The sequence below is a fragment of the Leucopleurus acutus genome, assembly GCF_964270905.1.
Source record: "Leucopleurus acutus genome assembly, chromosome: 9".
Classification (NCBI taxonomy): domain Eukaryota; kingdom Metazoa; phylum Chordata; class Mammalia; order Artiodactyla; family Delphinidae; genus Leucopleurus; species Leucopleurus acutus.
Genome location: NC_139144.1, coordinates 25951492 through 26095670, shown reverse-complemented (window position 1 = coordinate 26095670; position 144179 = coordinate 25951492). Strand labels below are relative to the sequence as shown.

Sequence of the window (144179 nt, the reverse complement as noted above, 5' to 3'; positions counted from 1 at the left end):
AAACATCATTCTCAATGGTGAAAAACTGAAAGCATTTCCTCTATGATCAGGGCTGTGCTGAATTCAGTGATTGGGATTGACATGTATACACTGATGTGTATAAAATTGATGACTAATAAGAACCTGCTGTATAAAAAAAATATTTTTTCAATGAAAAAATTAAAAAAAGAATTAACCTTCTTTTACTGTACAGTATGACTTATAAATCTGACTTAAGATTTTGCAAATAGTCACTCATTTCAACACTATTTTTGACTAATTCATTCTTTTCCCACTTATACAAATTGCTACTTTTATCACAGAATAAATCTTCATATATTCATAAGCCTGGTTTTAGACTCCTATTTCATAATTTTATTCCTCATCTAATATTAAATTGATACAATTACTGTAGTTTATACATTTTGATAAATGGTAGGACAAACCTTCCTCCTCAATGCCCACCTTTACAAATATTTCCAAATTTATTTCATATATATCACAAGCTTTAATTTGCTTTTTATGTTTATTTCCAGGATATTTTATCTTTTTGTTGCTAGTCAGAATTTTTACATTGTATTTTCAAATTTGTGTTTGTTGAGATGAGGAATGTTACAGATTTTATTGTATTGATATTTTATTAATTCCTTTATGGAATTTTTATGAGTTTTTGCATTTCATTTTCTTTAGGGTTCTTTTCAGATAGCAATTTTTCTTTTTTCAACAATTTATATCTAATTTATTTCTTGTTAACCTTATTAGCTAGAACCTACCATACTATCCTCTGAGATTAACAATTGAGTGCAGGAGGATTTGGGAGTAGTCCCCTTAGAGTCAATACCTGTGAGAGGGAAGAGAAGGCAACGAGATTGGGCAGATAATAGAGAAGGTGGGTTGTTATGCAATGACAATAATTCCTTTGCAACCCACATGGAGCTCTAAAGCTTACAAGATCCTTCAGAGTTTTGGCAGGGACCCTGGATGTCCAGTCACTGGTTGCTGGCTGTTCCTGAAGGGGGCAGGGGCTTAGGCCCCGTGACTCACATCAAATGATGCAGCTCCTGAAGGGAGCTGAGCGCTGAGGGCTGTTGACCAGGCAGTGCTCCCGGTACCCTCACCAGCAGCGAGGAAGTAAATGTACCTGTTCTGAAGGGGGATATGAGTAGCATGTTACAGAATTCACTACACAACTTCCATGAAGGACGAGGACATTTTTGCATATATGAATCCCCCAATCTCTACTTTTCCATTTAGGGCATATACTGCAGAATTTTTGTTTTGGTCTTTTATAGAGAGATTTTTAGCTTTGTCGTGCGGCTTTTATTTCAAGAATTGCAAGATTTATGTTCTTGTCTGCAATCATATTCCACATTATTTTAGCATTAACTCTGTGTTTCAATGGATTACATATTCATAACTGGTCTTTTACACAATGACTTCTGATTAATGAGTTTATGTATATATGCATGTATGTACTTAGAAGGACATGAATTTATTCTCGGGCATTTGCTCATTGGAGAATGTCTTTCTGACGTCTTAAATTATTATTATATTTTTGTGAAACAAACTTTTTTCTCACAACTCGGCAGATATCACTTCGTTGATTTCTGGTATAAAATGCTGCTGAGAAGATCTCTGAGGCCAGGGGAGTCAAGAAAATGTGCAAGTAATCAATTTTTCTAAATCCAGTATTTTACTATTTAAATGCTAAATCTTTTATGTTTATAAAACAGAAGGTTCATTATCATTTTTGAGTGTATTTGAGTTTTGAATAAAAAAAAATATGTTCCCTTTTTTCCCTTTCCTTCCTCACTCCTACTTCACCAGTTGAATGTATATCAGATGTTCCCACTTTGCTACTTTACTGTATTTCTCTTCCTGTTCATTTTTTAATTTTATAAGATGTGCTTATAAGCATGCATATTACACTGCAATTTTTTGTTCATTCAATAATCTATCTTAGGCACTCTTTATTTACAATATACTTTTTTTTACATAAAGAGGTTTTAATTTTTTCAAATTAAATTATGTTTAATTTAATCTTGGTTTATTATCTGTATGAGTTCTTCTATTTAAGCATTTCTAAATGTGTAAATGGAACCTAAAATGTATCTAGATATTGCAGCAATGTGGGGTATTTAATCTACTGAGAGCAAAGAATATTACTTTTTCATCTCCCTAAAATAAGGATTCAAGAGGAAATTGAAAAGAACATAGTGTTTAAAGTCTGCTTCTGTGCTAATGTGATTATCTGATTATCTTGAGCCACCCAAAATCTGTGACAGCTTCAACATCCCTGTTTAGTGTCATTTTGTAAAACTGAATCTTTTATACCAAGGATATTCTCTGTTTCAGTGCCTGATTTTACAGTGGCGTCTGTACAAATGCAGACCTGGCAGAATGCATTCAAGTTAACTACAATCTTAATAACTTGCGTCTTTCCCTTCTCTGAACTCTAATTTTTAACACAATGCTTCTTGCTTTAGCTACTGCTTTCCCCTACGGTTATACCTTTAACATTCATTTATTTCTCTGTTCCTAAAGGTTTTTTTTCTTCTTCTTATTTTTAGCATTGCATATAAGTGCATTCAGTTGCCTGGTGAGTGTGAGACTTACCTTTGTATAATTAGAACAGATTTTAGTGTTTTTTTTCTCCCTAGCATTTTCATTTGAAGCATGCCTTATTCTCTGTAAGCCTCTATTTTCCCAACACATATTTGTGGCTCTCCTCATGACCTCTTTGCTTTTGCTTCCAAAGCCTATTCTTTCTATCGATCACTTGCACATATAAGGATAGTTTTCAGATGTCCATGTGGGATTCTACATTCGGGTGCATTGCCAAAACAGCAATGATCTTCTCTGCATTGAGCAGTCTGGTCTCATCTGATCACCTAAATCTTCAAATTTTTTTCTCTTTTAGGTGTCTTACTTTTTTCCTTTTCCTAGGCCCTCAGACCCTACCAACCTTTCAAATTCTGAATATGTTCAGAGATTAACTGACTTCCACGGTTTGGGAAAAACTACTATTAAAATTTACCTGCAGACTTATATACACTACCAAATGTAAAATGGATAGCTGGTGGGAAGCAGCTGCATAGCATGGGGAGATCAGCTCAGTGCTTTGTGACCACCTAGAGGGGTGGGATAGATATGGGGATATATGTATATGTATAGCTGAGTCACTTTGTTATGAAGCAGGAACTAACACACCATTGTAAAGCAATTATGCTCTAGTAAAGTTGTTAAAAAAAAAAAAAACTTACCTGACATTTGCGCTACCTTACGTGTTGGGAGTTACCACGATTTCCCCTCGTCTACTTCCCACCCCTAACCCCTCTCCACGGCAGCCCGGGGCTGTCCCCACCCAGTGTAACAGCTAGGTGCCTGGGAACTACCTGGGCCAGATTCTCTCCCAGGAGCTTCCAATTTAGGTTCCACTAATCAGAAGCACCTGCTTGAGGTTTGAAAAAGCCGCGGACGCCATTGTCTTGTTCTTCGGGCAGCGGGAGGCGGAGGTACGAGTTTCAGCAGAGAAATTGCCGCAGCCTCTGGCCATTTTCCCGTGACTCTTCTGCCTCAGTTTGCACAGCACAGTCTCGCCCCGCGGTCTGCAATGTGTCAACGTCACCCGGGAGCCTGAAACAGTGCAAATTCTTGGACTTACTCCAGACCTACCCGCTCAGAAGCTCTGGAGGTAAGTGTTTTCCTGAGTCTCCTGGCTGATTGTGTAAACCAGAGTTGAGAACCGCTGAAGCCTGTTTTAATACAACAGATCACGGTGTCGTTTTCAAAGTGCGTTGGTTTTCAGAATTACCAGGAATGATTCTGAAAACTACAGATTTCTGGGTCCCATCAGTATCTCCCTATAAATAAGACTCTCCAGGAAAAGGGCCCAATGAATCTGTAGTCTCACAAGTATCCCAGGTGATTCTGCTTTTGTGGGAATTTGGTCAAGTATTGCTATGTGGTTTCCCCAGTTTCTTGTTTAAACAGCATTCCCTTTTTGTTATAGTTGCAAAGGAAGGGAAAAACAGTTATATTTTAATGAAAAGGCTATGGCTTGTTTGGAAAGTGTGCTCACTCACTTGTTTGGAAAGGAAAAACATCCCTTTTTAAAACTTTTCCATCCTAGGTTCTGTATTTCTTAGAATGACTAACTAACCCAAGATACCTTCATCACAATCACTGTTGAAATTGCAGACACCCAGGCTTCATTTAGACTTAATTGAATCTCTGAATGCAGGGCACGTTCAGCAAGCACCAGCACCCTGAAATTTTGCGAGCCACCAAGCAATTTTTCCCCTAGTTTATACTAGACCACACGAGAAAGTAACACCAGATGTGCTATGTATACTACAAGCAAATATGAGAAAAGGATACCTACAAAGAGTCCTGCTATTAGCTCTAGGCTTCAGTTTCTTCATGGGTAGATGAGGGTGTGGAAACAGATTCTCTAATTTCTCTTCCTCTTCTAAAGTGCTGTGATGAAATTGTGTATTTATCAACCTATACACATAGACACTTCCAAGAACCATAGATAATCTTACATGGTTTTCCTTGGGCCTCCTGCTTGACCACATCATTTACTGCATTAGCTAGAGGCAAATGTCTCCACTTCATCACCCCTTTTGGTGCAAAACAAAGGGGAAAGAGGAGTGCTATAAATATTTCATTCATACTTTGATCCATTTCTTACAAATTTGTTACTCCTTTTTTTCTAAAAATATTCGAAATGATGATCACATTCTTGAACAGTCTTACAAGACGACTGATTTAGATTTTACTTCCAAATGAAAACATTAAATTCTTAAAACATCAGGAAGTCAATAATTGGGACTTCCCTGGTGGTCCAGTGGTTAAGACTCCTCGCTTCCACTGCAGGGGGCGCTGCTTCCATCCCTGGTCAGGGAACTAAGATCCCACATGCCTCATGGTGTGGCAAAAACTGAAAAAAAAAAAAAACAAACCCAAAAACATTCAATTTTAACTCAATGTCTACTTTTAATCAAATATTCTTTTTTGTAAAACTACAGTCTATATATATTTTTAAATTTTATTGAAGTATAGTTGTTGTATAATGTTGTGTTAATTTCTGTTGTACAGCAAAGTGATTATTATACATATATATATATATATATATATATATATATATATATATACATTCTTTTTCATATACTTTTCCAGTATGGTTTATCACAGGATACTGAATATAGTTCCCTGCGATGTACAGTAGGAGCTTGCTGTTTATCCATCCTATATATAACAGTTTGCATCTGCTAATCCCAAACTCCCAGTCTTTCCCTCCCCCACCCCACCTTGGCAATCCCAAGTCTGTTCTCTATGTCTCTGAGTCTGTTTCTGTTTCACAGATATGTTCATTTGTGTCATAGTTTAGATTCCACATATAAGTGATATCATATGGTTTTTGTCCTCTTTCTTACTTTGCTTAGTTGCTGCAAATAGCATTATTTCATTCATTTTAATGGCTAAATAATATTCCATTGTATATATGTGCCACATCTTCTTTATGAATTCCTCTGTTGATGGACATTTAGGTTGCTTCCATGTCTTGGCTATTGTAAACACCACTTCAATGAACATTAAGGTGCATGTATCCTTTCAAATCATGATTTTCTCTGGATATATGCCCAGGAGTGGGATTGCTGGATCATATGGTAGCTCTACTCTTAGTTTTTTAAGGAACCTCCATATTGTTCTCCATAGTGGCTATACCAGTTTACCTTCCCACCAACAGTGTAGGAGGGTTCCCTCCTCTCCACACCCTCTCCAGCATTTATTATTTGTAGACTTTTTGATGATGGCTATTCTGACTGGTGTGAGGTGATAGCTCATTGTAGTTTTGATTTGCATTTCTCTAATAATTAGTGATGTTGAGCAGCTTTTCATGTGCCTCTTGGCCATCTGTATGTCTTCTTTGCAGAAATGTTTATTTAGGTCTTTTGCCCATTTTTTTGATTGGGTTGTTTTTTGGGATTTTTTTTTTGGATATTGAGCTGCATGAGCTGTTTGTAAATATTGGAGATTAATCCCTTGTTGGTCACATGGTTTGCAAATATTTTCTCCCATTCTGTGCGTTGTCTTTTTGTTTTGTTTATGGTTTCCTTTGCTGTGCAAAAGCTTTTAAGTTTAATTAAGTCCCATTTGTTTATTTTTGTTTCTATTTCTGTTACTCTGGGAGATGGATCAAAAAAGGTATTGCTGCAATTTATGTCAAAGAGTGTTCTTCCTATGTTTTCCTCTAAGAGTTTCATAGTATCCAGTCTTACATTTAGGTCTCGAATCCATTTTGAGTTTATTTTTCTGTATGGTGTTAAAGACTGTTCTAATTTCATCCTTTTGCATGTAGCTGTCCAGTTTTCCCAGCACCATTTATTGAAGAGACTGTCTTTCCTCCATTGTATAGTCTCACTTTGTTTGTTGTAGCTTAATTGACCACAGGTGCATGGGATTTTTTGTGGGCTTTCTATCCTGTTCCATTAATCTACATTTCTGTTTTTGTGCCAGTGCCATACTGTTTTGATGACTGTAGCTTTGTAGTATGGTCTGAAGTCAGGGAGACTAATTCCTTCAGCTCTGTTGTTCTTTCTCAAGATTGCTTTGGCTATTTGGGGTCTTCTGTGTCTCCATAAAAATTCTGAGATTTTTTTTGTTCGAGTTCTGTGAAAAATGCCATTGGTAATTTGATAGGGATTGCATTGAATCTGTAGATTTCCTTGGGTAGTATAGTCATTTTGACAAGATTGATTCTTTCAATCCAGGATCATGGTATATCTTTCCATCTGTTTGTGTCATCTTCAATTTCTTTCATTAGTGTCTCATAGTTTTCAGAGTAGAGGTCTTTTGTCTCCTTAAGTAGTTTTATTCCTAGGTATTTTATTCATTTTTTTGCAGTGGTAAACGGGATTGTTTCTGATCTTTCATTGTTAGTGTATAGGAATGCAAGAGATTTCTGTGTATTAATTTTTTATCCTACAGCTTTACAGAATTCATTGATGAGCTCTAGTAGTTTTCTGGTAGCAGCTTTAGAATTTTCTGTGTATAGTATCATGTCATCTGCAAACAGTGACACTTTTACTTCTTTTCCAATTTGGATTCCTTTTGGTTTTTTTTCTTCTCTGATTGCTGGGGCTAGGACTCCCAAAACTATGTTGAATAAACGTGGTGAGAGTGGATCCTTGTCTTGTTCCTGATCTTAGAGGAAATGATTTCAGCTTTTCAACATCAAGTATGATGTTAGTTGTAGGTTTGTCATATACGACCTTTATTATGTTGAGGTATATTCCCTCTGTGCCCACTTTCTGGAGAGTTTTTTTTTTTTTATCATAAATTGGTGTTGAATTTTGTCAAAAGCTTTCTCTGCATCTATTGAGATGATCATATGGTATTTATTCTTCACTTTGGTGATGTGGTATATTGCACTGATTGATTTGCAGGTGTTGAAGAATCCTTGCATACCTGGGATAAATCCGACTTGATCATGGTGTATGATCCTTTTAATGTTGAATTTGAGTTGCTAGTATTTTGTTGAGGATTTTTGAGTCTATGTTCATCAGTGATTTTGGCCTTTAATATTCTTTTCCTGTGGTGTCTTTGTCTGCTTTTGGTATCAGGGTGATGGTGGCCTCATAGAATGAGTTTGGGAGTTTTCATTCCTCTGCAATTTTTTGGAGCAGTTTCAGAAGGATGGGTGTTAACTCTTCTCTAAACGTTTGACAGAATTTGCTTGTGAAGCCATCTGGTCCTGGACTTCTGTTTGTTTGGAGTTTTTTAATCACAATTTCGATTTCAGTACTTGTGATTGGTCTGTTCATATTCTCTATTTCTTCACAGTTCAGTCTTGGGAGATTGAATCTTTCTAAGCATTTGTCCATTTCTCCTAGGTTATCCATTTTATTGGCATATAGTTGCTTCTAGTCGTCTCTTATGATCCTTTGTATTTTTGTGGTGTCCATTGTAACTTCTTTTTCATATCCAATTTTATTGATTTGAACCCTCTCCCTTTTTTCCTTGATGAGTCTGGCTAAAGGTTTATCAATTTTGTTTATCTTTTTAAAGTACCAGCTTTTAGTTTCATTGATCTTTTCTATTGTTTCTTTCATCTGTATTTCATTTATTTCTGCTCTGGTCTTTATGATTTCTTCTACTAATTTTGGATTTTGTTTGTTCTTCTTTCTCTAGTTGCTTTAGATGTAAGGTTAGATTGTTTATTTGAGATTTTTGTTTCCTGAGGTAAGATTTTATTGCTATAAACTTCCCTTTTAGAACTGCTTTTGCTCTGTCCCATAGGTTTTGGGTCATCATACTTTCATTTTCATTTGTCTCTAGGTATTTTTTGATTTCTTCAGTGATCCATTGGTTTTTTAATACCATGTTGTTTAGCCTCCACCTGTTTCTGGTTTTTTTACAGTATTTTCTGGTAGTTGATTTTTAATTTCATAGCGTGTAGTCAGAAAAGATGCTTGATATGATTTCAGTTTTCTTAAATTTACCACAGCTTGATTTGTGGCCCACCTTGTGATAAGTCCTGGAGAATGTTCCATGTGCACTTCAAAAGAATGTACATTTTGCTGCTTTTGGATGGAATGCTCTATAAATATCAATTAAGTCTATCTGGGCTAATGTGTCTTTTAAGATCTGTGTTTCTTTTGGTCTTCAGTCTGGATGATCTGTCCATTGATGAAAGTGGGCTGCTAAGTCCCCCACTATTATCGTGTTAATGTAGATTTCTCCTTTTATGGCTGTTAGCATTTGCCTTAATATCGAGGTGCTCCTATGTTGGCTAAATATATATTTACAATTGTTATATCTTCTTCTTGAACTGATGACTTGATCATTATGTAGTGTCCTTCTTTGGCTTTTGTAATAGTCTTTATTTTAAAGTCTATTTTGTCTGATATGAGTATTGCTACTCTAGCTTTCTTTTGATTTCCATTTGCACAGAATAACTTTCTCCATACCCACACTTTCAGTCTGTATGTGTCCCTGAATCTGAAGTGGGTCTCTTGTAGACAACATTTATACAGGTCTTTTTTTTTTTTTCCTTTACAAATCAGAGTTTTTATTTAAATTGTATAAAAAGTATATAAGGTTTACATTATTTTTCTTATTAGTCATCAATTTTATACACACCAGTGTATACATGTCAATCCCAATCACCCAATTCATCACGCCACCACCACCCTGCCACTTACCCCCCTTGGTGTGCATACGTTTGTTCTCTACATCTGTGTCTCAATTTCTGCCCTGCAAACTGGTTCATCTGTACCAGTTTTCTAGGTTCCACATAAATGTGTTAATATACGATATTTGTTTTTCTCTTTCTGACTTACTTCACTCTGTATGACAGTCTCTAGATCCATCCACGTCTCAACAAATGACCCGATTTGTTCCTTTTTATGGCCGAACAATATTCCACTGTATATATGTACCACTTCTTCTTTATCCATTCGTCTGTTGTAGGGCATTTAGGTTGCTTCCATGACCTGGCTATTGTAAATAGTGCTGCAATGAACATTTTGGTACATTACTCTTTTTGAATTATGGTTTTCTCTGGGTATATGCCCAGTATTGGGATGGCTGGATCATATAGTAATTCTATTTTTAGTTTTTTAAGGAACCTCCATACTGTTCTCCATAGTGGCTGTATCAATTTACATTTCCACCACAGTACAAGAGAGTTCCCTTTTCTCCACACCCTTTCCAGCATTTGTTGTTTGTAGATTTTCTGATGATGCCCATTTTAATTGGTGTGAAGTCATACCTCACTGTAGTTTTGATTTATATTTCTCTAATAATTAGTGATGTTGAGCAGCTTTTCATGTGCTTCTTGGCCATCTGTATGTCTTCTTTGGAGAAATGTCTATTTAGGTCTTGTGCCCATTTTTCGATTGGGTTGTTTGTTTTTTAATATTGAGCTGCATGAGCTGCTTGTAAATTTTGGAGATTAATCCTTTGTCGGTTGCTTCATTTGCAAATATTTTCTCCCATTCTGAAGGTTGTCTTTTTGTCTTGTTTTTGGTTTCATTTGCTGTGCAAAAGCTTTGAAGTTTCATTAGGTCCCATTTGTTTACTTTTGTTTTTATTTCCATTACTTTAGGAGATGGATCAAAAAAGATCTTGCTGTGATTTATGTCAAAGAGTGTTCTTCCTATGTTTTCTCTAAGAGTTTTATAGTGTCTGGTCTTACATTTAGGTCTCTAATCCATTTTGAGTTTATTTTTGTTTATGTTTTTAGGGAGTGTTCTAATTTCCTTCTTTTACATGTATCTGTCCAGTTTTCCCAGCACCACTTATTGAAGAGACTGTCTTTTCTCCATTGTATATCCTTGCCTCGTTTGTCATAGGTTAGTTGACCATAGGTGCGTGGATTTACCCCTGGGCTTTCTATCTTGTTCCACTGATCTATGTTTCTGTTCTTGTGCCAGTACCATATTGTCTTGATTACTGTAGCTTTGTAGTATAGTCTGAAGTCAGGGAGTCTGATTCCTCCAGCTCCATTTCATTCCCTCAAGACTGCTTTGGCTATTCGGGGTCTTTTGTGTCTCCATACAAATTTTAAGATTTTTTTGTTCTAGTTCTGTAAAAAATACCATTGGTAATTTGAAATGGATTGCATTGGATCTGTTGATTGCTTTGGGTAGTATAGTCATTTTCACAGTGTTGATTCTTCCAATCCAAGAACATGGTATATCTCTCCATTTGTTGGTATTACCTTTAATTTCTTTCATCAGTGTCTTACAGTATTCTGCATACAGGTCTTTTTTCTCCCTAGGTAGGTTTATTCCTAGGTATTTTATTCTTTTTGTTGCAGTGGTAACTGGGAGTGTTTCCTTTATTTCTCTTTCAGATTTTTCATCATTAGTGTATAGGGATGCAAGAGATTTCTGTGCATTAATATTGTATCCTACAACTTTACCGAATTCATTGATTAGCTCTAGTAGTTTTCAGGTGGCATTTTTAGGATTCTCTATGTATAGTATCATGTCATCTGCAAACAGTGACAGTTTTACTTCTTCTTTTTCAATTTGGATTCCTTTTATTTCTTTTTCTTCTCTGATTGCCATGGCTAGGACTTCCAAAACTATGTTGAATAAACTTGGTGTGAGTGGACATCCTTGTCTTGTTCCTGATCATAGAGGAAATGCTTTCAGGTTTTCACCATTGAGAATGATATTTGCTGTGGGTTTGTCATATATGGCCTTTCTGATGTTGAGGTAGGTTCCCTCTATGCCCACTTTCTGGAGAGTTTTTATCATAAATTGATGTTGAATTTTGTCAAAAGCTTTTTCTGCATCTATTTAGATGATCGTGTGGTTTTTCTTCTTCCATTTGTAATATGCTGTATCACATTGACTGATTTGCGTATATTGAAGAATCCTTGCATCCGTGGGATAAATCCCAGTTGATCATGCTGTATCATCCTTTTAATGTGTTGTTGGATTCTGTTTGCTAGTATTTTGTTAAGGATTTTTACATCTATATTCATCAGTGATATTGGTCTTTAATTTTCTTTTTTTGTAGTATCTTTGTCTGGTTTAGGTATCAGGGTGATGGTGGCCTCATAGAATGAGTTTGGGAGTGTTCCTTCCTCTGCAATTTTTTGGAAGAGTTTGAAAATGATGGGTATTAGCTCTTCTCTAAATTTTTGATAGAATTCACCTGCAAAGCTATCTGGTCCTCAACTTTTTTTTATTGGAAGATTTTTAATCACAGTTTCAATTTCATTACGTGTGATTGGTCTGTTCATATTTTCTATTTCTTCATGGTTCAGTCTTGGAAGCTTATACGTTTGTAAGAATTTCTCCATTTCTTCCAGATTGTCCATTTTATTGGCATAGAGTTGCTTGTAGTAATCTTTTCTGATCCTTTGTATTTCTGCAGTGTCTGTTGTAACTTCTCCTTTTTCATTTCTAATTTTATGGATTTGAGTCCTCTCCCTCTTTTTCGTGATGAGTCTGGCTAATGGTTTATCAATTTTGTTTATCTTCTCAAAAAACCAGCTTTGAGTTTTATTAATCTTTGCTCTTGTTTTCTTTGTTTCTATTTCATTTATTTCTGCTCTGATCTTTATGATTTCTTTCCTTCTGCTAATTTTGGGTTTTGTTTGTTTTTCTTTCTCTAGTGCCTTTAGGTGTAAGGTTAGATTGTTTATTTGAGATTTTTCTTGTTTCTTGAGGTAGGCTTGTATAGCTATAAAGTTCCCTCTTAGAACTGCTTTTGCTGCATCCCATAAGTTTTGGAATGTCGTGGTTTCATTGTCATTTGTCTCTAGGTATTTTTTGATTTCCTCTTTGGTTTCTTCAGTGATCTCTAGGTTATTCAGTAACGTATTGTTTAGCCTCCATGTGTTGGTGGTGTTTTCTACATTTTTTTCCCTGTAATTCATTTCTAATCTCATAGCGTTGTGGTCAAAAAAGATGCTTGATATGATTTCAATTTTCTTAAATTTACTGAAGCTTGATTTGTGACCCAAATGTGATCTGTCCTGGAGAATGTTCCATGTGCACTTGAGAAGAAAGTGTAATCTCCTGTTTTTGGATGGAATGTCCTATAAATATCAGTTAAGTCTATCTGGTCTGTTGTGTCATTTAAAGCTTGTCTTTCCCTATTAATTTTCTCTCTGGATGATCTGTCCATTGGTGTAAGTGAGGTGTTAAAGTTCCTCACTATTATTGTGTTACTGTCAATTTCCTCTTTTATAGCTCTTAGCCGTTGCCTTATGTATTGAGGTGCTCCTATGTTGGCTGCATAAATATTTACTATTGTTATATCTTCTTCTTGGATTGATCCCTTGATTATTATATAGTGTCCTTCTTTGTCTCTTTTAATAGTCTTTTTTTTAAAGTTTATTTTGTCTGACATGAGAATTGCTACTCCAGCTTTCTTTTGATTTCCATTTGCCTGGAATATTTTTTCCATCCTCTACCTTTCAGTCTGTATATATCCCTAGGTCTGAAATGGGTCTCTTGTAGACAACATATATACAGGTCTTGTTTTTGTATCCACTCAGCCAGTCTATGTCTTTTGTTAGGAGCATTTAATCCATTTACATTTAAGATGATTATTGATTTGTATGTTCTTATTGCCATTTTGTTCATTGTTTTGCATTTGTTTTAGTAGGTCTTTTTTCTGCCCTTCATCTTTTGTTCTCTTGTGGTTTGATGTCTACTTTTAGTGTTGTTTGGTTTGCTTTTTCTTTTTTGTGTGTGTATCTATTGTAGATTTTTGGTTTGTGGTTCCCATGACATTTTGATATAGCAGTCTATATACAAGCAAGGTTTTAAGTTGCTGGTGTTTTGATTTCAAATGCATTTCCAGTATCCTGCATTTGTACTCACCTCTTTTAACAATTGCTGGTTTTATCATATTTGTGTGTGGATGATTTCCTACCTTTATTGTATGTTTGCCTTTACCTGTGAGCTTTTCCATTTGTAATTTTCTAGTTGTGGCCTTTTCTTTTCCACCTAGAGAAGTTCTTTTAACATTTGTTGCAGAGCTGGTGTGGTGGTGATGAATTCTCTAACTTTTGCTTATCTATAAGACTTTTGATTTCTCTGTCTAATCTGAATGAGAGCCTTGTCGTGTAGAGTATTCTTGGTTGTAGGTTCTTCCCTTTCATCACTTTAAATGTATTGTTACACTCCCTTCTGCCCTGCAGAGTTTCTGCTATGAAATCATCTGATAATCTCATGGGAGTTCGCTTGTATGTTATTTGTTGCTTTCCCCTTTTTGCTTTTAATATTTTTTCTTTGTCTTTAATTTTTGTCAGTTTGATTGCTATGTGTCTCAACATGTTCCTTCTTGGGTTTATCCTGCCTGGGATTCTCTGTGCTTCCTGGACTTGGGTGGCTGTTTCCTTTCCCGTGTTAGGAAATTTTTTAGCTATTGTCTCTTCAAATATTTTCTCTCTCTCTTCTCCTCCTGGGACCCCTATGATGCAAATGTTGGTGTGTTTAATGTTGTCTCAAAGGTCTATTAGACTGTCCTCATTTCTTTTCATTGTTTTTTCTTTATTCTGTTCCCTGGCAGTGATTTCCACCATTCTGTCTTTCAGCTCACTTACCATTCTTCTGCCTCCATTATTCCGCTATTGATTCCTTTTAGTGTATTTTTCATTTCAGTTATTGTATTGTTCATCTCTGCTTGCTCTTTAGTTCTTTTAGGTCTTCTTAAACATTTCTTGGACCTTCTCGATCTATACCTCCATTCTTTTTCCGAGGTCCTGCATCATCTTCACTATCATTACTCTGAATTCTTTCTCTGGTAGATTGCCTATCTGCACTTCACTTAGTTGTTTTTCTGGGGTTTTATCTTTTTCTTTCATCTGGGACATATTCCTCTGCTGTCTCATTTTTGTCTAACTTTATGTGATTGTGGTTTCCATTCCACAGTCTACAAGGTTGTAGTTCTTCTTGCTTCTGCTATCTGCCCCATGGTGGATGAGGCTGTCTAAGAGGCTTGTGAAGGCTTCCTGGTGGGATGGACTGGTTCCTTCCCACTGGTGGGTGGAGCTGTGTCTTGTCCCTCTGGTGGGCAGGGCCGTGTCAAGGAGTGTGTTTAGTGGGCAGCTGTATGCTCAGGAAGACTTTAAGCAGCCTGTCTGCTGAAGGGTGGGGCTGTGTTCCCACCCTGTTGATTGTTTGGTCTGAGGTGTCCCAGTCCTGGAGCCTACAGGTTGTTAGGTGGGGCCAGGTCTTGGTGCAAAAGTGCCAGCCTCTGGAGGGCTCGCGCCAACTCCCCAGAACTACTGCCACCAGTATCTGTCCCCACAGTGAGCCACAGCCACCCCCTGCCTCCACAGGAGACCCTCCAATATCAACGGGTAGGTTTGGCCCAGGATCTTATGAGGTCACTGCTTTTTACCCTGGGTCCTGGTGTGCCCAAGACCCTTTATGCTCCCTCCAAGACTGGAGTTTCTGTTTCCCCCAGTCCTGTGTAATTTGTGTGATTAGACCCTGCTGGCCTTCAAAGCCAGATTCTCTGGGGGCTGCTTCTCCCACTGCCACACCCCCAGGCTGGGGAGACTGATATGGGGCTCAGAACTTTCACTCCTGTGGGAGAACTTCTGTGATATAATTATTTTCCAGTTTGTGGGTCACCCAACCAGCAGGTATGAGATTTGATTTTATTGTGGTTGCTCTCTTCCTACCATCTTGTTGTGGCTTCTTCTTCATTGTCATTGGATGTAGGATATCTTTTTTAGTGGGTTCCAGCCTTTTTTTGTCAATGGTTGTTCAGCAATTAGTTGTGATTTTAGTGTTTTCATAAAAAGATGTAAGCTCACATCCTTCTACTCCGCCATCTTGTCTCCGACCCAGACCATCCTTCTTTTTATAAGAAAGAGACAAGAAATGGCTGAGGCCTCTGGCAGAAGTTTTCATTAGGATCTTGGGGAGCATGGCACTAGGGATTCAGGAAGAGGTGATTGATGTTTAGGTGAGCCACAGACTTGAAGAGTTGCTAGCACTTCCAGCAAAGTTAGCAGTGACACTTTATGTCCCATTGCACCACTGGGAAGAACAATCACTGGTAGTGGCACATTGGCCATGGTCAGCTGATGGGAGAAAGGGGTTTAGAAATGGAGGTCAACCTCTAGGAGCTTTGAGGTATTCCTCCCTTGGAGTTTGAAGGGTAAGACCAATGACAAATATTTCATAATTCGCTACAAGCAAATGTTGGAAATTTCTAAGAAAAGGATATTAATATTTCTGTAAGTGAGGTGGATGGAGACTTATTTCTATTGTGATTTAAGTTACAGTTTTAAGTGTAACCTCAGACTACTTATACCAAGAAAAAAATGAGGAGAGGTATTTCCAGGAAAAAGGAAATATTGATAGTGTATTCGTAAGGTTGGTTTTTTTGCTTTTTATTTTTTTAACATCTTTATTGCAGTATAATTGCTTTACAGTATTGTTTTAGTTTCTGCTGTATAACAAAGTGAATCAGCTATATGCGTACGTATATCCCCATATTCCCTCCCTCTTGCATCTCCCTCCCACCCTCCTTATCTCACCCCTCGAGGTGGTCACAAAGCACCAACCTGATCTCCCTGTTCCATGCAGCTGCTTCCCACTAGCTATTTTGTATTTGGTAGTGTATATGTAAGTGCTACTCTCTCACTTTGTCCCAGCTTACCTTCCCCCTCCCTTTGTCCTCAAGTGCATTCTCTATGTCTGTGTGTTTATTCCTCTCCTGCCCCTAGTTCATGAGAACCTTTTTTTTTTTTTTAATGATTCCATATATATGTGTTAGCATACGGTATTTGTTTTTCTCTTTCTGACTTCACTCTGTATGATAGACTCTAGGTCCATCCACCTCATTATAAATAACTCAATTTAGTTTCTTTTCATAGCTAAGTAATATTCCGTTGTATATATGTGCCACATCTTCTTTCTCCATTCATCTGTCAATAAACACTTAGGTTGCTTCCAAGTCTTGGATATTGTAAATAGAGCTGCAGTGAACATTGTGGTACATGACTCTTTTTGAATTATGGTATTCTCAGCGTATGTGCCCTGTAGGGGGATTGCTGGGCCATATGGTAGTTCTATTTTTAGTTTTTTAAGGAACCTCCATACTGTTCTCCATAGTGGCTGTGTCAATTTACATTGCCACCAACAGTGCAAGAGGGTTCCCTTTTCTCCACACCCTCTCCAGAATTTATTGTTTGTAGATTCTTTGATGATGGCGGTTCTGACTGGTGTGAGGTGATACCTCATTGTAATTTTGATTTGCATTTCTCTGATGATTAGTGATGTTGAGCATCCCTTCATGTGTTTGTTGGCAATCTATATCTTCTTTACAGAAATGTCTATTTAGGTCTTCTGCCCATTTTTGGATTGGGTTGTTTTTTTGTTATTGAGCTGCATGAGCTGCTTGTATATTTTGGAGATTAATCCTTTGTTAGTTGCTTCAATTGCAAATATTTTCACCCATTCTGACGGTTTTCTTTTCATCTTGTTTATGTTTTCCTTTGCTGAGCAAAAGCTTTTAAATTTTATTAGGTCGCATTTGTTTATTTTTGTTTTTATTTCCATTTCTCTAGGAGGTGGGTCAGAAAGGATCTTGCTGTGATTTATGTCATAGAGTATTCTGCCTATATTTTCCTCTAAGAGTTTCATAGTGTCTGGCTTTACATTTAGGTATTTAATCCATTTTAAGTTTATTTTTGTGTATGGTGTTAGGAAGTGTTCTACTTTCATTTTTTACATGTAGTGTCCAGTTTTCCCAGCACCACTTATTGAAGAGGTTGTCTTTTCTCCATTGTATACTCTTGCCTCCTTTATCAAGGATAAGGTGACCATATGTGCATGGGTTTATGTCTAGGCTTTCTACCCTGTTCCATTGATCTATGTTTCTGTTCTTGTGCCAGTACCATACTGTCTGGATTACTGTAGCATTGTAGTATAGTCTGAGGTCAGGGAGCATGATTCCTCCAGCTCCATTTTTCTTTCTCAAGATTGTTTTAGCTATTCTGGGTCTTTTGTGTTTCCATACAAATTGTGAAAGTTTTGTTCAGTAAAAAATGCCATTGGTCGTTTGATAGGGATTGCGTTGAATCTGTAGATTGCTTTGGGTAGTACAGTCATTTTTATAACACTGATTCTTCCAATCCAAGAATATAGTATATGTCTCCTACTGTTTGTATCATCTTTAATTTCTTTCATCAGTGTCTTATAGTTTTCTGCATACACGTCTTTTGTCTCCTTACGTAGGTTTATTCCTAGGTATTTTAATCTTCTTGTTGCAGTGGTAAATGGGAGTGTTTCCTTAATTGCTTTCAGATTTTTCATCATGAGTGTATAGGAATGCAAGAGATTTCTGTGCATTAGTTTTGTATCCTGCTGCTTTACAAAATTCATTGATTAGCTCTAGTAGTATTCTGGTAGCATCTTTAGGATTCTCTATGTATAGTATCATGTCATCTGCAAACAGTGATACATTTACTTCTTCTTTTCTGATTTGGATTCCTTTTATTTCTTTTCCTTCTCTAATTGCTGTGGCTAGAACTTCCAAAACAATGTTGAATAATAGTGGTGAGAGTGCACAACCTTGTCTTGTTCCTGATCTCAGAGGAAATGGTTTCAGTTTTTCACCATTGAGAATGATGTTGGCTGTGGGTTTGTCATATATGGCTTTTATTATGTTGAGGTAGGTTCCCTCCTGGCTACTTTCTGGAGACTTTTTATCATAAATTTGTGTTGAATTTTTTCACAAGTTTTTTCTGCATCTACTGAGATGATCATATGTTTTTTATTCTGCAGTTTGTTAATATGGTTTAGCACATTGTTTGATTTGAGTATATTGAAGAATCCTTGCATTCCTGGGATAAAACCCACTTGATCATGGTGTATGATCCTTTTAATGTGCTGTTGGATTCTGTTTGATAGTATTTTTTTGAGGAATTTTGCATCTATGTTTATCAGAGATATTGGCCTGTAGTCTTTTCTGTGTGTGTGTGTGTGTGTGTGTGTGTGTGTGTGTGTGTGAGACATCTTTCTTTGGTTTTGCTATCAGGGTGATGGTGGCCTCGTAGAATGAGTTTGGGAGTGTTACTCCTTTGCTATCTTTTGGAAGAGTTTGAGAAGGATAGGTGTTAGCTTTTCTCTAAATGTTTGATAGAATTCGCCTGTGAAGCCTTCTGGTCCTGGGCTTTTGTTTGTTGGAAGATTTTTAATCACAGTCTCAATTTCAGTGCTTGTGATTGGTCTGTTTATATTTTCTATTTATTCCTGGTTCAGTCTCGGATGGTTGTGCTTTTCTAAGAATTTGTCCATTTCTTCCAGGTTGTCCATCTTATTGGTGCTCGTAGTAATCTCTCATGATCTTTTGTATTTCTACAATGTCAGTTGTTACTTTTCGTTTTTCATTTCTAATTCTGTTGATTTGAGTCTTTTCCATTTTTACCTTTATGAGTCTGGCTAATGGTTTATCAATTTTTTTATCTTTTCAAAGAACCAGCTTTTAGTTTTATTGATCTTTGCTCTTGTTCCCTTCATTTATTTTTCATTTATTTCTGTTGTGATCTGTATGATTCTTTCCTTCTGCTAAATTTGGGGGGGGTTTGTTCTTCTTTCTCTAATTGCTTTAGGTGTAAGGTTAGTTGTTTATTTGATATGTTTTTTGTTTCTTGAGGTAGTATTTTATTGCTATAAACTTCCCTCTTAGAAGTGATTTTGCTGCCTCCCATAGGTTTTGGGTGTCATGTTTTCATTGTCATTTGTTTCTAGGTATTTTTTGATTTCTTCACTGATCTCTTGGTTATTTAGTAGCGTATTGTTTAGCCTACGTGTGTTTGTATTTTTTCCAGTTTTTTTCTTGTAACTGATATCTAGTCATAGCGTTGTGGTCAGAAAAGATACTTGATACGATTTCAGATTTCTTAAATTTACCAAGGATTGATTTGTGACCCAAGATATGGTCTATCCTGGAGAATGTTCCATGAGCACTTGAGAAAAAAGTATAATCTGTTGTTTTCAGATGGAATGTCCTAGAAATATCAATTAAGTCCATCTTGTTTAATGTGTCATTTAATGCTTGTGTTTCCTTATTTATTCTCATTTTGGTTGATCTGTCCATTGGTGAAAGTGGGGTATTAAAGTCCCCTACTAACTTGTGTTACTGTTGATTTCCCCTTTTATGGCTGTTAGCATTTGCCTCATGTATTGAGGTGCTCCTATGTTGGGTGCATAAATATTTACTACTGTTATATCTTCTTCTTGGATTGATCCCTTGATCATTATGTAGTGTCCTTCTATGTCTCTTTTAATGGTCTTTATTTTAAAGTCTATTGTCTGATATGAGAATTGCTACTCCAACTTTCTTTTGATTTCCATTTGCATGGAATATCTTTTTCCATCCTCTTACTTTCAGTCTTTATGTGTTCCTAGGTCTGAAGTGGGTCTCTTGTAGACAGCATATATACATGTCCTGTTTTTATATCCATTCAGCCAGTCTATGTCTTTTGTTTGGAGCATTTAATCCATCTACATTTAATGTAATTATCAATATGTATGTTCCTATTACCATTTTCTTAATTGTTTTAGGTTTGTTAGGTCTTTTCCTTCTCTTGTGTTTCCTGCCTAGAAAAGTTCCTTTAGCATTTGTTGTAAGGCTGGTTTTGTGGTGCTGAATTCTCTTAACTTTTGCTTATCTGTTAAGGTTTGAATTTCTCCATCGAATGTGAATGAGATCCTTGCTGGGTAGAGTAATCTTGGTTGTAGGTTTTTCCCTTTCATCACTTTAAATATGTCTTGACACTCCCTTCTGTCTTGCAGAGTTTCTGCTGAAGGATCAGCCATTAACCTTATGGGGATTTCCTTGTATATTATTTGTTGCTTTTCCCTTGCTGCTTTCAATATTTTTCCTTTGTATATAATTTTTGATAGTTTGATTAATATGTGTCTTGATGTGTTTCTCTTTGGATTTATCCTGTATGGGAGTCTGCTTCCTGGACTTGATTGACTGTTTCCTTTCACATGTTAGGGAAATTTTCAACTATAGTCTCTTCAAATATTTTCTCAGACCCTTCCTTTTTCTCTTCTTCTTCTGCTACCTCTATAATTTGAATGTTGGTGCATTTAATATTGTCCCAGAGGTCTCTGAGACTGTCCTCAATTCTCTTCATTCTGTTTTCTTTATTCTGCTCCCTGGCAGTTATGTCCACCCTTTTATCTTCCAGCTCACTTATCTGTTCTTCTGCCTCAGTTATTCTGTTATTCATTTCTTCTAGAGTATTTTTAATTTCATTTATTGTATTGTTCATCACTGTTGTTTTCTCTTTAGTTCTTTTACATCCTTGTTAAATGTTTCTTGTATTTTCTCCATTCTGTTTCCAAGATTTTGGATCATCTTTGCTATCATTACTCTGAATTCTTTTTCAGGTAGACTGCCTATTTCATCTTCATTTTTATGGTCTTGTAGCTTTTTACCTTGCTCCTTCGTCTGTAAGTAATTTTTTTCTCAATTTTTTCTCAATTTTTCTCTCATTTCATTTTTTTTGTTTTGTTTTGTTTGGTGGGTGGTGCTATATTCTTGTCTTACTGGTTGTTTGGCCTGATACGTCCAGCACTGGAGTTTGCAGGCAGTTGGATAGAGCTGGGTCTTGGTGCTCAGATGAGGACCTCCAGTAGGCCTCATTCCTACTGATATTCCCTGGCATCTGAGGTTCTCTGTTAGTCCAGCAGTTTGGACTCAGAGCTCCCACCGCAGGAGCTCGGGCCCAACCTCTAGCCTGGGAACCAAGTTCCCGCAAGCTCCTTGGCATGGAAAAAAAAAAATGAAGAAAGAAAGAAAAAAAAGGAGCAGTACAATATCAAAGAACAGAAAACAAAATAAAATTAGAAAGATAAAAAATATATTAGGGGGCTTCCCTGGTGGCGCAGTGGTTGAGAGTCTGCCTGCTAGTGCAGGGTACATGGGTTCCAGCCTTGGTCTGGGAGGATCCCACATGCCGCGGAGCAACTAGCCCCGTGAGGCACAACTACTGAGCCTGCGCGTCTGGAGCCTGTGCTCTGCAACAAGAGAGGCCACGACAGTGAGAGGCCCACACACTGCGATGAAGAGTGGCCCCCACTTACCACAACTAGAGAAAGCCCTCACACAGAAATGAAGACGCAACACAGCAAAAATACATTAATTAATTAATAAACTGCTACCCCCAACATCTTCTTTAAAAAAAAAATATATATATATATATATATATTAGGAAAAATAAAACTATAATTGAAACAACTGAAACAAGGTAAAATAAAACCACAGCAGAAAAAGGGGGAGGGGGGGAGGCAGGGAACAAGCCAAAAGGAGAGATCACTAACAAAGTATAAAGAATAAAATAAAATTAGAAGAATAAAAGTTTTTTCAGGAAAAATAAAAATATAAAAGAATCAACAACAGTGAATCAACAAGGTAAAACAGAGCCCTAATCTATAAGAGGAAACAAGAAAAAAAAAAAAAAGAAAACCTTGGCTCTGGGGGCCAAGTTTAGGCAGGGGATGGAACTTAGGCAGGGGCAGCTTTTAGGGTAGGGCCGGACCTACGCGGGTTGATGTTTGAGTGTGGGGCGGGGCCTAGGCGGGCGATGTTCAAGTGTGGGGCAGAGCCTCTGCTTAGGACCTGCGCAGAAGGGGAAAGGAGGGCCTCTGGAGTGTGGGGTTCTGGAGTTTGCAGGTAGGCCCCTGAGTGAGGGTGTGTGGGTGGGGTTTAGGCCCAGCTCGTTAGAGGGGGTCTCAGAAGGGGTCTCCGAGTGTAGAGGTAGGGCCCTGGGTGCGGGTGTAGGGGTGGAGCTTGGGCTCTGCCCAGCAGGAGGGTGGCTCCAAGGATAGAGGATTAGGCCTGGGAGCCCAACAGGCTCCCTGGTGCCTAAGTGGACAGGGAAAGCGCTGGCCCCGTTCCCTTCCATTCCTTTGTGCCCCTCTCCCATTGTCTCCTCCAGGGTCTCCCCCATCGCCGCTGGACCCCTAATCATGTGTGTGTCCCACTGGGTGTAGGAACTCCTTCCCTCCCCCAGCCACCCCTCAGCGGTGCTGGTCCCAGAGGTCCGGCCTTTACTTTTGCTCCCCCTTCCCTCCCTTCCACTCCCTCAGGACCCGCCGGCTGGAGGGGGCCTAGGTGGGCAGAGTGTCAGGCCTGGGGTCTCAACAGGTTCCTGGGGTCCAAGTGGACAGGGAAAACCTGGCCATAGCTCCCTTTTGATCCTCTGCCCTCCCAATGGTTCCCCAGTATCCCCCTTCGGGCGTGGGATCCCTTCCCCTCCCCCTGCTGCCCTTCAGGGGCGCCAGTCCCGTCCCACCTCTACTTCTCCTCCCGCTTCACTTCCCCCATGTCCCCCATCCTACCCAGTTGCTGGGGGTTCCTCCCGTCCCCTCAGGTGTCCGTGGTCCCCCACCAGTGCCTGGTAGGTGCCCTAGTTGTGAGGAGAGGCGAATTCCACATTCTCCTAGTAGACCATCTTGACTCCACCCCCTCCCCCTTAATATCTCGTAAGGTTTTGAGAAGACCAAACCGACAAGACAAGGTGAAATTTTGGACAAGGTTGTAAGAAATAAGGCTGGCTAATTACAAGAAGGCTGGGTTAGGGTGCAGCTTGTCAGAGAAGTTTAAATTGGGTTTAGTATGAAATAGGAGGTAAGAGGAGGGGTTTTATATCACTAGTGATATGAATTTGCCATCACCTGTTTGACTTGCTTGCAATCTAAGTAAAATCACACTTCTTATTGTCCAGTTAGTTGTTTGAGTTCTCAAGTTTCCTTATATAGAATAAGGTCCTCTGTTTCTTTTTTTAAGATGTCCCCCTACATTCCTGCCCCACCCCTCACTGAATTTTCTAAGAACCAAGGGGCTTACCCTATACAAGTGAGATTAGTTCTGTTTCCAGACACCAGCCAGGAAAAGAGGATGGTACAGTCAGATTAACCCACATCCACCATTGGTTTGCTCATGGGCGTTTCACAGAGTCAGATGATGTTTCTCCCCTCCTGCAGGGGTGCCCTTGTCACTTCTGATAACTGATCAGCGTAGAGTTGTGACTATCTTTCAGCTTCCAGGATACATATCTTAGATAAATATTTTCTCAGACATTGTTTCCTAAAACAGGACACCATACCACAGTGGCTGGGTCTCAACTCATGCTGACTCACAAGGGAGCAAGACGGCAGAGATGTTCTTAGAGGGTGAGCTCAAAATTCCACAGGCTCTGCCTCCTGGCAGCTGATCATGGAGTAAACTTTGCTGCCCTGCTGCAAATTGGCTTCAAGTTTAACAATACCAAGTGCTCTTGAGGATGTGAGTAATCTGTAAGCTTTAGAGAATGCTGGTAGGAGTACAAATTGCTTACACACCCACCTTGAAAAACAATTTCACATCTAGTAAAGTTCAAGATGTGAATTTGCTTGTACTCACTAATTCCACTTCCTAAATATATGCCCAAGAAGAGCATGTTCATGGCGGTATTGGCAGAAGAAGGGGAAATGGTCGAAATGTCCTGCAATGGAGAATGACTATATAAATTTTGATACAGTCATGCAATGGATTAAAATTCAGCAGTGAAAATAAATGACAAAGAGCTACACATGCCAGCATGGATAAATCTCACAAACAATGTTGAACAACAACAAAGGCAAGTCATAGAAGAACACATGCAGTTTGAGGCCATATACATCATTTCAAAAATGTGAAAAACTGAACAATATATGGCTAAAGGATATGTACATGTGTGGTAAATTAATAAACACAAGGGAATAACAAACACAGACTTCAGGGTCCTAGTTAGCACTTGAGAGGATGGAGAGAACTGTGATCAGAGACAGGCATATGGGAGGCTCCAAAGACATTGTTAACTTTATATAATGTAGAGAACAAAGTGTTTGTTTTATTCTTCTTTAAACCAAACATAGGCATTTTATGTTTTGCCCACACCCATCTACAAACACACATATATATAATTTCATAATTAAAAAATTTTCAAAAAATCATTTAAGTAGGGAGATGAACTATTTGCATAAGGATCTCAGGGGCTTTCTGAGAGAGGAAAGACCAAAATATCACCTCCTCCCTAAATGTTCTCTACAACCACAGATATTTGTAACCATGTCATTAGATGATCGGAGAGCTTCCTCACATGAAAGGCTTCCTGTGGATGACGGGACCCCCACATCTTCCCACAGTTTTATCTTCTGGTATCTCCTCTCCAGGCAACCATGCCTCTTGTTTACCTCTTCCAACTTCTTTTTTCCTTCTCTCTTCCTTTCTTCACCTACTTCCTTGATTTTTTTTAACTTTATTCTCTACTTGCGAAATCTTAAAGCTCAAAGTAATAAAGAAAGATTAGGTAGGAAGAAGAGAAAAAGAGAAAGAAGTACTTCCAAACAAGTTCTAAATATACTCATTGTGTCCCTGTAGGTATTTGAGGGGGGTGGAGCCTCCCTTATTAAGTATAGCAGATATTATAAAAAATGTGTTGTTTTCTTTTTTTTTTTAACATCTTTATTGGAGTATAATTGCTTTACAATGGTGTGTTAGTTTCTGCTTCACAACAAAAATGTGTTGTTTTCTAGCAGGACATATCAGAGTCTTTGAAAATCTAAGAGGAAGATTATAGTATGTTGTTTATTTCCAAATTTGTTTGACAAAAAATTTCCGTTTTTCAAATGCCTATCTTGGATAATACTATGTTCAGTGGGAAAATTATGGGAAATATGGAGTTTGAATTATGACAAAGAATGTTCTCACAGAAAAAGAGGAGTTAAACATACTTTTTCAACATTACATATTGCTCACGAAATACTTTAATTGGATTCTCCTACTTTCTACAATGGATTCTTTGTTGATATGGATAATACAAATTCTTGATGGTAAATATTACAGTTTAGTGAGTACTCTCTCAACATAATCACCTTTTAAAAATTTTTATATCATGCTTTCTCCCCCACTACTGAATGAGTCCCCACTCTATATTAGAATCTTAGTGCTAGGGACATAATAGTAAACTATAGACATAATTACTGATCTCATGGAATTTACACGTAAGAAAAAATTGTTAGAAATAAATCACCCCTCTATTAAATGCACTTAATATAATAGTAAAATAAGGAACAAAATTTTTAAAGGCAACTTGAGTGTAATTTTTAGTCCCAAGTATATTTTTTCCAAATTATTACAACTCTATGCAGGTAAAAGCCTGAATTAGCTACCTGGGTATTCATTACATATTTGAATTCCCCATAGTAAAAAATATTGCATATGGAAGGAAAAGTCATCATATGATGAAAATTTCATTTAGAGGTTTTGATTCACTCTGTGCTCAAACACCCCTCTTCTGTTAATAGCACTACATTGATCACCCATGACAGCAATGTCTTTACCCATCCAAGATTTTAATTTTGTATTTGTGTTTTATGACCTGATGTTCTATGCAAATACCATTCAAGCTATGAAATAAAATTACCAATGTCATTGAGACTCTAAGATTTAATGCAATTGATGAAAATAGTGTTGGAAAAATACTATAAAGAAATCCCATAAAGAAAATCTGTCAGAATAAGAATTGTTAGCAAATAAAGGGAAATATTTATAAGAATAACAAAGTAGATTATTCAGGGTTGAATTATTAAGACAGTTGCTGGAGAAATTTGGTATGCTCTCAAATATGTTTTTAGAAAGGATTCTTTAAGATCATTCCACAAAAACCAAATATAAAGGCAGTTATACGCTTACACATTTTTTTGTAAAATTCTATACCGAAAGAGTCAACTCTTTTGCTTTACTCTTTGTTCAACAAATTAGAGCACAATTGAAATGTAATCTAAATTTTGTTAAACGTGTATTTTTAGAGTTTTCCATTTCATCTGTCAAGAAAACATCCAGTCAACCTTGTTTATCACTATTTATTATGGATTTCCCCCCTATCTTAAAGGTATTCATTTTAAAAGTCACATTGAAGTTTGGAGCCCTGTTTTCTCAGTAAATGAGTTCCTTATTCTGGTGTTGGAAATTGTAGTTAGCTGACTTAGCCATGTGCCTGAGATTGTTAAAATATTGAATCTTTCATCTTTAATAAGATAATATTTGGTTCCAAGTGCTATGCTCTTGACACCAGAGCAATGAAAACAGCAAGTCTCTGTAGGCTGAATATTGGCTCTCCAAAGATGTCTATGTTCTAATCCTTGGAAACTGTGGATATGGTATTTTACATGATAAAAAGAACTTTGCAGATGTAATTACATTAAGGATCTTAAAATGCAGGAGAGGATCCTGTATTATCCAGGTGGGGCCCCATGTAATCACAAAGGTCCTTAGAAGAGGGAAGCAGGAGGGTCAGAACATTTATAGAAAATGTAAGGGTGGAAGCTGAGTTCAGAGAGGAGATTAGGCTTCAGGTCTTGAAGGTGGAGGAAGGGGCCACAGGGCAAGGGATGCAGGCAACCTCTAGAAGCTGGAAAAGGCAAGAAACAGAGCCGGGAGCCTCCTGATGACATGCAGGCCTGTGGACCCATTTTAGACTTCTCACCTCCTGAATTGTAGGAGAGATTAGCTGCATTGCTTTAAGGCACTAATTTGGTGGTCATTTGCTACAGCAGCAAGAGGAAACCCCGATACAGTCTCATCTGAAATTTTCATGCTTTCTGCAAACTTCCCCTTCCCCTGCCCATTTCCCTTTTAGGGGAAGCTTGGCAAGGAACAGAGAAATGGCTTTCCTTTTCTAACCATTCCTTTTATGGGTCAGTTCAAAAGTCTTTTCCTCCTTGAGGCCTTAAATCTATCCCCTGGCCTCTCCTATCAGGTTGCTTTTATTTACAGTGACCATAGGTCAATTCTGAAGGTGCAATGGGTTGAAATTAATAATTATGCTACAACAGGGACAAACTGGAACAGTTCTGGGACATATGGTCACCCTACATATATTTCCACTGCAGTACTCATTTTGTCTTGTATTTAAATTACCAGTAAATTCTTGTCTTTCTTCACATCTCCTTCCTCCTTCTGCCAGAGGTAAGAGAAGCTTTACTCCTCACCTGTTTTCTCCATAACATATCCATCATCATCATTGCCTGCATCATCATCGCCATCATCACCATCACTATCATGGTCGTTATAGTAGTTGAATCTTCCATCATACTTACTATATCTCCAGTACATAGTCACATTACATGTAATAACTCAGTTAATCCTTGCAACAACTATAGGAGGATGGCACTATGTTATCCTCATTTTAGAGAGAAATTATTTGAGGCTTGGAGAGGCTAACGTGCTCAGAGTCACACAATAGGAGGTGGCAGGACCAGGATTCAGTTGCAGACAGTTTGGTTTCTTTATCACTATTGCCCCCAAATAGGACTTCTCATAGAGAAGGTGTAAATAGTCATTTAAAAAGTAAGGGACACCTAGATTCACATGCTTATACCCCTAATTCTGAATTTTAATAGAAAAAAGCATTTAGGAAATAAACAATAATTTCAGTATAATAATTTGTGTTCTATCTACTGCAAATATTAAAAAACAAAACAGGTATGCACACAAAATGTTGCCCCTGGTCTTCTAATAAATTATTAGAATTGATTTGGGGAAGTGAGAGTTATTGGAAGGAACATACACATTTTTGTTTATTTTCCAGTTTTGTTGAGTTATATATAATTGACATACAGTACTGTCTATGTTTAAGGCATATGGCATAATGATTTGACTTACATATATTGTAAAATGATCACTACAATAAGTTTAGTTAACATCCATCATCTCATATTGAAAGAAAAAGAAAAAGGGTTTTTTGCTTGTGATGAGAACTCTTAGGATCTACTCTCTTAGTAACTATCAAATATACCACACAGCAGGGCTTACTATAGTCGTCACGTTGTACATTACATCCTCAGTATTCATTCATCTTATAACTGGTAATTTATACCTTTTGATCACCTCTATCCAATTCCCCCACCCTGCTCCCCCCACTTCTGGTTACCACAAATCTCATCTCTTTTTCTATGAGTTTGGTTAGGGTTTGGTGGCAGGGGGTGGGGGTAGTGTTGGTTTGTTTTTAGACTCTCCAAATAAGTGAGATAATACAGATTTTGTCTTTCTCTGCTTAACTTATTTCATTTACCACAGTTAACATCAAAGGTCTCAAGTGGCAAGATTGCCTTCTTTTTATGGCTGAATAATATTCTATTTTGTGTGTTTACATATCACATTTTCTTTATCCATTTATCCATCAATGGACACTTAGGTTGCTTTCTTCCAATCTATTGTAAATAATGCTTGCTATGAACTTGGAAGTGCAGATATCTCTTCCACATAGTGTTTTCATTTTCTTCAAATATATTCCTAGAAGTAGAATTGCTGGATCATATGGTAGTTAAATTTTTAATTTTTTGAGGAAACTCCATACTGTTTTCCATAGTGGCTGTACCAATTTACAATCCTACCAGCAGTGCACAAGGACTACTTTTTCTCCACATCCCCTCCAGTATTTATCTCTTGTCTTTTGGATGATAGCCATTCTAACAGTCCTTAGGTGTTATCTCATTGTGGTTTTTGATTTTCATTTCCCTGATGGTTAGTGATGTTGAGCACCTTTTCATGTACCTGTTGGTCATTCCTACATCTTCTTTGGAAAAATGTCTATTCAGTTCTTTGTCCATTTTTATATTGCATTGTTTTATTTGCTATTCAGTTATATGAGTTCTTCATATATTTTTGTTGTTAGTCTCTTATCTGTTATATGGTTTACGAATATTTTTCCCATTCTGTACGTTGTCTTTTCATTTTGTTCATTGCTTCTTTTGCTGTGCAGAAGCTTTTTAGTTTGTTACAGTCCTACTTGTTTACTTTTGATTCTGTTGCTGTGCTTAGGTGTCGTATCCAAAAATAGTCATTGCTAAGACTGATGCCGTCTTGCCTATGTTTTCTTCTAGGGGTTTTATGCTTTCCAGTCTTACATTTAAGTCTTTAATTCATTTTGAGTTGATTTTTGTTAGTGGTGTAAGATAGGTGATCATTTCATTCTTTTACATACGAATATCCAATTTTCCCAGCTCTGTTTATTGAAGAGACTGTCTTTTCTCTGTGGAGTTTTCTTGGCTCCCTTGTCAAATATTAGTTGACTGTATATGTATGGGTTTATTCTATTCCATTGATGTGTGTGTCTGTTTTTATGCCAGTACTGTATTTTGATTACTATAGCTTTATAATATAGCTTGAAACCAGGAAGTGTGATGTCCCCCACTCTGTTCTTCTTTCTCAAGATTGCTTTGGCTATTTGGGTTTTCTGGTTCCATATAAATTTTAGGATTGTTTTTTATACTTGTTTAAAAAAATGCTACTGGAGTCTTGATAGGAATTACATTGAATCTATAGATGGCTTTGAGTAGTATGAACATGTTACCAATATTAATTCTTCTCTTCAATGAAAACAGAATAACTTTCTATTTATTTGTGTCTTCAATTTCTTTCATCAGTATCTTGTAGTTTTCAGTGTAGAGATCTTTTACCTCCTTGGTTAAATTTATTCCTAAGTATTGATATTTTATTGATTTATGCTACTGTAAATGTGATCATTTTCTTTATTTCTTTCTCAGATAATTCATTGTTACTGTGTATAAATACTACTAGTTTTTGTATGTTTATTTTGTATTCTGCAACTTCACTGAATTTGTTGATTACATCTAACGGGGTTTTTTGGTGCTGACTTTAGGATTTTCCATATATCAAATCATGTCATCTGCAAACAGAGACAATTTTACTTCCTACTTTGCAATTCTGATGCTTTTTCTTCTTTTCTTCCTTCCTCTTTTTCTTCCTTTCTCCCTCCCTCTCTCTCTCTACCTCTCTTGCTTCCCTTCCCCCCCACTTTTTCTTTCTCTTGCTTAATTGCTCCGGCCAGGTCTTTTACTACTATACTGAATAGGAGTGGTGGAAGCACACACCTTTGTCTTGTTCCTGATCTTAGAAGAAGACTTCTCAGACTTTCACCATTGAGTATGATGTTAGCTGTGGGTGTGTCATATTCCTTCTATACCTAATTTGTCAAGAGTTTTTGTCATGAATGAATATTGATTTTTTTCAAAGCTTTTTCTTTATTAAGATGATCATATATTATTTTTCTTTGATTCTGTTAAGGTGATGTATCACATTTATTGATTTGTGTATGTTGAACTGTCCTTGCATCTCAGGGATAAACCCCACTTGATCATGGTAAATGATCCTTTAAATGTGCTGCTGCATTCAGTTTGCTAGTATTTTATTGAGGATTTTTGCATATGTATTCATCAGTGATACTAGCTTGTAATTTTCTTTACTTGAGAGTCCTTTTCTGGCTTTGGTAACATGGTAATGCTTGCCCCTTAAAATTAGTTTAGGAGTATTTCCTCCTGTCTGATTTTTCGGAAGAGTTTGAGAAGAATTGGCATTAATTCTTCTTTAAATGTTTGGTGAAATTCAGCAATGAAGTCATCTAGTCCTGGGCTTTTCTTCACTGAGGGATGTTTGATTACTGATTCAATCTCCTCAATAGTAATTGGCCTGTTTGTATTTTCTGTGTCTTCCTGATTCAGTCTTGCGTTTTATATTTTGAAAAAGTGTCCATTTCTTCTAGGTTGTCCAGTTTGTTGGCATTTAGTTGTTCATAGTAGTGTCTTATGATCCTTTGTATTTCTATGATATCAGTTGTAATGTCTCCTTTTTCTTTATAATTTTGTTGATTTGGGTCCATTTTTTCTTGGTTAGTATAGCTAAAGGTTTGTTAATTTCATTCATCTTTTCAGAGAACCAACTCTTAGTTACGTTAATCTTTTACATTGTTTTCCTGTTCTTGGTTTCACTTATTTCTGCCCAAATTTATCATTTTCTTCCTTCTGCTAACTTTGGCTCAGTTGTTGTTTTTTCCCCTAGTTCCTTGAGACATAGAGTTAGGTTATTTGAGATCTTTTTTTTTTAATGTAAGTGTTTATTGCTATGAGCTTCCATCTTAGAACTGCTTTTTCTGCATCCCATAAGTTTTGGTATGTGTGTTTTCAATTTCATTTGTCTCAAGATACTTTTCAGTTTCCTCTTTAATTTCTTCTTTGATTCATTGGTTGTTCAGGAGAGTGTTATTTAATTTCCATGTATTTGTGAGTTTTCTAGTTTTCCTCCTGTTAATGACCTCTAGTTTCATACCATGGTAGTTAGAGAAGTTATGTTGTATGATTTCAGTCTTCTTGAGTTTACTAAGACTTGTTTTGTGGCCTAGCATTATGGTCTGTCACATAGAATGTCTCATGTGTGCTTATGAAGAATGCGTGTTCTGCCGTTGTTGAATAGAATGTTCTGTATGTCTGCCAGATCCATTTTGTATATAGTGCTATTCACATCTATTTCCTGGTTGATTTTCTGTCTGGATAATCTATTCATTGATGAGAGTTGGGTATCAAAGTCCCCAACTATTACTGTATTGGTGTTTAGTTCTCCTTTCAACTCTGTTAGTTTTTGCTTTTTATAATTAGGCACTCTGATGTTGGGTACATAAATATTTACAATTGTTAAATCTTCTTGAGGGATTGTCCCCTTTATCATTATGTAATGATCTTCTTTGTTTCTTTTTACCAGTTTCAGTTTAAAGTCTATTTTGTCTGATGTAAGTGTAGCAACGCCTGCTTTAGGGGCGGGGGTTACCATTTGCTTGAAATATCTTTCTTCATCCCTTCACTCTCAGTCTATGTGTGTCTTTAAGGCTAAAGTGACTCTTTTATAGGCAGCATATCATTGGATCTTGTTTTTATCCATTCAAACATTCTAAGTCTTGGGAGAATTTAATCTATTTACATTTAAAGTAATTATTAATAGGTAAGGACTTACTATTGCCATTTTGTTAATTTTTTTCTGACTGTTTTATAGATTCATTTTTCTTTTTTCTTATCCTGCTGTCTTTTTTTGTATTTCGTGTTTTTTAGTATCAGTATGCTTTGACTACTTTATCATGTTCTCTTGTGTAATTACTACAGGTTTTCCCTGTGTTTACCATGGAGCTTACATAAATATTTCAAAATTATAACACCCTATTTTAAACGATAAGAACCTAACTTTGATAGCATTCCTAAACTTTACATTTTTACTTCTCCTCACACTCACATTTTAGGTTATTGATGTTATAGTTTACATATTTTAATATTGTATATCCAATAACAGATTATTGTAGTTATGGTTAATTTGCTACATTTGTTTCTTAACTTTTAGAATTGTAAGTGAATTATCACCACCACTACCATATTACATATTTCTTCTGAGTGGTCAAGTCTGCTTTTGAAGCTCTCTATTCAGTTCTTCAGGTCAGTCATTTTATTTTTCAGCTCTAGGCATTTGTTTAACTTCTTTTGTTCATGTATTATTTTCTCAAATTTGTTTAGTTGTCTGTGTGTTCTTATAGTTCACTAAACTTCGTTAAGAGAATTATTCTGAATTTTTCGTGTGACAGTTCCTAGATCTCCATTTCTTTAGCGTCACTTATTGGAGCTTTATTAGTTTCCTTTGGTGCTGTTATGTTTACCCGATTTTTTGTGATTCTTGATTTCTTTCATTGGTATCAGCACATCTGAGTAAGTGGTCTCTTCTTTCAGACTTTACAGCTTCACTTTGGCAGATAGTTCTTCACCAGTCAGCTCAGTTTGAGCTTCTAAATGTGTCTACTTGTAACATCCTTGGGCAGATGGAGCTTGCTATAAGGGTCTGTTTTCGGGTGAGGCCGCTGCCCAAGCTATGAGGTTGGGGCGGGTGTGTTGTTGGCTGAGAAGAGTTGGTTCCACGACTGTGACTGCTTTCTTGGTTCCCTGCCCAAGCAAGTCTGAAGGATGGGTTCTGCAGTTGCGTGGGTCCTCTAGTCAGGCTTACTAGATGGTTGGGACAGAGTCCTATACTCAGTAGTAGGTGGGTCTATGAATTAGCTTCCCTGCCCTGGTGGGAGAGCGGAAGGGGCCCCAGGGCCTGCATGGCTCATTGTTTAGGGACCTAAATCAAGCAAGACTATGCCCTGAGTTCCCTAGCTAGACGAGAACATCAGTTTTGCTCTGCAAAGGGAGAAAGCCCTGGGCTGGACACTCTGTTCAGGTGCCACTGTAAGCAGGGATGTTGGATGGGCTGTGCAGCTTCCCATGTGCTCTAGTTAAGCCTGATCAGATGAGCTGAAAGCTATCTTCAGCAAGGGGTGGAGCCATGAATTAGTTTCCCTTCCCAGGTAGAGTGGGAAAATTGGCTCCAAGATTGGAAAGGCTTTCTGTTTGTGGTCTTGATTCAAGCTCACCCATGCACCAAGTTTTCTGCCTGAAACAGGCCACTGACTTGGCTTTGCAAGCAATCAGCTCTGCCTGACAGACTCTCTGCTCACGTGTTGCTGGGCTGTGAAAATTTCCAGTTGCTACAACCAGGCTTTGTAGTCAGGCAGGGTTGGGAACTATACTTAGCAGTGCACTGGACTACGACTCAGACCCTCACTTCCCCTCCCCCAGCCTGGGTAGGGGCAGACCAGGCTCCAGAGCCAGCAAGGTCCTTAGCTGAGTACCTGAATCAGGCAGACCTGCATCCCACCAAGTTCCCTGGTCTGACTGCACCACCATCTTGGTTCTGCAGATGAGCAAAGCTGCTGGTTGGGTCAGTCAGTCTGTCAAGATCTGAGTGCTGGTTTGTTGCAAACCCCTCCTCCCTTCTCCATCACAGTCACATTCTAAGTGGTCAAGCCCGGAAGATCCACCATTTAATTTCCAGGGGGCGAGACTGGAGTTGGGGCTCCCAAGAAATAACCCACAGTGCGGGTGGATGTCCACCCTGGGCTCTCTTTTCCCACTGGAGGAACTGTAGGCTCAGGGGTGCTGGGCGGCCTAGGGGAGGGGCAATGCGGTCAGCATGTAGCGGCTCCTCTTCCCCTTCGAATGCAGTCTGTCCTGGTCTCTGTGTTGCAAGGGTGTGCTTCAGTCTCACCCCTGTGTTCTAGGGTTTTCTCAGTGGTGTCTTGTCCATGAATAGTTGTCAGTTGTTTTTCTCATGAGAGGGAGCAAAATCAGGAAGGACATATGTTGCCATCTTGGTGACATCATTCCTGCATTTTTAAGTTGCTTTTTGATTAGCAATTAACCATAGTGTCTCTACGTGGAGCTGGTTTAACAGGTCAAATGCTTTCCAGCTGTCCTTGACAATAACTAAACAGAAAGGACATTTTTGCCAAAGGTTCAAGGAAAAGAGAGGTAACATTTAATTAGAAAATATGGTACTTTTATATGGCTTATTAGATGAACTCTTGCCAAATTTGCGGCAAGTCATGTTGAGAAAGAGCTGTGGCCTGGAACTGCCAGCCAAATGTGTGACGTCTTCTACTGCTTAGTAAACAGAATAACCATTGATTTTGATTATCGACACACTAATGCCAAGAAAAATCACAGGCCTAAAAAATAAAGTTGGATTCTTAAGAAATTAGGTAGAGGAATGATGCTGCTTTTTTCCTATGGAAAATAATGGTTCCAATGTGAACAATGATGTATTTAAGTAAAGGTAAATGCAGTCTACTCATTTAGTGATACGGAGGGTAGAAACAGACTTACCAGAATGAAGATAGGACTTGTGTATGAGCATGATTTGATTTCCTAAAGACGGATTCTTTCAAACATTAGATTGTTTGATATAAAAAATGAATATAAATTTACTTGAATATTAATGCCTTTAATGGATACATAATCATTTAATTAAATGATAATTAAGTGACTATAAAACCTATTCTTTTTCTTCCTATAATTGTTAGAGCAACTTAAATCAGCTTTAATCATTTAGACTATTCCAAACTTTAAAAAACCCCAAACTAAACATATTTCTAAAATATGTCTTGATAATTTCAACTATTTACCAATGAAATTATTCACATATCCCAGTATAGTTTTATTTGGTACATGTTGTACTGAGTAGAAAACATTATATTTCTCATGGAATGATTTATGTATGTATACTCTCATTAGAAGTATGGCTAAAATATGCATATATGTAAAATAATCTTTCTCAGATTGATACTATTCGATTAATGAACTCAAATCCTGAGGGAAGTTTGAGGATCTAGAAAGCTTCAATTATACAGAGAAACAGATGAGATTTTATTGAAACTTAGAAGAGATGTGATTTTATTGCTGTCTTGATGAGAAATACAAAGCATGCATCTAAGACCTTGGAATATTTGGTGTCCTATCTTGATTTAAGCCCTGCAGAATATCAGATTCCTGTCCTCCTCCACACCTCCAGGGAGCTACTCTTTCTGAAAAAAGTTCAGAAGCTTTTTTAATGCATGACTGTACTCGGCCCAGTCCTGTGGGAGGTGTGGAGGAAGAAAGGAATTTGGCCGGGGGAGTTGAAAAATATTAAAAAACAAAACACAACACAGTAACAACATTAAAAAGAACACTAATATTGTGATTTGGCTTAAGAATGCTAAAGAGATGGGTTTGTAAACCAGGATTTAGTAATTTTCCAGTGCCCTGATGCATCTACTCCTATTCCACTTATTGGAACTAAAAATAAAGATACAGCTATTTGAAAAACTCAGTTTTAGTTTTAGAGTATGGATTTAAAATGTGTATTGCTCTCTTTTATTACAGCTGACATATTTGAAGTGAGAATGAGATAGCCAATCCCCTTCCCCTGAAGGTAAAAGCCATATTACACCAAACCAAACCATAGCATTTTATAACTGGAGTAGTCTTCAAGTCTTAGCTTTTTATCCATGGTATCTGCTTCTCTTAAACTTGGGAACTGTTCCATGGAATGCAAATAGAGTTGTTGTGGAAGAAAAAAATCAGTGTTTCACTTCCAAGTAGAAAGATAATGCAAGATGCTTGAGTATTTTATATATTCCATGAGGCACATTAACCAAGTAAGGAGGAACAGGTGGAATTTTAAAGATAGATTTAATTTAACTCGGTATATCCAAAATATTAATTTAACGTGTACATTCTTTGTTCGCATAAATCTTGGAATTCCTGTGTGCCTTTGCCCTCATGCCACACCTCAGTTTGGACCAGCTACATTTCAAGTGCCCTGGAGTCACGTATGGATGGTGACTGCTGTGTTAGCACAGCTCTAGGTTTGTAAAACAGCGGGTTAATACACACAGGGGCTTCTTTACTGAAGGACTTTTCACGGCCATGGACATGCTAATGTACACCAGGCACACTTCACATCTGCTTAGGCAACACTATTTGGGACACACTGCACAACACCCTGCGGCACTCTTAGGGAAAAAAACCTCTTGATGCGACTGGATTCTGAAGCCATGGCTAACAAATGACTTTCAGCCCTGGATTTTACTCCCACTCTGCCATTTGCCAGGGATTCAGCATTACACCAGATACTTAACCTTTCTTAATTTGTCTCCTTATCGGAAAAATGGAACTTTGACCAATGACATTGCAGGACTTCTCTGATGACTAAATGGGAGCATTCGTAAAGCACCGTGAGAAGTCCTGGGACACAGCAGATACCAAGGAAATGTATTACATATGCATTTTCTATGTATAGTTATGATATTAGAAGGGACAGGTTATGTGTAATATATTAGAAACTTACGTATAAGCTTATTGTGTTGAAGGAATCCTTATTATATTAGTAAAACTTTTCAAGGGACTCAATTTAGAACTATGTTGGGGTTTTTTCCTATATAAATATATATATATATATATATGTATTTAAGCTGAAGTACAATTGATTTACAATGTTGTATCAGTTTCAGGTGTACAGCAGAGTTATTCAGTTACACACACACACACACACACACACACGTATATATGTATATCCATCCATCCAACTATCTATATTCTTTTTCAGATTCTTTTCCATTACAGGTTATTACAAGATATTGAATATAGTTCCTTCTCCACTATACATAAAATAGACAAAGAACTTTGTTGTTTCAAATCTGCACTTAGAAGCCTTAGGTGTAAGAGATCAGGGGTGGGTCTCAGAGAGAAGAAAGGGCACTTTATATTGGTTCCATGCTTTCCCCTCTACCTTTGTCCAGAAGAACTCTTTAATCATTAGATGTTAGATGAGTTTCCTTTTGACAAAAAATATACACAGTTAAAACTAATTGGTAATCTAAAATAATAGGGAATTTAAGAATGGAGTAAAATATATTCCCAAGCCTGCAAAAAAGTTCCATTAATTAGAGGTTAACTGCCTTGGGAAGTAGATTGCTATGAGAAATGGTCACTTATATTAACAGGTTACTTATGTTTGTGAAAAGGGGAAACGCGTTATATTCTAGTGGAATGCTGCACGATGAGCACCACAAATTAGATAAAAGAATTTGCTGCTGGGATGGTCCACATTCCACAAGCTACAGAATCAACAATTCAGTACTATCGGGTTGGCCAAAAAGTGCCTTTGGTTTTTAAGTAAAAATAAAAGACAGTTTTCATTTTCATCAAGAACTTTATTGAACAATGTATTCACCCTTTTGTTCCACTACCTTCTGCCATTTTACAGGCAACTTCATAATTCCATCTTCCCAAAACTTTTTATCTTTTTGAGCAAAGAACTGTTCCAGTTGCCTTTTACAGTCTTTTACAGTCTTGCAGGGAATGGAAATTTTTTCCATTAAGAGAATTTTGTAAAGACCGAAATAAATGGAAATCCAAAGGTGCAATGTCTGGTGAATATGGCGGATGAATCAGAACTTAGGGAGGAGCTCATAATAGAGGACTCCCTTCTAATCCCACCATATACACATTACCTTCTTTGGATGGAGACCGGCCTTGGGTGCTGTTGGTGGTGGTTCATTTCACTTGCCCCATGATCTCTTCTGTTCCGCATTATTGTACAGTATCCCCTTTTCATTTCCTGTCACAATTTGTTTTAAAAATGGAATGTTTTCATTACATTTAAGTAGAGAATCGCATATGGAAATATGGTCAAGAAGGTGTTTTTGCTTAGCTTATGTGGAACCCAAATATCAAAGCGATGAACATAACCAAGCTGGTGCAAATGATTTTCAACACTTGATTTGGGTATTTTGAGTATGTCGGCTATCTCCCGTGTGGTATCACGCTGATTGTTCTCAATTAATGTCTCAGTTTGATCACTATCAACTTCAAATGGTCTACCCGACCGTGGAGCATCTCCCAGCAAGAAATCTCCAGCACGTAACTTCACAAACCACTTTTGACATGTTCGATCAGTTACAGCACCTTCTCCATACACTGCACAAATCTTTTTTTGCATTTTGGTTGCATTCTTGAAATAATAAAGCATAATATGCCGAAAGTGTTGCTTTTTTTCTTCCATCTTCAGTATTAAAATGGCTACACAAAAATTCACCAATTTTAATGTGTTTTTTTACATGCATGCTGATATGACAGCTGTCGCATACAGTCTAACAAAACTGTTTCGAATGAAGCTAAAGACAATTAAGTGCTACTAGAGCCATCTTACTGAAAAAAACAAATGAAACTTTTTGGCCAACCCAATATTTTTTTTCCTTGAATGAGTACATTTTTATTCACAGACAAATAGAATTTTAAAGGTGGAAGGACATCAGGCGTTAATTCCTTATTCTACTTATTTTTATTTAGATATAATTGACATTGTTTTCCACAGTGGCTGCACTTATTTACATTTCTACCAACAGTGCACAAGGATTCCCTGTTCTCCACGTCCTTACCAATGCTTGTTATTTCTTGTCTTTTTTATAATACCCATTCAACAGGTATGAGGTGATAGCTCATTCTGGTTTTTGACTTGAATTTCCCTGATGATTAATGACTTTGAGCACCTTTTCATGGATGTGTTGTCCATCTATATGTTTTCTTTTGAAAAATGTCTACTCAGATCCTCTGCCCATTTTTAAATCAGATTGTGTGTATTTTTTGCTGAATTGTAATGAGTTCTTTATATATTTGGTCTTTATATATTTGGATATTATCACCTTATCAGATACATGGCTTACAAAATTTTCTCCCATTCTGTAGGTTGCCTTTCCAGTTTGTTTATGGTTTCCTTTGCCATGCAGAATCTTTTTTAGTTTGATGTAGTCCCACTTGTCTATTTTTGTTTTGTTGCCTTTGCTTTTGGTGTCAATTCTAAAATATCACCACCAAGACAGCTGTCACATAGCTTACTGCATATGTTTTTTTCTAAGAGTTTTATGGTTTTAGTCTTACATTCAAGTCTTTAATCTATTTGTAGTTAATTCTTTTGTATGGTGTAAGATGGTCTAGTTTCATTCTTTTGCATGTGGCTGTTCAGTTTTCCCAACACCATTAATTGAAGAGTCTGTCCTTTTGTCACTATATATTCTGGGATCCTCTGTCATAAATTGATATGTAGATTTATTTCTGGACTCTCTATTGTTCCTCAGATCTATGTGTCTGTTTTTAATGCCAATATCATACTTTTTGATTACTATAGCTTTGTACTATAGTTTGAAATCAGGGAGTGTGCCTCCAGGTTTGTTCTTGCTCAAGATAGCTTTAGCTGTCTGAGGTCTTCTGTGGTTCCATACAAAATTTAGGATTGTTTGTTCTATTTCTGTGAAAGACGCCATTGGAATTTTGATAGGGATTGTATTGAATCTTTAGATTGCTTTGTGTTGTATGGATACTTTAACAATATTAAGTCTTCCAATCCATGAGCATGGAATATCTTTCCATTTATTTGTGTCTTCTTCAATTTGTTTTATCAGTGTCTTATAGTTTTTGGTGTACACCTTTTTGGTTAAATTTATTCCTAGGTATTTTGTTCTTTTTTGTTAATTTCTCTTTCTGATTGTTTGTTATTAGTGATAGAAAGGCAACAGATTTTTGTTGACATTTATATTGACTTTATATCCTGCAACTTTACTAAATTTGCTTATTCTAATAGGCAGCAGCTTTTAAAATATGAAAATATATATAGTCCTGTGGGACCACAAGCATAAATCCTACTGGCCATCAGAGCTAGGTGACCTGAAGCCATCTTCTGGAAAGCAGTTGCAAAAATTGGGGCATGAGATGAGTGTGCAAGCCCCTTTCCAGGAGATACTGGCAACCTGGAGTGAGGCAGAGGGAAGCACACAGATGGTGTCTGCTTGGCCTCCCTCCCCTACACTTCAGTAGACCTGTAGATATATGCGAAGTCAGAAGCCTGCCCCATAGGTTGCAGCTCCAGGACAAGCAAATAGGCCTCTTTCCCATAAAGACTGGGGGTGTGTTTCAATCTGCTGTCTGCGCTGTTCCCTGGTGGTGGTAACCAGCTAAGAACTCTCTCTCCATTTGTTACAGTACCATGAAACCCATGAATGAAAGCCCCATTTGCAACCAGAGACAGGCAGTCAAGGGGCATCCCCTGGTTGACAGACAGAAAAACTGGGCCACCAGACGTGTGTACAAGCTCCCCTCTGGCAGGTACTGTCACTCAGGAGCTCAGCAGAGGGATAGTGAAAAGAGAGTGCCAGCCTTCTGAAGTCTCTGGAGAGGATTAGAGTTGGCCCTTAGATGTGTGTTTAATAAGCAGCCTGCCCCTCAGGCTGCAGCTATGAAGATGAGCTCATGTAGCACTTTCACAGAAAGACAGGGCACAGCAAGCAGTCTCTGGTCTCTGGCTGGGCCCTGGGGATGGTAGCCCGTTAAGAACTCTTTCTCTGTTTGTGACAGTCTCTTGGGAATGGTGAGTGTAAGCCCCACTGGCCACCAGAGCCAGGCATTCTAGAGGTGTCCCCTGGGCAGCAGCTGCAAAAATTGGGGTACCAGATGAGGGTGAAATTTCCTTTCCAGGAGATAACATGTGACCTGGAACAAGGCAGACGGAGCCCACTGTCCTCTGTCCCTGGAGAGTATTTCAATAGGTCCCTAGATGTGTGTTACATTAGATGCCTGTCTCTCAGGTCCATGCTTTAAGATAAGCATAAAAGCTTCTTTCACAGAAAGTTTGGGTGCTTTTCAGTCGGCTGCCCCTGTGGATGGGCCGTAGCATTGGTGCGTCTGTGCTCCATCCCTCTGAGAAGTGTTTCTGTTTGCTATAATCTTGTGGGTCTCATGGACGTGAGCCCACTAGCTTCAAAGCTAGATGTTTTGGGTGCTCATCTCTGAGGTGCAGGCCTTAAAAGTTGGGGTGCCCAATGTGGGGTTCAAACCCTTTGCTCGTCAGGGAGAAGCCTGGGGTTTTGAGTTCTGTTCTGATTGTGTGTTGCCATCCTGTGGCTGGGTTTTATGACAAGATTGTGTCTCAGTTTCCCTTACCTGGTTCGATGTGGGTTTTTTTCTCATTTGCCCAGTGTGTAGGAGTTGCTCAGCTAGTTTTTCAGTTTTTTTCTAGAAGAAATTTTTCCACATGGAGCTGTAAATTCAGTGTGTCCATGTGAGGCGGCAAGTTCAGGATCTTCCTATATTACCCTCTTGAACCAGAACCCAGGATTATTTCATTCAATGAAAATTAAAGACAGAATTGTTTAGAAGTAGCTTTGACTTCACTCAGTTTTGATTTTCAAAAGTAAGGAAAAGGATCAAAGTTGAAACTACTGTGATATTTTCACAGAAAATAAAATTCAAGAGGGCATGACAGAAAATTCCAGGTAATATCCAGTCTTCATAGTGGCTTATTTGTAAGACTAGCTTTACAATGAAATTGTACAAATATGTCAGTGTAGTAAATATTAACTGCAAAATCGTACACCTGTGTTGGAAAAGGAATTTCTTTGGTTTGGATTCTTAGGTTCTCAAGAGTTCTACTCCATGTACTTACTTTCAGGTGAGGCACTATGCAATTCAGAAGGATGTGGTACCTTCTTTTGCTAAAAGTGGCACTACCGCCTGCTGAAATAATAGTTAAAATCTGCTTTGACTGATCGTCTATGCATCGTTTGCTAAATACTAGCATCTCATTTTTAATCAGTTACAGTGCATTCTTAATTTGAACACTATCCCTTGGCAATGTTTCCATTCAGTTTGTTGGTATGGAGACCCAGGAAGATGGCCAGTGAATCAAAGAAGTTGAAAATATTTGACCTTATATATGGTGCTCGATATTTATAACACGGTAGGCCTGTCCCAGTTCAGGCCTCCTCAGCCCTGGCCTGCTAGGTTGCAGCAGATTCCTGCCTGTGCATATTTGGGTGTTTCCGGACTTGATGAAATGTGTTTCATAACTTTTAAAGTAACTAAAAAATCCAAGTAAATAATAGAACACATCACAACAGACACCAAAGCAAGCAGTTATTGGTTAAGGGAAAAATGCCTAGGAAACAGGCCAATGGAGTTGTAAAACATAAAAGTTTTGATATAAATGCCATTTTAATTATTAAGATGGGGGTTTTCAGAAGCAAGAGAAAATTTCCCAAATGAACTTTAAAATAACATAAATCTCGCATATTTTTGGTTACGTTAAATAACATCATAATAAATAACGCAAATAATAAAAAAAAATAAAGATAACAGAAGTGTCCTGAAGTTAAGGAGGTGCATTTTTTTTCTTCTCACATTTTTCCGATATCATTACCAATGTGAGACACTCTGAAGTTTTAACTATAAAGATCAATTATGATAGTTATCTTGTTTGGAGACATTTCATTCAAAGCTCATATCAACAGCTGCTGGTTAAGCACTGAGTATGACTTTAAAGGCACCCCCAAATTAAATAGTTTTTATAGTCAAATAGCAATAATACTTACTGAATGTTTACCACATGCCAGGCTCACTTCCAAGTACTGAACATGCATGTGAACTTAATTTTAATGGTCTGATTATTTAATCCCTATTTTTTCAGATGATAAAAAGGAAGCCAAGAAAAATTAAATAACTTGCCCAGGTTTACCCAATTAATAAGAGATAGAGCCAGGGTTTGAACTCAGACTGAATGCCAGGGCCTAGGCCACCCCCACTACTTTCAACGTCTCTCTAAAATAACACATTAAGCAATGACAATGCTAACATCTGTAATAGAGATTACATTATTAAACTCCTTCACACAAGGCACCATGGGTGGTTCTGTAGACAATAAGTGATGTAAAAATGCCCATCACTGTTTGTCCCCTTAAGTGCCTTCAAATCTAATGGGTATTGATAACATAAATAGCTTTGATACAAGATATAATAAGTATCATATATATTGTTTGAAGTTTTTATGTATTTTTATTGATCATATAACATTGTATTAGTTCATGTGTACAACATAATGATTTGCTATTTGTATATATGGCAGAATGGTCACAGTAAGTCTAGTTAACATCCATTACTATATAGTTACATATTATTTTTCTTGTGATGGATGAGAACTTTTAAAATTTACTCTTAGCAACTCCCAAATATGCTACCCAGTGTTATTAACTATAGTCACCATGCTGACTATAGTTAGTTAACTATAGTTAACTGACTATAGTTATTAACTATAGTCACCCATGACTTATTTCATAGCTGGAATTTTGTAGTTTTGACTTTCTTCACCCATTTTGCCCACCCACACACCGCCTCTGGCAACCACCAATCTGTTCTCTGCATCTATGAGCTGAATTTTTTTTTTGGATTCATATACAGGTGGTATCACACGATATTTTTCTTTCTCTGATTTATTTCACCTAGCATAATGTCCTCTTCAAGGTCCATCCGTGTTGCCGAAAATGGCAAGATTTCATTTTGTTTTATGGCTGATATTCCTCTGTATATGTGTGTATCATGTTTTCTTTATCCATTCATCCATGGATAGACACTTAGGTTGTCTGTCTTGGTTATTGTAAATAATGTGGCCATGAACGTGAGGGTTCATGTCTGCTTAAGTCAGTGTCTTCACTTTCTTTGGATAAATACCCAGAAGTACAATTTCTGAATCCTATGGTAGTTCTATTTTCAATATTTTGGGGAACCTTCATCCTGTTTTCCATAGTGACTGCCCCAATTTACATTCTCACCAATAGGGCACAAGGGTTCCTGTTTCTCCACATCCTTCCCAACACTTGTTACTGGTCTTTTGAGAACAGCCATTCTAACAGGTGTGAGGTGATAGCTCACTGTGGTTTTAGTTTGCAGTTCCCTGATACTTAGCGATGTTGGGCAATTTATTATGAACCTCTTGGCTGTCTTTATGTCTTTTATGGAAAAAATAACTTCATATTCTCAGGCCATTCTGTAATCAGGTTGTTTTTTTGCTATTGAGTTGTATATTTTGGATATTAACTAACCCCACATAAGATACATGAGTTGCAGTTTTTTTCTCCCATTCCCCAGGCTGCTTTTTCAGTTTGTTGATGGATTCCTTTGCTGTGCAGAAGCAGCTTCTCAGTTTGATGAGGTCCCACTTATTTTTGCTTTTATTGCCTTTGGTTTTGGTGTCAAATCTAAAAAATTATCACCAAGACCAATGTCAAGGAGCTTACTGCCTATGTTTTCTTCTAGGAGTTTTATGGTTTCAGGTCTTCCATTCAAGCCCCTAATCCATGTTGGGTTTTATTTTTGTGTGTGGTGTAAGAAAATGATCCAGTTTCATTCTTTTGCATGTGCTGTCCAGTTCTCCCAACACCATTTATTGAAGCGACTGTCCTTTCCCCATTGTGTATTCTTGGCTCCTTTGCCATAAATGAATTGACCACATATGCCTGGGTTTATCTTTGGGCTCTATTCTGTCTCTCAGATCTATGTGTATGTTTTTATGCCAAAAGAACACTGCTTTACTCTAGTTTTCTAATATAGTTTCAAATTATGGAGAGTGATGTGTACAGCTTTGTTCTATCTTAAGTATTTTTATTCTAAAAATATTATGATTCAGATAAACTCAGAAGGCGAGAGTGGGAATGGTTAAAAGACTACTTAGCCATTTTCTGGAAATAAGGTAGCATTATTTGGAGTTCTCTGATAGGCATGAAGTCAGAAGTCATAGGTTTGAAACCTTCATCTTGCTCGTTAATTAACCTCTCTGAGCCTTTTTTGATATATCTCACAGTTACTGTTGGCATTCAGTAAGAACATACGCATTTTATAGTATTTTGTATAGTATAGGATTTTGTATAGTATAGGATTTTGTATAGTATAGTATTTTGTATAGTATAGGATTTTGTATAGTAGATAGATAGATAGATAGATAGTAGATAGATAGATAGATAGATAGTAGATAGATAGATAGATAGTAGATTTTGTATAGTATAGGATTTTGTATAGTATAGGATTTTGTATAGTATAGTATTTTGTATAGTATAGGATTTTGGGGGAGAAAAGATTGAAACTGAATGAATGAGATGAAGCATGAAAGTATTTTTTAGAAGGGTACTGAAATAGATGGAAGGGGATTTTAGAAACCAGAAGAGCTTTAGGAACTTTGGGAATGGGAACTAGGACTGTGTGATTGGTTCAGCTGGGGTGCTCGCCCAGTGATTCCCCAGTCCAGGGAGGTAAGCACTGTGATTGGCAGCCCTATCAGAACCATGCCGTTCCCAGGAGGGTGGGCTGAAGAACAGATGCCAGTTGATCTAAAAAAGAGACCACAGGGCTTCCCTGGTGGCGCAGTGGTTGAGAGTCCGCCTGCTGATGCAGGGGACACGGGTTCATGCCCCAGTCCGGGAAGATCCCACATGCCGCGGAGCGGCTGGGCCCGTGAGCCATGGCCGTTGAGCCTGTGCTCCGCAACGGGAGAGGCCACAACAGTGAGAGGCCCGTGTACCTCAAAAAAAATAAAAATAAAAAAGAGACCACAAACAAAAGTGCTAAGAAATAAAAATAACAACATTAACAGACCTGAATGAACATTTCCCATGTTCCAGGTATTGTTTTGAGCATATTTCAGGTAGTATGTGGTACAATACTTGAAGGAAAGCCCAGGCTATGCACGAAGTATTATTAGAATGTGAGGGAGAGAGAGGGGACGCAGTGAAGTGGGCTCAGATGATGAAGAGCCTGGAATGGAAGGCTAAGTTAGATTTCACTCTATTGACAAGTCAGAGCCAACGCACAGAAAATAACGCAGCCAGAGTTCTAGATTAGGATAAGTAACCTGGATTAAAGAAGGGAGAAACTGGAAGTGGGGAATGTAATAAGCCATTTTAAGTGGAAGTTAAGCAAAGACCTGAATTCAGTAGGTGGTAGTGGGAATGGCAAAGAGAAAACAAACAAAAGACACATGCGAGGCACTGGGAAAGTGGACTTGTGAGCAAATGGTGACTTATGTGGCGGAAAAATTCCCCACTGAGGGATTAAATGAATGATGGTGCAATGACGAAGTCAGAGGGTGAGAACTTGTTGGCAGGGAAAATGATGAATTTGGTTTGCACATACTGAATTGGAGCAGGCAGTCACTTCTCAGAAGGGGGCATCAAGCAGGCAATTCCCAATGGGGCACCACATCTCATGAGGAAACTTGGGGCAGGGAAAACTCAAGCTTCTGGAGTAGATGAAATTGCAGAAGGACAACACAGAGAAAGAAGAAATGAACACACAATAGACTGATACTTAAATGCTAATGCAAAACATGTATTAGCCAACAGGTTTGTAAAATTTTAAAAATTCAAATTTATTAGGTTTTATTAGTAACACAATTACACAGACTAAAGTTCAGGAATTCATCAATTATGGTCACCAGTATGTGCTTCTTGTGGCGTTTTAAACTTATTTCTCATGATTCAAATTGACTTACAGGATAGTTGAACTTCATACATAGCTTCATAATATGAATACAACCGGTCTTCCATCCATAAAATTAATGAAAACATATCTTTCCTCAAAGGCACATAAAGAATCTAAACTAACACATTTGAAGAATTTTGTTAAGAAATTTTTGAATTTCTCTACATTACAGAGAAGAAAAACAAATCCCCAAAATGAAACGGTTATACACACGCGCGCGCGCGCACACACACACACACAACCACAAAGAGACTTCAACAGAATGAGAGCACACAACTAAATTTAGAAACTACTTACCCATGAAGCTCACTGAAAGACTAACTTTTTCAAGATGAGTAAAAAAGAGAAGTAGGGTATGGAATGCTATTCACTTTGCTGAAACAAGGTCATAGAGACACACCATGAATAATTAAAAATGACTATCAAAATTCAGTATCTAGCAGAAATGTAACACTTAACTTGAGGATACACACAATCACTGACTTAATTAAATCCTGCTACTCATTTTCTAAGTGTAATTGCCCATTTCATTCTCAGAAATAATAGCACAGTTTAAAAAGAAATAATACAAACTCAGGCAAGTGGAGGCAATTTGAATAATCTAAGGGAAAAAAGTAATTTTAACATAGCGTGATAATTAAATTTGAAACTAGTTACTTACATATATGAATTTAAAGCTTGCATTTTATCATCAGCAGAATATTCAAAGATCTTTCTTGTTATCTTCTAAACAAGGAGCTATCATGTATAGTAGGTACAAGGGATTTCCCAAAGGAAATACGCAAATGAATGTCTCAAAATTCATTATGCTAACTTATTTTTTACCCACAAAAATGCTCTCACACCCACCTAAACTTAGTTATAAATAAGTGTATAAAAATCTGGCATCACCTTTAAGGCAATGCATGAATACCATCCAAATATTAAAATTCAAAGTGAAAACAAACCAACCCAATAAAAATTAAGAATTTATAATAAGTCTGTAAGTATATCCTCAAAAATCTGAAATTTGTTTTCAAACCAAATCTAATGTAGAATCAGATTAGCATGCATTCTTAAAAGAAAAACTGAAATGCATACAATGTTTAACTGAGCCAAAGGCAAGGTATACTCCTCCACTTCAAGAACGTTTCAATGAAACATTAAATTTAAAGAACAAATCATGTTATTAAAATAGTCTGTGCAGTGTTTGTACAAATAACATTTTTATGATTACAAGTATACATATAATCAAGACAGGGCTGCAATGTGTCCTAATATTAATGACTGTACTTAAAAATTTACAGGATATGAACATAAATAAAGCTGTTTAAAACTGGCAAACATAATAGTCTTTCAGTACAAAGTACTTAATATTTCTGTTATTTCCCAAGCCATCACGCTAAAATCATAAGTTGCCACTCTTAATACCTAAAAGTAATGTGGAAAACTAAAGTCATAAATACATGTATACATACATTTGCATATTTACACTTACACAGAAGTCATCAGTACACTAGAGTCCAGCTTTAACACTGCCCTTAGTTTCACACTGCGGGACCACCTCTCACATTTAAGAAAGGACCTTCCATTACTTCCAGTTAAAAAAAAAAAAAAAAACAAAAAACCAATTTTGGTCAGGTCCCAGATGCATTTCCCATATACTACATTCTGTGTTGCTGCAAGACTCTAGTGTAGAGAGATCCACATATAAGTACTCATTTGGTTTGAAAATGCATTTTACCATTTACTGCAAAACTCAGAAGAGACCACAATCTTTTAGATTATTTTTTATGATGACATCTGTTACAGCATCAAAGACAAACTGCACATTCTTGGTATCTGTGGCACATGTGAAGTGGGTGTATATTTCCTTCGTGTCCTTTCTTTTATTGAGGTCTTCAAACTGACATTGAATATATGCAGCTGCCTCTTCATACGTGTTTGAGCCTGATACGGGAAAAGGAAAGAAACATAAGGCGAAGTTAAAATGAGTATACCACTAAGCAACATGGACCTTAAAATACTGACATCAGTTTCTTATGTGTAAAATATGTGGACTCTATAATCGTCTTTGCCCTTCGAGACTAAGATAAACTATTTCTTCTAAGTGAAGAATACCCAATGTTAATCACCCCGTAATGACTATAGGTTACCCTTAAAAACAAAAAAGCATGGTATTCAATGTTCCCCATGATCTTTGTTCCTGCCTCAATCTCCAACTGTCAGAGCCCTTTTTTTCTAACCCCTTATACTCTACATCCTAACATGGTGGCAGCACACTATTTCACTTCTAAGCCTAGTGGCTGGATCAAGAAATGTTGGCCGATGCTGATCGGTATTTTTTATTCCCCTTCCTATATATACATTAATTAGCATTTCTCAATTTTTGTATTCAAAAACTGTACAAGGGTCTACAATGTGGTTTATGCCTATGAGGTTACAAAAAAGTGAATGACACACTTCTGCTTTCAGGTGACTGAAGACTCCTGAGTACAACACTTTGATACTTGGCAGTATCTAAAGATAATCACACATGCTCTGTGACCCAAGAGTTCAGTTTTCCAGTTGTGTCCTTGACAGAACTATATACATATGTTCACTAGAAGACACATAAAGACTGTTAACAGCAGAACTTCTACTTTAGGAAACAACCCAAAAGTTCATTAACTGTAGACTGGCTACTAAATCCTGGTATATATTCATACAATGAGCTGCCATAGAGAAATGAGAATAAAAGAACTACTGCTACACACAATACTATAGATGAGCTTCATAAACATACTGTTGAACAAATGAAGGCAGACACAAAACAGTATATACTGTAAACAACTAATGTTTAGCAAACAAGTTTGGAAACAATCAAAATTAATCGATGAAGACAGAAGTCATAATAGTGGTTAACTCTTTGTGTGAGTAGGTGGGTGGATGGAAGTGGATCAGTTAAGACTGGGGAGGGGCATGACAGGGTTTCTGGGGACCTGGAAATGTTCTATTTCTTGACCTGAATGGTGCATATTATCAGTGTTTTCACTTCTTAAAATTCAGTAAGTTTCACATTTGTGCTAAGTATGTGAGTATCTATATACTTTATCTCTATAGTTCATATATGTATACATATGATACTTTAATAAAATGTTCCTTTGAAAAAAACTCTTAATTCTGCCTCTTGCAGTAATAACACAAAATTATATGCCTGGACTTCAAGGTCCTCTGTTACCCAGCCTGCTTGGTAAAGCCATTCTAAGACCCTCTGTTCCACATGTGAGGCTCACTCCATGTCAGGAGGAAACCTGTATTCAAAGTACCACCTGTGTTACTGCAGTGCTTTCCCTCCCCTGTACTTCACCAGCTGTTTTCATAGCTTGGCTACTCTAAGTAATGCTGCAATGAACAGAGACGTGCATGTATCTTTTCCAGAGAGTGTTTTCATTTTCTTCAAATAAATACCCAGAAGTGGAATTGCTGAGTCATATGGTAGTTCTATTTTTAATTTATTGAGGAATCTCCATATTGTTTTCCATAATGGCTGCACCAATTTACATTCCCAGCAATAGGGTACAAGGGTTCCTGTTTTTCTACGTCTTTACCAACGTTTGGCATTTCTTTTCTTTATGATAACGGCCATTCTCATGGGTGTGAGGTGATAGCTCACTGTGGTTTTGATTTGCGTTTCCCTGGTTGTTAGTGATGTTGAGCACCTTTTCACGGACATGTCGGCCACTGGTATGTCTTCTTTGGAAAAATGTCTATTCAGATCCTCTGTCCATTTTAATAGTGAAATTGTGTTTTTGTTCCTGACTTGTATGAGTTCTTTATACAGCTGGCCCTCTGTATCTGTGGGTTTATAACCAGCGAACATGGAGGACCAACTGTACTATGCCACTTTATGTAAGGGACTTGAGCATCCGTAGATTTTGGTATCTATGGCAGGTCCTGAGACCAATCTCCCAAGGATACTGAGGGATGACTGTACATTTTGGATATTAACCCCTTATCAGATAAATGTTTTGCAAATATTTTCTCCCATTCCTTAGGCTGCATTTTTATTTTGTTGATGGTTTCCTTTGCTGTGCAGAAGCTTTTTAGTTTGATGATATCACCCAACTTATTTTTGCTTTTGTTGCCTTTGCTTTTGGTGTCAAACTTAAAAAAAAAAATCACGACTGTCAAGCTTACTGCCTGTGTTTTCTTCTAGGAGTTTTATGGTTTCAGGTCTTACATTCAAGGGTTTGAGGTCTCACGTTCGAGTCTTTAATCTGTTTGGGTTTATTTTTGTGTATGGTGGAGAAAGCAGTCCAGTTTCATTCTTTAGCATGTGGCTGGTCCAGTTTTCCTGACACCATTTACTGAAGAGACTTCTTTCCCCGTTGTATATTCTTGGGTCATCTGTCATAAATTACTTGATCATGTATACATGGGTTTACTTCTGGGCTCTCTATTCTGTTCCTCAGATATATGTGTCTGTTTTTTATGCCAATACCACACTGTTTTCATTACTGTAGCTGTGTAATATAGTTGGAAATTAGGGTGCACAGTGCCTCCAGCTTTGTTCTTCTTTCTCAAGATTGCTTTAGCTTTTGGAGTCTTTTGTGATTCAGAATTTTAGGACTATTCTCTTTCTGTGAAAAATGCCATTAGAATTTTGAAAGGGATTGCACTGACACTGTTAGACAACTTTAGGTAGTACGGACCTTTTTAACAATATTAATATTCCTCCAATCCATGGGCGTGGAATATCTTTCCATTTATGTGTATCTTCTTCAATTTCTTTCATCTATGTTTTAGTTTTCAGTGTACAGGCTTTTCCTCTCCTTGGTTAAATTTATTCCTAGAAATTTTGTTCTTTTAATGCAACTGTAAATCTGACTGTTTCAGTTTTTCTTATAGTTCATTACTAGTGTTACAGATTTTTGTATACTGATTTTGTATCATGCAACTTTACTAAATTCACTGATTATGCGTTTTAAGTTTTTTTGTGAATCTGAGACTTTCTATGTATAATACCATGTCTCGTGCAAATAGTGACAGTTCTACTTCTTGCTTTCTGATTTGGATGCCTTTTCTTTTTCTTGCTTAAACTGCAGTGATAGGACTTGTAAATACTATGTTGAATGAAAGTGGTGAGACTGGGAAACCTTGTCTTATTCCCCATCTTAGAGGAAAAGCTTTCAACTTTTTACTGTTGAGTATGATGTCAGCTATAGGCCTTTATTATATTGAGGTACATTCCCTCTGTACCCATTTTGTTGAGTTTTTATGCTAAATGGATGTTGAATTTTGTCAAATGCTTTTTTTTTTTTTTGCATCTGTTGAGATGATCGTGTGATTTTTAGCCTTCATTTTGTTTTGCAGACAGTGAACTATATGCTTGCATCCTCGGAATAAATCTCACATAGTTGTGGTGTAATGATCCTTTTAATGTACTGCTGAATTCAGTTTGCTAATATTTTGTTGAAGATTTTTGCATTTATGTTTATCAGGGATATTGGCCTGTAATTTTCTTTTCTTGTGGCATACTTGCCTGGTTTTGGTAACAGGGTAATGGTGGCCTGGTAAAATGAGTTATGGAAAAGGAGAGAATGCCTCCAATTTTGGAAGAGTTTAAGAAGGACTGCTAACAATTAATTCTTTTGTGTTTAGTAGAATTCACCAGTAAAGCCATCTGGTCATGAACTTTGTTTATTGGGAGGTTTCTGATTACTGATTCAATCTCCTTACTAACACAGGCTGTTCAGATTTTCTATTTCTTCATGATTCAAACTTGGTAGGTTGTAAGTTTCTGTGAATTTTTTCCATTTTCTCTAAGTTGTCAAAATAAGTTTAAATTTTATCTCTTAAGTTGCTAGCAGACAACCATATACTCTACAAATCAAATTTTAACTTATTAAATCATAATAAGGTTGGTACTTTGAAATTCTAAAGCAATAAACAATGTCTTCTTGACTCACAGAAGCTAATACAACCTCTAAATTAAAAACATGTTTTGAGAAAACAGCTTGCCCTGAGTGCATGGCTCAATTTGCTGTAGCTATTGTGGGCAGCTAGTTAGATTACTGAATCCCTGGAACTACAAGATACATTCCTCAACTTGATTTTAAGTTTTGGAAAAGAATGACTAGGGGGAAGCTGACAGATCTTTTCTAACGTGATAGAACTGTCTTGAATAAAGGTTAAGTACAGATGATAATCTGGTTCAATACTGGAGAACTGGGTGCCTGGTGATATAATTCAAAGAGAGCTAAAGGAGATTTGAATAAAAAAAAATAACATGAATTCAGTTGGAGTCTCAGGTGCTAAGACACATGGACAGATTCAACAAGCAGTTGGAAATGCAAGCCTGAGTCTCAACAGAGAAATTAGAGTTGACAACTGAATTTATCATGCTGAGAATAAATATGACTAGGAAAGAATGGAGTGCTAGAAGATTATAAGACTACAGATGGAATCTGGTGAAATGCCAAAATGTAAATAGATAAAAAGAGGAGAAGACAGGAGCAGAGAGAGGTAGGGGATCAGTCAAGTGAGTAGTCTGGAGGCTACAATGGGTTCTCCTATAGCAAACATAGCCACAGGGATTAAGAGTTGAGGGTGCAACAAGAGCTGACAGCATCAATACTTAGCGTGTGCAATGAAGTTTTTAATTATAGTCTTAACACTGGGACTATGAAAGAATTATGTAATACTCTCCTTGCTCACAGAGCCTGAGATCGGTGATTCTTATTAACTTGACAACATACGAGAAACATTTTGAACACAATGCATACCTGGCAAAAAAAAGAGCTAACAACCATCTTCTTGGCTGCTCTAAACATCCCTGTAAGTATGTAATATCTGAGGATTGATTTGGGTCCTCTGATAATATTAGCACAAAAGGGCTACTTCACAATAGAAAATGACAAAGATGAACTGAAAGACAGGCAAAGGCCAAACGGAGCCACCTTGATTCTGGGTAACTTCAATCTTGGAATTAGAACTATAAATAATTTTATTCCTATAAAGGATGAAAAATGTTTCTGAATAAGGTGACTTAGGACACTGACTTTCAAAAAGAAAACAAAACTAAGTTAATTCTGTGCAGTTATTTCAAAGTATAACTTTGCGATACATAGAAAGGGCTGTAGTAATGAGAGGAGGATCATACTGATGGGAGACCCTCCTGCTTTGCCTCCATTGAAAATATATAATTAAATGTATTCTGGTTGTTAATGTCCTGGATGCAGGAGTGCAACAGACTTGGGTCTGGATTTGGACTCTATTGCTTCATTAAATCACAGTGCTCTCACCTACATAAGTGGGATGTGAAAGCACTGATATCATATGGTTGTTTTAACACTGCCTGTGAAAAGGCAGTACAATGTACTGAATACAAAATTGACAAATTTTGTTCATAATGAAACAAATTCCTGCAACTTGGGCAGCAGTGGGGGAAGCCGGATTCCATGACAGCAACAGCAGGGATCGTGGCAAGAATCACGGCTTGAAGGCTGCCCTGGGTGGTCTCATCTTCCTGCAGCTTGTAGACCCTCAGGCTTAGTGGAGCTGTTAACAGGCAGCGGTCACCCGGAGCAGCAAGAGTAGCACCAGCAAGCTCCTTCCCCTGGAACTACACTCAGCATCGCAGCATCAAGATGCCATTTGTCTCCGTGTGGCTGACAGGGACTTGGTGCCTGGGCCTGCAGGCCGGCCTGAGCCGCTGAGGTGGGAGAGCCGAGTTCAGGACATTGGACCACAGAGACCTCCTGGCCCCATGTAATATATCAATCAGCGAGAGGTCTCCCAAAGATCTCCGTCTCAACGCTAAGACCCACATCCACCCAACAGCCAGCAAGCCAGAGATCTCCATCTCAACTCCACCCAAAGGCCAGCAAGTTCCAATGCTGGATGACCCATGCCAATCAACTAGCAAGACAGGAACACAACCCCACCCGTTAGCAGACAGGCTGCCTAAAATCTACTAAGTTCACAGATATCCAAAAACACACCACCGTACGCCGCCCCTCCCACCAGAACACAGGCACCAGTCCCCTCCACCAGGAAGCCTACACAACCCACTGAACCAACCTCACCCAGTGGGGGCAGACACCAAAAACAACAGGAACTACGAACCTGCAGTCTGCAAAAAGGAGACCCCAAACACAGTAAGTTAAACAAAATGAGAAGACAGAGAAACACACAGCAGATGAAGGAGCAAGATAAAAACCCACCAGACTAAACAAATGAAGAGGAAATAGGCAGTCTACCTGAAAAAGAATGCAGAGTAATGATAGGAAAGATGATCCAAAATCTTGGAAATAGAATGGAGAAAATACAAGAAACATTTAACAAGGATCTACAAGAACTAAAGAGCACACAAACAGGGATGAACAACACAATTACTGAAATTAAAAATACTCCAGAAGGAATCAATAGCAGAATGATTGAGGCAGAAGAACAGATAAGTGACCTGGAAGATAACATAGTGGAAATAACTATTGCAGAGCAGAATAAAGAAATAAGAATGAAGAGAATTGAGGACAATCTCAGAGACCTCTGGGACAACATTAAACACACCAACATTCGAATTACAGGGGTCCCAGAAGAAGAGAAAAAGAAAGGGTCTGAGAAAATATTTGAAGAGATGATAGTTGAAAACTTCCCTAACATGGGAAAGGAAATAGTCAGTCAAGTCCAGGAAGCACAGAGAGTCCCATACAGGATAAATCCAAAGAGAAACATGCCAAGACACATATTAATCAAACTGTCAAAAATTAAATACAAAGAAAACATATTAAAAGCAGTAAGGGAAAAGCAACAAATAACACAAAGGAATCCCCATAAGGTTAATAGCTGATCTTTCAGCAGAAACGCTGCAAGCCAGAAGGGAGTGGCAAGACATATTGAAAGGGATGAAAGGGAAAAACCTACAACCAAGATTACTCTAGCCAGCAAGGATCTCATTCAGATTTGACAGAGAAATTAAACCCTTTACAGACAAGCAAAAGCTAAGAGAATTCAGCACAACCAAACCAGCTTTAAAACAAATGCTAAAGGAACTTCTCTAGGCAGGAAACACAAGGAAAACATCTACAATAACAAACCCAAACAAATAAGAAAATGCAAATAGGAACATACATATCGATAATTACCTTAAAGGTAAGCAGATTAAATGCTCCAACCAAAAGGCACAGACTGGCTGAATGGATACAAAAACAAGACCCGTATATATGTTGTCTACAAGAGACCCACTTCAGACCCAGGGATACATACAGACTGAAAGTGAGGGGATGGAAAAAGATATTCCACACAAATGGAAATCAAAAGAAAGCTGGAGTAGCAATTCTCATATCAGACAAAAGAGACTTTAAAATAAAGAATGTTATAAGAGACAAGGAAGGACACTACATAATGATCAAGGGCTCAATCCAAGAAGAAGATACAACAATGGTGAATATTTATGCACCCAACACAGGAGCACCTCAATACATAAGGCAAATGCTAACAGCCATAAAAGGGGAAATCGACAGTAACACATTCATAGTAGGGGACTTCAACACCACACTTTCACCAATGGCCAGATCACCCAAAAAGAAAATAAATAAGGAAACACAAGCTTTAAATGACACATTAAACAAGATAGACTTGATATTTCTAGGACATTCCATCCAGAAACAACAGAATACACTTTCTTCTCACGTGCTCATGGAACATTCTCCAGGATAGATCATATCCTGGGTCACAAATCAAGCCTTGGTAAATTTAAGAAAACTGAAATCGTATCAAGTATCTTTTCCAACCACAATGCTATGAGACTAGATATCAATTACAGGAAAAAGTCGGTAAAAAATACAAACACACGGAGGCTAAACAGTACAATACTAAATTGCCAAGAGATCACTGAAATCAAAAAACACCTAGAGGGCTTCCCTGGTGGCGCAGTGGTTGGGAGTCTGCCTGCCGATGCAGGGGACACGGGTTCGTGCCCTGGTCTGGGAGGATCCCACATGCCGCGCAGCGGCTGGGCCCGTGAGCCATGGCCGCTGAGCCTGCACGTCCGGAGCCTGTGCTCCGCAACGGGAGGGGCCGCAGCAGTAACAGGCCCGCGTACCGCAAAAAAAGAAAAAACCCTAGAAACAAATGGCAATGAAAACACAATGACCCAAAACCTATGGGATGCAGCAAAAGCAGTTCTAAGAGGGAAATTTATAGCAATACAATCCCACCTCAAGAAACAATAAACATCTCAAATAAACAACCTAACCTTATACCTAAAGCAATTAGAGAAACAAAGCAAAAAACCCCCGAAGTTAGCAGAAGCAAAGAAATCATAAAGATCAGACTTAAATGAAAAAGAAATGAAACAGAAAGACCAATCGAACTAAAAGCTGGTTCTTTGAGAAGAAAAACAAAATTGATAAACCATTAGCCAGACTCATCAAGAAAAAAAAAGAAGACTCAAATCAACAGAATTAGAAAAGAAAAAGGAGAAGTAACAACTGACACTGCAGAAATACAAAGGATCATGAGAGATTACAAGCAACTCTATGCCAATAAAAGGGACAACCTGGAAGAAATGGACACATTCTTAGAAGAGCACAACCTTCTGAGACAACCAGAAAGAAATAGAAAATAAAAACAGACCAATCACAAGCACTGAAATTGAAACTGTGATAAAAAATATTCCAACAAACCAAAGCCCAGGATCAGATGGCTTCACAGGCAAATTCTATCAAACATTTAGAGAAGAGCTAACACCTATCCTCTCAAACTCTTCCAAAAGATAGCAAAGGGAGGAACACTCCCAAACTCATTCTATGAGGCCGCCATCACCCTGATACCAAAACCACACAAAGGTGTCATGAAAAAAGAAAACTACAGGCCAATATCAGTGATGAACACAGACGTAAAAATCCTCAACGAAATACTAGCAAACAGAATCCAGCAGCACATTAAAAGGATCATACACCATGATCAAGTGGGATTTATCCCAGAGATGCAAGGGTTCTTCAATATACGCAAGTCAATCAATGTGATAACCATATTAACAAACTGAAGGAGAAAAACCATATGATAATCTCAATAGATGCAGAAAAAGCTTGTGACAAAATTCAACACAAAGTTATGATAAAATCTCTCCAGAAAGTAGCCAGGAGAGAACCTACCTCAACATAATAAAAGCCATATATGACAAACCCACAGCCAACATCGTTCTCAATGGTGAAAAACTGAAACCATTTCCTCTGAGATCAGGAACAAGACAAGGTTGTGCACTCTCACCACTATTATTCAACATAGTTTTGGAAGTTTTAGCCGCAGCAATCAGAAAAGAAAAAGGAATCCAGACCAGAAAAGAAGTTAAACTGTCACTGTTTGCAGATGACATGATACTATACATAGAGAATCCTAAAAATGCTACCAGAAAACTACTAGAGCTAATCAATGAATTTGGTAAAGTAGCAGGATACAAAATTAATGCACAGGAATCTCTGGCATTCCTATACACTCATGATGAAAAATCTGAAAGAGAAATTAAGGAAACACTCCCATTTACCACTGCAACAAAAAGAATAAAATACCTAGGAATAAACCTACCTAAGGAGACAAAAGACCTGTATGCAGAAAATTATAAGACACTGATGAAACAAATTAAAGATGATACGAACAGATGGCGAGATATGAGAGATATACCACGTTCTTGGATTGCAAGAATCAACACTGAAAATGACTAGGCTACCCACAGCAATCAACAGATTCAGTACAATCCCTATCAAACTACCAACGGCATTTTTCACAGAAGTAGAACAAAAACTTTCACAATTTGTATGGAAACACAAAAGATCCAGAGAAACCCCTTACCTAAATGTAAGGCCAGACACTATAAAACTCTTAGAGGAAAGCACAGGCAGAACACTCTATGACATAAATCACAGCAAGATCCTTTCTGACCCACCTCCTAGAGAAATGGAAATAAAAACAAAAATAAACAAATGGGACCTAATGAAACTTCAAAGCTTTTGCACAGCAAAGGAAACCATAAACAAGACGAAAAGACAACCCTCAGAATGGGAGAAAATATTTGCAAACGAAGCAACTGACAAAGGATTAATCTCCAAAACATACAAGCAGCTCATGCAGCTCAATACCAAAAAAAACCAACCCAATCCAAAAATGGGCAGAAGACCTAAACAGACATTTCTCCAAAGAAGATATACAGATGGCCAACAAACACATGAAAGGATGCTCAACACCACTAATCATTAGAGAAACACAAATCGAAACTACAATGAGGTATCACCTCACACCAGTCAGATTGGCCATCATCAAAAAATCTACAAAGAGTAAATGCTGGAGAGGGTGTGGAGAAAAGGGAACCCTCTTGCACTGTTGGTGGGAGTGTAAGTTGGTGCAGCCACTATGGAGAACAGTATGGAGGTTCCTTAAAAAACTAAAAATAGGACTACCATACGACCCAGCAATCCCACTACCTGGCATATACCCTGAGAAAACCATAATTCAAAAAGAGTCATGTACCACAATGTTCACTGTGGCTCTACTTACAATAGCCAAGACATGGAAGCAACCTAAGTGTCCATCGACAGATGAATGGATAAAGAAGATGTGGCACATATATACAATGGAATATTACTCAGCCATACAAAGAAATGAAACTGAGTTGTCTGTAATGAGGTGGATGGACCTAGCGTCTGTCATACAGAGTGAAGCAAGTCAGAAAGTGAAATACAAATATTGTATGCTAACACATATGTATGGAATCTAAAAAACTAAACAAAAAAAAGTGGTTTTGAAGAACCTGGGAACAGGACAGGAATAAAGATGCAGCTGTAGAAAATGGACTTGAGGACACAGGGAGGGGGAGGGGTAAGTTGGGACGAAGTGAGAGAGTGGCATGGACATATATACACCACCAAATGTAAAATAGATAGCTAGTGGGAAGCAGCCGCATAGCACAGGGAGGTCAGCTCAGTGCTTTGTGACCTCCTAAAGGGATGGGATAGGGAGGGTGGGAGGGAGACGCAAGAGGGAGGGGATATGGGGATAGATGTATACGTATAGCTGATTCACTTTGTTATACAGCAGCAACTAACAGCATTGTGAAGCAATTATACTCCAATAAGGATGTCAAAAAAATAATGCAATAAATGTAATATTTCACTTTCACATTTTTCAACCAAAAACATTCTTGAGACCTTTTTTTTTTAACAATGAGGATGGAGTGAGGGTAACTTGTATCAATTAGCTAAATTAACCAAGCTTCATAATGTTTAGATTTAGAGATGAGATAAACTATTGGTAGTCAACCTTTTTTTTTTAGGCATCGAACTTTCTTCATTAAAATAAAATAAAGCCTTATTCAGAAACCCAATATGCAAAACAGATGAAAGCTAAATTACTCTGCCTTAGGGAGGGAGAAGTTGAGTGTGGAGGGGGGCAGGGGGTGGGGGGCATCACTGTTCCTTGCACCCACTTTCAATAGCAGCCAGGGAAGTGTTCCAAGGAACTAAACTTAACCAATGTTTTAGCCCAACTTCTGATTTCACAGATGGGGTAGTGAGACCCCATTAACTGCCTTGTTCAAGATCAAAGAGCTAATTATGGAAAAGCCAGGACTGCATCTCAGGTCTCCTTTTCTCACTGCAGACCATTTTACACAGTAGTAAAATTAAAGTACCACTAACAGTCTCATTACCAAAGCCTGGATTTCTTGTGAAACCTTTCCCGACTCCCCTGAGGAGTTAGCTAACTCACAGACTCCTTTCTAATTTTTTCCCCCTTCCAATTACTATCCATGTTCCTTTGTACTCGTGTGCTGCACTGCTATTGTGTATTTGTTTGTTTAGGAGTACCTCTGTCTTTGACATTAAGTCAGTGACCAGAGACACATTTTATTTATTGTGCATCACACAATACCTGACATAAGATGTGTTAACTGGATGAACCAATCAATACCGTAAGTTTATGACGACTTGGAGTCATCATAGAAAATTATCTAACAGCTTTTCCCTAAAATGAATGTTATTTTCAATCATCTCACCCACAACTCGAGGAACTACTTGTGCTTGAAGGCAGTTTGATAAATAATTTCTCTTAAAGGTTAAGAATTACTAAGCCAAAAGATTCAAATCGACAACTGAAATCTTGCCTTAGGGGAACGTTCACTTAGAAATATACGAGCTGACAAGTTATCTACAGAAAGTAAAATACCTGCATATTCTGGATAGCATATAGTGAGAGGGCTCTTTTTGATTTTTTCTTCGAAGAGATCCTTCTTGTTTAGAAAAAGTATAATAGATGTATCTGTAAACCATTTGTTGTTACATATGCTGTCGAACAACTTCATGCTTTCATGCATTCGGTTCTGTAATAGAATACAGCCAGTTTGTCATAATGGCAAGGATTTTAAGAAATATTACTTTTAAAAAATGAGCGTGGAAAAAAAAGTATGGTAATACAATAGAACTTAGCTGAAAAATAGGTAACATCCCACAAAAACATATTTTTGCCATTTAAGAACAAGCACACACTTTGATTTTAGGCAAGATGAGTGTCTACATCACTCATCACTCAACCAGTACTTGCTGAGTGCCGGCAGCGTGTCACTGTGCTGCAGGACCCTGCGATCTAGAAATGCAAAGTGCAAACGTTTCAAAGGAGACCTCATTATTACAGAGTCAATTGAAGTTTCCATTAAAAGATAAGTAGAGTTTTCTAAAGATTAATAAATCAAACTGAAAAAGCTGAAACACCATTAGCCCAATACCCTAAATATAATGGTATATGAGGGAAGGAAACCTCCAATTCCTGTTTCCTGCCCTTCCAGTATCTGTGGTTCCAAAAAGGGCACTAATATATTTTATAGTGCCAGAATGACAGAAATGAACGTGTGCACTACACCTACTGCATGATAATTGTATATAACTTATTTTAATAAAAGAAACTGACACTTATAGCTTTTTTCTAATTAAAAATATTTTCCCCAGATTAATGGTACACTGAAACACATCTGAAAATTACATGACAGTAGCAAAGTATAACAGAGATCAAGGATTACTGAGCTGGCAGAAGTAATAAGTTAAGAAAAATAAGCCTTGGACTATGATGGAACTAACTTTATTTTCATTTAGTATGTAGATACCAGATCTCATAAATGCCTAGTTATTAAGCAACTAGGGTTGAGGTGAGATTAACTTTTTGTGTTTTCCCTTTTTTCAGGATCCATCTGTTCTTTGTATTCTAAAAGGGAAATATACTAAACAAAAGTTAGAGAAAACAGCCTGAACTTTCAATTAATTTAGGCATTAGTAAGAATTCTTCAAGAATTTTTCACAGAAAAATTCTTGGCAACATCTCCAGCTCTTCATATGCCATGCTCAATCTTTAAAAGTGGTTCTACTTGCCATTTCTTCATCTTCAGCTAGAACCAGGTCATAGTCACTCAGTGCCACACAGAAGATGATGGCGGTCACTCCTTCAAAGCAATGAATCCATTTCTTCCTCTCAGATCTCTGTCCTCCCACATCAAACATTCTGTAAGAGGAAAAATAATGAGTTTGACATCACGCTGAATGTTCAGAGGCTCTGAGGAGTTCTATAAAAATCAACAAAAAAGCTCCAAATCGCATAGGGAATGTGGGATGGAAAGAAAGGAGAAACGGATTTTATGGGAGGAATATAATGTCACAAATTGATTTTCACAAAGGAAAAAAAGTCTGCTCGTTTTTAAACCATTTTGTTTTTATCTCACAGTAAAACAAAACAAAAACCCAAAATACCCTAAAAAAAATAACACATTCATTAACATATGAGAACACTTTAGAACAGAACATGAAAACAAATACAAAAGAAGGGGAAGCACTATAAGAATGCAGAGATAACAGAATATATTCAATTTGCTAAAGTCACAGAACATTAGAGGCAGAGAACATGGTCCCCTCATCCAACTACAAAATGTTTTCTCTCAGAAGCAATACAGCAGATGTAAAGGAGAAACCATCCCAGGTAACAGAAGCTGGGCAAGCAAGTCATATTTAAACAGGGGCAAACAAGCTGCCTAAATTAAAAAGTAAAACCATGGTATAGAAAAAAAAAAATGAGATGAGATAAATGGATGGCCTACTGAACAGTCTGAAAATTAGGACTGAAAAAACTAATTTTTACATGATACACAACAGTAGACCATTGTAGGTTACTGTACAGGGTAGTAACACAAACAGTATAAAAACAATAATCTTCCTCCTTTCCTTGTAAGAGTTTAAGTTAAGCACAAGTTGAAATTCACATAGATTACGTTATGCAACCTAGAAATAACCACTTACATAATGGAAACACTATGCAAACTGGTACATTTTTAAAGGCTCCATTTATCTAGATACTGCACTAATTAAAATAGTCCCTATTTAATTCTCAGGCAAAAAGAATTTTCCCTGTAGGACAGTTTTGGCCTATAAACCAAATCTGAGTACATAAGATCTGTACTCATTACAAAAGTGACTAGTATTGTTACTTTTATCATCATTTAAGTGCCATTCTTTCTATCAGTTTAGCTAGTAAATTGTTCATTAAGTTTAAGTATGCTATATAACAAAATGATTCTACTACACACTAAAATGGGTAAGATATAAAAAGGACAGCTGGTAATTAAGATCAAACAAGAACAAAAGAAATTAAAACGATTGCCCATTTGTTAAATTGCCAAGGAACACAATTTGAAGACAACTTTACCAAAAAGATAATATATTTTAGCTAATTCCTCTGATCAAATGTCACGTATTTCCTGACCACTCCATGTAAACCAACAACAAAACCCACGCTGTCCCATATTATCCCTCTGTTGGTGGCTGGTTTTATGTGTCAATTTGGCTAGGCGATCATACGCAGCTATTTAATCAAACACTCATCTGGGTGCTGCTGTGAAGATATTTTCTGGTTATGGTTAACTTCTATAGTCAGTTGATTTTCAGTAAAGGAGATTATCCTTGATAATGTGGGCAGCCCTCATGCAATGAGTTGAAAGGCCTTCAGAGCAAAAACTGAAGTTTCCCAGAAGAAAAAAAAAGATTCTGCCTCAATACTGTAACATCAGTTTCTATCTGAGCCTGCTGTCCCGCACTACAAACTTCCAATTCGCTGGCACCTACAGTCACGTTAAGCCAGTTCCTTGAAATACACAGAACCTACTGGTTCTGCTGCTTGCAAGAACCCTGACTGACACAAATTTTAGTAGCCAGAGTGGGGTAATACTGTAAAACTAATTCCCAAAACTGTGGAAGTGGCTTTGGAAATGGGTAATAGGGAAAGGCTGGAAGAATTTTGAGTTACTTGACAGAAAAAGCCCAGAATGTCTTGAAAGATAGTTGGTTAGAAATACAGATATTAAAGGTGATTTTGATGAGACTTAGATGGAAGTAAAGAGGATGGTAGAAAAGCTTCTATCTTAGAGAATGGATATATATCATCATGAACACAATGTTGAAAGATATATGAATGTTAAAGATGTTTTTGTTGAGGTCTCAGAAGGAAATGAGAAGTATATTATTGGACACTGCAGAAAAGGTAATCCTTGTTTTAAAGTGGCAAAAACTTGGCTTAACTAGTCTAGTGCTGGGTGTAAGGTAGGACTTGTAAGAGATGAACCTGGATATTTAGATTTAGCTGAGAAAATTTTCAAGCAAAGAATGCAAGGTACAACCTTGGTTCTCCTTGCTGCTAAAGTAAAATGCAAGATGAAGGAGAGAAACTGAGGGGTGAACTAATAAGCAAAGAGGAACCAGACCCACACAGGGAAGAAGGCCAAGGACTGGAGTGATATGACCATAAGGCAGGGAACACCAAGGACTGCTGAAAACCACCAGAAGCTAAGAAGAGGCAGGGGAGGATTCTTTTTTCGAGCCTTCAGAAGGGGCACAGTCCTGCTGACAAACTGATTTTAAACTTCTAGCTTCAACTATCAAAGAATAAATTTCCATTGTTATATGCCACTAGTTTGTGGTAATTTGTTACAGCAGCTTTAGGAAACTAGTATATCCCCGCCATCTTGCTTTATTTCTCTTCGTAGCAATTATCACCCCCCGAATCCTCAATAGTTATTTCATCTCCTCTCCTCCCCCATCCCTAAAACAACATAAAGGCAAAGACTTTGTTGTGGCCATGTTATATCCCCTCCACTGGACAAACACACGCACTTCATAAACATTTGTTGAATGAAAGAATGAACAGTGTCTACAGAATATTTTAAAACACTTTCAATCAGTAACTTTCAAAACACTTTCGATCAACTATTTTTTACCAATGGCATTTTTCACAGAACTAGACCAAAAAACTTTAAAATTTATCTGGAAACATGAAAGACCCCGAATTGCCAAAGCAATCTTGAGAAAGAAAAACAGAGCTGGAGGCAGCAGACGCCCTGACTTCAGACTATACTACAAAGCTACAGTAATCAATACAGTATGGTACTGGCACAAAAACAGAACTATAGATCAATGGACTAGGATAGAAAGCCCAGAGATAATCCCACACACCTTTGGTCAATTCATCTATGACAAGGGAGGTAAGAATATACAATGGAGAAAAGACAGTCTCTTCAATAAGTGAGGCTGGGAAAACTGGACAGCTACATGTAAAAGAATGAAATTACAACATTGTCTAACACCATACACAAAAATAAATGGATCACTAATAGGTTAGTTTTACCATGTTGAAGATCTAGACCTTCCAGTTATGCTGTGGGAATGTTAAATATAAAAGCACTTTAACTTGATAATCAAGTAATATGAATACAGAAGAAATCTTCAATTTATTTAATGTAGAAATGAATGAGGGTCATTCATATACTGGTCATAAAGAACCTTTAAACTAAGCCACTGCTTCTCAAACTTTAGTGTGCATTAGAATCACCAGGTGGGTAAGTTGATGCTGCTGATCTGGGGTCCACACTTTGAGAATCACTGGCCTAATTCATAAGTCAAGGAGCAAAAATGACTAACAACTAATATGACAAAGGATCAGACTGTGCACAGAGCATTTTCATTATTTCACAAATACAGGAGAATTATCTTCAAATTCTGAACTTCTATTTCTTTAACCCAAAACAAAGCAAGATTATAGTATGTTCTCCTTCATATGAAAAGATGAGACTTTTGACTAGTATCAAATAGGGAGTGAAATTGCGTTTTCTTAGGTTTCTCTTTTTAGAGGGAGCAAGGGGAGGGAGGGAAGATGGAAGGGGATATATTGGCTGTCCTGACCTATGCTGTCTTACCCTCAGACTGTCATCTAATTCCACTGTGACCAAGATTGAGACAATTCTAGATGACCATATATAAATACCAACCCCATAAATGACATTGCACCCCAAAACCAACTGCACATTACATTACTAAAGAAAAGGAATAGAAACCTGTTATGATGATTTTCTAATAGAAGGGATGCTTTAATTCTATATTCAGCAAAAATATAACAAGATAAAACTGTTAATCCTTTAAAGCAAAATAATCCTCATAGACACTTTCCATAAATGCCTAGTCACAGAGGTGATAATATATATTGTTAAGTTATAATGCCTTATTGCCTCAATTTGAATTTGTTAATTCCCATACCAAAAAATAAGTGAAACTGAAATTTTATATCAGCAGTTAAAAATCAGACAATGAATTTATACCACAAAACACACAAAATGATAAGCACACTCGAGTTTCCAGTAGAATTTATTCTAAGTATATTTTTGCCTTCATTCTTCTGAGGCTCACTTAATATATAAAAAGCAAAGTTGGAACCATATGTTAGCAATGATAGTAATTTAACAATTCAAATCCAAAATAAGACAAAGTTTATTTGAAGTTCCTGACAGACCTATGTTTATCTGTAAGTCAGCAAGTGAAAACAGTAACTAAAAACATCCTGTGAAATTTTACCTCACCCAAGGAGACTAAATAGAGCAAGGTAAGTGGACTTCCTGGAAGGATCATGATGACAGACAACTCCTGATGTTGAAATCGCAACTTTGAGAAACCTAGGCTGGAAGTGAAGTGTATGGTCTGGAAGCGAATGTTTAGGGCGCATCTACTGAAGAACGAAACTGAATTTTACACAGTTAGATTGCCCAAAGCACCAAATAATTGATGTGACATTTACCTCTGCCGCTTCCCATCATTTACAGAGCTCACACCTCTATGTTTCCTTTTATAGACAGTAACCATTTGATGTATAAACCTCTGACAATGAGCAAGATTGGAACAGTCTGTTAAGAATCTTAAACAAGTTTGCCCTTACCTAACTAGGGGCCTACGTCCAGAATCCTTACTTGCTAACCCTAACCCCATGCATTTCCTCCTGAAACTTCATGGTTAGAATAAAGTCATCATCTGAACCTAACAATTTAAATTTGCTATAGAATATGGTCTTAAAGCAAGGTAAATAGAAACCAAAAAAAAACCAGAATTTAAGGAGTACTAGGATTAAAAAAAGACCCAATAAAGCTTAAAATCTAATAGTGAATTTCCTTATAATTAAAATCACTTTATAATTTTTAAATACACCTGGCAACAGTTATCAAATAAGACAAATCAGATTATTTAAAATAATACTATTTTAATATTCCTCAGTTTGGTTATTTAATATTCTCCAAATAGTAAGCAAACTATAAGATTTTAATAAGAAATCATACCAGCAGGGAAAGGAAAAAAAAAAAAAGCCCACTGACAGCAAAAAAAAAAAAAAAAAAAAAAAAAGAAAACAAAAAAATTAAAAGCAAATGCAAAACAGTACCATGTTACAGTACCAAAAGTTACACGGTCAGATAAACTAATTATGATCTATATCTCTGTTTAAGAAAGCAGGGCAATGTTTGTTTTTTTGGAGGGAAGCTGCCAGGGAAAACTGAAATCAAATTTTAGTTTTCTGGAAAACTTAATTACATTAATCACTGAATGTGGGATAATGTAGTGATAAATGATAGTAACAAATGTATTATGTTTAAAATACTTATGGAGAGAATCAGAGTGTATATAGTTGCATATATTTAGCTGTGCTCCCCACAACTTGTAATATTGAGCTTCTTTACGAGGTGAGCTGATGAATATCTGTTTTTAATCTTTCACTAGGAGCCTTTCTTTAAGATGGTTTCAGAAATTCTGCTTTACTATCATACTGTTTCAGAGCACTGGAGTTAACTGAAGCAAAATTCAGCAGTTTTTCTCATACTTTGAAAACTGTTACTTATTGGAAAAAGAAAAACATAGTTCTGTAAATCTGAATGCAATGTTTAAATGAACTTCCCTCAGTCCAGTTCATTACACAATGAGCGGACTAGACAAAATGAACTCCAGATTCCCTTTCGTTCTAAAGGCTACCACTTAGTGCTTCTCTGTTCAGACTTCAGTTAAGTTATAGTACACTGTAAATTAAATGGACATTTTTCATCATGAAATAGTACAAACATGAGTTTGCATAAATAAAAATCTTTGTGAAAAATTTTAAAAAGGTAACTTTTAAAAATATTTCCATAAATAAGCATATATTCTATCAGTAAAACCTAAAACTGGATGGCAACACTTTCCCAAAATATAAAATATTAGAGCAGTACTTTCTTTTAAAAATAAAAGCCAAAAACTATTTTTATTTAAGTCACTGTGAAAAATATAGGCAAAAGGAATTTGCATGGCTATTTTTTCTTAAATAAAAATATAAATATTCCTCCTGAATGTTTCTTGACCTCTTTCAGCCCAAAATTCTTCTGTCCAATCAGGTGTGAAGCATTTTTTGTAATTTCAAACTCTAAACATTTTAAAACTTTTATTAGTATATCTTTTTTTCCTTACACAATCTGTTCTGTATCTAAATTCATAAATCATATGTTTTGAAGATACTCACTTAAAATGAAGATCTTTGAAAGTAAAATGGGTTTCAACAATTCCTGTAGTTTTCACTCGGGTTCTGAGAACATCTTGTTGAGTTGGGATATAATTTGGTTGTGCAATTCTGTCCAAGTCATTCAAATAGCTGAAAAAATAAACAACAATATGCTAATAGCTAACACTGTCAATAAAGATCATCTAAACCGAAGAGTAAAACATTCTGCTGCATGCAATACTCCAGATTACTGAAGTTTTTATATTTCTGTGGAATGATGTAATTTTAAGTCTATATCTTACACAACTCTCACAGAAATGAAAATTTTTATACTTCTCCAGCCACAAAGTTCCTTAAATATTTCAGTAATTCTCCTTGTTGGAAAAGAAAACAAAGTAATAACTTTATGAATATCCAAACTCACGGCACACCATGAATTTGTCCCTTAAAACTCTTTATTACACTTCTTTGATGTAGCACTGTGTTTCTGTTCCAGACATTATTCGTTTGTTGAGAAATTAGAAAGCCTTCCTAAGTAGTGAGGAAACCTCTGGCCAAAGGCTGAATTCAATATTGTTCCTTTTCAACCAACCTTAAGTAACATACAGGAAAACATGACACATGCTCCTTCCTATACTCTACATTTTACTGCCTCTATGAATCAGTATTCATATTTTACTTCTCATTGATTTCAGTCACTCATTCAACACTTTCTGCCAATGATGCAAAATATGTTGTGCTATAAAAATGCAGTGGTGTCGTACCATGCAATTCTTTCATTTTGTGTCCACTCATGTAGTAGAATCCATAATGTTACAGTCCAGGTATGGAGAGATTAAGGTGAACCTGAGTGGTTCAAGAGGGCTTCATGGATAGTGAAGGGCATAAACAGAAATCTGACAGGTGCAACGGATAAAAGGGAATGTCATTCACATCAGGAAAAGCAGTAGAACAGTGTGGAGGTAGGAAGAGTCACGTCTTGTATCTCAGAAAGTAAGTCCACTAGTAGGCTACACATGGAATTAATCCTAAGGTCAGTTGAATGTGGGGAGCATCACTGAAGTGTTTTCTAATACTAGAGTGGAAGAGTCCAAGATAATTTAGACGATACTCTAGGTTTATTATAGAGAGGCACCAACTTTTGCAACTTTAATTGATGTTATCCTCTGAAACTGTTCCTTAGCCATTTAGAATGGGGTCTTACAAACAAAAGGAGCTCAATAAATATTTTATTTCTGGAGATGGGGTTGGAAAGCTATCCTGTGAATTAGTAATCAAAATGTTTTAGACAGTTAAGTCTATGTATGTGATGCTGATACCAGAAGCTGATACCAGAATACATGGATATGATAGCTTGAGTTATCTGTACTATATTTACTGAATTTAAAATAATCAATGTATTACTGCATTGGTGATAATCCCCTAGTACTTCATCTGTGTTTTTAGTTCCATATATAGAATATTCACCTTACTGTAAGAAAACCTGACTTAAAAAACAAACAAACAGGCCACGGCTAGATTTTACTAATTGTCCCTTTGAAATAGTGAGCTATTCTTATTTAAAATTTACTGATTACTTCTATGTACATTTCTTTGCTTAAAACTGCTATAGTTCTGTTAGCCTCTAAAAATAATGCACATTTATATTTCAACAGGACAAAAAAGAAAAACAGGCATTGTGCAAAACTCCAATTGTTTTAAAAGATCACAAATTTAAAATGTAAATTGGTGGTTAGATGGTCATAATGGGCAGCTTGGCAGCATCCCCTATCTCCGGTCAAGAATTCAGAAATCAAGATAGCTTGTAACTACCACAGGGAAAAAAGATTTTTATGATTCCCTTCATTCTTGAAAAATGGCTCCATTATTGCCATCTTAAGATCAGAACGACCAGTAATGAAATAACGGGGAGCCAAAGTGACACATTTCTTTCAGAGCGTGTCCAAGTACTGTGCACAGGAAAAAGGGTCTTGGTAAATATACTGAGGGGGGTCCAGAAAGATAGGGGGAAAGGAACTTCAATCTGTTGTCCCTAAGAAGCACCCCTTAATTATTCAAATAGTTCCCCTTGCTGGGCTCAGCTCAGAGAAACCTTCTCAGCGTGAGTGGCTTCCACTTAGATCTTTCTGCAGGTTCTGGTGGTGCCAAAGCAAGTATGGAGCACTAAGAGCTGTGTCCTTGCCCTAAGAATTTTTTTCTAATTTTCTATTCTAGCTTCTGTAAAGTTTGGTTTACTAATTTAAGGGCATATTGCGTGATGACCATGTATCACGCAATGGAGATATAACACTGGGAAAAAACAGACCTTACTGAATTTACAGTGCAGTGGCAAAGATAAAAAAGGAATCAAACAGTCTCAATATAAGTCAAATCACCTCAAAATAAATGTAAATCTGTGAGTAGTATGGAAAAAAATACATCACATCACGAATACCTAACAGGGAGTCAAAGGCCTACGCATTGAGTCGAAGAGTATTTCCTTGTAGAAGTGAGGACACCAGTTGGAGAGATGGGCTACACAGCAATAAGAAGATGTTACATACACATATATAAACTATGTATGTAATAATTTATATGTTTATACACTTGTAAAACACTAAAAATACATATTGAGAAATATAGCATTATAAAAACTGTGATGGGTTACACAGTAATTTGTATTACTTATTCATTCACACTAAATCATTTACCTAACACTGAGTACTCTGACGTGCAATACATGACATGCTACACGATAATAAGGTCCTCAGGAGCCATAGCCCGTTGGTTTTCCACTGTGGCAAACTACGGGTATTTACCTGGACCTTCTAATACCTGTCATCTTCTATTTAATCCTCACTTGTGTTCCTAAGAGCCAACAGCTCTGTCAAGAAAACTGAGTAATTTTGGAAAGTAAAATGAGTGCAAGGCACATGTCTCTAGTCATATCATCTTTGACATTTCTGAGTGTGTGCGCCAAGTAACGGAAACAAATCCTTGATTTTTTTTTTTTTTTTAATTCTACGTGGATCACCAAACAGAAAGCTCCCTGATTAGGTTTTATCAAAACTTCCTTTATAGACTTTTCTGGAGCCACCACCTGGAAAATCAGGGCAGATTTTTCTTCTAAAAAACTAGACTTAGATATCTGTAAACAATGTCCAATGCAACAGGGCACATACAGTTGACAACTTTCAACTAAATCATTTACCTGAGTACTCTGTGTCACTGAGTACTCTGTGTCTGTCACTGGACAAGTAACTTCTCAGGCACTTAGTAAACAAAAAGCACACAAATCAGTTACCCTCCCCTTTGGCTAGCCCCAGGTAAACTAGAGATACACCCAAATTCAGAGTGAATTTTGGCAAGTTCCAATTACTTTTTTGGAAATATACTGGAAACAGCTCCATTCTGCATGTTTCAATTAGTTACATGAGTCCCTTGAGACAACTTTTGAACACAAGGGAAATATGAGCCTTGCTACCTACAAACACACACAAAAAAGACAGAAGTTTTGAAATACTGTCATCCTAAATATCCTGAGTTGTGTAAGAATGTGTCAGCCAACTCTGCATTAAAAGTGACCTGGAGGTATACCTGACTTCCAAGTAATTATTCATGATAGTGTAGTTCTGAAGTTATGATTACTTACTATGCTGCAGAATCATTAAGCTGGTACTCTCGGGACCTGTTGAAGCAGGCTTGTACACCACTGTCTTTCCACAATCTCTTTATAACTCCAGCAAGTTCTGCAGTCATAAAACCTTCCTCAGCAGCGCCAGCAAGCACAAAGAGTTGGCGGGCATCATCCTGAAGATTCAAAGTCCATTTTTACTTAAAAAGTAAAAAGGCAGACACTACAGATAAAGTATATTATAGATTACGAAAAGTGCAATAGTGAATTTCCTTTATGCCTTTTATTGGTGTCATAACTTGGATTTCTCTGAAAGAACCACTTAAAAATTGGCTTAATCAAAAAAGCATAATCTTAAATCATGAGTCCATGTTTTGTGATATTAGTAACAGCTATCAAGGCACTAAGGAGCTGAAAGAATGACGACACTTGCAGCTCATGAGAGAATATATTAACCAACTACCCACTGACAGTCTGTTGCACCCTTCTGAGAAAATAGAAGAATGTATGCTTTGCCTCTCCCTTACCAAAATGTTTCTAATCTAAAAAACAAATTAACACCATTAGAGGTTATTTTTAGAATCTAATTAAATGTTAGCTTTGTGATATACTTCACAGATGCAAAGTAAGTTCAGAGAAGGGAGAAATCAATGTGGAATAAAGCAAGAACAGTTCCACAGAATGGTGTGAGATTTTTCAGAAGACCTTAAAGTATGTATACCTTCAAATCAGTGGGCCAGGGGATGGGGATAGCTGTTTGCTAATCCAGGCAAAGAAACAAAATAAACACAGCTTTGGAGTAGAAATACTCATGACACATATAGAAGGGAGCATGCAAAGTTTTTAAATGAAGGAATACTACACATAAATTTAATTAAATTTTGCTTAAGTTTTGAGGCTACAATATTTAGTTATTCTGATCCATAGTTAATGAAGCCCACAAAAGAGATATGAGCCACTGACGCAATTCTAAATTTTCCAAATTTAGACAAATTTAGACAAAATTTGGATAATTTTTAGAATTGTCCAAAAGAGATATGAGCCACTGACGCAACTCTAAATTTTCTAATAGCACATTTTAAAAAGCGTAAAAAAAAAGTAAAATTAACTGTAACAATATATTTTACTTAACCTGTATATAAAATATCATTTCAACATGTAATCAATATAAACTTACTGAGATATTTCATATTACTATAGATATTTAGTCTTTGAAATGTGGTGTTTCTTTTATACGGACAATGCATCTCAATTCGACACATTTCAAATACTCAGTAGCCACATATAGGTAGTAGCTACAGTGCTCTATAACACAACTCTAGTCTTCAGGTAATAACACAGTTAATACAAAAGTAAGGGATATGTGAAGTTACCATCTTCACAAAGATTCTTTCTGGCCTGAGATATGCGGCTTTATGTTAACTGGATACAGTCCATAATTTTTCTCTAGGGGCATTTTTTCCAATGTGGTGTAGTAGCTCTTCACAAAGTGATGGCACACATTATGATAAGGCATACAGAAGGGAAGCATTTGGTGACATAGGCTAGCAGAGGGTACTAGCTGACAGTATAAATTCATTCTACTGCCAGTTCGTGAAACATTTTCTTTTCAGATGGAACCCATCGTGAGAAATAATTAAGTCACTCAGCATGGGAACGTTATTATTCAAGCATATGTTTCCCTTTTTAGTAAATCACAAGAGAAATGCATGCAAGCAAGTAACACTTGTACCATGTCCTTAATAAACCCCAACAAAACACAATTTCAAGTCGTTTTTAGCACGATTTACCGAATTCCAGTAAACAGTTATTCAATTTTCCAAATAATGACTTATATGAGAAATTTCTAAATTTGGTTATTTTTATTTTTAAGTGACATCAAACGTACTTTTCTCCAACCATTTTAGAAAAGTGCTTTTCACTTAAGTGAGCTTTAAAATGAGCTTTCATTATGATATATTTATTCAATTTCCATAAAATGTGTTGACAGAAAAGACTAATGCCCTCTGATATGGGTCATAAGATCACGTTCTCTTCAAACTTTCCAGGAAAGAAGCCTGAAGAAGAGACCTGGGAAACTGTAGCAGCTCTATTTATAAACTGCGGCATTCAAAAATGTCTCCTCTTCACAAAATGTAAAGAAGTCTCTTTTCCTTAAAAAACGAACTGGAATACTCATCTCCATGTCGTTAGCAGGACATTCAGATGTCTGCAGATGAGCTTGAAGTAATAAATTTAAGCAGGAAGGTACTTTAGAAATTATTCTACCTAATTTTTTGTTTTGTTTAAAAAGAACCTGAGACATAGAGAGATTGTGCAATTTATTTAACGTTCCACAGGTAGTCACCCAATCCCACATATTAGTCAACAATTACTAAGCAGCCACTTCCTAAGACAAGATAAATTTGACAACTGCAGAATGATGACAATAATCCTATCTTGTCATGGACTGAAGTCTTTTCAAGATTCATTTAAAATGTTACTTAAGAACGTTTAAGAAAGAAAGACAAACTTGAGTGTACTGAAACAGTATGACATAGTGTCGAAAAAGGGTAGGGGTTACTAGAGGGCTACAGGTAAGTAAAGCAGTTTACAGGAACTCTTTTTGTAGTGTTAAAAAGAAATGTATTTGCCAGGCAATTATTTGCAAGTAGCAAGGAAAAAAATCCTCGGATGTAGCCGAGTTAGTATGTTTTCAAATGACTAAGAACTAAATGAAAATAAGATGGTTTAAAGAATGTAAATTCTAGTTCATATAACTGCATGTTTGGGGAACTCAGAAAGGAGATAGAAAATGCTATCCTGTCAAGAGACACATAATAGCCTCTTCTCACACAGTGATGGTCAGGGAGCACCTGTTAGTGACAACACATTTTATTTGAAGCCGTCACCTATTTTGTGAGAATTATGGGGAAGAGAGGACTTTGAGGGACCATGATGGCTGTCTTCTGATATATCAGGAATCATCAAATAAGAAAGAACTGACTTTGTGCTTAAGCACAGAGCAGAAAAAGAATTCTGAGGGCAAAAGACATCAGATTTCAATTCAATAAGAACACTTTTTCACAACCAAAGCTATCCAAAAACACACAAAAAGGAGGGAGAGTGAGAGACTGAAATTGTTAAGCAAAGGCTAGATGAGTGTTTCAATAGAAAACATCAGAAAGCCCTTCTACAATAGAGTCTAAGTAATATGATAAAGGAGTGTCAAGAAAAATAGTGCACCTTTGAATTTCTGACCACAGGGATAATGTACTGATGTCATGATTGATACAGGTATAGAAATCCTTTGTTTCAATGCTTTAGGATAATTATTTCATTAATAACATTAGGCAACAATACCGAACACCACATACAATGAGAATTACTGACATATTTAATCTGCCACATTTCTAGAGCATACAATCACTCCTATAAATTTAAGCCAGTTATACTGCTTTCACCAAAGTTAGTGTACTGGTAAGGAAATCTTGAGAACTTTAGTGAAGTCACCTCTCCATGGCGGCTGGTGCCAATCCCAGATGTTAAAGAATTGCTTTAAGAAATAAACAAATGTAAAACTTTTTTTCTCTAAAAACACAACTGTAACCAAAGTAAAAATGACTGAGGCAAGGAAAGAGGAAGTTGTTTTTCTTTTTTTCCCCCGTAACACTGCTTAAGGGGGAAGGGGTGGGGGAAAAAAGTAAAATCATCTAAATTAATTTTTGACTAAATTGCAGAGAGCATGAGCTTCATGATGTCAAGAAGAGAAATTATAGTAAGTATGTTACACAAATATAACTTTTATGTATATATATATGAATCTTATAACTATATAGCTTTAATTTTCAAATTAATAAACATTAAACTGTTCTTTGTATGCACAATAGAACCTATTGTGAAAAGATAGACAAACATGTAATCAATAATACATGAACTGAGCAAAGTAGAAAAATACTGTGCTGGAGGCATACAATACATTTCAAATGAAGGTTAGTATCACTTTGTCACATGTATAAATCAGTATTTCTCAGAATCAAAAACAACATAATATTATAACTTCTTCATCTTAGTTCTCAACGATAAACCAGACTACTACTATAAATAATTCAAACATTCATCTGGAAAAATGACAAGCAGAAATAACTAGAAACATTTTGAAAAAGAATACTGGGGACAGAGGGCTGAAATGATCAGATATTAAAAGTCTACATACAATATGTAGAACATCTAGTATTACTGCAGATCAACAGGGGGAGAAAATCCCAAATGTGAACTTACATGACAAAGGTGGCAAGATAAATCAGTAGGAAAGAATACAATTATTAAAAAAACACTTGTGAATAATTAGATAGCCATATGAAGAGGAAAATAAATAATGCAGATCCTTATTCCATGCATACAACAGAGTTTCAGAGGGATTAAAAAACGAACATAGAAACGATGTTGAAATTCATTCCCTAAAAAACTTTTAAAATAGCACAAATATTCAGTAAATCTTTGGTTGAGAGAAGGCTTTCTAAATTTAAACACAATGGAAGAAATAACAGGGGAAAATTTTTTAAATGACAACCTAAGATTAAAGGCAATAAGCCAAATGTGAGAGAAAGGGACAAAGGGACATGTGGACAAAGGGTTAATATACAAGTACATACAAACAAGCCAAATACATGATCAAAACACCAAGACTCCAATCCGTAGATGAATAAAGGATAAAATAAGCCACTAACATAGAGAAATAAAAACAGTCAATAAAGAAATGGAAAACTGCATAGTTATATTAAAAAATTGAAAATGCAAGTTAAATTAAAATAAGACTTACTAATAAATTATCCAATATTTTAAACATGTCAGACTCCAAATGTTGGCTACCCAGAGTGCTAAGAAAAGGCACTGCTGCTAGGAAAGTAAATTGACACAGCCTTTCTCAAAAGCAATCTGGCAAATCTGGCAGAGACATAATCTAACTAAATAATGAAATTAATTTTAAAATTAGAGGAAGAGAAAAGTGGCCATTATGCAGGAGCACGCTGAGGTTTGGGGGTGAAAGGGAGCTTAAGTCAATTCTAGGCAAGGTTTTCTGTTCCTTACAGCCCAGCTTATTCCAAGGAAGTGCTTCTCAAGCTTTCTGGGGTGAAAGATCTGTCTTGTGTTTTATTTGTTTCATTTTCTTTTATTTCCAATCTTTCAAAACTAATACTATTGGAAAAATAACATTTAAACGACGTAAAATATAAATACATTTTTGTAAACTATCAGAGTTAATATATAAATTACTGTCAATTGCTGTAAAAGTTGGTCTAATCGCTTCCTTTACTTCTGTACTCACCTGTGCACATGCCTGTGTGCAGGCACTGTCCACGGACCACACTCTGAGCAGCACAACTCTAAGTGATGCAGTGACATGTTGACAGGCCCCTGTTCAACACTTCCCTAACTGTACATTATTAAAAACAAAATAATCTAATTTATCAATAAACTGTCATCCACAGATTGACTACACGCATTGTAAGAGTTTTGAAAGGATATTAGGCACAAATTTTGATTGCTCTATGCCAGCCTTGAAAACAGTTTTGTTTCCTCTTATTTTAAATAACTAATGTGTAATCTGCTTTGCATATCTGGTAGCTGCCAAATACGAAGCAAACCACAGAAAATTGTCACTGTCTCTTAAAATTTTACATCTTTTAGTCAGTTCTCACCCAGTTAACCTACATATTAAAATGTAATTCCAATCAAGATACTGACAGGCTTTGTTTGTTTGTTTCAAAAGGGATGTGAGGAATTAAGTTGATTCCCAAGTTTATCTGGAAGAGAAATGCATTATAGCCTTTATATTTTGGTTAAAAAAGAACAATGGGATGGGTGCACTTACCCTACCAGATACCAATATCCTATGAAGCAAGAGAAACTAAAATAATGTGACTCTGACAAAAATAATAGTAGTATAATCATTATAAATAACAACAGCAATAACAAACATTTACTGAGCATCGATTATGACCAAGGCATGTAGTAAAAAGGCTTGTCATTATTTCTCAGAACGCTGTAAGGTGGATGTTATTATTATTTCCATCTTATTATGAAAATAAGTGACTGAGCTAGGGAAGAAAAGAATATATCAATTAAAAAAAATGGAGTTCAGAAAAACACTCAATTTAATGCTAAGGGTAGCATTTTCAAGTCACTCAGGAATGGAGTATTTAATACATGGTTGTAGGTAAGAGATGATCAGATTATAAAATATACTTAGATTCCACCTAGAAAAAGGAAGATAATTTTTAAAAAATAATTGTAAGCTGAAGAATGTCTGACAAGGCACAAAACACAGAAGTCACAACTGATTGAAGAAAATTAAAAGTTCTGTAACAAGAAAAATACTGTTTCAAAAAAGTAAAAGAAATATGCTGAATAAAAACATTTGTAAAACATAAAGAAGTAATATCCCTAATATTCAAAGAGATTCAATGTGAAAAGGACAAGGAATTTAACAGAACTGAGTAAAGAATACTAAGAGGAGTCCACAGAAGAGATACAAAAAGACAAGATTCTCAACCTCACTACAAATCAGGAAAATAAAAACTAAAAAAGAAAGATATTTTTTCACTAAGATAATAAAAAATTAAAATGTTAATGTATCTAAGTTAATGACACTCTGGGAAAGTTGACACTGATGCACGGTTGCTAGAAAAGATTATTCACTTCGTGTTTTTTTCTGAAAACAGAAAAAACTATGGTACCTATCAAACTTAAATATCTGGTTATCCTTCAACTTAAAAGGCTAATACTTCCAGGAATTGATACTGTAGAAAAAGAAATATATTCAGCCTTTCTCTATACTGTTTCTTCTTTCTAGAATGCTTTTTCCTTGTTTTTGTCTAGAAAACTCTTAAGACATGTTCCAATACCAAGCTCAAAGTCCCCTCCTCCTGTCTAAGCCATGTTTAATTCACCTTTGTATTCCTTAGCACAATTTCAATAGCCTCATAGTACTTTAAAATTTGCAGACTTCCCTGGTGGCACAGGGGTTAAGAACCCGCCTGCTGATGCAGAGGACACAGGTTCAATCCCTGGTCTGGGAAGATCCCACATGCCGAGGAGCAACTAAGTCCGTGCGCCACAACTACTGAGCCTGCTGCGCTCTAGAGCTCGCGTGCCACAACTACTGAGCCCATGTGCCACAACTACTGAAGCCTGCACACCTAGAGCCCGTGCTCCACAAGAGAAGCCACCACAATGAGAAGCCTGCTCACCACAACGAAGAGTAGCCCCCACTTGCCCCAACTAGAGAAAGCCCGCAAGCAGCAACAAAGACCCAACGCAGCCACCAATAAATAAATAAATAAATTTATTAAAAAATAAATAGAAAAACAAGATTTGCGTAGAGGCAAGGCAACAAAGACACGGAGTAGACCAATCAGAACCAATGAGAGAGACTGAAGATGTTTATGTGAAAGAGTTAACAACGGCTAACGGTAACAGAAGTAACAGTCGGAAGGTAGGAAGAAAACAAGGGACCCGGGGACAGATAGAGAGAGCCTAAAAAGAGTGGGTGAAACTAGAACCAGTGAAACAAAAATGACCAGCTCAGGCCCCCATGTAGATTCCAAAGCATCAGAAAACCAGTTTTAAAAAAAAAGCTTGTGGTTAGAGAGCAGTTATTTCCAGTCAGTCCCGAAACAGCCCAAATCTGCCCCAGAAAGGACAGAAAATGACAATATTCCTTGAGAGAAAAATATGAAAATAAAAAGACCTCATAAAAAGCAGCTTGCATCGACCCATCATTACCTCAGACAATGGAGGCTACAAAAACCTCTCTCTCTAATTATCACATGTAAGATCTGAACACAGAATACTGTACACATGAATTGGAATTAGAGTACAATTTATTCAATTCTTTATCATAGGGTAGCTCTCTTTTGTGTAAGACTAAGAGCTCAAAAAAAATTTGCTGAATGAATAAAAGATAAATGAATAAGTTACAGCCTGAATGCATAGTACTGACAAGGCAAAAATTGTCTGGATGTGATCAAATCTTATTTCAGATAATTTAGAAGAATGCTATGAATTAGTATCAAAAATGATCTTGAAATCTATTTGAAAATTTTAATTCATCACACTAAGCTTTTTAATCTGTTTAAAAGGAAAAGCTTAGTAAATTAATATGGCCTAGCAACTTATAAAGAAATGTTAGATTAACTTATAAAAAATAAACCAGATTTGCTTTACAGATTTCTCCAATGTATGTTCTCTACTGTTGCTTTCATTCATTTTTTTTTCCTGTTAAGCACAAATTGAGCCTCTATGTAAAAATAAAAACCTAGCAGAGATTAAGAGGACAACAAGTTACGGTCTCTATGCAAAAAATCTTCACAGTATTATCAGGGAGACAGCACACACATATTGAACACATAAAAATAAAAGGGAACTATAAAAAGGGGTAACAGTAGTAGCAGTAATAATAAATCAACTTTGTACAAAAATATTAAAAATTAATCTAGAGATTCAGTTAAAGGTTTCTGGGAAGGTCAAGTTTTTACATCAGTTATTAAAAAAAGAATCAGTGAAGAATTAAACCATAATAAAATAATAATAAAACTTGAAATAAACAGATTAAGCAAGCAAACTGGGACTGGGGGAAAAGGAGAAAAAGAAAATACCCTATGGACTGGCTGGGGCTACTTCCAATCAAACTGAAAATAAGTTACGCATTGGGCCAAACAAGGAAGCACAGGCACACTGCCTTGGTTACCACCGTGTGGTAATCTTTCCTTCATGTAACGTCTTGGGTTCCAGTTTCTTTACTGATAAAATAAAGAGGTGAAACTAGCTTGTCTCCTAAGGTCCTAGCTGTGAAATTCTGAAAGATGTTTTCTAATAGCCAGTATTCTCTGATTCCAAAGATTAGCAAACTTGTATACTGTTTTCATTATCTGAGACTAGACTGCTTTTTAGTCTGGGCATGAATGCAAATAATTAGATCATCTCAGCACTCCAAATCATAAAAACAAATTCTGAAGAATGCCAGTGTAGGCAGTATACTAAACTCAGTAGTAACTACTAAAAACTGCTATGGAGGTACAGAGGTGCCCAATATGCCATGTTATATAGAAAACACTGCAATGGATATTGAGTGGTCCCAATCATCTTATGGATACGGAAAGTATTCTAGCTCTAAAGGGAAGATGATGCAAACCTGTGTATTCTTAGTTCACTCACTTCTAAAGCTTCTGACCTACTTCACTCACTCCCATCCTTCTGGTCCTGAGACAGTTGATAAATCTATGTTATACAGTATGGTGTCAATCATGCAAGTTGTTTTTTTACTCATCAGGTCTGCTCCAAGGACTTTAGGAACTTACAGCCCGGGCCGAGTCACCGAAGTCTATCTTCAACCTCCCCATGGCCCTAATGATAGCAATGATTGACTGGATGGTGTTACTGTAGACCACTGCTTTGTACTGTTTACATTCCTCTTCTGAATAACCAGCTTCGTGGATAATTCTAACAAGACAAAAAGAGAAAAGTTAACACTTACTTCCTTTGATGGAACAGTACACTTAAACATAAAAAAATTTAATGTTTTAAATCTACTTACTTCATTTGCTTCACAATTGTACTTTTCCCAGATTCACCAGCACCTAAAAAAAGGGAAATAAATGAGGGATTTCTAATTTTATCACTTATGTATATCCAACTCCCAACACACACACACTCTCTCTCTGTCTCTTACAGGTAATTTAAAAAAAAATTTTATTGGAGTATAGTTGACTTACACGGTTGTGTTAGTTTCTGCTGTACAGCAAAGTGAATCAGTTATACATATACATACATCCACTCGTTTTTAGATTCTTTTCCCATATAGGTCATTACAGAGTATTGAGTAGAGTTCCCTGTGCTATACAGTAGGCCCTTATTTATTTTATATATAGTAGTGTGTATATATCAATCCCAATCTCCCAATCTACCCCCCAACTTCCCCCAAGTTTGTTTTTTACATCTGTGATTGAATTTTTTATATCAAAATGATCTTTATTGGTTTCCAAACATACAGAAAATTTCTTAAAAATAAGTCCCATCTGTTTATTACATCATAATCCTTAAACTCAGCTAAAAAAAAAATGCTTTCATCGATGCTTTTATGTATTCCCTGAAGTATTAAAAAAATTCTTTCTTCTATAGCTTACACTGAAGCAGTATAAATAAATTTTACTCAAGATTTTGCTCCCCACTGGAAGATGTTTAACTTTCTGGCCAATTATCATCATTTCAACCTCTGCCTCATGTGAAGTGGACAGACCAGTGGTGCCAAGAAACCACGAAAATTATTTTTAAATATTACGTTATAATAAAATAGCTATCTCACGCATTATATAGTCAACCACCATTACTGAACAAGTGACACACAGCCGGCATGCTTCGCTAACACTGGGGATGCAGTGGTGTGGCAGAAATGTCTCCCCCAATGTTTTTCTTTATTCCCTGTCCTAAACCCATTCTCAAAACTCTCCTTCACTCTCTACATATTGATGACCTCCTCACAATTTGAGTCTCTAGAATTATGCCATCATAGCACGAAAATATCACTAACAAAATGGCCCTTTATAAAATTAGAGCCCTCTAGATACTGTGAACATCTGAGCACAGGACACAAAACAAGGAAGGTATGACAAGTCTACCGTCTGGCTTCATACTGTCTTTGACCAGGGCTACAGATCATGGAGCTGTTATTTCTGTCTGAGAGACAGGGCTCAGGATTTTCATTATCTAGGCCTCATATTCCCATTTTTCCAGAGCCACTGCTACATGCTCTATGCTCCAGTGTCACTGAACTTACAGTACTGACAACACCTACTGCTGATGACGCCACCAATCTTCAAACATACTGTTCCTCCTGCCAAAGTGTAATTTGCTCTGCTTCCTAGAGCTCCACTGGTGATGCTGTATCAACCACCAAACCTACCCCCTTCCTCAGTCTTTCCTGACCCACTCCCGCTATGATCCGCTGCCTCTCCCTTTGAACATTTTCTACTTGAATGCTCAGCAGCTAACTTGGGCTAGACACACCATCAACCAGAAATGTACCTGAATGTATTCAAGCTATCTGTGACGGATCAGTTAGACGGCAAACTTCTGGGCCTCATTCCCTTCTCCCCTTCCCCCTCCAGCTACACACATCCAAATCATCAGAGGCATCTGAGAATAAGTCATAGTTAAATGGCCTGTTTGAAAACCCGGGGGGGAAACTGCTTAAATTTTACTTGTGATTTGATATTCAAGAAATTTTCCCAAGATAGCTGCATATTAAGTAGAAAAGCAGGCACTGAATAAACAGTGAGGGCATTATTCATCTACAGACAGCCTTTGAATCTTGGCAGGGCAACTGCCAATACAAACAACTCCAAGATAAACAACCCATTATATCTTAATCAACAAGCCATATACTTGGCTCTATGAAAAGCACAATCGTAGCCATTATGGCTCACACATTTCTCTAATTCAAGAGAAGCCCACCCAAGGAACACACCCTCGGCAGTCTCCAGCAGGGCTAGCTTCAAGGGGGCCCTCTGTGCTTCTAGGGTACGGCAAGTTGACTCAGCAGCAGCCGTGTTTCGCTGATAGGACATTTTAGATCCCAACATCCATTCACGGGGTGGTGATTCCACATGCACAGTGAGCGTCGATGAACAGCCACCCATGGCCCATTCTGTTAGTGAAACAACTCAGAGGTTCAGAGAAAGGCTCACATGATACAAGCTCGTGAGGTCTGAGAGCCATACAAGGGGAAAATCAGAAATAGTAAAGAATAAGATGGTTCCCAGCTGAACTCTATGGATGCAGATGAGAACTTTTAAATCTTAATGAGAAAAAAGCAAGTTTTCCTAATGTTAGACATTATCTTTAAATTCTAACTCACTTCCTGTCTCATAGAATAGTTGGTGACATGGGACATTGAGCTTACTCCACAGTGAGCATCTAGTCAATGGCTTGAGGTTCCAAAAAATCCTGAAATATGTTTAATATTAAAGAGTGGAGATGGCAGTGTTACTGGCTGGATTTCTACCTAATTTCTTTGCTAGTTAGACAAGATACTCTCTGTGGACCAGATTTCCTAAGGACAGAAATACTGGGGAAAAAAACTTTCATAATTTAGCAGTTTATATAATTAGAATTTTCAATTCTTACTTCCATGCAGAGACTCCTAATAGGAAAATTAGAAATGTTGCACGGTTATGGTTCCAGCATTCTAAACACTGGTATTCTTTCCACATAGCGTACAGGAAGAGTTAAAGGTTGTCCTCCAGAAATCTCAGTCAGCACAGTCCTGTTTGAGAGACTGACAGGAAGCAATATTGTAAAAAAAAAACAAAACAAACAAACAAACAAAAAACCCCTCAGGGGTAGTGGAGGCAGGAGAAAGGAGAAAAGGGTAAATTTTCCTAGCAGTATTCAGCAAGGCCGCTATTGCTTTTCAGTTCAATCCGTAGGCAAGATTAAAAGAGTGAGAGTACCCTGCTTTCAGGAAGAAACAAGGAATATGTAACACGTATCAGTCAGGAAAGATCAAAGCGTGGGACCGTTGCGGTCACAAAGCTGAGACGGTCAAGGTGACTAGGTGGCCTGTAGAGTAACCGTTGACAAGCTGGTCGCTGTGAAATGAACGAGACTTTAGGGTAGTGGGAAGGGAGGATGTAGCTCCCCAGGGCAAGAATGTGTGCAGTGTCGCCACAGTGGGCCAGGAACCATAAAGCCACGGAGGGGGATCCCCCAGACCTCTCTTTAAGGAGGAAGTGGCGGATGGAAAACTGCATATCTGAGAGTAAATACTGAGCCCAGCAGGTGTGTGAAGTGGAGCTGGGCACCTGATAATGCACCACACAGATAATGGGAGGGCAAAGGAGCATCACCACAGTAACACGGACAGGGACCCACCTGCGGCTCCGGGCTACACACGCAGGGCCGCTTATTAACAGGGCTCGGGAAAGCAAAATATATCAAGTGAGGACAAGTAGAAGGATGAGGGAGGGGGAAAGACTAAAAACAAATCACGGTCTAAGTAAAGTAACCCCATGGCCAGATTATAAGTCCTTGAACAGAATTATATAAGTTACCATTATAAAAATGATAATCAAATCGTGCTCACCCCTGATTTCTGTTGAGGGGCAGTCTAGAGAAATTTGGAAGTTTAACTGTGGCGAGGTTTAAAAGAAAAAAGAAAACACCTCTGACCCCAGAAAACACATACTCCACCCCCTGGAAGAATATTCTTTATCCAACTTTGCTTGGGTTCACATTTATATCATTTATTTCCTGGTTTCAGCTGCCTAACATCAAGGCTGTTCGGCATTAAAACGGTGATTTTGTCAAAGTCACCTTATGCTGAATTCCTGACGCCACTACTCCACTTTTAAAAACGCCCAACTTTTACGTACAATTGAACCATTTTTACGTTCAATAAGACTAAATTACAGTTCAGTTTAAACTGGAATAAAACCAAATTTACAAGTGCATTTAAAGTCGCTTCTGTTTATCATAATGCTACTGTAAGATAAGTAAGATCAAGGTCCTTATTTTTAAGATAGAAGCAAATAAAGAGGATGCAAAGGCAAATACGAATTAAAGATAAGAGGCTTAATTATCCCCCTGGAAAGTAAAGGAAAATTTCCCTCCCTTTTTCTTAGGACATTTACTTTAGAAAAATTTTAAATGTAAGTGCTTTCTCCTCTCTTTGAAATGTATATACAGTTGACCCTCACCAACCTCGGTTTGAACTGCATGGGTCCACATATACGTGGATTTTTTTTTTTTCCAATAAATTCATATAGCACTACGCAGTCTGAGGTTAGCTGAATCTGTGGCAGGTCCTGGAACCAATCCCCTGCAGATACCAAGGGACAACTGTATACCCTTTTGAAAACTAAACAGGCCTTTTTTGTCAGCTTCATGATCAAGAATGTCTTTCTCAAGAACCTGAGAACCATCTCTTTGAAAGGTAAACATCACAGGAGATAGCACCCCTATCTTCCAGTTTCTGCAGGTAGGTAGGAGTCTACCTTGGGTGGGGGTCTTGCTCCAAGTTGCAAAACTACCTCTTGTCATAAGATAAGTTTGTTTCTCTTCTGGATAAGGTCAATTAGCTAAAAGATGGTTACCTCAATTACCAGGGAAAGTTAGGATGAACTGTGTGTGACATAAGGTGTTGTAAAGCCTCTCATTTAGGGACTAGTTGTCATTTATCTCGAAAACATGTACGTAACCGGTTGAATCAGCTTGGCTATGTTAAGTGGATGACATACCTTTCTGTCTTGCAGTCTCTTAATGGACTGCCTGTGATGCAATCCATTCAATAAAAAAATGTTTTCTTTCTCCACTACCTTTGTGAAGATGATTTCTGGGTGGAGAGAAGACTTTGTTTTTAATTATTATTCCCCAACATGGGAACAGTCTAGAAATCTTTATTATTCAGCCGTGAGAAGCTCTGGACTTACATTTATATAAATATATATGTATTTATAGGCTATATCTGACATTCTGGGATATAAAAATAATGACTGTAAACAGCAGAATCTAGATTCCCCCAAATGATCCCCTTTCTCCAAATATTAACTCCCCATAAAATTACTCCCCGAGCCATTCATGTCTGAGATGGGGATCACACTATTACACTGCACAAGGATGATTACACACACACGACTACTCTAGCATCCAGGTAGGACAAAAGAAAGGAGAATTGTGGGCAACACAGGAAGCTTTTTCCTGGCAGCCTAGTCAAAGAGACCACAGAAGGAACTAATTGAACTGAGAGATCAATGTTTCTACAAGAGTCTCAAGACTCACACGGTGAGGGTAAGGAAGGATAGAGGACTGGGGGCCACAAGTATACGCTTCGGGGTCTACAAGTTTGCTGCAAGAAATTTTAATTCAGTGTTTTTATTTGTATAACAAGAATAATTTAAGAAAAGCTGAGTCATCTGAATGCCTCTATCTAACTGAATTTCAGTTTGTGTTTATAGGTCCTGAGATACTCAAGCAAGTGCCAAACACTGTACCTTGCTTGAGAATCTATCCATCCATCACTCTATCTGGTTTGGCTGTCAATCACTAGACCCCCTATCCAAAGAAAGGGCCGTGTGTTTCCAGCAGGCCAATCCGAGCTGTGTTTGAGAGTAAGATTCCCTATGCTTACACATCTTATACAAACCATCAAACAGCACATTTTACAAATTAATATATGTAAACATATTTATGTATAATATACATAAAGTATACTAAAAACTTAACAAAATAATCACTTTGGATACACTGATTTTTTTTTTTTTTTCCTCCAAGAAAAGAATGAGATCTAGGTGCCAGAGATTTTCCCTGGCCATTTATGTGAAGATTATCAAGAAAAAAAAAATCACAGCACTGCAAAGCATAATGTGAAATCTGGCCCACAGAAGTCATTTTCCATGATCACATCATGGAAAACAACACTAAAGGATGGGGCCAAAACAGAGGGAAGCAACATTGAGAGAAAACTAGGATAAGAGAAGCCAGACAGCAACCCTTGAGCCTTTAGATATAGTCATATTTAGGGAGTCATATTACAATTGACCATCCAGAGTGGAAACACTGTTGAGAGTTAAAGGGGGCACAAGCATAAACTAGGACTGACCTGGGAAAAGGAGAAAATATATCACTCTAGTCAGAACTGAAGACAATTTCAACTTGATTTCCAAGCTATGAGTCAGTTATGAGTTTGCTTTCTGTCACATGGACCCGAAAAGAGTTTTGGACTAACCCTGTGCCAAACAGTATTACTTTAATTATCTTTAGCTAATGAAGGAAAAACAAAGGAGGTTAATGATGCATTTGCAGCAAGTAAAGGTCAAATGATAATTACTGCCTGCTTTACAAAAGAAAGTTACAGAAGTTCAGACAGAGAAAAGATGTGGGAAAATCAGTCATTATATAGCCCACTGTAGAAGAGGGATGCCTTAATCCAAGAGTCATACTTGTAAGTACAATTTATTGTGACTTATATTGGGTTGGCCAAAAAGTTCGTTCGGGTTTTCCTGTAATGGTACAAAAACCCGAACGAACTTTTTGGCCAACCCAACCATCATTATTTGTCTTAACTAAATTCATATTAACTTTACTTTTTAAATGTTCATATACATTATGTTATAAAATTGTTTGTTTTTATAGTTCATAGAAGACCTATAAAGCATAAGGAACTTTGTTCCCAATGACAGTTACACACATTTGTGAAAATAATTTAGAATTACACAGGGGGGAAAGGTTCTCCTTTATCAGGGGGCCATACACTGCACTGTCTAAAACTCAAGTCTAACTGTGCTCCTGTTTTTGCTCAGCTGTTTACTATTAAGGACCAGTAAATAATTAACATATACAAACTCTCAACTTTTCCTATGTTGCCCTACAATTCTCCATGGGTCTCTGTCACATTTCCGAACATATGTGAGCAGAGGCACCGACTGCCTTTATTCTCAACCATCTTTTCAAGGATGTTTATATAGAGAATAGTCTTAGAAGACAAGAGATAATGCTTCCCTCTGGAACAGAGAGCAGGTCTGTTTGTTGTCTACCATCATAAAGATAACATGCTCTGGGACAAAGATCAGGTGGGCTTACTGCACATTATGAAAAAAATACTGGGGATCCCCAACTTAAGGGCTCCTCTACTGCAACATAACCCATTGCTTGTGCAGCCACAGCTCTCTTCGTGTTGCCCTTAGGGAACTGGGGCTGGGTAAATCGCCATAAAGGCTGATACTCTGGCAACTGCAATTGCTATAATAAAGTCATTTTTGTCTCTGAACCAGGCCTCTCATGTCTTCTGTCAGCAACCATGAAACTGGGGTGGGAATTCTCCAGCAGTCCAGTGGTTAGGACCCCATGCTCTCGCTGCCATGGGCCCGGGTTCGATCCCTGGTTGGGGAACTAAGATCCTGCGAGCCACGTGGTGTACGCCCCTTCCCCCCCCCCCAAAAAAAAAGAAAAATGAAACTGGGGTAGGTAAGCTAACTTGTTAGTTTCTAAGTAGGGTAAAGTCTCAGGTACTGAATAATTCTTGACATGCTCTTCTGCTTAATTTTTAATTAATTCCCAAATTTCTGACAACTAAGGACGCTTCCAGCCATGATCTCTACACCTGTACTACTTATCTTTCCTCAAATGGCAGCTTAATCAGGTTTGTCCAATAAACCCAAAGAAACAGGTAGAACAGTGGTTCTCAAAGCATGATCTAAGGACCAGTAGTATCAGCAACACTTAAGAAATGTACATTCTCAGGTCCCACCCAGAACTTACTGACTCAAACTCGGGGAGTGGGGCCCAGCAGTCTGTGTTACAACAATCCCTCCAAGGGATTCTGAGAACAAGGGAGGTAGAAGAAAGGTCTCCTCCTTTTTTCTTGATTGTGATCAGAATTATTATAGTGATTAAGTTGCTGACGAGCTATAACAAACTATTATTTTTATGAAATATTTATATTTCCCTCCTCCCCCTGAAAGTGAGACAAGTAATATTGTTTAACATTTCTGCAAATAGCTTATTAAAAGACAGCTTAACTCTCCTATTTAATTTGATACAATGTATTACTTTGGTTGAATGAAGAAAATCCATTTCCACATATTAATGTAGTTAGAAAATGAAAGAGCATTTTAACAGCATTTGCAGATAATTGTGGATAGTCTTCTTTGATTCTATACCAAACTTTGAAAAGGGTAGCTTAAAGTTTGGTTATAATGCATTTCTGTGAACTTTGGTAGCTTAAAATCCATTGGTCTATCTTGTACTTGGAATGGATCTCTGACCCATGTCTTATTTGGAAATTAGTTCACTGACTTATGGAGAACTGAATGTTGACATATTTTCAATATAAAAAAAAAGAGCATTTATTTTTAAATTGCCTTTTTAATATTATACATAATTTCACCAGAAAAAGCTTTAGGTCATAAGATGATATCAAGCTCCCAGTGGTAGGGACATGGTTTTTAAATTTTTTTCTTTTTTTTGGCTTGAAAGCTCAAATTTTATTATTGGCAACAAATACTGTTGGCTGTTTTCCTTGAAGTGACAACTGACTAACTGCCAAATCCCCAAGTCGGATTAACCATATTTTTCTATCAGTCTTTCTTTCAAGTGAAAATGGAATGGTATTCCAGGAAAAGAGCAACCAGTTCAATTCACAACTCAATCAATCACACAGCTGCTCTTCCTCAGGACAGCCAACGTGCTCTGGCATATGCAAAAGTAGTTTGGGAGTACTTCCCATTTGGTCACACAGAATATTAAAGACATACGTACTTAATGGTCAAGATTTGATAAAAATCATCATGCTTATGACTTCAGCATTTTTTAAATCACAAGTGCTTAGTAGTGAAGAATACAATGACTACTGGTACAATCTCATGCTACTGACATGATTCAGCAGTTTGACCATTACTACTTTTGCACCATTACAGCAAACAACGCAATAGAAAAGGCAAACAACATCTTAGTATTACTATGAAAATGGTCTCAGGGCTCCCAGCGTCCACAGATCCCTCCTAAAACCAGATTTAATGTCTTTCTCACCCACTGGACTATGAGCTATGAGGGAAGAGAGCCCCTGGTTTCTGTCACCATGATATCCCCAAAGCTAACTCCTATGGCAGGAGCACAAGACACTTATTCACCAGCTGGATGACAGGAAGAGAGGGAGGAGAGCGGGAGGGGAATATACAACATGAAGAAAGCATAAGAAAATGTAACTGAATATTTACATGAATTGTGGAAAGGGAGGATTCTGTCAGAAGACCAGAAGAAACAAAGAAGTGGGTGGAAGCTTGTGACTGCCCCTTAAAAACAGGTTCTCACACACACACACACAAAACAAATGAACTCAACAACAACAACAACAAAAGGTTCTCTCCTTCTTCTATTGTGATAAGAGTAGTGGCTTGGAACATGGCAGCTAGAGACTACATTGCTTATCTTTCCTTGCTGCTAGGTGTAGCCACTTCACCCCAATTCTCACCAAATCACGATGTGTGTAAAAGGAAAATGCAGCCTCGGACGCTCTCTCTCCTGTTCCTACGTACGAGCTAGAAAATGGGTGTCCCTGTAGTCTTGTTCCAACCATGTGAATTAAGACAATGTCCAGGGACAGTAGGGCAATGAGAGGGCAGGAACTCAGGTCCCTGAATGGTCATGTGAGGCAGAGCACCCCAGCTCTAGTTAACCTTGGATCCGTTACACAAGAAAAATTCTTCTTTAGGCCACGGTCAGGTTAGGTTTCTCTGATACAGAGCTAGGCCTTCATGCTGACAATTCTTTAAAAAGTGGTCTAGATTGAAATATACAAGCAAATGTAAAACAAACTAAAAAGTCCCCAAACCTACAAATGTTTTAAAAAATTACCATAAGTAAAGTAGAAAGGCAAACTACAGAATAGGGAAAACTATCAGTAATTAATGAGTATCAAAATGTAGATTTCTTTTTTTTTTCCAGTGCACAGCAAAGTGATTCACTTATGTGTGTGTGAATGCTTTCTCAGATTCTTTCCATTATAGGTTATTACAAGATATTAAATATAGTTCCCTGTGCTATACAACAGGCCCTTGTTTATTTTATATATAGTAGTGTGCATATCTTAACCCCGAACTCCTAATTTATCTTCTCCCCTCCTCCACTATCCCCTTTGGTAACCATAAGTGTGTTTTCTATGTCTGTGGGTCTATTTCTGTTTTGTAAATAAGTTCATTTATATTGCTTTTTAGATTACGTATGTGATAACATATGATACCTGTCTTTCTCTATCTGACTTACTTCACTTAATATGATAATCTCTAAATCCATCCATGTTGCTATATATATATATATATATATATATATATATATATATATATATACACACACACACACATACACACACACACCACATTTTCTTTCTCCATTCATCCGTCAATGGACACTTAGGTTGCTTCCATGTCTTGGCCATTGTAAACAGTGCTGCTGTGAACACTGGAGTGCATGCATCTTTTAGAATTAGAGTTTTCTCCAGATATATGCCCAGGAGCGGGATTGCTGGATCATATAGAAGCTCTATTCTTAGTTTTTTAAGGAGCCTTCATACTGTTTCCATAGTGGCAGCACCAATTTACATTCCCACCAACAGTGCAGAAGGGTTCCTTTTTCTCCAACCCTCTCCAGCATTTACTGTTTGTAGACTTTTTAATGATGCCTATTCTGACTGGTGTGTAGCTGTCCGGTTTTCCCAGCACAACTTATTCAAGAGACTGCCTTTTCTCCATTGTATACTTGCCTCCTTTATCATAGATTAATTGACCATAAGTGCATGGGTTTATTTCTGGGCTTTCTATCCTGTTCCACTGATCTATATGTCTGTTTTTATGCCAGAACCATACTGTTTTGATTACTGTAGCTTTATAGTATAGTCTGATACAAAAACAGAACCCATATATATGCTTCCTACAAGAGAACCATTTCAGTTCTAGAGACACATACAGACTGAAAGGGAGGGGATGGAAAAAGGTATTTCACACAAATGGAAAGCAAAGAAAGCTGGAGTAGCAATATTTATATCATACAAAATAAACTTTAAAATAAAGCCTGTCACAAGAGACAAAAAAGTACACTCCATAATGATCAAGGGATCAATTCAAGAAGATGATATAACAATTGTAAATATATATGCACCCAACATAGGTGCACCTCAATATATAAGGCAAATGCTAACAGCCATAAAAGGAGAAATCGACAGTAACACAATAGTGGGAGACTTTTACACCCCACTTACATCAATTGATAGATCATCCAGACAGAAAATCGATAAGGAAACACAGACCTTAAATGACACCTTAGACCAGATGGACTTAATTGATATTTATACAGCATTCCATCCAAAAGCAACAGAATATACATTCTTCTCAAGTGCCCATGGAGCATTCTCCAAGACAGATCACATGCTGGGCCACAAAGTGAGCACCACAAAGTGAACATCAGTAAATTTACGAAAACTGAAATCATATCAAGCATCTTTTCCAACCACAGTGCTATGATATTAGAAATCAACTACAAGAAAAAAACTGTAAAAAACACAAACACATGGAAGCTAAACAATATGCTACTTAACAACCAATGGATCACTGAAGAAATCAAAGAGGAAATTTAAAAATACCTAGAAACAAATTAAAACAAAAACATGAAAATCCAAAACCTAGGAGATGCAGCAAAAGCCATTCTAAAAGGGGTGTTTACAGAGATACAAGCGTACCTCAGAAAACAAGAAGAATGTCAAATAAACGACCTAACCTTACACATAAAGCAACCAGAAAAAGAAGAACAAACTGTGAAATTAACAGAAATCATAAAGATCAGAGCAGAAATAAATGAATAGAGATGAAGAAAAAAATAGAAAAGATCAATGAACCTAAAAGCTTGTTCTTTGAAAAGATAAACAAAATTGATAAACCTGTAGCCAGACTCACAAAAAACAGAGAGAGGGCCGAAATCAATAAAGTTAGAAATGAAAAAGGAGAAGTTACAACGGACATCGCAGAAATACAAAGCATCATAAGAGACTACTAGAGCAATAAAATGGACAACCTGGAAGAAATAGACAAATTCTTATAAAGGTACAATCTCCTAAGACTGAACCAGGAAGAAATAGAAAATATGAACAGACCAATCACAAGTACTGAAATTGAAACTGTGATTTAAAAACTCCACACAGGGGCTTCCCTGGTGGCGCAGTGGTTGGGAGTCCGCCTGCCGATGCAGGGGACACGGGTTCGTACCCCGGTCCGGGAGGATCCCATGTGCCGCGGAGCGGCTGGGCCCGTGAACCATGGCCGCTGAGCCTGCGCGTCCGGAGCCTGTGCTCCGCAACGGGAGAGGCCACAACAGTGAGAGGCCCGCGTACCGCAAAAAAAAAAAAACAAAAAAACCACCACAAGACTCCACACAGGGCTTCCCTGGTGGCACAGTGGTTGAGAGTCCGCCTGCCGATGCAGGGGACACGGGTTCGTGCCCTGGTCCGGGAAGATCCCACATGCCACGGAGCGGCTGGGCCCGTGAGCCATGGCCGCTGAGCCTGCGCGTCCGGAGCCTGTGCTCCGCAACGGGAGAGGCCACAACAGTGAGAGGCCCACATACCGCAAAAAAAAAAAAACTCCACACAAACAAAACTCCAGGACCAGATGGCTTCACAGGCGAATTCTATCAAACATTTAAAGAAGAGTTAACACCCATCTTTCTGAAACTGTTCCAAAAAATTTCAGAGTTAAGAAAACTCCCAAACTCATTCTATGAGGCCACCATCATCCTGATACCAAAACCACACAAAGATACCACAAAAAAAGAAAACGTATATTTTTAAAACTCATAATGAATTAACATTAACTGACAAGAAAAACACCAATACTCTAAATAACAAAAGACATAAACATAATTCATAGAGGGAAAACAGATACAGTATTTTAAACTGTATATAGATATATATATCTTCATACTATAAAAAGTACCTTGAAAGAAATACACTGAAAAGTATATCTGACTAATGCAATTTTTTGCCTCAAACATTTGTGTAATTCCAAATTTTTAAACTGTCAGACCGAATCAAAATTATGCAATTTATTTATAAAAATTTGGTCATCTCTCTCCAATGATTAAAGTTGAATAAGATCATCTTCTTTAATCTCATTTGCTTCAACCCACGTTCCCATCTCATCACTCATGCACATAAATCTCACATTCTGATCACAGCAAATTACTTTTACTTCCAAAGTTTCACAACCATCCCCGCCTCCATTCCTCCCCCATACTTTCTCCCAAGTGGAGCCTTTATCAACATCGGCACTACAAAGGACCACACCATGTTCAGGCAGGGAGCATCTGGGATTGAATTTTCCCAACCAAGGCACATCCAATTCTCAGGGACAGTAAAAACTGAGCAGACAGACACACCAGGCCTGCTACATGGCCCAGTATGGCAGGCGGGAAAACCACCCAGCCCGCAGCCATACAGAGACTCAGGTGAGAGATTCCGAGGCCTGCACTTTGAGGCAGCTCAAACAGGCAGGCTCTAAGCAGGCCATGAGTTACAACACCAGAGACTTCAACTGTGATACCAGGAGCACCTAGGTGAGAGCCATTACCTCCATGATCAGAGGAGGAAGAGGGCATTACATCTAAGGGACTAGACCCTGTTCCCGCTGCAATGAGCTCAAGAAAGTCACTCTTCCCTCCCTGCCCACTCACAGTGCCCCACACCAATTAGGGAGAACAGCAGGAAGGAAGGATGACAAGGGATGAAACATTTTTATCTGAACGCTACATAAGTAGACTGTTTAAATAATCAGATTGAACCAAGGCTTAAGCAACATTGAACATTTTGTAATTTTCCCTGCTAATCAGCAGGAAGTAAATTGATTTTAGGCTAAATTAAAATTAAAATAGTGTGAATCAACTCTTGTAACCCTCACTATTAATATACAGGCAATGATCTTTAAGCATATTTTTAAAAAGACAAGGATATTATACTTTCCCCTGTCAAACATCCCAAATTTTACACACTATCTCCATAGCCTGTGCAGAGGAATTATTAAACCAGACTTGGATGACCACATGTCTCGTATCTGATGTGAGCTGACATCATCCTTTCACAAATTCGAACACTTCCCTTCAGTACGTAATCCGGTGAAGATTCCCTTTTCTACTTTAACCAACTCAGAATAAATCAATTCCGTGTGGTGCCAAGCTTTTGCCAAGTTTCCATGTACCTTAAAGTTTTAATCAGGATCCTGGTTCAGGCAGTGGAAGTGGTTTAAACACGAGAGAAAAGAATTCCATCGCTCTTTCACAAAGCAGTCCAGGGCTTGCGGTCAGCTTGTACTGTGAGAGACCCAAGCACCTTCTATCTTATTGCTCTGCCACCTTCATGACATGGCTTCCGACTCAGGTTAGGTATATCTGTTCAGGATCCCACTGGCACATGAACTTGCAGTCAGTGGGAGGGACAACAAGTAGAGGAAGTGAGGGAATGTGCTTTCTCTTTAAGGGCACAACCCAAAAGTTGTAACTCATTTCTCCTCATATCCCCGTGACCAGAACCTAGCTTCCTAGCTTCACTTGGCCACCAGTATAGCTGGGAAATACAGTCACTAGCTGTGTAACTCTGTGTCTAGAAAATAGATATGGAGGGACCGTGCATACTGGGGAATAACCAGAAATCTCTGCTTAGCTAGCCCATAAGCGTATTCTTTTCTTTCTTGTGCCACCTTTAAGTTCCACCTTTAAGTTAAAAAAAAAGCAAAAACTTTTAAAATGAAACATTATGCCAGTCAATATATACAAAATGAAAGAGTTGGGTTTGTTTTTTATTTGTTTTGGTTTCCTCCTGAAAACTAAGTTGGATGCCTTGGAAAAATGTAATAAAGCAAGCTATTTTAAAAGGCCACTGAAAAAAAAAAAAAAAAGGCCACTGAATTAGGTAAGTGTGAGAAATTGTCCAACGGAGACAAGCAAAAAAATTAAATCTAAAAGGATTCTTCATTCATATTTCTTTGCAAGTATCTTTAATTGAATAAAAACTGGACACAAGGGGTGCATTTTAGATATGCAAAAAAGACAGCTGTGAACTACAGTCAGTGATTCATACTCCCCCCAAAAAGGCCATGATCGTACATCAAAAGATTGCTGAATAGCATTATACCTGTGATTTCAACTAAAACAAAATATTCAAGTTATATTTGCAGAAGTTTTTTTTAGGGTTTCCCCTCAAGACAGGTAAATTCTGATCCCATCAGCACAGAGAATTTCTACGAAGGAGACTTCCCCCTGCATATCAACATATTCAGAATTTAATTACCTTTATCTCCCAATTTCTAAACTCCTCCCACAACTATTTTTCTAAAATGTTTAAATTTGTATCAACTGTTTAACCAAAAACTTCTGAGCATGGCATTGCAAGGATGCTAGGATTTGGACCCACATGCCTTTTAGCCTCATGTCTTCTATACTATACACCTCCAATCATTCTCTAGCCATGTAAGTCTTCAAAATAATCTAACCTATACAGCCAGAATTCTAGCATCTATGCGTCAAGGATTATGTTAGGCAATCAAGTCAAAGTTGAATAAATCATGGGTCCTGACTCTAGAGAGTTGTATCCAGAATCAAAAGAGATAGTCAAGAAAATGAACAATTTCAATATACTTTCTTTCATTCAAAACATATGAAGTACCCACGTGATGGCAAGCACAACTCAGGGCATCGAGGGCAGAGAGAGCGGGAGTAAGAGCTGTGGCCCCCATCTCATGGCGGGAGGAAAAGGTGGCAGGAAACACTTCAGGTCTTGGGGTGAGGAAAGGCTAGTTAGAGGGGGTGACTGACACATGCAGATCATTTACTTAAAATATCAATACCTGCTACTAATATATCTCAACAAATTGATGTATCCAGTAAGTCAGTGGAAGAGCTCAATTAATGAAAGGAAGAAAATGACAGTAAAAGTTTACAGAAAAGTTAGTACAAACAAAACGTGTACAACTATGTAATTCCAAAGTATAATAACTACAGCCCTAATATACTTTTCACTGGCCCAATAATGTCTAAATTACCCTCTTTAACCACTCTCCTAGGAAGGACACCAATAGGATTATGTCCAGAGAGGAGGTGTAGAGGACTATAAAATCCTTCATTTGAGCAAAGGCTGATGGAGGGAGGAATGTTTAGAAAAAGACCAGGAGACAACAGGATGTCTGATAAACAGCTGAAGAACCCTCTCATGGGAAGAGAAGTTGTACTGTGTGACACGCAAGAAGGCTGAATTAAGATCAATAACAAATTACACAGAAGCAAACCTGTCTCAGTAAAAGGAATAACCTATTAATAAAATGATGCCAGAATCTATAAAAACACATCATCTGTCAATAGGATTATTATTCCCCCCAGTTCTTTATAGCAGGAGGCATATATATATATATATATATATATATATTATATAAAATTTTGTTAGATGTCATTTTACATCATTAAGATATAAGTTAAAAAGAAATGGTGCAACTCCCCATTTCCCACAGTTAAAAATATTGTACACTTAACTGTTTGTTAAGAGGGTAGATCTCATTTAAGGTATTCTTAGCACAATAAAAGCAGGTGTGTGTGTGGAAGGAATGGGGCAATACAGAACTCTGGATTACACTACTGGAAATCTTTAAAATTACTTGTACCACCTTGATTTATGCAGTTGTGTTTAAACGGTAGGTTTCATACAAACAACAATAATAAAAGATTATGTTGAATTCATACATTCTGGCCATAGCCAGTTTCTGTATGAGGTCAAAGTCCCATGGAGATGAATAAAAGAAAAGTCTTCACTACTTTTTCTCATTAGCTCTCTCCACCAAACAAGAGTGAGTCTAAAATCTATCAAATGATGGGGCAGCTTTAACTAAATACCCTACTCTATGCAAATTGACACACAGACACCTAAAATTTATAAGTAATAGAAAAAAAGTCTTCAGTAAATATCCAATAAATTAATTTTTGCAAGGAAATAAAGAAATATTTTTAAGTAAAAATGAGAATAAACAATGCATCAAATCCCTCATGACTGGCTAGGACATAAAATAGGTTGGCAAGTATTGGCACACTAATCAGAAAAGATTTATTTAAGCAAAGAGGCTTCACATCACTTAAAAATTTAGTCTGGTTATCTGTAAGAGAAGGAATTACTTGATGCTAATTTGAGAACCCTTTAGTTTCTAGTTGAACCGGTTGCTCTAGGACTATGGAACCAGAAACAGTAAAGTTCTTAAATGCCGACTGGGTTTTCTTTTCAAATTGTCTTTATTATAGCCATATTACACTTACTATAAGGTGTGCTAATTTCTGTATGTTAAATGTGAAACACGTGTATAATTAATGAAATACATGTCTTGATTCATCCTCTCTAATGGATCAAAATGCCAGATTAGGGCTTCCATTAGGGATTTAGTATACTTAAATTTTAAGAGTTAAGTAAGAGTTAATAAACATGAAAAGATACTACTGATACATCAGTTATCATCAGGGAAAAGCAAATCAAAACCACAACAGGAGGGGCTTCCCTGGTGGCGCAGTGGTTGTGAGTCCGCCTGCCAATTCAGGGGACAAGGGTTCGTGCCCCGGTCCGGGAAGATCCCACATGCCGCAGAGAGGCTGGGCCCGTGCGGCATGGCCGCTGAGCCTGCGCGTCCGGAGCCTGTGCTCCGCAACGGGAGAGGCCACAACAGTGAGAGGCCCGCGTACCGCAAAAAAACACAACAGGATACTACTTCACACCAGGATGCCTGCCATATAGCACAGCGGTCCCCAACCCCTAGGACGGGTTTCGTGGAAGACAATTTTTCCACGGACGGGGGGAGGGGGCTCAGGAGGTAATGTGATCGATGGGCAGCGGCAGATGAAGCTCTGCTCGCCCACCGCTCACCTCCTGCTGTGCCGCCCAGTTTCTAACAGGCTGCGGACCGGTACCAGCCCATGACTTGGGGGTTGGGGACCCCTGACATAGTGGGTACCAGGATGGCTAGAATCTAAAGGTCAGATAATAACAAGTGTTGGTGAGTATGTGAAGAAATCAGAACCCCCATACACTGGTGGTGGGAATATAAAATGGTGCACTGACTTTTAAAAACACGCTGACAGTTCAAAAAGTTAAACAGAGTTACCATTTGATTTAATATTTCCACTCCTAAGTACGTACCCAAGAGAAATGAAACATAAGTCGATGCAAAAAGCTGTAAATCAATGGTCAAAGCAGCATTATTCGTAACAGCCAAAAGATGGAAACAACCCAAATATCCATCAATTGATTAATGGATAAACAAAATGCGGCATATCCATACAATGGAATATTATTGGGCATATAAGGAATGAAGTACTGATAGAGCCTACAAACATTATTATGCTAAGTGATAGAGGTCAAACAAAAGGACCACAGAGTGTATGACTCTATTTATATGAAATGCCCAGAAATGTCAAACAGAAACCGGAGTAGTGGCTGCTTAAGCCTGGGGATGGGGGGGGGGGGGGGAGGAAATTGGAGGTGACTGCCCAAGGATACAGGCTTCTTTTGGAGGTTATGAAAATGTTCTAAAATTGACTACAGTAATGGCTGCACTACAATGTGAATATACTAAACAACACTGAATTCTACACTTAAAAAGGGCAAATTGTATGGTTGGGGAATTATATCTCAATAAAGATATTTTAAAAGTTAGTAAAAATTTGATAGTCAATAATTATAATTAAAAATGTAATTTTAAGAATACTTTAGTAGAAAACAAACTTATGACTACCGGGGGGAAAGCTGGGGGGCGGGAGGGGGGGATTAACTGGGAGATTGTGACTGACATATACACACAACTATATATAAAATAGATAACTAATGAGAACCTACTGTATAGCAGAGGGAAGTCTTCTCCATACTCTGTAATGACCTATAAGGGAAAAGAATCTAAAAAAGAGTGGATATATGCATAACTGATTCACTTTGCTGTACAGCAAAAACCAACACAACATTGTAAATCAACTATACTCCAATAAAATTTTTTTAAAAAAGAATATTTTAAATACCAGATTACAGACATTCCATTTACCTCCTTCCTATGAAACTGTCTTGAAAATTGACTAACACTTGGTTCCCTGCTCATAGAAGACCAAATCTTTTCTAAATGGAAACTTTGTTGTACCTTTCCTTCTATAGTGTAGCATTTCTGACCGCAGTTTGCTAAAAGACTAGTGATTTTATCTAAAGCAGAAATCCAAAGATTTTTATACCTAGCAGAAAGTGGTGTCTGTTATGAGAGAATGGTGTATTTCTACTACTTTAGTCTTAATCTAGTACTAGCAAAATACTCCCTGAGGAGGAAATTTTAGTCTGTAAAGTCTCTAGACTTGCAAAAGTTAAATGCTTTTAGACCATTAAACAGTCATTTTAGAGCTTCATTAAGGAGAGCCAGAGGGCTCCTACAGGGGCAGGTGGATGGAAAAAGCCACCCCAAGTGCCAGATGTAGGACAGGACATGGGATCTTCCTAAAACTGTCATCTTTAAGTCATGATTCTTGCTCCCTCTTTTAAATCCAGGAATATTTAAAAAGATAGAAATAATTATTTTTTCAATTCTGATAGACAAAATAATTAAAACTACAAGAATCGGGAAAAGAACTACAGAAAGAGGGTAATGAGAAAACTATTATTTAAAATACTTAAACTAGGTAAGGTGAAACCAACAAACTAATATAGAGTAAGCAACAATAAACAAAAAATAAAGCACGAGAATGGCAACAGAGGAAATATAGAAGCCCTGTAAACTTAAAAAGATAATCAATCTCACTAATCACCAAAAAGAAAAGTAATAAAATATTTTTAGCCAAATCAGTATGGTAAATTGTAAGAAATGGTGTGGGAGTATAAGTACACTCACATACTATTCCTGAGAGCAGAACTGTTAACAACCTTTTGGAGGGCAACAGACTATATATTTCAAAAGCCTCAATAAATACCCTAATCCAAACACTATGATCCTTTTTAGAGATCTGTCCTAAACATATTTATACATTTTAACAATATGAAACGAATAAACTCAACTTAAACGTCCAGTAAGAGGGAGCTGATTAAACAAATCATGCTATAGCCATATAAATTTATTTTTATAAAAGCATTAAAAACGTGATGGCTCTATATGAGTCAACATAGAAAAATGTTCAGGATACATTATGTGAAAAAAAAAGCAGGATGTAAGAGTGTATGGATAAATTAAATATGTGTGTATGAATACACACATACACAATCAGTATCTAGAAGGATATACACAAAATTGTTATTATCCCTTAAGACTAGGATTATGAATGCTTTTCATTTTCTAATTTACATATCTTTTTTGGTAAGTCTTCTTATAATAATCACATATCACTTTATAATAAAAATAATATTCAAAAAATAGCATTCAAACCAAGTAAATAATATATCAAGTAGGTGAGTGCAAAAAGAGATAAAACATATCATGGTTAAAAATAAGAAAGACTGAAAAAGAAGACAAAGCTAAAATAATTTCAAAATTTAAGAAGAATGTGCTTATATTTAAGAATAAAAATGACTGCATAACACAAATTAGAAAATAAGTAAAATATTTTAAAAATTAAGTAGAAAAATGTATGTGAAAGGAGACTGATATTATAACGGTGAGATAGCTAACAATTCTGAAAGTGAAAAGTTTAAAATCTGGTAAATTAAGGAGTTCCCTGGTGGCCTAGTGGTTAGGATTCCAGGCTTTTACTGCTGTGGCCTGGGTTCAATCCCTGGTAGAGGAACTGAGATCCTGCAGCCTTGCGGTGTGGCCAAAACAAAACAAAGCATACACATACACAAAAACCAAAAAACATGTAAAAGAACGAAGTTGGGGGAGTTCCCTGGCAGTCCAGTGGTTACAACTCTGCACTCTCACTGCCAAAGGCCAGGGTTTGATCCCTGGTCAGGGAACTAAGATCCCACAAGCTGCAGGGCACAGCTAAAAAAAAAAAAAAAAGAATGAAGTTGGATCCTTACCTTGTACCATATAAAAAAGTTAACTCAAAATGCATAAAAGGTCTAAACATAAGGGATAAAACCATAAAACTCTTAGAAGAAAACACAGGGGAAAGCTTCATGGCATTGGCTTTGATAATGATTTCTTGGATAAGACACCAAAAGTACAAGTAACAAAAGAAAAAATAGCTAAATGGGACTTCATCATACTTTAAAACTTGTGCATTAATAGACAGTAAAAAGAAAAGACAGCCCACAGAATGGGAGAAAATATTTTCAGGTTAAGTATCTGATAAAGGATTAATATATCCAGAATATATAGAGAGAACTACAACTCAACAACAAAAAGACAAATAACCCAATTAAAAAATGGACAAAGGACTTGAATAGACTTTTCTCCAAAGAAGATATACAAATAGCCAATACGCACATGAAGAGATGCTCCACATTACTAATCGTTTGGGAAATGCATATCAAAACAGCCATGGGATACCATCTCACACCCATTAGGCCAGGTACTTATCAAAAACCCATAATTAACAAGTGTTGGGAAGGATGTCATGGGAATATGAAATGGTGCAGCCACTATGGAAAATGTTATGGCAGTTTAAACTTAAAAAATATAATTTTTTGATTCTAAAAAATGAAAATAAAAAATAGAATTACCATATGATCCAGCAATTCCACTTCTGGGTATATACCCAAAAAGAATTAAAAGTAGCGTCTCAAAGAGATATTTATACACCCATGTTCACAGCAGCATTATGCACAATAGACAAAAGACTCAACAGCTGAAATGTGTATCAACAGATGAATAAACTGTAGTATATACAAACAATGGAATCTTATTCAGCCTTAAATAAGGAGATTCTGATACGTACAACAAAATGGAAAGACCTTGAAGACATTTTGCTAAGTGAAATAAGCCAGACAGAAAAGACAATTATTGCATGATTCCAATTATATAAGGTATACAGAACAGTCAAATTCATAGAGACAGAAAGTAGGATAATGGTTGCCAAGGGCTGGAATGTGGAGTTATTGTTTAATAAGTACAGAGTTTCACTTTGGGATATGTAAAGGTTCCAAAGATGGACAGTGGTGATGGCTGAACAATATGACTACACTTAATGCTACCGAATTGCACACTTAAACATGGTTAAATAATGAATTTTATGCTCTGTGTATTTTACCATAATTAAAAAAAGAAATTTAAAAAGTAGTATCTGGTGTTCTAGGTGTGTTTTCTTATGCATGGGGGCTTGTTTCTAATATATTTCTAAGTAATTTAAAAATAAAAATCTAGTACATTAGTGAAAAGGGGTTAAATAAAGACTAAAGATTTCTACAGCACATTTTACATGCACAGGTTCATGTAAATTTTTTGACCTAAGGAAGTTCCCAGGGCTTCAAGGTGCTGGTAAAGTTACACTGGAATCAGCACAGGGCAGAGATTCTCAAAAGGATGGTGTGGCCTCATGGGCATTGTAAAGTAAATTTATGAGAGCATTTTTGGTTATTGGAGCAGCTGGGTGTATTACTGCAATATACAAAACAATCCTATCAATGACGCATTGTCCTGTGTTCTGCACAATTTTCTAATGAACTTCTGGACATCCCTGTTGCTCAAAAAAAAAAAAAAAAACAAACTCTACTCAGTACTGTGTAATGGCCTATATGGGAAAAGAATCTAAAAAAAGAGTGGATATATGTATATATATAACTGATTCACTATGCTGTGCACCTGAAACTAACATACCATTGTCAATCAACTATACTCCAATAAAAATTTAAAAAGAAAAGAAAAAAAAAGAAGGCAAACAACACAATATACAAGGGCAGAAGACTGGAAACCTCCAATAAAATGTTAAGAAGATATGTCATCATGGCCAAACAATATTTATTCTGGGGATCAACGAATGACCCAGTATTAGGAAATCTATTAATATAAATTATTATGTTGATAGTTCTGAGGCAAATAATTGTACATGTGTCTCCACTGATATAGTTTCAAAATTCAACACAAAAGAGAAGCAAGTGAGCTTATCTGTATATCAACTGACAACGTATCCACACAGAAAAAATTAACACAAGTAACTGGATCATATTATTTTAAATGTACACCCTTAATAAAACAGGTACTAAGAAAAAAAGAAACACAAAGATATCTCGAACTTAAAAAAAAAAAGTTCATAATCTGAGTCTAAAACCCAATGCCATTGCTCATATAAACACAAAGGCCTTTTTGCATGGTTTTAATATATACTGGATATTTCCTGGAAAGCAACTACTGCATAAATGGAGGGAATAAGTCCTTATCATTTAGAAATTTCAGGAAAGTTGAGCTCCATTTCTGACAATCTCATGTATCAGCGGCACACATACTGCACTTTGCAAGCGTAGCAAACTACAAATGATTCTACACGCAGAAACAAGTATCTGACTTTTATAATCACTTGCAGTGTGGCTGAGTCACATACTGAAAAACATAGTATAAATTACTTTGTTTCTCTTAATACATTCATAGTTAAGAGTGTTATACGGATTGTTTTTTTAATAAGTATATAAATATAGGTTATTATTATCTACAAATTTTGTTTCAGAATATTCTGAGGCACATTAAAATTATTTGCCACGAAAGGGGGCATTGGGTCTGATACCATTGCTCTAGAGCAAGTAAAATATAGACCTCTTTTCCTTTGTTAGACACTGGACTCCATCTTCACTTCAGAACACTGACCCCTGTCTCAAGTACAGAAAAGAGAAGCTAGACTCCACGTGACTTTCGCTGCACATTAAGGACATTGTAAATGTCTGTTTCCCACAGAACGCCAAGCACTGCAAGGAAGAACTTTCTTTTCTTCCTTCCATCCATCCATGTACAGTGCTCAGAGGCAGAATGCCCACCAATCACAGATGCAGAATGATGAAGGTCATTCCTACAATAGCTGAAGGCAGGACAAGGGTCAACTCCAAGTTTCTTTCTAACTCCAAGAAGTCTGTGAAACTCCCAATGATTCTAAGGTAATTTTAGGTTACCGAACCCCAGAACACAGCAAGCCATTAACCTACCCACTCTCAATGGTTTTTGTTTATAAGATGTCAACCACTTCATCAACTCCCATGGTTAGCAGACATCTGGTCCTGTCCAAAACATCCGTAAGACATTTGGTTCATAAGACATTTGATCCATGCCAAAACGTCCTTGATAGTTGTAGGAACAGTTAGTCCTAGTCCAAAAAGTCCATCAAACATTTATTCGGTCCATGCCAAAAGGTCCTTGATATTTGGTCCTGTCCAAAACCATGTGGCATGGACCGAATACACTCATGGATATTTTAAATAGGACCAAATGTCCTACAAAGGCTCTCACAGGCAACATACTGCCCCAGGTGATACATCCCAATGATTGCAAATAAACCTGTCATGACAACTTTACAGATCTTGTCAACCTATAAACCAGAAGACTGGAAAGACCATTTGGATCCTGCTTTGGGAACTGTAGCACATCATTTTTAAAAACCACAGGTATATATTTTATAGAGGATAATGTGTAGAAGAAGATCCATTTTTATCCCCAACCAATGACATTAAGAATGGGGGGGGGGCTTCCCTGATGGCACAGTGGTTAAGAATCTGCCTGTCAATGCAGGGGACACGGGTTCGAGCCCTGGTCCGGGGAGATCCCACATGCCACGGAGCAGCTAAGCCCGTGTGCCACAACTACTGTGCCTGTGCTCCAGAGCCCGCGATCCACAACTACTGAAGCCCGCGTGCCTAGAGTCCATGCTGTGCATCAAGAGAAGCCACGGCAATGAGAAGCCCGCACACCGCAATGAAGAGTAGCCCCCCGCTCGCCGCAACTAGAGAAAGCCCACGCGCAGCAACAAAGACCCAACTCAGACATAAATAAATAAAAAAAAAATAAATTTATTAAAAAAAAAAAGAATGGGGGCGGGAGGATGAAACTAAAAATAAATTTATAAGTATATATATTACTGTCAAACTCCCACATAGTTTGAAAAGACTAAAATTAAATTATAATAGAGTTAAAGCAACAAAATTAGAACGGAGACTCAATCCAAGTAATCATAAAGTCAACCTAGAATACTAAATTAATATCAATATGTAAATATTCACAATGGAATTGTCTGTGACAAGTACTATGCTAAGCATTTTGCATTCATTTTTCATCAATCTTAATAAGCACTGAGCCATTACCATGTTATATTATAAATGGTAAAACTGAAGCTTAACAAAGATTAAACCAATTGCCCAAGGTCACACCACTTGTAAGTAGAGATCCAGAAGTCAAAGGTTTTATATTAATTTACCTTCTCTGTCTTTAATTCTCAATGAAGTACAAAGTAATGAAGGTCAAGTGGAATGACACTTCCTGTCTAAATGGTGCAGTAACTCTTATGGAAATATTTTATGGATTTACTTTGATATTTTGACTATATCTATTATTTATTTTATTTCCAAACCAGAAAAAATTTGGGATATTCTCAAATAGCATTTGTTCTTTTGAGATAGATAATATGACCAGCTTAAGAGTAATCTAGTTTCTAAAAAAGTACTATAGCGAAAAATACCTCCAGTTGTAGAATAATTTAGCTAAAACAAAACTACCTACTAATGAATTATTTGAAAGATGAACTAAAAATAAATGTATGGCATATTCAATTTCACGACAGACAGAAAAATGTTCAGCCAAAACTCTTTTTTTTTTTTCTTTTTTTTTTTGCGGTACACGGGCCTCTCACTGTTGTGGCCTCTCCCGTTGCGGAGCACAGGTTCCGGCCCAGCCGCTTCGCGGCATGTGGGATCTTCCCGGACCGGGGCACAAACCCATGTCCCCTGCATCGGCAGGCGGACTCTCAACCACTGTGCCACCAGGGAAGCCCCCAGCCAGAACTCTTAAGGTGAACTGAAAAATAAAGATTGTCATTAAAAACAATTTTCAAGTATCTCCTGCCATTTAAATTACTGAAATATTATATGAAGCATTTATATTTTACATAAACATATTGAGTTTTATTTTTATACAGAATAGTACACTAAACTGCATAGTTACTTTTCCATTAGCAGATTCATGATGGAATGTTAATAGCACTTTAATTGACAGAAAGAGAAAAAATAGGAGTGGCTCTAAGGCATCAGATCTCTAGGTGTGAGGTGAGATTTGTCAAAAGACAGAATCACTGGGCCAGAAAGGACTTGTAAACGTCAGCCAGTATCTCTGTTAGCCTTGGGAAGCCCTATAAGGCTACACCATTACTGAGAGATGAAAATCTGTTATTTTTAGAGACTTTAGAGGGGAGGGAAAAAAATCCTACTTCCTCTAAAAAGTCACTCCAGAGATGAACAATTTATTTAGAATCATAAAATCTCTATTTATACTCAATATAAATCTTTGAATAATCCAGCTTAAATCCATTTCCTTTTGTTCGGTCTTCGTGGAATGTGCAAAACAGCTGGCCATCACACTACAAGTAAAGTTTTCAGCTTTCTCTTCTGGGGGGACAAATATGCCACCTTTAGCTTTTTCTCATAGGCTTTATTTTCTAACCTGTTGTAAATCCTTTTCTCTTATCCCTCTCCATTCCTCTTAAAAGGCCAAGTGAGGAGGTAGGTGGTTTCTTATGCTCTAAAATGTCAACCCGCTGTTATTAAGCCACCATTCTTCCTCCTCCAATTGCTGGTATCTTTGTAAAGTCATCAAATGAAAGCTGAGAAATCATGGAGAATGCTAGAGAAGAGAAGAAATGGGCAAGGAGGAGTGGAGAAATTAAATAAGCCTGGAATCAATTTCTGACGATTTTGAAGACAACTCACTGAAAGGTAAACTGTGAGCACTCAGAACAGAAATCCCTGACATGAGGAAGTAGCACAAGGTTCACTAAAAAAAGTCGTCCTGTATTGATGAGATTATTAGACAGAGAAAAAGGCATGACTACATTTGAGCCCAAGAGTAGCTTTAGTTTCAGAAAGGCTTTAACAAATGTCCCATAATATTCTTGTGCTCAATACAAGAATACAATGCTTGACTCTAGTTCGTTTAGGTGGGTTTGTATCTGGTATCTATTTAAAGAATGTTGATTAATGAATTATTATTTGTGAATAATGTGTTATAAAATTTATACTTTAATCATGAGGTAGGGAAAAAAATAGAAGGAAAACCAGTATCTCTTAGTATCTCAAAATTCAGTAATAAAGGACTAGAACAAATTGTCTTCACATATGTTAAAATGGATGTAAAATACAGAACTTAGACTCAAAATGTCCAATTTTTCAAACATGTGTTACGGGTTTGAGCTAAGTAGTTACGTAATGAATTTTAGTGGAATACAATTAACGTGTTAACAGTGAAGTTTGCTAAGCACAAAATATAGTGATGGAGGATCTACCCTAAACAGACCATATTACTAGAGGATGTGTAGAGATCAAGCAGGGTCTAAGTACTTACTAATGTACACATATATCTGGGGTTTGCAAATAGGTGTGGGTCCACCTACAGAAGGGCTATTAGGATGCCAGTGTGTGGGGGGGTGATGTGATAATGATGATTACAGAACAAAAATTATTTAACTTAAACAAAATATTGAGAGGTTTTAGGGTAGGGACCATTCTGTCCTTTAAACATCTAAAACCCTTTCAGATGCTATATAAAAGAGAAGAGATACATATACTGCCAGAGGGAAATGAATACAAGGACCACAGACACACATGGAACCTAGATGTGTCAGCCTCCCTTGGGTCATCTCAGCGAGTCAGCTCTGAGTCTCCCATGAAACTGCAGTCAGTACTTGGCCTAAAAATCAAATCCAGGTTCCCACATTATTTTTTTAAAGTTTAATAAAGATTCTGTGGGGAGACAAGGAATAAGATTTGCATCACACAGTGCATACCACAAACCATCCATTTTTCCGTCCCCTGTTTCTCTTCACTGAAAATCACCACAACCCTCTCCCATTCCCTTCTCATATGCCTTCTCAAAATCCAGCCACCATGCCCAGCCACCGCAAATCCAAGTCTGTGGCTGAACAAGGACCATTTATTATTTCTCCCAGTTATCTTAACATCTCTCCCCCAAACTCGAGGAGCTGTTCAAAGTACTCCTTCAACCAAAGAAGGGTTTCTTTTCTAGGTGGAGAGATTTACCACTGCTACTGAAATAACAGCTCCAGGAGCAAAACCTCTTTGAAAACATGAAACTGAAGACAATTCTGCTGATTTTGCTTGTGTATCAACAAAGCCAAGTCCAGAAGAGGTAGCAGAGTTCTTTTCCTGCCTTTGGTATTAACATTGGTATTCAGGTATGTAGTCTCAGTCTGAGATGCATGAGAAGAGTATCCGTTTCCTCATCTATGAAATGAGTATAATAATACAAACTTCCTCAGCCAGTTGCTGTAGGATTTAATAAAATACCTTAAAGATCCAGGCAAACTACCTGGCATATTAGCAGACACTCGATAACTATTAATGAAATAAGCTGATATTTACAGATCCCCTGGGACACTGTCTGGAAAATGCTAAGCAATGTATAAGCATCTGCTAATAAATAAAACAACTGAGCACCTTTCCAGTGACTTTCAATCATGCTATACAATCCCATGATCCAGCAGGAATGTTGCAGGGATAATTTCAGCTTTTCGAAAAGGGAGATGGACTAAGGGACATCGAAAATCTCTTTGAACTCAACTTCCTATCAGTCTATGATTCAGTGTTTTGGATTGTGGGGTTCACACTTTAGAAACAAATACAGCCTGCCTTAGCAAACAGTAACATTATACATTAACATGTATTTTTAAATTTAATAAGAATCCAAGGAGTTTATATTGCAGAGCCATAATGTACTTTTAAAAACATACAACATTTAAAGAAATTCCTTCTTGTTGACACAAACGTAATTAAGGAGTGGCAATTTTCACTTGCGTGCCCAGTGGTAAATAGCTGACATTCTTAAACTCTCATTCTCTAAATCAATGTCTTCTAACAGATTTCTTTTTAATCACCAAAGCTGTACTCAATTAACTGCTAAAATACTTCTCAAAACAACACGCTACTGCTGATTTAAGATCAAATTTCCTTCTCAACATAAATCTCCAGCTAAGTAAATACATGCCTTTATAACACAGCCACAGTTTCTCCAACATTCATGTACCTGACTAGTAAAACAATACCTAACAGGGCTGTGAAAATCAAAGGAGGCAATAATGCAACAGTACTTTTATAAACTGCTAAGAACTACATGACTGAGCTTCTCACAAACTATATCCTTGGAACACTAATATTATGAAGAATGCCCGTAGGTGTTCTGTGATAACCAGGCTGTATAGTACAAAGTGCGTACTATACCTACTTTTTGAGGATATACACAATGCACATTAGCATATTAAAGACTCAGAAGTGTCCTACATTTTAAAGTCTGTTAACTCTAACTCAGCACTTCTTAGAGGTAATTAACTGAGAAACCATTTTACTTGATTTATGGAAATTCAGAAAACTGTTCCAAGATATACTATACAATATCAACTATGATGTTAGCTATCAAAACATTTTCTTTTCTGAAAAACAGTATTACTAAATGTAAGGAATATAAAAAATATACTTCCTGTCTTCCTTAGAAAATACTCAAATTATTTTATCAAAATATCCCCTTTAATAGATTTTCACATTGCTCTCGAGAATATGCTATAACAATTCAAGGTAATATTCTTCTTTAACTGGTAAAATCACTCCAGATAATACACTGGCAAAGAACTTGAAATGAAGTCTGATTTGCAAATGGATATCATAAGTACTATCCATTTTTTAAATTTAATGAAAACCTTCAAAGGCAACAACCAAAAGGGGTCGGATGCTGTTGGATCAATTTCCAAACTCTCACTGGTATTAGGTTTCTCCTGGATACTTCCTTATTCCAGGCTGGGAACACCAGAATACATCTTACTTACGTGCAAGCCACCTGCCTAAAATACAAAGTTGAGCAAAGTAGATCTTGTCTTACAGAATAACAAATTTTTATTTTTTTTTTAGCATGGAAAAGTTCTTCAAAGATCACCTGGTTCATTCATCCTATTTTTTAAAATAACCAAACTGAGGTCTAGAGAACTACAGAGAAGCTGGGCTCTGTGAGCTGCTGCGTTTTAATCTAGACTCTGCTGAGTGTCACATGCTCACATCATGTGCAAACAGTTCTAATGTTTCCCGCCACATTTGAAAGGAAAATTGTCTGCAGTGAGCTACCAATACATTATATGTAAAAGACACTTCTGGGGTGGTTGGTGGGATCATTTAAACAAGGAGCAGTCATTTTCCAGAGAAGCTGCAGGGAACTGATTTGCAGTAGAGCCGCCTCTAAGCTCAGATCTATGAAGCAAAGTAACAGGAGGAATTCATTTATTTACTGATGATTAATGAGCAATCCAACCAACTCAGGAAGGTCAACATTAGCTATCACGTAATAAGCATCCAGCGTGTGCAGAGCACTTGACGCATACCTAATCCTCACAACAAACCCTGTGAGACAGATATTTTCTTACAATTTCACAGATGAGGAGATTATGTTCCCCAGAAATGTAGAAATGTGTCATGCTCATCCCACCAGTGAAAGTCTTGAAGTCGAGATTCAAGCTGAATTCTGCTTGCTTGAAAACTAGGATCTTTTAGCACAGAAAAGTGAAATGGAGAAAATCGACCTGGAGACAATCACAGTTGAAGATCCTCAGCCACCCAAACAGGAAACAAAGCATAATTCAAAATGTTAAAACAGTTTGCTGGGGCTTCCCTGGTGGCGCAGTGGTTGAGAGCCCGCCTGTTGATGCGGGGGACGCGGGTTCGTGCCCCGGTCCGGGAAGATCCCACATGCCGTGGAGCGGCTGGGCCCGTGAGCCATGGCCACTGAGCCTGCGCGTCCAGAGCCTGTGCTCCACAGTGGGAGAGGCCACAACAGTGAGAGGCCCGCGTACCGCAAAGAAAAAAACAAACAAACAAAAAAAAACCAGTTTGCTGAAAAACAAAGAACTATGGAGCCTCAGAGCTATGGTTCTTAGCGTGATGTCACACAGCCAAGCCCATCTGAACTTGGGCCTGAATAGGGCACAAGGGCACTGCAGTAAACAAGCAAGTAAAACTTAAACAGAACTCCTTCACAGAAGTCTCTGTGGGCATGTGAGAGCACAAGGCTCCAGAACCTGTGCCAGCAGCTGTGGCCCAGGACAGTACTCTCAACTTGACACGGGAAACATCACAAGAGACTTGGAGAGATCTTGAGACAGACAAAGCAAACTCAAGCCTGGGCACCGACAGTACCAGCACGTCTGAGTGGCCAGTAAGCAGTGGCAAAAGCTAGGCTGCCTCTGACCTCAGCAGATATTTAGACGACATCACCACCGTGAGCCACAGCAAAAGGGCTGGGCAACAACAGAGTTCACGTGGAAGCCAAGAGCAAAGACACAGCAGATTTGGTTCTCCCTAACAAATCTCAGGACGGACCTGGAGGAATTGAAAAGGGATGGATTTCCTGAGGCTGGCAAGAGTAGCTTGGTGCATACTGAGAATACAGTGTTTTGCCACTTGCACTGTGACTTTTTATTTGATGTCACTCTTAGGAAAGGAAAAGTTTAATTACATATCTAGAAGCCTTGTTAAACATTAGTATACTGATTAAGCATGCAAACACCTCATTAAGAGTCCTGGAATTTGAAGGAAATGATGTCATTTCAGTACTCAAAAGCCCTTCTTTAGAATACCTATACTTATACCTGGGGGTCTGTTTCACCTAGAAGGATATCTAAATCTCTTACCACTAGATACAGGGTACAAGAGCCTTCTCTTCCCTTGTTTTCTTTCACTTCTGCCAACAGTATGCATGGCACATGATAAGCCCACAGTGAGTGCTTACCGATACAGCATATTTATTTAAGACAGAGGGAAAGTGTTTGGGAGAATTATGCAAAGGAGCATGGCATCCTCGACAACTAAAGACTGCTCTCCAACAGCTCTGATTTTAATGTCACCGGGAAAAGAGGCAAACGTGCCTGCTCATATGTACATTCGCTTTCTAATAGTCTGCTCAGTGACACACTGGATTGTTCTCTTAAACATCTAGCTGAATAACTCTGTTATCATTCTTTCTGGAATGCCACTGCTACTTAAAATTTCAAAACCTCAATTATAATCACTGATCTTTAATAATAAAGACACCAGCCTACTCGCTGTCTTTGACACCTTAATGACTAAGAGTGCAAAGTCTTGAAAACTAGACTACATAAAATACATTTAAGGAAGGTAAGCACATACGAGTTTTTGTTTAACCTTGATGAAATCGTATGATTCAGAACAAAAACAACCCCCCCCAAAAAAAACCACCCCAACAACCAAATTCTGAAATCACTAAAATCTTTAACTACTATAGACCTGGCACACACCCCCCCCCCAAAAAAATCATTTTTATGCTTTATACATGTATTGTCTGATAGAAATACAGAATTAGAAATTATTTTAAATTTATAATACTAGCAAAGAAAATTTTGTTTCCTTTTTTATGCAGTAAAAAGCAATTCAATTATGATTAAGATATTCAAAAACAAAACAATTCATGTTCTTGATTAATATCAACTCTCGGAATGCTTTATCCTTATTCATGTTAAGGAAATTCTATTAAAAACATTAAACTTGGGCTTCCCTGGTGGCGCAGTGGTTGAGAGTCCGCCTGCCGATGCAGGGGACAAGGGTTCATGCCCTGGTCCGGGAGGATCCCACATGCCGCGGAGCGGCTGGGCCCGTCAGCCATGGCCGCTGAGCTTGCGTGTCCGGAGCCTGTGCTCCGCAAGGGGAGAGGCCACAACACTGAGAGGCTCGCGTACCGGAAAAACAAACAAACAAACATTAAACTTTTCCTTTTACCAAGAAAAGCTCAAAAATTCAAAAGTTGGATAATCCCACTTATTCAATCAATAATTCTGGAAAATCTCTGCACTTTAGTTACAAATACAACATTCAGAGGCAATCCACTTAAAAATGAATTCAAAAACTGGCTAAAACTGAATAAAGAATAACCAGCACATTATTTTATTTTCCCCATAACTGTAATAGGTATTTCTTCTGTAGCAGTACATCGCATTAAAGATGAAACAATATTTTATAAAAAATAATCTACTTTAAAAAATATTGTATCTGTAACCTAATAAATAAGTCCAAGTCTTTCACAATTAGACTCCACGTATAATTCTGGAACACAGGCCAGAAAGCTATTGCTGAGGCCAAAGCTGTAGTTACAATAATCGAAATCTTTCCAAGTTCTTGCAACTTGGAAAAAACATCATTTTCAAGAGATATTTTATAGTTTTCTCTTAAATATAAAATGTACCCATCATTTGCTTTATTATAACAAAGAAAACAACCTTAATGATATAACTGAAATATATTATTTGTCAACCATGAACCTATATAAAGTTACTCTGGTAAAGAATATAAATTATGGTACAAGATTATTTATCTAAGAAGTACCCAAATAAAAAATGAAAGCTCAGATAACTTCAGTCTGGAAATTAATGCATACAAGAGTTCACAGAATCAGGTTCTGTCACCCCATCCCTGCCCTTCTTTCCAGGGCAAACTCCCCAGAATTTGGGGAAGATTAGGGCTTTATTTCTCAAACCCCCGTGCACAGAATGCAATCCTAGTTTACCATAACTGCACCAAATACAAAATTCACCGTATTTGCATAGAGGCTTTAAAGTATAACCTTAACAAAACATTTACAACCCAGAACGCAAACACAAGCCATTATAACCATAAAAATAACAATTAAAATAAAGGTATACCTCACCATTTTTCCTTAAAAAATCAAATCAGTTGAGTATATAAACCTGATTTCCACAGAGACTTTGTAAATTGGCTCCTTGAAATATTTCTAGGAATTATACTAAAGGAAACAAAATAGAAGTCACAAAAGATTGAGAGTAAGAAAACTAGACAATCTTCTAAATGCGAGGGGAAGAAAATGTATTACTTTCAACTCATTAAAAATTTTTTCCTCTCCTCGACCATGGAACAAAGGATGTACCTCTTTTTTTGATGGTTTCTGGAGTAAAGTATCTAGGGCCATATTTCAGAATGTTAAGGCCATTAACTAATAGGACCCCTCAAAATAAGCTCACCAGAAACACTCCTTTATATATTTACAGGATTTTAGCATTCTGGAGGGAACAAGCATCCTAGCCCTAGAACCTCTGACTTACTAATCATCTCACTGTTTTTCTTGTACAGAACCAGAGCAAAAATAACCAGGTTATTCCTGGTTAACCGGCAGAAATGGAAATGGTTTTAATTCCCATTTGATAATTAAACATACCAGTGTTCAAATATACTTACAAAGTTAGAAAAATACAAGCATGAACTACGCTTACCAATTTTTAAGATATACATTTTATAACCAAAACCTTAAACTAAAAATGTAAAACTGTGTATTATGCCTATATCAAAGAAAAAAGGAACTCAAAGTTAAAATGAATACTTTGATTCTTCTTGAGGTGTACATTAGACATGACAGGCTTGATTATTCAATCTGCCCTCTTAGAGTCTCCATCATTATCAAGCAGGGGCCACTGTGTCAATGAGACGGGTATTTTTACATTGTGGCATATTCTTAAAAATTAAGTATTTTAGTTACCTTGGTTAATGGGAAAGTCACTGATGTAGAAAAAAGTCGTTCTAAAATAAAATAGCCCATAATTTTTCTATGGTATAGTAAAATTAGTAAATATGGTATAGTAAGTATAATTAACTCCTTCTTCAAAGATTCAGGATATTTAGTTTTATCAGTTTTTTTAAAAATAATAAATTTAATTTTTCATTTGAAATACTGCGGCTCTAGATTTGGAGATGGAAGAGATGAGACTGAATCTACACTAACCCGAGATTAGATCCAGAGGTTGGTTTCTCATACTCAACATTGACACTATTTTAATGAACATATATGATTTAGTCTCCCCTTAACAAATATCTAGCTAAAACATCTCATTTTGCATATCAGTTAATATTGGTGTTTTAAATTATAGTTATTAATTCTTTCAACGTAAGACATAACTGTTAATTTATTCAACCAACATTTACTAAATGTCTGCTCTTTACCAAGCCCTGTCCCCCTAATGTACCCTTTAATTTCACAAATGCAAAAACCCACATGAAATAACAGAACAGTAGTTTACTTTAGATCTAAGCTAAGAAAGTACTGACAGGCAGTATATGAAGAGTGTTAAGAACCTGGAATGTGATCAAGAGATATCCAAGACCCAGCCTGGCTACTTGCTAGCTGTATATCCTTGGGCAGATTACATACGAGTATAAGCCTCAATTTCCTACTTTGTAACATGAGGTTAAAATTACCTTCCTTAGTTCTAGAAAACTGAAGGAAACAGGTCTATGAAAAAGAAATGAAGAGAGGCAATGAAAGGAGAATGAAGAACATAAATATGAAAGTAGAGAAATCAACTCAAAATCAACACATTGACCTAATATTTTTGCTTGTATCCTTTAACAGCTTAAGGGCTATTAAATGAACAGCTCTGAATTTGAAATCCAGGTGTCTCCTTATATATGTTCAAATACCCAGCATTTATTCCTCCTATAAATAATGTTTCCTTTTGCTTTATATTACCACTAAACTCCTTGAGGGCAGGATCCACGTCTGATGTGTGTACGGATCCAAACACTTGACAGAGCCCATAGCAGATAGTAGCTAATTTAATATTTATTGGTGATACCTGGATTTAAGTCTAGATATACTTTTTTTCACATACAAAATTAGGCCACTTGGTGGGAACACTATGGAGCCTTATGATTCATGATATCACAGATGATGCCTCAGCAAAGCATTTATACCAATGAAGGTGGGAGAACCACAGAAATGAGGGTTTTCCAATAATTCAATTACAGAAGGGGGAGGAGAGAATTGGGACATTTTGTGGCATCCGGTAGCATAGGTATGCCAAATGCAAAGGCAATATATACCTGACTCATACCACAACCAGCACAGAACAAATAATGTTAATGACAATCGTATACCTGGTTTTGTTTGTAAGTCTTTTGGCTTTGTGGTTGCTTAAGAGTTGCTTTGTGGTTGCTTAAGAAACATGATTTTTTACACCTAATTACATGTTTGCACAATTGTATATATTTAAGTGATACTGCAATACATTTAAATCAGGAATCTATAAGAATTGTTAGGAATCTATAGGAATATAGAATTAGGAATATTATTAGGAATATTAGAAATCTATAAGAATTGTTTCCTCTTTGTTAAGGATCCAGATATTACTCAATTTTGAAGAAAGTTGTCCCAAACTCTACTCATGAACATACATGGGCAGGACTGGAAATAGGTAAGGATGGAAGGGTATTCCTAGAAAGAGAAACAGCATGAGGAAGGGTATCAACATGGGAAAGTATGTGAAGTGCTCAGAGACTGGCAAGGGATCATCGTGGGAAATATGGAAAGGCAGGGTGGAAGCCAAACCTCAGAGGCTCTTGATTACCAAAGTAATAAACGGGGGGATATTCTGTCAGTAATCACAACTACTGAAGACTTCTGAGCAGTTACTGATAAGATGAAAGCTGTCACTCACGAGGATTCATTTAGATGAAGGGCAGAAAGTGTGTGAGTAGGAAGTCCAGGTAGGAAGGAATTACAACTACTGAGCCCACACGCCACAATTACTGAAGCCCGCAAGCCCTAGAGCCCGTGCTCTGCATCACAAGAAGCCACCGCAATGAGAAGCCCACACACTGCAACAGAGAGCAGCCCCCGCTCACCGCAACTAGACAAAGCCTGCACACAGCAACGAAGACCCAATGCAGCCAATTAATTAATTAAATTAAAAAGTGCACCAAGAGAAGAAACTTACTCAAAGGTTTATTTTCCCAAATGTCCAAAGAAACTTACTCAAAGGTTTATTTTCCCAAATGTCCAAAGTGCACATATAAAGGATCTGGAAGCACACACCATGCTTTTTTTTTTTTAAACAGAGTCTGACAGCCCTTTCCTTGGCTTTACTGAGAAGCAGGCTCAATGACCCTGCACTACTCTCACACCACAGCTGCCTAGCCCAGAGAAGAGTGAGCACTTGACCGAAAGGTAGCCCAATATTCACCTACCAAAGACCTATGAATCCACAGCCTGGGGAAAAAGCTGAGATGGGCAGGTGATTTGTCTGATTTTGGAAAACGAATTAAGGGTTTGAGGCAGAGAGGGGTTTGAGCTGAACTTAAAAGCTCTAGGAATGAGGAAACCAAAGGCTGGATGGAAGTCACTGAGGCAATGTCATGCAGCTCCAGAACCAAAGGCACCAGTCTTGGTTCCTGACACACCAGCTTTAAAGAGTTTGAGCCTTGGGCTTCCTCTGAGTCTTCTGCGATAATGATGCCTTCTTTGCAAGAGCTGGTTTGAGGAGTATCACTCCCTAGCCCATAAAGAGCCCCACCTAAAAACAGAAGTATTCTTCACACACTTATCATGTCAGATATTTACTATACCTATCAGCACAGATGCCAATTTATTTTTAAGAGAATGATATATAAACGTTAAATATCACATTAGAGAAACAGCTAGGAAGGAAGAAAAAAACAACTTATGGACGTTTTACGCCCAAGAAAGTTGAAGGATGTGTCTTTTATAAAATCTCAATACTGAAACTGTAAAGGTAGACTGCATTAAAGTATGAAACAATCTTGGATCTATATTATATAATCCAATATTAGCAGAAGAAATGCGTTCAAAGAGTACTTTTAATAACTCAAGTGGTCTGGCTGACTGCTCCAATTTAAGACATATACATCAAGTTTTAGAAACTTTATAGTAAACTAAACTGTGAAAATGCAACAAATGTAAATGCCATATACATTACTAAAAAGCAACTTTTCTTCAATCACAGACTACTTATATGGGAAACACATGACAAGTAATTATACCTCTATATTTGTACTCAAAACGTTCTATCAAATAAGGTGACTTTCTTGGTTGCAAACTTATCCACATAATATTTAACGATTAAAACTGTCATAAAATCTAAATACCTAATCTTAACTTTCAGAATCCAGATGAAACCATTATACCAAATTATTTTTTAGAATACCATATGATTCTTAAAATACTAAAGTCCAACTCTCAACTTATTCCCCCATGTACTTGGATCCATTCTAAAAATTCCTCATGGCATTTGCTATCTTTATTCAGAAAAAATAAGTTGCATATCTGACAGACTCATCATCTTTGAATTTTCTAATGTTTCTGTTTTTTAAAATAACATTTGTCCACAACGAACAAAAACATCCACACACCCCCCCCCCAAACAAATTCAAAATCTACACAAGTCTGTGAATTATAAAGCCTAAGTTCAGCTGACTCTCAAAAGGTAGCCACTAGGAAGCGTCTGTTCAGAGTTTCATATTTTTCAGAATCACTCTTCGTATACTTCTTAGATTAGAGCTTAAGCTATTTCAGATGTGACTGCTAAAACTACAATGGGCTACATTTGTTGACTGATAACTTTTCAGGAAGTTTGTTCTGAAATTATACTAAGCATCACTATGTGCACAGTGTAAGTTACTGGGGAGCTCATTACTTATTCTCTGCTCTGAAAGTTTTTTAATAGCTTTTGGCAAAAAGCAATAAAATTCAACTTGACGTATAAAATGCAATCATCCGAAGCAAAGTTAAAATGATCTACCACAAAGGCTTACTAAGACAAACAGCAGAGTGGAAGAAACCCAGAACCCATTGTTTTATACTTAAACTTATAACTAAACAAGCCAAAATAACCATATTGTTTTTATCTAATAGTAAAATGCTTAAAGAATACTTTCTCTAATGAATTTCCTCTTCCCAAAGATTTTTCCATTCCCAGATACCTAAATGCAGGCCATAGGGCTGGCATTCCATAAATATTTGTTGAATGAATTTACACATTTCATAAGAACCAGATGTCATAGCTAACTTAAAGTAAGCCCAACCAACTAATGATACTATGATGAAAGCAGAAGTTATAGAACATTCATGCTATATTTAATCACATTTTGTAGGTCCCTGTCAGTAAATATTAATGTGACGGATAGTTTTCTAAGATCAGAATTCCCTTTTAAGGGCAGTGGAAAATGTGTTGTATGTGCATATAGATTAGGAGAGCTGAGACTGTATACAGATAGCAATGGCTATAAACTTGCTCCGAATTTGCAACCGTCTTTTACTTACTTCTAACAAAGGAATTTCATCATGAACTTTACCAGATGAAAATGTCCATAAAAACATTATTATAAGGTCACATTCACCCTGACCTGAATAATCATATCATCACAAGAAGCAACCCACTGTAAAAATTCTTACTAAATACACAGAAGATTCATTATCACTAATTACAGTTTTTGATCACTTTCCAGGAAGCGCATGTTCCAGGAAGCGCATGTTTCCGTGCAAGAAAACATCAAATAGTTTTTTCTCAAAATGCACCTACAAAAACAAGGTTCCAGATTAACATCAGAAGTTGACTATATAATACTAAGTGGGTAGGCATTATATATGTGTGTACATACATGTGAATGTATAAAACATAATGAGTGCTCACTTCGTGCAAGGCACTTTTTTAAATACTTTATTAATAAGGTTATGGGAGGCTTCATGAATGTGGCAAAGACCGGGTAAGTCTTGAAAAGTGCTTACGAAATGGATAAATGGAAAAGATCCAGGAGGATCACCTCTAGGTCTTTGCTTCTCGAAGTATGGACTGGACTGTGGGTCTGCAGCCAAGGCATCCCCTCTGAGCTTGTGAGGAATGCAGAAACTCAGGCCCCATCCCAGACCTACTGAATGAGAACCCATTTAAAAGATGCCAACTTATTTCTATGTGTATTAAAAAGTTTAAGAAGAGCTGCTTTAGGAAAACGAGGTGAGCACATATGGAGCAGCAAGAACATACAACTGTGGAAAAAACCAACTTCGGAGCAGGAATGTAAAGGATAAGAGAGAATGTAATGCGAGAGATACTTTGAAAATCACTGTGTTTTTTTTTTTTTATCTTTTGCATGTACATGAATAAGGGGAAAGAGGCAGACAGAGTACCTTAGTGTCATCTAGATACAAATGGATGAACACAAGTGGTGTACTCTCCAGACGTCACATGGCAAGACTGTAACCCTGGCAGCCACAAGGGACCCAGTGGCCTAGGAGCAAACTGCAGAAGGCAGATGGGGATAAAGGAGGCAGGGAGTCACCTCTATCCTGATCTCCTCTTTGGGCCAAAGTTTCAGGGGTGAATGGTACGTGAGAGAGGATGAGGAGATGGCTAAAGGCAAAGGGGCCTATTTGGGATCCTGGGAGAAGAAAGTCGCCTGGGCAGCAACACATCCACGCAGCCTGGCGGAGACGTGCAGTTCTGCCGAGAGAACACCTGAGCTCATCTCCCCCAGCACCGTGGCACCGCCCCAGAATCGATGCAACTCAGAACCTGCAACGTGCTTGAGGGGCTGCAGAAAGCAGAGCACTCAGGGGGCTAAGAGCCTCCCTTCTCAACCTAAGCAGAGACCACGTGAGCAAAGGGTGGAGGGAGGCAAAAAAACAGCACAGGAATAAATAAGTTCAGTGCTGCTGGATGATAAGAAGTAAGGCAGGGAAATAACTAAAATATTTAGAAAATAAAGTCAATGGAGATTTTGACTAATGCGGTGTGAAGACAAATAAGAAGTCAAGGACTGGTGGTGCTGGGAGCTTAAGAAGAAGAAAACAGGAAGAAGGAGAAAGTGCAAATAAGTGGGTGAGAGATGATGCCTTCAATTTTGGAACACCATGTTAGGTAAATGAGAAATAAACCTGCCCTCCACCCTCCACCCACAGGACTGAAAGGAAAACTGCAGCCAGTCCAGGGTGCCCGGGATTCACACAGGCCACGTGTTGGTTAATATATGCTCACAAAAAAAATTACAAGAGGATACAATTTACTTACCATGAGATACAGTCAAGACCCTACAAGTAGCTGAACAGCAAGATTTTTTTTTTCAAAAAATCTATTTTTTGCAAAGAGATTATGAAGTAAGTGTAGTATTGATCAAAGTTACTTTTTAAAAAAGATAGAAAATACAATAAACTATTTTTAAAAGATTAGAAATAGTTTCTAGAAATAAAAATGTCAGCATTAAAAATAAAGACTCAATTATGTTAAAAGGCACATTGGTTGATTACTGAAGAGAGAAGGTAATTAGGACATATCTAAGTAGCACACAAAAAATAGGGAGATAAAAAGCAGGAGAGAGGAGAGAGGTTGAGAGAGAGAAGTTAGAATGAGAAGCCCAAACTAATTATAAAAGAAACTCCAGTGGAGAGAGAAAAGTCACAAGATACTACCTCTTTAAAAAAATATATTGATGTGTGTTCCATGAGTGTCTGTGATATTTCCCAATACTTCTGTACCACTGGAAAAGTCCACAACTTTAAAATAAAAAGCAGTTTAAAGACTGAATGGAAGGTGAAAAAGATGGGAATGCAGCCTAATATTTTGAAAAGATTAGATGACAAAATGTGGGATGAAAAATTATTTAAGGAGGGTACGAACAGTTTTGTCTGGATTTTATTGCTTTTAATGCTGGGCATGTCTTGAGAATGCTTACGGAGCAGGACACAGGAGTCTTTAAAGAAGCGTGAAGATGGTAGAGAGAATCATGGAGGATGGGAAGGTCCTGAGGGTAAGAAGGGATGAAGGAGTGGGGGTGAGTACAGAGCGCTGGCCTAGAGTTGGGGGGGGCACCTTCTCATCAGTTCCAGCAACTCAACTGACCGGCATCGCCGCTTTGTACTGTCACAACACATCTCTTGCAGGCATGTCTTGACATGGTTGCTGATGACACTGACGTGCTCAGTTTGTGAAAACTAAGTGGATCAGTTTTCAAACTGCACAGAAATATGTTATGCTTCAAAAGATTAGCTTCAGAACTACCGATCAGAAGGCAGTTTTCTTCTAACTCCTATCATATTATATTAATCTTAAATGTGGTTTCCTTACAGGTTGCATGCTTCTTAAATACATGAAACGCTATCAAATAAAAGGCACAGGCCCAAACAAGAAAAAATATAATGTACATTAGATAAGTATATTACCAGAAAAAAAAAAAGAATCTGGAGGGTACCTTAGAAAGGCAAGGTAAACAGAGGAATTCCAGGTAATTCAAGGCTAAGCCTTAAGTGACTCTTCTGAAAAATTATTAAAAGGCATAAATACTGTCACAGATTCAATGCTTGTTTCTATTTCAAGGTTACGACCACTTTTCAAGAGATGTTGCTTCTCTTTTAAAAGTAAATTCATTGTAATTCTGGAGTTTTATTAGTAATCTCTTTGAGTTATCAGTACAAGGAGTTTCAGAAAAGTTTTAAAATTTGTAGGAAATAATCATAAGCTCCCCTGATAAATGGCACATTCATTTGAGTCAACTCAATGTTTCGTAACTTATATCAACAGCTGTGTTTTATTTTCAAGAAAGATAAAAGGAAAGTTTGCAGGAAATTACTGCATTTATTCTAAAAATGGGTAATAAAATGGAGAGAAATTACTTTTAAATCATTTGTAAAGTTTTCAAATTACTCAAAATTCATGCTCTATAGAATTCTTAACCTAGCACAGATATTTACCTGGTCTATTCCCAGTGGGGAGTCTGTTAACAGAAATCCAAGCCCCAGAAGGAAGCTGTGGTGGGGTCAGAAACTAGTAATTACAATTGATTTTATACTTCTTGAAATCTTTGCTATGTGCACACCCTCTGCTAAGAAGAGCCAACTAAAGGATTTAATGTCTATGACCATAAATGGATCTACCCACAAGGAGGCAGGGAGGGAGGGCTGATCGCAAAGAGTCTCTAAAGTATTTATATTAACAGCTTATATTTAATAAAAACTTGTGCCAGGTACAACTGCTCTAAGTACTGTAGATACATTAGCTTACCTTGTCCCCAGCCCTATAGGGTAGGTACATTTATTATCTGGAATTTATAGAAAACTGACGCTTAAAGAACTGGATAACTTGCCCAAGGTCTTAAGGAAAACATTTTACAGCCCAAGTTCCTTATACGTGGGAAAAGTAAGGAAACTAAACTATAGATGGCAAAGTCTCCTCTAGATTGCAGGTTTCTGTATAATACAGAGCTTACAACCAATCAGGATCCAAAAGTCTGCTCAGAAATACACGAAGGGGTTTCCCTGGCAGTCCAGTGGTTAAGACTCCGCGCTCCCACTGCAGGAGGTGCGGGTTGGATCACTGGTCAGGGAGCTAAGATCCCGCATGCCGCGAGGCACGGCCAAAAAAAAAAAAAGAGAGAGAGAAGTACATGATGGCAATGGAAAGATCCTTAACTGCTTAATTTCTGAGAGGCATGCTACCTACACCCTCATCCCACAAGATCAACAATGCACACTCCGATATTACAGCTCATGTCCCCGGGTATCTGTTTATACCACTTCTTCCCCATTTTCCCTTACAAGGAGTTATCTTTATGCACACATTTTCTTTCCCTAGGTAGTCTGTAAACTCTCCTAAGGATTTAGTAAACTTAAGACATAACTGGATACCAAAAACATGAAAGACACTTTACAAATGCCACCAATGACAAGTCTCACCACACAAGGACAGGCAAGGACCTCCCTGGTGGGGCAGTGGTTAAGAATCCGCCTGCCAATGCAGGGGACACGGGTTCGAGCCCTGGTCCGGGAAGATCCCACGTGCCGCGGAGCAACTAGGCCCATGCGCCACAACTACTGAGGCTGCGCACCAGAACTACTTATCCTGCACGCTGCAACTACTGAAGCCCACGTGCTACAACTACTGAAGCCCGCACGCCTAGAGCCCATGCTCCGCAACAAGAGAAGCCACCACGATGAGAAGCCCACATACCACAACGAACAGTAGCCCCGGCTTGCTGCAACTCGAAAAGCCCATGCGCAGCAACAAAGACCCAACATAGCCAAAAATATAAATAAATAAATTTATTTTTAAAAAAAAGGACAGGCAAGACATAAACAGACCATGGTGAGCTTCTGAGTGCCCTGCTGACTCCAGAAAGCCAGAGTTACACATAATCGCATCACCCTGTAGGACAGATATGGTTGTGAGAATATATTTAATGCCTTGTTATTAAGAAAGCATTCAAAACAACAAAGCATTCAAATAACATGTGGAGTAGCAATGTAACAATCCTGTTAAAAACAATGTGTTCAGAATATACAAATACAAAAATCACGTTTCACTCCACCACTTAATTTACCACGAGTCAAAATATTTTTCTGATCATGCAGCAAGAATTTGTTCCTCCAAATTAATTTTATTTTATAGAACTCTGTTAGGAATAATGTAGTAGGCTTTAGTTACTCTAAGTAGCAAGCTAAGAAACATATAAATGGGGATACAATGGGCCTAAATTTACTAAAATTACCCAAAGCCCAAGGAAAATGTAGCAACTTTTTCCCTTTAAAAGACTATTACTCAAGGGGCTTCCCTGGTGGCACAGTGGTTAAGAGTCTGCCTGCCAATGCAGGGGACACGGGTTAGAGCCCTGGTCCGGGAAGATCCCACATGCCGCGGAGCAACTAAGCCCGTGCGACACAACTACTGAGCCTGTGCTCTAGAACCTGCGAGCCACAACTACTGAGCCTGCGTGCCACAACTACTGAGGCCCGTGTGCCTGGAGCCTGTGCTCTGCAACAAGAGAAGCCACCGCCATGAGAAGCCCGTGCACTGCAATGAAGAGCAGCCCCCGCTCGCTGCAACTAGAGAAAGCCTGTGCATAGCAGCGAAGACCCAACGCAGCCAACAATAAAAAATTAAATAAATTTAAAAAAACAAAAATAAAAAAAGACTATTACTCGAAATTAATCATTTAATTAGTCACTCATTTAATTACCATTTATGAAAAGACTAGTACGTGCCACGTCATTAGGTGATAAACAAGTTGGACAGGATTCGTGCTCTGACGAGCCAATCCCCATGGAGAGATGCAACAGACAATCAAAAAGTAAACGCACAAGATGATTTCAAAACGGTCTAATTTGGAAGGGAGAGCAAAGAAGACTAATTTAGACTGGATGGTCAGGAAAAACTTCACTGAAGAGGAGGCAAACAAAGGAAAGTCTTATTCGTTCACACTAATCCTCAAGTGAAATACCATGAGTTCAATAAGAAACACCAGAAACTGGTGGTTTTGCTATTACCATAACAGTCACATAAATTATAAGGGACCAAAGAATATAAAAGTACCATCGTTATGCATTCCCTAAATTTATACATGAGGTATCAATGAGGGTATCTGGAAGTAGGGTGTTGCCACAACAAACACTAAAAATGTGGAAATGGCTTTAGAATTAAGCAATGGGTAGAAGCTGAAAGAATTTTGAGGACCATGATAGAAAAAGCCTAGATTGCCTTGACACGCTGTTAAAAACACAGATGTTAACGGCTCCCCTGGTGAGAGCTCAAAAGAAAGTGAGGAACATGGCAGAGAAAACTAAATACGGTCATGAACAGACTGTTGGTAGATATGTGGACTTTACATGTGCTGCTGGTGAGGACTTGGGATGGAAAGGAGGAACATATTATTAGAAACTAGAGGAAAGAGGATCCTTGTTATTTTGTGGCAAAGCATAAGTGAATTATGTCCTGCAGTTATGTGGAAAGCAGAACTTGTAAACTATAAATCTGAATATTTAGACAAGGAGATTTCCAAGCAAACTGTTGAAGTCGTGGCCTGATTTTTTCTTATCGGTTATAGTAAAATGGGAGAGGAAAAGATAAATTAAAAGAGTACCTAATGCGGTGGTGGTGGTGTGATGAATTGGGAGATTGGGATAGACATATATACACTAATATGTATAAAACAGATAACTAATAAGAACCTGCTGTATAAAAAATAAAACTCAAAAAAAAAAGGGTACAAAATGAAAGAATTCTGTCAGATCACCATCATACAGGCAAGAAACAGGCTGATAACATTACTCTGCTGCAAACATGTGCTACCTTTGATTGAAAAGGAAGGATGACTTGAAGGGCAGAGTCCAGAGGCCAGAAACTCAAGCAGCGTCACCAAGACTATTCGTAGGCCTTGAAACCTAAAGTAGTTTGGAAAGTGCACAGGACTGAATACTCACTCCTTTTTCTTTCCACTTTCTCCCTTTCTGAACGAGAATGACTGTAACTGGTATCCTATGCCGGCTCTATCACTGTGCCCTCCTACTGTATTCTAGGAGCAGGTAATGTGTTTCCTAGCTTCACAGGTTCACAGAGAGAAAGAAATTTGGTCCCAGTATGGATTACATGGAGAATCTCACCCATACCAGAGTTAGATTCTGAGATCTGGATGAGATTTTGGATGTTGAGTTGATGCTGTAAGGGGATGAGACTTTGGGAGATGTTGGGACAGGATAAGTGCATTTTCCATGAGGGCAGACTAAAGTAGACAGAACAATAGCCCCCAAAGATGCCCATGCCCCCAGTCCCTGGAACCTGTGAGCATGTTATCCTACACGGCCAAGGAACTTTGCGGATGTGATTAAGATAAGGATCCTGAGATGAGTCTGTTATCCTGGATTATCTGGGTGTGCCCAACTTAATGACAAAGGCCCTTAGAAGTGAAGGAGGGAGACAGGAGAGTAATGCTACATGAGAAAGACGCCACTAGCCATTGCTAGCTTTGAAGATGAAGAGGCCAGGAGACAATGAAAGCAGGTAGCTTCCAGACCAGGGGTCCCCAACCCCCAGGCCGCAGACCGAGAGCGGTCTGAGGCCTGTCAGGAACCCGGCCACAGCAGGAGGTGAGCGGCAGGCAAGCCAGTGAAGCTCCACCTGCCGCTCCCCACAGCTCACGTTACCGCCTGAATCACCTCCCTGCCGCCCCGCAACGCCCATGCAAAAACTGTCTTCCACAAGACCGGTCCCTGGTTCCAAAGAGGTTGGGGACCGCTGCTCTAGACAGAGGTTGGAAAAAGCAAATATACGGATTCTCTTCTACAACCTGCAAAAGAAAAGCGGCCCGGCTGACACCTTGATTTTAGCTTGGTGTAACCTTCTGACCTGCAGAAACGTAAAGTTAATAAATTGTGTATCGTTTTAAGCCACTAAGTTATGGTAACGAACATTTCGTTTTTAAATTATTTTTGCCCCATTTCTGTTAAGATTTTTAACCCTATTTCTGTTAAAGTTTTTAATTAGTATTTAACAAATGACGACAGAAAGCAGCCTAAGCGCTCCAAGATTAGGTGCAGTTGACCTTAGCTCATTCAACTCAAATGCCATCCGGGATCTGAGCTTCAGCAATGTCACACTCCGGGAAGTCAGACATTGGGTAACTGCGTGCCAGAACATGTGACCAAGAAATTTATGCGTCCTAGAAATGTGACAGATACATCAGGTCCTCCCATGTGAATCTGTGGTATCTTGAATTTTCCAAGGCAGAGAGAAATGCATAAGAAAATACAAATTAAGATCGTGGTAGGATACTCAATTTTTGTCTTAAAAATTACAGTGATCTTTTTCAGGTTTGAGTAACATCTTCGACTAAATCCTATAATGTAGGTATTGTATTTCCTATCATTGATAAGTTAACAAGATTCATGCTCTTTATAGCTAAGAGGCCAAAAATAAAGAGTAAAAAAACCTGAGATCTATCCTTACCAAAAGAAATTATTTTAAGGACTGACACTACGCTATAACACTATAACAACATAGAAGACCCTCCTCCAATGAATAGCCATTGTCATTTTCTTGAATTTATCTAACCTGTCAAATAAATATAACGACTGTGAAAAGTTCTTATAAATATGAAAAAAAATCTTAAACCAAACAACTTACTTTTAGATACCGCACGCTTACTTTGGTTGTCATTTACTTTTACTGTTCCCTTTTTGTTTACATTCCCATCAATACTGAAAATGGCAAAGTATAAGGTTTATATTCTAGGTAAATCCTAATCCTACACAAGATGCTAACATAACTAAGAACTAAATATGCTCATGACAAGAGGAAAGGGTTGTTACGATGACCTACAAAGATCCTGCCCCTGTAGTCTCACGCTAGTGCGGGAAGCAGGCGGGGCATAAAGCTAATTCACACTAGAAACCAGAGTGCAAATGTGCTCCGCCATATGCCAACTATTCCTGTTTGGAGAAGAACGGTGCCCTGAGGAAAAGAGTATGAGGCTAGAGGGAAGCCAGGTCCAGGAGAAAGTTTTTATGCTGCAGTCAATGGAGAAGTCAAGAATGGTTTTCCGAGCAAGGCATTAGCATGATACCTACTGCAGGCTAGAGGCAAAGACCAGAAGCAGGAAAGTCTACTGGAACTAGGCTGCCAGAGGCAGAGGAGAACTTGAACTATGAAAGTGAGAAGGAAAAACAAAAGATACAGAAAAACCAGCACTTTCAAAACATACGTTAACACCACCTGTGGCTTCTAGTAAAGTAATTGCTAATACAAAGTAGGTGAGCGAGAGAGAAGCACATAACCCCTGTAGAAATACCATATCCATTCACTCACTCAAGGAAAGGGGCTTTCTGACATCTAAGGTCCTGAGCCAACTCTAAGGAAACGGCTAAAGCAATGCAAAATCAAAAGTTCTGCAATGCCAGAATTTCTCAACTAGGGAAGTCACGGGGCAAGTTTAAAGAAAGCCAAAAACATGAACGGTTTAGTTTCTCCAATAGCTGGAGGGTGGTAGCGATGTAAAAATATTCACCAAGCAGAAGAGATCCAGTCCCTCACCTCATTTTAAGAAGTTAAAGAGATAAAGGGTATGGATTTGTATTTGTTTGTTTGTGGGGATGAGTTCAGTGGAGGGAAGGATAATGGGTGGAGGGAAGGATAATGGGAGGAGTAAAGGAGAATACAAGCGCAAAACTTCAAAGTGAAGGGACTTCCCTGGTGGCGCAGTGGTTAAGAATCCGCCTGCCAATGCAGGGGACATGGGTTCGAGCCCCGGTCCGGGAAAATCCCATATGCCGCGGAGCACCTAAGCCCCTGCACCACAACTACTGAGCCTGTGGTCTAAAGCCCGTGAGCCATAACTACTGAGCCCGCATGCCACAACTACTGAGCCCGCTTGCCACAACTACTGAAGCCCGCACACCTAGAGCCCGAGCTCCGCAACGAGAAGCCCTGCAGTGAGAAGCCTGTGCACCACGACAGAGTAGCCCCCGTTTGCCGCAACTAGAGAAAGCCCACGCATAGCAACGAAGACCCAATGCAACCATAAATAAATTAATTAATTAAATAAATTTCAAAAACTAGAAAAAGAAACTCCAGAGTGAAATAATTTAAGAACAATTAATTCATAAAAATTTTACTTGTATGTACCCTACCCTCATATATCTTTGAAAATTACCGTAAGATATTTAATAAGTACCCATATGTACAATGTAGTCTCACTGAAACAACCACCTAGGCCTAATGCTATACCCTTAAAAGGATAAGTTGTAACATCCTCAAAGATATAACAATAAATGTTTTCTCTTGAGACAATCAGCCATATACAATGGAAAGAAAACTTTAATTATTAAAATAAGTTTCATTATTTAGGATTATTAGTCTAATACTAAAGCCTGAAAGCTAAATCTTTAGAACCACTCAAACCCTGACCTGATTTCCTTTAGGTCAAGGATTAGACTAGGTCCTCTTTTTTTTTTTAAGGCCTAATTCACTGCTCCTAATAAGGATAGTGAAATATCTCTGAGTTAAAAAAAAAAAAAAATATATATATATATATATACACACACACACACACAATATATATATACACATATATCTACATATATAGTATATATACACATATATGTATAAAATAGACATCCAGTGCCCAAATCTTTGTATGTGTCTTATACCCGAATCTCTCAACCCAATGTCTAAAATGACAACACATGCCTTAAGAAAAATGAAATACAATGAACTATTTACTATACCATCTTAAATGTGCTGTATACCTTAAATGAAAAAAAATCATTTGATTAGAAAAAAAAATAAGTGAAGAGGAAGGAAAATCTGATGTAAACAGAATTGACATTGGTTATAGGTTACCTAGAGACCATTTTACATTTCACATTTCAACTGATTCAGTTGCCGTGTTTTACATGGACTGATTTCACTGAGCTCCTTACACGTATAACTTTAAACCCCCAAAAAGGAACCAAAGGTCAACCCTCCACTGCTAAAGTCAAACTAGGAAAAAGAAAAATGTTTTCAAACATTCCAAGAATAAGCCAACATTCTGTTTATAGGAACTAGAATGCTGGAACTCTGGGCAAAAGGGTAGAGCAGAATGGGAGTAAGACAGACAAAGAGGATGACTGCTGGGCCAACAAGACAGGGATGCTGTGATGGGAATTTCTACAGAGAAAAGGCGTAGGGAACAGCAAGAGACTAAAGCTAGAAAAGAGAGCTGAAGAAATTCAGTTACCTGAAGATTTTTAAATCACTGTGAAAGCTTTCTAATGTTATTGGTATGGAGAAAGAAAAATTCCCTAACTTCAGAAAATCGCAACTCTGCTACACCTTTCTCACGGCTCGCACTATAGTTCGTGGTAGAGATGCAACTTTGGGTTCTATGTTACACATTGAAGTATATTTAATTGTTAGTCTAGAACAGTGATTCTCAGTCAAGATTAAATTTTGCCCCCAGGGGACGTTTGGGGGATATCTGGAGACTTTTCTGGGTCACGAGTGGATGGGGGCTGCTCCTGGCATCTAAAAGGTGGGTGCCAAAGATTCTGCTTAACATCCTACAATGCACAAGACAGCCCGCACAACAAAGAATTATTCCACCCAAAACATCAACAGTGCTGAAGTTGAGAAACACTGATCTCTTCTGAATATAAGCAAAAGCCAACTTGTCAGACCTTGATCCTAGGCCATCTCTCTCTAACAGACATCTATGTAAAGCATAAAACACCACCAGAGGACTCATTTTCCAATGCTTTGAACATGGTGGATGGCTGACTCAAACTCAGAGTCACACAACACACCGAAATAATATAACAGAGCAGGAGTGCAGAAACTGCAGGAAAAGAACTTTTCAACCCTTTTTTCCATTTTTATCGCAAGCACATTGAATTCGGAAGAGGAGGACCTACACGTTTCCATACAAAGGTGTGTCTCTTCTGTGCTCAATACGCTAAAATACACTGACTTCCTCAAAAGACAATATTTCTCATTAATGTAAAAACCTAAGTAAACAGTATTAACTGAGAAAGATTTACGTTGGGGCGCGGGGGTGCAGAAAACCACCAGGTCTTTAAAATGCAAAGTTATTTCACAGTTACTTGCAGAATGACTCAGATCATTATTACTTTTAGTCATGCCAAGTTTGCTGCTTCTAAGCCTACTAGTAATGGAGAAAAAACCCACCATTTTTCCTGCAGTCATTAAACCAATGAAACAGAAGCTTACCGAAAACAGGTTTGTGCGATAGTATTTGTTTTATTGTAACTGTTACAAAAATAAAAGCAGTCGCTGCCAGTGCAAACAGAGATTCTGAGAAATCTTTCACCTACTTCACTGCCTACAGGGTGTGTGTTTGGGGGGTACGGGGATGCAAACAAAAGAAAACCCTAACTCACACATCAACAAATCTTAAGCTGCGGGTATTTTCCTAATGCATCCCTTAATCAAAATCCTGGCTCACTCTTTTTACGTTCCCTCCCTTCAAACAACTGCAAAAGACCTCCACAGAGCGTTTCACCAGGACTACAATACTAAGAACAAATCAGAGCCTTGCGTGTACCTGGCAAATCTCATTCATCTGAAGCCGTGGCAGCAGAAAAGAGAATCCTGTTGTCCAATGTGACCCACTCACACCTTTCACAACGGTTTTCACCGCTCGAGTATCATTTTTGAAGCCAGTGTGACCTAACTTTGATGGTTTCCATGTCCCCACCGTAATAAAAATCCAGCGTCCAGCATAGCCTACTTCCTTACGCAAGATAAATATAATCAGTGCTCCCCCAACACTTACTGAGTCGCCACAGGAAGTTCAACAGAAAAACACAATTCAACCCTACGGAGACCCCGCAAAAGGTGCACTGATTTCACAAAACGTGGCACTCGTGACATGAGGAAACCACAACCGCGATACGACACCTTGTAGAAAGGGTTTTCGCGCGGGGGAGGGGTGGAGGGTGGGATGTGCTTTTACTTCCTTGTAGCCAGTGCCCTTTCATCTTCACAAAGCTGAGCTAACTTCAGAGAAAAGGGGCTCCTCGCGATCCGCTCCTCGGCTCCTGGCGGGATCCACACCGAGGCACGCGAGTGAAGCCCCTGCTCCGCCGCGGGCGAGTTTCCCCCAGCCAAGGGAACAGAGAGGAAGGGGACCGGGGAGAGGGGCACCCGCCTCGGCTCTGCGCCGCGCCGCACAAGCTCACGCTCCGAAAGCATCCTCAAGCGCTACAAGACGAGCCCTCCGCCGCTTTGGCACGTCCCCTCCGGGCTTCCCAGTGCCGAGGAGCCCGCGCCCAGCACACCCGCCAGGCTCCCTGGCCCCAGGCCGGCTGGGGGCCCCCGTCCGCCAACCCGGCCCGGCCGCCCTTACCGAGCAGCAGCAGCTTGACCTCGCGCGCCGCCTTCTCGCCATCCTCGCGGAGGTTCCGGTCGATCATCTTACTCCGCTCCACCGCCGCCTTGTCCTCGGCGCTCAGCGTACAGCCCATTGTGCCAGGAGCGAGAGCTGGCCGCCGCTCCCTTCAAGTCCGGCGCGCTGCCTTGAAACACAGGTGAATTCTTTCTTCCTGGATGCCGGCGTTCGAATTCCTCCCGACGCCGGCCACACCACCCCCACCCACTTCCGAAACGGACCTAGGGAAGCGCTGTCTGCAAAGGAGCTTAGCAGCACCGCGCAGCTCTTGCCTACGGCCGGGCTCCGCGCCTCGCCTCCCTCCGCGGCCCCGAAGTCTTGCGTTTCCAGGCTCTGGGTACAGCCACCGGTGGCCTCCTGCTGGTGGCCGCGCCGCAACCTCCAGAAGCCCGGCGCTGCTCGGCGTCCGCGCGCCGCCGCGGCCCCGCCCCTGCTCGCCCCTCCCGCCGCCCCGCGACCACTCCCAGAGCGCGCGCCCGAACACGAGCCCTCGGACATTACCCCTCTCGGACGGGTGCGCGCGCCCACGCTGCCGCGGACGCCGGCGCTCCACAGCCCCAGAGGGCCGGCGACCGCGCGCGCCCTTGGGGAGCGCCCCCGAAAGGCCGAACGTCGCGGCGAGGTCCCCTACCTTAATTCCTCCGCGGGAGTGTGATAATTTCTTCCCGTTTACTCACACCCAGGGATGTGTTCGGACCTGCCCCTTAGGGGTGCGGGTGGGAGAGCTGCCAAAGTTGGAAACCGAAAAAAGCCAGTCCTGGGCGTTTGAGCATGCCCAGCTCGGGCAGGCGCGCGAGGGTTTTCCAAATGTAAACGCGTGTCAGCTGGCCTTCAGGGGTGAGGGAAATAGAGGGAGCTGGGGCCGGGAATGGAACCGTGGAGAAAGCAGAGAGGGTAAAGTGGGGAACAGAAAAGTCTGGGGACGATAGGAGGTCAACTTTCTTCCGCTTTTTTCTTTTTTCCTTCTCTCCTCCCTCCTTCCATCCACTCTCACGTCCCTTTCCACAAGCAAAGAACATTTTGAAGGATTTCCTCAAACCTGAGAAAATGTAAGATAAAGAATCAAAGAGCATATTTTTTTCTCCTATCCATGCAATTTTATGTGCCATAAATTTTATTCAGAAAGTCTTTTCCATACTGTGTCCATTCATCCCACTTTCAAAATTATCCACAAAATGTCCAAGGATTGCCAAAATGATGGGATACTCTACAGCATTAAAAGTTATAGAATAATATTTAGTGATATAGGAGAGATATTTATATTTTAAATGACATAGAATTTTTAAAGCAGTGTGAAAAGTACGATAATTTTTTTCTTAAATAACAGATACATGTTGATAAATTATTTGAAAGAACGCCATTTAACATTAGAAGAGACCATAATCGTCACTTAGCCCAACCTCTCCATACGACGCAGATTTCACAGCTGCTACCTATTCCCTCCTGCCACAGATTCAGACATATTCCTGGCTTACATGTTTTCATTGACTGAGAATTCAGAAACGCAGGGGCATCAAAGTCTACTGCTAGATTGCTCTCGGATATTTCTTACTTGCATTAAACAAAATCAACCCTTAAAGGACTGAAACAATAGAAACGTTTTATTTTCTCTACAGTACCAGGGTAATTATATTTTCGAATGGATAAGCTTTAAAAAGGAGCATATTTTTAAATAAGACCAAATACCACACCCACACAAACAAATCTCCACACCTTAACTGACCTCCTCTGGGGCGACCTGGAAGCTTCCAGGCCAAGTTCTGAACCAATATTTATGACCATGTTAGTAAATCATAAGCCACTGGGCATGTCATTCCTTATTGCAGGCCTTGGCTTCCTCACCCATGAAATGAGATGGAGTTGATCCAGACCATCCTCCATCCTTCCAGCTCTCCCTGGTCTGGGGGAAATAGCTTCCGTGGCCCTTGGAGGCATTTCACCCAGCACGGTATAAATGAGCATAGGTTTAAGGTCTGGTCTCTCCCGGTCACTTGTACGACTACACTTTTCCCTTATAGACATCACAGGAAATGTTAACTGATTATAAGATGGGGTTGGTAGCAAAGAAAATCATCTTTGATGTGTTCAAAAATTAGGAAATTGCTCTGATGGAAACCAAAGAGCAACCATCTGGAAGTCTTATTTTCTAAAAAACATTCGTAAAAACTGGGCTTGAGTTTTCCAAGAAGGTAAGGCTGAGCTGATGCTACAGGAAGAACAGCCTTAGAGTGGGTCTCCTAAGCAGGGCCTGTGGGCTAGCAGAGGTTGCCAGTTTCCTCCTTATTGGACATGCCCTCTCCTGTTCTCCTGCAATAGTCAACCCTGCTGGGCTCAAGAGCTGCAATTTCAAGAACTGCCTCAACTTTTCCTATGGCCTTTTGTAATATACCAACAAAAAGGAACAAGCTTTAAATTGTATTTAATCACCTCCTACCCTCTTTGTATTTCTTGGCAGTCGAAATGCTGATGTTCATCAAAGAGTCTGGAATTAAACTTGACAGAGTGAGCTTTCAACATAGTGTTTACATATTACCACTTGGGATTATCTGTGAGTCTTTCCTATAAGCTTTCACGCCATATGGAGTATGGGACCACCAACTGCAAGAAAAGAGGAAGCAATCATGACTGAGTACTAGTGGAAATGACTACAAAACTTGTGTTTTGGAGAAAAGAAAGCTGAACAGAATGGTACACGTTACCCCTCTGATTTGTCAAGTCGGTGAGGAGTTAAAATACAACACATGGATGAATAAGAACTGAAAATTAGCTTTATTATGAAGCTAAACTTCTGAGAGGATGCAGAAAAATGGAGTGAGCAGTATGAGGGGAAATTCCAAGAGGAGAAAGTTTTGAAAAAACTTTAGAAGGAAGACATGACTGGGAATTGAGGGGGAGTTTCCAGGGCTTTGTGTTGGTCAACTCAGGCTGCCATAACAAAATACCATAGGCTGGGTGACTTAAACAAGAGGAATTTATTTCTCACAGTTCTGGATGCTGAGAAGTCCAAGATCAAAGTACGAGCCAATTTAGTGTCCCAGTGAGGACTCTCCTCCTGGCTTTCAGATGGCTACCTTCTCGCTGTGCTCTCACTGTGTGGAGAGAAAGAGCTCTATTCTCTCTCACTCTTCTCATAAGGACACTAATCCCATCATGGGGGCCCCACCGTCATAACCTCATCCAAACCTAATTACCTACCAAAGGCCCCACCTCCAAATTCCATCATACTGGAGTGAGGGCTTCAACAAATGAATGGGGTTGGGAGGGGGGCACAAACATTCACTTCATAACAGGGTATATTTTAAGAGGAATAATCAGCTAAAAGGGTTAAGTGCAAAGTACATGATGGAAATAACAGTTGTTTTATAATCAAAATGTAGTTTGGTTGTAAAGAATGATAGGAAGTATGGCACAAAGTTGAAAGAGAGCTTTAAATGTTAAGGTGAAGAGGTGGACTTTTTTACAATGGGCACTAAGTGTTCCCTACATTCTCCTGAGCTGGGTAATAGATGTAAAAAAAAAAAAAAAGAAAGCTTTTACCCAACAAAACAAGTGGCGTTACCAGCAAGTGGATTGTGTTAATAGTCCAGATATGAGGTGGTGAGAATCATTCAAATTAACAATTTACATAATTTTGATGTTGAAAGATATGATTCAACAACCTTGTCAAGCAGGTGGAAAAAATAGTATTAACTCATCTATTTTATAGAGAGTGAAATTGATATACAGATGTTGAAGCAATCTACCTCAGAGTACTGTTTTCCCTTATGGACATCATATGTTTTAAGCAACTATATTGAGATATAATTCACATACCATATTATTTATCCATTGAAAGTATAACATTCAGTGGTTTCTAGTATATTCACAGAGTTGTGTGACCATCACAACAATCATTTCTCAAACATTTTCATTACCTGCAAAAGAAACCCCATACCCTATAGCCATTATTCCCCTAATCTTTCCACCTTCCCTGCTACGGCCAGTCCTAGGCAACCAATAATCTACTTTCTGTCTCTATAGATTTACGCATTCTGGACATTTTATATAAAAGGAACCATGTATGTGGTCTTTTGTCTATGCCTTCTTTCACTTAGCGTAAAATTTTCAAGGTTCATCCACGTTGTGGCGTGTATAGTACTTCATTTCTTTTTGTTGCTGAATAATACTCAGCATCATATGTTAAGAAAGAGACATATGTTAAAAGACAAACTGAGACACATTCAGCTGAGAGCATCTAGGTCTTAAAGTAACTCCAAACCGTGTCATAAGGAATAATTGAAGAAACTAGGGACACTTAATGAAGGAATGAGAAGATACAAAGTGACATGATAGCTATTTATAAATGGTTGAAGAGATATCATAAATCAGAGGGAATAGACATCTTCTGTCTGGGTTCAAGGTGGTGGATTTAAGACCTATTGGAAGAAAGCTATAGGCAACAAATTTTACCTTGAAGTGAAAAACAAAAGTGTACAATTGCCGCCGAAGGAAATAGGGAACCTCAGAAACTCGTTTATTCTTGACTAAGATGTAAAACTCTAGACTGGATGATCATATATTGGGAAAGATCTAGAGATCGATGAACTTTTGGGATCCCTTACAACCTTGAGATTCTGTATCAGTCAGAAGCCAAATGGGATTAGTGTGAGAAATGATATTAAAATCCAGAACCTCCTTCTGTTCCTCAACCCTTTTCTTACTCATCCTGCCATGAGATATACAAGCAGAAGGGGGAAAGGAGAGTTTACGTGAGACATGTTGGCTGGGTGTATTGATGGATTAATGTGGGGATGAGGATGAACCAGAGAAGAGAGAGTCAGGACAACGAGATGTGTACACACACACACACAGACAACCGAAGGGCAGTGTGTGTCTTTGGCTAAGATGGGAGCAGACGTAATATGCGGACACCTTTCCATTGTCTACATTGAGGGTTTTGCTCTCTAAGTAAGGAGAGAGTCTGGTTTGGGGAGAGGCTATAAATAACTGGAGAATAGCGGGGCTAGCATGGCATCCGTACCTGTCTATAGTTAGAAAGGCCCCAAACCAAAACCATTTTTGTTAGAGATGTTGTGAGATTCTGGGCAAAGGTTGAAATACAAAAGCTCATTGAATTATTACTGAAAGACTTTAAAAGACAAGCAGCACCCTTCGGTTTGCAAGTTACAACACTGTGGGGCAGAGATAACATAAAGGCCATCGTCTCTGCATGGAGCGTTATCACGACCCAGGCACCAGCACGTTGGTGGACTGAAAGCACACAGAGACAGCCCCTGAGTATGGACATTTACACGCTCCTGATGGGCACTGCACCACTGGCAATGCTCGGTCTCCCTCATTTAGCCTCACAGACAGCAGCCATGACAGAAGAGAACTGGAAAAGAAGAGGAAAAACATGTAAGGTATTAGGCAGTGACTTCAACCATCAGACTGGTTTGCGAGCACATGTGAATATGATGCCAATTTCCTGCTGAAGCAGGTAGATCTTGAAGTCACTGCCCATGAGGCCAGGGGGCACTGAGGAATATAACAGTACATAAGTAAAGGAGGGAGATGTTTAAGAAAAAAAAAAAGGTAATATATTATTTCAAACGCATCAAAAATACTCCCAGGGACAAGTATAAACAAAAGAGAATTGGAAATAGTATTATGGTAGAAGAAGCTCTAAGCAGGTAATCAAATAACCTTGGAGCAATTCAAAGCTCTATTTTCAACTGCATATCTATCTTTGAAAGTCCCTTAACTTATATAAACTGCAATATCCCTACCTATAAAAGTGTGTTGAATTAGATCATCGGCAAGATACCAATAATTCTGAATTCCTTTGAGTCTGTCATTTCAACAGTAGATGGTTGGTACAGATGAACCGGTTTGCAGGGCAGAAATTGAGACACAGATGTAGAGAACAAACGTATGGACACCAAAGGGGGAAAGCCACGGGGGGAGGGGGGCGTGGTGTGATGAATTGGGCGATTGGGATTGACATGTGTACACTGATGTGTATAAAATTGATGACTAATAAGAACCTGCTGTATAAAAAAAAAATGTGCCTTCTTGATAAAATGTTTAAAATAAAAAAATTTTTTAAAAACCACTTTGCAGGCTTCCCTGGTGGCGCAGTGGTTGAGAGTCCGCCTGCCGATGCAGGGGACACGGGTTCGTGCCCCAGTCCGGGAAGATCCCACATGCCGCGGAGCGGCTGGGCCCGTGAGCCACGGCCGCTGAGCCTGCGCGTCCGGAGCCTGTGCTCCGCAACGGGAGAGGCCACAACAGTGAGAGGCCCGCGTACCGCAAAAACAAAAACAACAACAACAAAAAACCCACTTTGCTCTATGTATTTATTAAGAACTTTGGAAAAAAAAAAAAAACGGTAGATGGTTGGCAAATATACCAAAGTACTATGATGTACTGCTGTGAGTGGAAGCCATACCACGTAAAATTAAGGAGTAAGTAAGTGCCGAGAATGCAGAGATTAATGAGGAAATTTTCCAGAATTGTTAACCATGGAAAGTGGTAGACACATGGGATGGTAGAAGGAGAAGTGGGTTTGGGATTTGTTGTTGTTTCATTTAAGCCATGACTCTTCTTCCCAAGTATCAGGCAGGGGTAGAAAAGGAAATTGTTACTATGCTAAGGAAACAACATGGCTGCCCCACTCTCTGACCTCTACCTCTGATTTTTCCATCTCACGCCCTCTGAAACCTCATCACCATCAATTCTTCAATCCACAGAGACCTTCCATCCATTGACCATATGCCTTTTCCCTGTCCCTCATGCCCTGTCATGTGATAATTTCTCTCCTTAAGCAACTTATGCATCTTGTGCCAGGATAATCATTCTTTTGCAGATACCCTCAAAACATCCCCACCGTTGTATTCAACAGAAAAACCTCAAATTTGGTTGAATCACCTCTTGGCCTATCTGTGTCTGTACCTGTACAACTGAGCTTGACTGGTAGAAAACACAGTACTCAGCAGTTCTATCCTTCCATTTGCTCAGGCCAAAAAGCTGGCATCATCTTTGATTCCTCCCTTTCCCTCAACCCCCGGAGGAAATCCTGTTTACTCTGCCTTCAGATATATTCAGAATTTGGCCAAACATCACCATCCATTGATATATCCTAGTTTGAGATATTGATGGCATATCACAATAGCCTGCTTTCTTGGCCCTCTGCCTCCACCATTATCCCCTCCTACTTACTATCTAGCAACCAGAGTCATCCTTTTAGAATTGTCACTCCTTTACTAAGAACGACACATCCATTTACTTTCCATCTTACTTAGAGAAAAATCCCACCTAAAGTTCTTATGATGACATACAAGGATTTACCTGGTTTATCAAGTTCACTTCTTTCACCCTAAATATTACTTCCTACCATTCTCCTTGCTCTCAGTGGTTCAGCCTCACTGACCTGCATGCTATTCTTTGAACTTGCCAAACATGCTTGTCATGGGACCTTTGTACTTATGTTCTCCCTGCCTGGAACACTCTTCCTCCAGATAGCTGCTTGGATGACTCTCTTACAACATCTCAGTTAAATGCCACCTTATCAGGGAGATATACTGCTTAACTGCCCACATGTCACTCTTCACTCCCTTACTATGCACTGCCATTTCTTTATAACTCTTATCATATCACAACTTATTTTTGTGATTTGTTTACTGCCTGTCTTTGCTCACTTGAACATAAATTCAAAAGACAAAAACAATTTGTCTCTTTTGTTTACTGTTTTATCTCCAATCGCTAGCACAGTAAATACCCATATTAAATAAATAAAGGGAAGGAGCTGGATTTAGAATATAAATCTAGTCTTCTATACCATTAATTCATTCGTTCAACAATATTAATTAAAGACCTGACATGAGTCAGGCAATGTTCTTAGCACTGGAAATGAGGGGGTGAATAAGACTTATTTTGTTGGGATGGAGCAATGGTAGAAGAGAGATGTTAAATAGGTAGGTAAGTGGATCAATTAAACAGGATACAATTAAAAATAGTTGTAAGTGCTATGAAGATAAAGAGTCTTACAAAAAGAGTATACCAGTTCACGTCTTCTGAGAAGCAAACTCCAAGACAGAATTAGACGTGCAAGAGGTTTATTGGGGGAAATGCCTGTGAAGGATAAATGAGAGCAGGGAGAGATGGGGAGGACCTTCAAATGGGATGCAGCTCTGACATCTGAGGAAGGAGAGAAGGAAAGAAGAATTGGGTAGGAAGAGTCTCAGACTATGGTACGCCTCTGAGAAAGTTGGCCAGGCCCATCGGGCTCCCTTCCCTGACTCCTGAGGAAATACTGCTCATTAGAGGGGTCCTGCCTTGGGCAGAAACGGCCTGGGTCTAGTATCCCTGTGATGCTCAGGGATGGACTCTGGGCAGCCTCAGATGTGAACACTGCAGTGGATCTAAAGACGGGGCAGTCGTAGGTGGTCAGCCAACTACACTCCCCTAAAGTGGGATCTTAGTGGGACGCTTTCATGGCTACGGCAGGGAGTTACTCTGAGGGAAGAGTTGCTTTCAACTGAGGGTTCAGGGAGATCAGTCTGAGGAGGTGACACTTTTGAACTGAGAATTGGAGGAGAAGAAGGAACCAGATGAGGGGGAAGAGGATTCCAATCTCTCTCATTGCAAAGTACCAGTGCCAAGTCCCCAGGATAGAACTGAGGTTGGCCTAATCGAGGAACCCACAGGTCGGTTTGGCTGAAGCGTAATAGTGAAGCAGAGAGTGGTGGGAATGAGAACGGAGAGGGCTGCAAGGGAGGTGGGGCAGATCCTGTAGAGCTGGGCAGGCCATTCTCAGGTGCTCAGAATTTCTTCTAACTTTATTCTAAATTGGAAGCTGTAAGCCTCAGTTTCTTCCACAAAACTGGATATATCAGCAGATGTGTTTTCATGATTAAATAACATCAAGTGTAACACAGTTCCTGGCACATCATGCGCTCCTAATTATAGTACTTTTTCTTTCTGCTTTGTCAGATCCAAGAGTTTAAGTATTTTACTTTTACACAAAATAGGAGAGAGAAGAGATTAAGGTGAAGAGGACAACTAAGGGCATTGAGGGCCAAGATGAAGGGTTTGGGTAAGATCCAGAGAGGAGAAATTATATAATAGTCAAATTCATGATATACTATCTACGTGTATCGTGATGGACAATGCTAAAAATTTTGAATGTTTTTGGGATTCCTATTTGTCTTCTCTATTCCTGGTTCTGCTTCTCTTTGTGAGAGAATAAGCCTAAGAATAAGGTCATGTCTTTTTTTTTTTTTTCTCTCCCATTTATTTGTTTGACCTTGCCAAAATTTCAAAACGCGGTTCTAAAAAAGGATCAAGCAAACCTTGGGCCGAGCTTGAAGCATAAGCTAACTTCTCAAGGAAAGAGCTACCTGGCTTTATTAAAGTCTATGTGTTTATTTACTACACTGGATTAAAAAAAAAAAAGGTATGTTGACACCTTCCCCGCGGTTTATGCTTCCTGCTGGCTCAG

At 38.1% G+C, this 144179-nt stretch overlaps 1 protein-coding gene across 2 annotated transcripts; it reads right to left on the bottom strand.

The window, feature by feature from the left end:
* Positions 1-46962: 46962 nt before the first annotated feature.
* Positions 46963-135030, bottom strand: GNAI1 (G protein subunit alpha i1). Of its 2 annotated transcripts, XM_082846656.1 has the most exons (9): positions 134920-135030; positions 134657-134825; positions 82079-82121; positions 81843-81984; positions 72520-72677; positions 68910-69038; positions 62438-62567; positions 61245-61398; positions 46963-48992 (listed from the first exon to the last, which is right to left on the bottom strand). In XM_082846656.1, exons 2-9 carry the CDS (start codon positions 134772-134774, stop codon positions 48802-48804), a joined length of 1065 nt encoding a protein of 354 aa, XP_082702782.1. In that variant the 5' UTR covers positions 134775-134825; positions 134920-135030; the 3' UTR covers positions 46963-48801. The 2 variants fall into 2 exon arrangements, with proteins under 2 accessions (XP_082702782.1, XP_082702781.1); XM_082846655.1 differs by having other exon boundaries at positions 134657-135030.
* Positions 135031-144179: the final 9149 nt, after the last annotated feature.

What these genes read in the sequence shown, in the direction of transcription:
- GNAI1 (XM_082846655.1), bottom strand. Translation starts at nt 134,774, where the DNA reads ATGGGCTGTACGCTGAGCGCCGAGGACAAGGCGGCGGTGGAGCGGAGT. An exon ending in TTCAAAGATCTTCATTTTAA is followed by an intron (nt 62,568 to 68,909) that starts GTGAGTATCTTC and finishes TTCCTCTTACAG; the next exon opens with AATGTTTGATGTGGGAGGAC. An exon ending in TAGCTGAAGATGAAGAAATG is followed by an intron (nt 61,399 to 62,437) that starts GCAAGTAGAACC and finishes ATTCTATTACAG; the next exon opens with AACCGAATGCATGAAAGCAT.